Source organism: Trachemys scripta, chromosome 4 (assembly GCF_013100865.1).
Source record: "Trachemys scripta elegans isolate TJP31775 chromosome 4, CAS_Tse_1.0, whole genome shotgun sequence".
NCBI classification, from domain to species: Eukaryota; Metazoa; Chordata; order Testudines; family Emydidae; genus Trachemys; species Trachemys scripta.
In genome coordinates this window covers 63,810,720-63,954,898 of record NC_048301.1, presented here as the reverse complement: position 1 = coordinate 63,954,898, position 144,179 = coordinate 63,810,720, and the positions used below count along the sequence as shown (strand labels likewise).

The 144,179-nt window shown below is 44.0% G+C and overlaps 4 protein-coding genes and 1 pseudogene across 14 annotated transcripts in view; 2 read left to right on the top strand and 3 right to left on the bottom strand.

Annotated features, from left to right (window-relative positions):
* Nucleotides 1–39,578, bottom strand: part of NUMB (NUMB endocytic adaptor protein) — a 120,161-nt gene extending 80,583 nt beyond the window's left edge. For 8 of the 10 annotated variants that reach the window (XM_034769229.1, XM_034769230.1, XM_034769227.1 and 5 more), the window contains exons 1-2: nt 39,505–39,576; nt 29,245–29,346 (exon numbers count right to left, since the gene is read on the bottom strand). The gene's annotated coding sequence lies outside the window, so the exon portion shown is untranslated. Of the gene's footprint in view, nt 1–29,244; nt 29,347–39,504 lie in introns of all 10 variants that reach the window. The other 2 variants (XM_034769228.1, XM_034769231.1) reach the window with 2 other exon arrangements.
* LOC117876141 lies at nt 27,041–28,859 on the bottom strand (annotated as a pseudogene).
* A 12,380-nt stretch (nt 39,579–51,958) lies between the features above and the next one.
* HEATR4 (HEAT repeat containing 4) lies at nt 51,959–108,272 on the bottom strand. Of its 2 annotated transcripts, none has more exons than XM_034769596.1 (17): nt 108,169–108,272; nt 105,877–106,857; nt 98,898–99,085; nt 97,278–97,421; nt 95,032–95,232; nt 94,512–94,655; nt 88,728–88,910; nt 86,124–86,284; nt 84,634–84,738; nt 75,757–75,875; nt 74,461–74,641; nt 73,123–73,192; nt 70,056–70,245; nt 68,418–68,496; nt 64,549–64,720; nt 61,681–61,739; nt 51,959–52,171 (listed from the first exon to the last, which is right to left on the bottom strand). In XM_034769596.1, the coding sequence occupies exons 2-17, from the start codon at nt 106,809–106,811 to the stop codon at nt 52,136–52,138; spliced, it is 2,967 nt and encodes a 988-aa protein (XP_034625487.1). In that variant the 5' UTR covers nt 106,812–106,857; nt 108,169–108,272; the 3' UTR covers nt 51,959–52,135. The 2 variants fall into 2 exon arrangements, with proteins under 2 accessions (XP_034625487.1, XP_034625486.1); XM_034769595.1 differs by lacking the exon at nt 51,959–52,171 and adding an exon at nt 52,178–53,494.
* RIOX1 (ribosomal oxygenase 1) lies at nt 59,772–61,656 on the top strand. The gene has a single exon (XM_034769597.1). The coding sequence runs from the start codon at nt 59,812–59,814 to the stop codon at nt 61,612–61,614; it is 1,803 nt and encodes a 600-aa protein (XP_034625488.1). The 5' UTR covers nt 59,772–59,811; the 3' UTR covers nt 61,615–61,656.
* Nucleotides 108,273–128,100: 19,828 nt separating the features above from the next.
* Nucleotides 128,101–137,059, top strand: LOC117876805 (acyl-coenzyme A thioesterase 1-like). The gene is made up of 3 exons (XM_034769224.1): nt 128,101–128,809; nt 132,954–133,156; nt 135,942–137,059. The coding sequence occupies exons 1-3, from the start codon at nt 128,209–128,211 to the stop codon at nt 136,542–136,544; spliced, it is 1,407 nt and encodes a 468-aa protein (XP_034625115.1). The 5' UTR covers nt 128,101–128,208; the 3' UTR covers nt 136,545–137,059.
* Nucleotides 137,060–144,179: the final 7,120 nt, after the last annotated feature.

Here is a 144,179-nt window from a genome sequence, read left to right as displayed (position 1 = left end):
ACTAACCATAATTGACAATACTGTGTTTGTGTATTTATCGAAATACAGCTATCCACTAGTTCAATTACAAGATACTGGAATCAAAGCAGAAATTACTGTGCAAAACGCTATGCCTGCATTTTGCAGAAGGTCAAATTAGATAGTCATAATGGTCCCTCGTGGGCTTAGAATCTATGAAAGCTAGAATTTACATTTGTATAAAACACTGGTTTCTAGGCATATCTGTTTTTTGCTACAGCAGCTAGTAAAAAAATCAAGTTGGAATTTGGTAGCAAGGCAAGATACAGTATTAACCAGAGTAGTGCAGTAAGGTCTGAAGTCACCAGGACTAGAAACATGATATGCATCAACTAAGGTGACCAGACATCCCGATATTTCGTTCCGCCCACAGTTTTTTTTTTTTTTACTCCGCTGGCAGCAGCACTCAGCCTTTTTTCCTCTGCCGGCGAACCCCCCCTCCGCCTGATATTTTCTTCCTCTCATCTGGTCACCCTAGCACCAACTGAAGATCTAGAATCTACTTTCCAATGGTATTCTGTAGTATTGTTTCTAGCCCTGTTAACGAGATACTTAGACCTTAAAATTGTCATTGGTCCTTTCAAATTTGCAGGGGTTTCCATGGCACTGATTCAGGACTGAATAGAATCAATACTGCTCCACTGGGTACAGTTTTTGCCCAGACTCAGGAGCCCTGGGTTCTAGCCATAACTGTGCCATAGACTTCCTGTATGACCTTATTTCACCTCTTCTGCCCTTTTCTCTCATTCTACTTAGATTCTAAGATCTTTGGGACAGAGACCATGTCTTACTACATGTTTGTATACTGCTTACTACAATGAGCCCCGATCTCACTTGAGGGTGGTGGGTCTCTAGGCACTACCATAACACAGATAGTGTCACCACTAAGTTTTACCTACATGTCAAAGCACAAAGTATTCTGTTCTCCAGAGAAAGGAAAGAACCTCACAGAAACAGGTTTAGTTCCTCTAAGTTAGTGCAGTGCTCCTCTTTCTTCAGGGGTTGAGCACCATACCTAGCCACAATCTGAAAGCGACCTATGAAAAAATGGCTTCCATAATCATCATATCCTACCGTCCTGGTGCCATATTTTACTTTAAACCCCCAGCTCTCAAAAAATGTCTATTATGGCCATTCACTCTCTCAATACACACACCATGATTTAGCGATACTTCCCTGAAAAACAAAAAACATATGGGAGTCCTGCTTCCATCCACCCAAGAGCCTATAGTAGTCACCTCCAATAGTCTGAAACAAGCTCCAAAGCTATTCCTGACCCTGTGATTCCTGAATTACATGAAGACCACTGGCCTGGTGTCATTTTTCTACAGACCCAGCTAGAAACTATACCCCCATCCTGTTCCAAACTGAAAATAAATGAAATAGCAATTAAAGATTACTGACATGCATACTATGTTCTATTTAAGTACTGTATAAGCATCTGCAACACAGCAAGAGCATGTCAAAATAATCTGAGATCAGCTAGTGGTATAGCTGGCACTAAGTTAGGGGCTCTCAAACTGGGGGTCAGGACCCCTCAGGGGGTCATGAGGTTATTACTGATATATTTAACTCTCAAAAACTCTGACAGAAGCTATTAAGAAAACTAGTCATGGAATATAAGGTAGAATACTAACATATTACAAACTGGTTAAGACAAAAAGAAGAAATACATGGCCAATTTTCAACATAGCAAAAGCTTGAGTAGAGTGCCCCACAGGGCTCCAAGCCATGACCTTTCTCCCTCCCAGTCATTCCCAAGACATGCCTGTGGAAGCTACAGCAATTGCTACATGAAGTATTTTAACTGTCTTTAATACATTATGAATGTTCCTCTCCCAAAGCTCCTCTCCCTTCTGTACATGCTGCTAAGCCATATAGTTAGTTTTGTTCCTACTCCCCTGGACATCCTTCACAGCTCCTTTGCCCCTTGGAAAGTCTGCTCCTTCTGCTAGTGCAGATCCATTTGTGGCAACAGCTCCTAATAAAGCTGGTTTTATAGGTGTCCGGGTTCTCATTTGGCATAAGGAGCTTGAACATCTTTAACAGATAGGGAGAAGAGGACCACCAACATTTATCAGCCAGCACCCTACTAACTACAGTTTGAGGACCACTGGTTAAAAAATTTTAATATTTTGATCTAACAATCCTTTGAAGAAAGGAAATTGAAGACTTTCAAATGCTCTATTCAGAGGCAATTGCGTATCATAAGGACTACACAAAGTTTTACCAGGAACATTTAAGTAGCAGCAGCACAGTGAAGCTCACTTACTTTTCAGAACAGTTACTGCTTTTCTGGTCTTTGACCCCACACCACACTGAATTGCTTAACTAGATCCACACTGGCTAGATTTCAAGCAGTCAACCCAACAAAAACAGAATTGTAGATAAAGTGCTTTCCTAACTTTCCCTCTCAGTAAGTTTTCTTCTTCTAATTCTGTCTTGCTTGCTGCATTATAAGCTTTTAAGCTTTTTATGGGGAGTGGCAACATAGAAATAGTTGGTAATGCACAATTTTTACTAGTGAATTTACGCAATTATGCCATTTCCATTTGTGAGTCTGGAGGTGGTCTGAAGCTCCCTGGAATGGATACGAGAATCAATATTCAAAAAAGTATAAGGGATCTCTGAAAATAAATTTAACTCGTTTAAATTGGAGAGAAAGTTACCGTATTAGGCACCTTAAACTTCCATATATTCAAGAACAATAAGTTAAATATAAAAAGATACAGACAATTTCATAGAATCCAGCAATGACCAGCAGCTCCTCACTGTTGGCAGTCTTGCCAGTAAGTGAAGTGAAATTGCATTCTTTATATTAACCTCACCAAGACCTCTTAACCCTGGTCAGGAGTAATTTTGGCCAAGACTGCTGATGAAGTCAAAAGTCAGAGACTAGCAATACCTACCCCCCTATCAGTTATTTCTGATCAAATTACCCTTGTGATCCTCTAAGCCAAACAGAACAGAATCAGATAACTTAGTATAGGGATAGGCAACCTATGGCACATGTGCCGAAGGCGGCACGCAAGCTGATTTTCAGTGGCACTCACACTGCCCGGGGTCCTGGCCACCAGTCTGGGGGGCTCTGCATTTTAAATGAAGCTTCTTAAACATTTTAAAAACCTTATTTACTTTACATACAACAATAGTTTAGTTATATATTATAGACTTATAGAAAGAGACCTAAAAACGTTAAAATATATTACTGGCACGCGAAACCTTAAATTAGGAGTGAATAAATGAAGACTCGTCACACCACTTCTGAAAGGTTGCCGACCCCTGACTTAGTACTTCCTCTGTCTCAATGCATCAGCTGCGCATGGACAAGGCAAGTGGCCTCAGTAACATTAGAAAAATTTTAACTGCATGAGTCAAGTTTCATGAACATCTACAGGAAACATTTTTATCACTTTATCCCTCACAAAAGCTCTGCCCTGCAGTACCAATGTGAGAGCATTTGTTACGGTATTAAGATATCTGGAATCAATTGTACAATCTGTGCAAAAATCTCCTTATCAGTCCTAACCAGCACAGTACTAAAACCCATATGTGCCAAGAAAAACCACTTATTGTGAAAGGATTAAAAGCATCTATACCTTCCAGTGATTGATATTAGCTAAGGGTTTAAGAGACGCACAGCTTGAAAAATAGAAGCACTTGCACTCTGCTAATAAAAAGATTCAAGTAATTTAGTTTAGCATCCATGTTAGTACCAACTGTCTGGGTTAAAAGTTTCAAAACAGTATGTAAAGTTGTTTTTATATTGTGGCTGTGAACAGCCTTGCAGCATTACATCTCTTTTTCAAATAAAGAAGTTTATATGTAGGGACCTCAAGCTACCCAGAATACTTCAGCTACAGCAAATGGCCAGCATCGTAGAGAGAAAAGATTCATCCCCCCAGACATTTGTTATGTTACAGGCCAAAGAAAAAATGAAAAACTGAGTCATTATTTCTGCTACTTATCTTTACTACTACATTGCTGATAAAAATGTCACCCAGCAAATTAAGATTTATGGGGCCCAGCAATAGTTCAGTAATGATGTATTCATGATGACTCAAGCTGTGGCATTAATAAGGCTCACACCCCCCACTTTACTAAGATGAACAGAGACCTGGGACCCTCTATCTGAGCACTGGGTTACCGTGATTTGTGTGTAGATGGAAGGGGATTAGTCTTGAGCCGGAGTTCAAACCTTGGGCTTACACTGCAATGTAGACATACATTTAGAGCAGTGGTTTTCAATGTTTTGAGGCTGCATACCCCTTTCCAAATAATATAGTACACCACATACCCCCATCTGAGATAGGGTCATAATATACTTATGATTAGATTGCCGAGTTTTACTAAATAAAATGTGTTTTCTGCCATTACAGGATTTTTCTCATGTACCCCCAGATAAGAACTCACATACCCTAGTTTTAAAACCACTGCCTTAGAGTAGAGTAGAGCCTCTCATGGTGCAGAGCAAATGAGAGGCAAAGGACAAGATTCATTGTGGAGAGGGAAGCTGCAAGAACTCAAGATCCACCACCTACCCCACTCCTCCTCCTCCACAAATGTGCTCACGTCTGCAGGTAAAGAGACTGGCCACAACAGGAACAAGGAGACAAAGTGAGGTTGCTTTCAAGAAGTTGCCTTTGTAGTTGACTGCATGAACAGTTTGCATATGCAAAACTGCAGATTCACCATCAGCCCGGGCATCTCTGCTGCCACAGCACTTATCTCAACTTCGGACAACACAAATGAATGCCCGCACAATGATGCAAAACAGTCTTCTGGTAAATGGAAGAGTCGGAAAAGTCATATAATAAGAAAGATGGAAAAGAGAAGCAGGGGAAAAAAAGGAGAGAAGACAGCAACTGGGTCAAGAGATGAGTTATCTAAGAGGGGCTCCACCAGATGTTGAGTTATAGTATCACAACTTAACCTTAATGGAGCAAACAGGGAAATGACCAGAGGGTAGGCACAGTAGTGAACAGCTGATAGTTTTGTGGCAAAGTCATTCAAGATTTTCTTCTTTAGAAATATGCACAGCAGCATAAGTGTGTTGTGTCACTTTCCATCATTACCATCAGCTGCATGGGGTAATAAGTCAGAATGCTCTAAAATCATGATGTGTTAACATATTCTACCACATTTTTTGCATAAAACTGCATGTTGATGCAACTTTGTGTTCTGCGATGCTTATATCATGATGCCGCTCCAGCTTGTGACTCTACAGCTCCAGTAAATAGTCCCTCTAAGCTAAGGCCTGGTCTACACTACAAAGTTAGGTGAGCCTAACTACATCTCTCAGGGCTGTGAAAGCCCTAACATAGACATCGTTAGGTCAAAGGAAGACTTCTTCTCTGCAGACTTGGCTATCGCCTCTTGGAGAGGTGGATTTACTATAGCGACAGAAGAACCCGTCACTGCAGGAAGTGTCTACACAAATCAGACTCCTTAAAGGGGTAGAGAAGTGTGGAAATGTTGAAAGACACCGGTCTACATTGTTAGTTGAGACATCAGTCTCAAATTTGGACTTTAACCAACTGTAGTCTTCCACATCAGCAATGAGAATAGTTTTCTTAATCCATAAAAATTTATCCACACATATACCATATCAGTTAACCTACACCCACTAGATCTCATCATACTTGCATCAATACGGTTTTCCTATAGATCCTGATTTAATTTTTGAAGATTTCACTTTTTCTACCTAACAGAAATAGAGCTGAAGTGTGAAGATTTTGCTATTTCTGGAATCTGTCATTAAAGAAGAAATTTAGCCCTACACCAAATTGAGATCTGGGTGACAGGCTCTGAAATCTTTATGAACACAACACTATTCTCTTTTTAGATGATAGGTGCATGGAGACAAAGGGGGAAGCAGTGTACAGTGTCTCTGGAAATCTTATAAGGTTAGTAATTTCCATCCATATGAACACTATTAATGCATGCAGTAATTTAGATGTAGAATAACTCTTCTCCGCGCCACCTGCCCCCCAACACCCCAACCAAACTACTGGGGCAAGTAATACTACAGATAATGCTTTGAAACTAGTTTGCTTCACTATTACTTTTAATTGAAGCATGCCCATTGAGGGTTTTGGTTTGTAACGTTCCCAATAAAATGCTTTCAGATGTAAGGAAGGAAATGTTATGTCAAAATTTTTGGTTTGCTGTTTTTTGCTTAATTTTGAAACAGACTAGAATGCATTTTGTGCTTTAACTTTGATTTTGATATAGCCCTTTCTACTTCTGGAAGAGTGAAATAAATTGAAAATTTGCAAACAGTTTTGCAGAATACTGCTCAGTTCTATTCCCCTTAACCCTACCCCACAAAAAAGTTTACTTAACCAACTTAGGTGGATCAGTTTGAACTGTACGCTACATGAAATTCATAAGATATACTAGACACGTGGTAGAAGCACTCCTTTAGTAGACTTTAATTGGTGAACACAATTCAGCAAGATCTGTACAAGCTACCTGGTAAGCTGACTGAAAAACTAGTTTTCAAACACCACTTTTTCTGATGTATATAGAACTTAACATTTAATGAGAATGAAATATACAATAAGGTGGAGCATTCTACAGGTTCATATATTTGCTTCATATTTTTGAAGAGCTCCTGTAGCAACATTTTAGTACTATTACACTATATTCAATATGTGTCAAATAAAGAAGGTGCCTATTTTTACATTTGTTTCTCAAGTTAATAGTACCAGAATTAAAACCATGTGCTGGCAAGCACTGAAACACTTCCTTTTGATTTCCTCCTATGTCCCTCAGAGTCTCTCCTCCCCACACAGGCCAAAGAATTCTACCCAATGCACCTCTGCCCTAGCCTACAATTTTGCTACTCTTTTAATCGTGAACAGAAAGTCCTAGAGATTTTTGAGGCCAGAAGTGACCATCATGATCACCTAGTCTGACATCCAACGCCGCACAGGCCATAACATTCACCCAGTAATTCATGCATCACTTCTTATTCAGCTAGATCATATCTTTTAGAATATGTCTTTTAGATATCCAATCTCAAACTGAAGAATCCACCATATCTTCATGTAAATTGTTCCAGAACAGCCCATATTAAATGGTTAGACACTGGTTAAGTGACAGATTGCAAAAAGTAATTGTAAATAGAGAACAGTCATCCAATAGTTCTTGGTCCAATGCTATTCAATAGCAATCAATGATCTGGAATACAGAATTGCTATTAAGATTTGCAGATGACAAAAACTGGATGGATAAACAAGGGGACAGATGAGTCATGCTGACTAACCTGGATCACGTGCTAAATGTATTCATTTGAACAACATGCATTTTAATATAGCCAAATGTAAAGTTACATTATTTGTTTCTAGACATATAAGTCATGCTTACAAGATTGGGGAGTATCCTGGAAATCCAGTGACATTGGAAAGTACTTAGGGGAAATGATAGATAGCTAACTGAACATGAGTTCCCAATGTGATGCTGCAGCTAAGAGGGAGAACATGATTCTTTGTTGCATAAGTAGGAGAATGTCAAGCAACAGCAGGGAAGACATTACCTCTGAATATGTTATTAGTGGGACCATTACTGAAATGCTGCCTCCAGTTCAAGTGTTCACGCTTCAAAGAGGATGTTGCAAAAGGTTCAGAAGACAGCTACAAAAATTATTCAAGTTCTGGAAAATATACCATATTATAGTGAGACCTAGATAAACTAAATTGAGTTTAAGAACAACAACTTGATCATGATCTACAAGTTTCCACATAGGGAAAGGATTTCAAATAGTAGGTGGCTCTTTAATCTGCCAGAGAGAGGCATAATACGATCCCATGGTTGGAAGTTGCAGCTTAACACAAATTTTGCACTTTATTTTCGGTTTGAATTTAACAGGGAGGAAATTAACCATTGGAACAACCTACCTGGGGATGTAATAAATTCTCCTTCACTTTAAGTCTTTAAATCACAACTGGAGGTCTTCCTAAAAGCATGCTATAGCTCAAACTACGGCCTTGATGCAGAGATTAATAGGTGATGTACCTTGCTTTGTGTTATACAAGTCAATCTAGATCAATGGTTCTCTACCTGAGGCCCGCCGGCTACTTGCGGCCCAATCAGCACAGAGCTGCGGACCATGTGACATCCTCAGGACAGGTAGCACTGGATGCGACTCAATGGTAAATAGGTTGAGAACCACTGGTCTAGATCATTGTGATGAACTGGAGCTGCTCTGTAATAATTTATGAATAATGTATGTTGATCTGGTTAAGAGATTTACTATATGAATATATTGGTTCAGTTTAATATGGGATATCAGGGAAAAACATGCAGGAAAGAAAGAGATAAGCCATGTCTCCCCAAACACTTGAAGGACAAGAGAATGCCAAGACAGAAAGAGACCTGTGCACACTGGAGATCAACTGTGGCAGATTTAAAAATCCTCTTTAATTGCTTTGGTCCTACAGTTAAAACCAAAATATTTTTCTCTTATGAAGACTGTTTTGTCATTGACCACCTGTGACACTCTGTACCTCGGGGGAACACCCTGCATCCCCATGTTCATCCTTATATGATTGTGTGGTATCCAATGCAAAGTTTGTCATGTCAGGTGTCTTCGGAAGGCTCATGATACACTAAAGCATTGTTGCTATAGTAAAGTTATAGGTTGTAATTTCATGTATATAGTTATGAGGCTGAAAATGTGTCCTCATGGCTTAAAATAAGCCCAGGCAAAACTCTCCAGTAGCAGAGGGGCAGTTCACACCTCATCAGGGCATGTATGGAACAAACCCAGCCCAGCCTCACAGGAACAAAGGACACTGGCCTAGCCAGCAAAAAAGGATCTGTTGGACTCTCGAGTGAGTCACCCCCCTTCCCTTGGTCAGTTTGGGACTACGATGAGATAATGCTCACCTGACTCTGAAGGTGAGGAAAGCCAAGAAGGAAGAAAACATGATAAAAGGGAGAGACGTTTGCCATGCTCTCTCTTCCACCTCCATCTACAGACACCACCACCAAGCGACTGAAGCACCGATCAAAGGGGAGAGCCTGGCTGAAGGGCAACCAGCCAGCCTGTGGTGAGAAGCATCTAAGTTTGTAAGGGCACTGAAAGTGTTGAGGTCAGCTTAGAATGCATTTTGCTTTTATTTCATTTGACCAAATCCGACTTCTTGTGCTTTGACTTACAGTCACTTAAAATCTATCATTTGTAGTTAATACATTTGTTTGTTTATTCTACTTGAAACAGTGCATTTGGTTTGAAGCGTATCAGAGACTCCCCTTAGGATAACAAGCTTAGTATATATCAATTTCTTTGTTAAATTGGTGAACTCATATAAGCTTGCAGCGTCCAGCGGGCATAACTGGACACTGCAAGACGAAGGTTCCTAGGGTTGTGTCTGGGACCGGAGATATTGGCTAATGTCATTCGGTTGCACAATCCAAGCAGCAGCTGGACAAAAGTGCTCACTCGCATAGCTGGGAGCAGCTTACATACTAGAGGCTGTGCGTGAACAGCCTTGGAATGGGGGTTCTCACAGCAGAGCAGAGTAAGGCTGGCTCACAGAGTCGAGGATGGCGTGACCTAGCAGATCACCAGTCCAGATAACACCAGGGGAATGTCACACCACCACTAGTCCCAAATGGAAGAATCCAAGTGCCAGAATTCAGTCAAACCTGCTGGCTAAGCATGGTAAATACACAGATACTCTAGCCCAGAGCTTAGTGGAAGAGTGGAAGACTGTGGAATTCTGTTCCAGGATACGTGAGGGTGCAGATGTAGCGAGCCCTGCAAACATGACAGTCATAATGGTTTTAATCTACAAGCATAGGAAACTTTAGGAAAGTGGTCAGTTATTGTCCTATATTGCAAAAATTGACATATTTCTCTAGGATTTATGAGATGCCGGCCCAAACTCATTTTCATCTGTGACCAAAGCTATGGATTTGAACTTAGAAAACCCTGCATCAAAAATCTGATTAGAAAAGGATAGTTAACTGAAAGTTTCCAGCATATTATAAACAGAATATTTGTTCATTAAACTTTTAAAAGCTAGGAATTAAACAAAAATCTGCCAACATGTTCCATTATTCAGTGAAAAACAAACTCCCCACCATCTCATTCCACTGGATTGGAGAGGAGACCATAACAAGAAGTGATTTTTACAGTCTGACAGAAAGATTACGAGAAGGTAACTCCCTACATTGCATAGTCAATAGGCTTGGATATACACCGCTACCTCGATATAAAGCGACCCGATATAACACAATTTTGGATATAACGTGGTAAAGCAGTGCTCCGGGGAGGGGGAGGGAGCGGGGCGGCGCACTCCGGTGGATCAAAGCAAGTTCAATATAACGCGGTTTCACCTATAACGCAGTAAGATTTTTTGGCTCCCGAGGACAGCACTGTATCGAGGTAGAGGTGTACTTAAACCTCCAACAGCCTAATATATCTGGAATTAACAGCAATTTAGTTGGATCTTCTCAGAAAGTATGGAGCTGACCTGCAATAGCCACAAGCCTACCAGACTTGCAAGTTACACTCAGACTAGACCAAAACGTCCATGCACAGTGTCAAAATGAGGTGGTAATCCAGCATTGTTCTCTGGATTAAGTATTTTGCTGGTGCAGTCTGAACCTGCCTCACTTACAGCCAGCAGAATATTGCAACCCCAACTGTAATTAGGCAAACTTTGAAACCAGGGTGAACTGCTCTGGATAAACAAAGCTGCAATTTGCACTATTCTAGCAGTTGGTCCAATAGAGCTACATATGACACCAGTTGCTGTGATCAAGGCAGATCCCCACACTAGAGAAGAAGTAATAGCGGTTTAAGATATTTGGTAGTCCTTCTCAGTTTGGTGTTTGAAAACTCAGCACTACTCTCAGGAAACAATTAGGTGAAATTTACAAGACATTACACCATTTAGCACAGTAAGCAGGGCAGATCGCATTGTGAGTTTTTTGTTGTTGTTACATTATCAATAAAAGCCTTTCAAAAATTAAACTTGAACAATACTACTGTGTTACTTGGTTTTAGAAAAATCCATGTCAAATAAATTAAAGGAAATGAAGGGAGAAAATTAGACGGAAGACTGCATTAGTGTGCCCATGAAGCCAGATTAAAGAAAATGAGAGTTCATTCCTTTTATTGTGTTACTAATGCTATTACTGAAACTCATCCTACAATGCAACTGTGCTTAAGTAGGGTGTAGTTTCCAATATCCAACTGAATGAGGCAAATAAAGGGAACTTGCTGGAGATGAAGTAGACAGAACTGGGGAAACTTCAACTGCCTTTAAATAGGTAGAATGATGAAAACCCTAAATTTGCAGAATGTGCACCCAGAGTTTTGTAACCCACTGGCAAAGTGGGTTACATTTCCCTCTACATATGGGTGCAGAGGTTGTGTCTACCCTTTGAGCTCAGGGTGCAACTCCCAGCTCAAGGAGACACACTCACATTAGCTCTCAGACCTAGCATGCTACAATCAGAATGTATCCTATGGCAGCACAAGCAGCAGGATGGGCTAGCAGCCCCAAGTATGAATAAATATGTAGGGACTCAGGTGGGTACAGAGTAGCTAGCACGTCCCACCGGTGCAGCTACACTAGTTTTACCATGCTATCTTGATGAGAGCTAGAGGGAACTGCACTCCCAGCTGGAAGTGTATAGATACCCATATAGGATAAACAGCCTGCTTCTACTACCAGAAGGAAATGGGTCCATACTACAGGTCTGCAGGTTCAAATCCTCTGCTTATGCCTGTCTCCTCCACCAAATGGGGAATTTTTATGTAAGTCTTAAACATGGTATATGGAGATATACCTATCTCATAGAGCTGGAAAGGACCCTGAAAGGTCATTGAGTCCAGCCCCCTGCCTTCACTAGCAGGACCAAGTACTGATATTTGCCTAAGTAGCCCCCTCAAGGATTGAACTCACAACCCTGGGTTTAGCAGGCCAATGCTCAAACCACTGAGCTATCCCTACCCACTGCTCCCAGTCTCTCTCTATAAAATGACTATTATTCCAGGGTCTTTACACTTAGGGGTCATTGTTAGTAATTTTATATTGAAAACACTGTAAAAATTAATTAGAATGTTGTGTTCAACATTTGTTTTAGTGTATTTTGAACGGTTTGTATTGTTAGCGAGCTGTCCCTTTAAGAACAGTGTGAGCTACTTAGTTGTACAGTGTGAGGGAAGCTTTGCCCATATGTCCAGAGAAGAGAAGATCCTGTGTGTGTAAGCTCCAAAAAGAAAGACCAGAATTTAGTAAGCTTGTCTTTCCAAAAAGCAAGTCTTATTCTTGAAGAAGAAACATTAGCACCTATCAGAGAGCTGGATCCCTCAGGATGCTGCTAACAAGTTACAGCCTCTCTCCTGGAGATCACCAATCCAGCCCAACTCAGAAGGATTCAAAGTTGTTCCCATCTATAGGGCATTTGGTGGGTCTCAATTCTACCTCCTCAGTCAAACTTTGTCCCATGTCACCACACTTCATAATAACTGGCCGATTCAGACAGGTAAAGTCCTGCAAGGGCCACAGAGACTGAACTGACCCTAAACAAAGTTGCCCTGCCAGCACCACTAAGTCGTAGGAAGTTTGTCCTGCTGCCGAGTGTTTTTTATTTTACCAAGGATGTTAAAACAATCCCTTTCACAAGCAGTAAGGCGACACTTTGAAGATGAAGTGTCTATGGCTATATGCAAATTTACCAATATGAAAGTTAGGTCATTAATTTTCATAAATTTGTCACGCATGGAGCTAATCAAAACCTGGTATCTATACTTCAGAAGAAGGTGACAGTTTCCTCCTAAAACCCAGCTAATTCTTTTACAGACTGGATATTTTCAAGAAATCCCCCACCATTGCACCACTAAGTTGCAGTAATGGTAGAATCACTACAGCAGACTGGTGGCCACTATTTTTAATACTACTATACAGACCTGCTCAGAATTAGAGGGCAGTGGAGTAAAAAATGCAATCAGCTGGTCTGTACTAATGCTTACCTCATTACTGCTACTGGTAGAACTGCACAAGTGGGAAGTTTTCCCAAAAGCTGCTGTGCTAAGGAATCTGAGGTCCTAACATAAAAATACTATTTTTGACTCTTGCTAAATTCTAGGACTCAGTAATCTTTTGAGACAATGAATACCACAAGTTTTAAAATTTATTTCCTTTTATTATTTTTAAACTTTCTCCTTGTCTGAGTTGAGAGGCAACATTTATTTATATAAGCAGGACTTAAAACAAGGTCGATAGCACTTTCATATAAGAAATTTTAGATTGAAAAATGTTGCCAACTTACAATTTTGATTCCCCAGGGTCCCCAGCATTCAAGAACCACACCACTTGTTTGGATGGTCCTAACCTTGATGTCAGTTAAGCCAGGGACTGTCAAACTTTTTCTTTCTGAGGCCCCCCTCAACGTGCTATAAAAACTCCAGAGCGGAGTGGGGAGACTCAGGGCTCCAGGCCAGGAGGGACCCTTGGGCATATGCATAGTTTGACTTTATTGGGGGAAAGGGGAGCAAGCACGAGGGCCGGTGGGACTCAGGCCAATTCTGCACAGCTAGGTCCAAGGAGGGAGTGCCACCTTCACCCCCGACTCACCTCAGCAGGCCACCCAGCCCATCTGGGTTGTGGGGGAATGCAACCGAAAAAATACAACTCAAAGGGGACTCAGCTCAGAAAGTCTGAAAACCACTCACAGTGCAGGCAGGGGTAGCTATGGGCTGGGTGCAGCGAGGAGTGTGGCTCAGGTTGCAGGGAGAGGGGTAGCTAGGGGCTGTGTGCTGGGAGCGCTCCCATGTTGGCAGCTCCCCTAGGGCTCTGCCAACCCCCAGAGCCAGGTCCTCCCCGCCCAGGTAGCTCTTACTGGCTGCCTGAGCAGTCAAAGGGGGCTGGGAGCTAAGGAGCAGCTGCAACCCCGGGCACCAGCAGCAGATAGGGGAACGCCACGGCTGCATGTTCCACAGCACCAGCAGCCAGAGGAGCACCTGTCCCGCACTGCCTGGCTCTGGGGTCCCCCCTACAACCCGGCCAGAGGGCTTGCCTGAAGGGAGCTGGGGTAGAGTAGGAGGTAGGGGGGCGGAGCAGTCCCAAGACTGCCCCACTCTGCGTAAGGCACTGCAGTTTGAGGAGGCAACACCCTTGTGCCCTCCCCACCCCCCAACTCTGCTCCTGGGCTTCAGTCCCTCGCTGCTCCCAGCTTCAGACCGGAGGGAAGAGGGGGATCACCAGGGCTTCCGCCCCACAGGGAAAGGGGGGGCATCATGGCTCGGGGCAGTGTGTTTCAATTGTGGGGCCCTGCAGCCTCCCTGAAAGGGCTCATTGACCCCTAGTGGAGAACTGATGAGTTAAGCCATAACTGCAGCAGAGTTTGAGTTTCCGACATATCTTAACCCGATGATACAGTATTTCAGGAATTTTACATGGTTAATCATGCACACTTAAATGTATTGGCTTAAAAAGCTTCAGCTGACATGATGTGAACTAATCACAAGACTAAACTTGTATGCAGGTTTCACAATTAGTCACGACTGAAGTAATTTCTCCCATTTGCGATCCAAAAACAGATCTTAAAAGCATCAGGGTAGATTTCATGACTTCTGTATCTATTAACCATGATCTGCAAAGCTTTACTGAAATAAGAGATCTTATATGTTAACATTTGTTCAAGCCACCCAAATAACTTGTCTTTTTTTTTTTTTAACTCCTTGAAGTTTGCTTTTTGTGTACACCTTTTTACGCTCACAAAATAGAAATATCAAAGACCCCCACAAACACATTAATCAGAGCAGTAGTCAGAGTTCCTAGAAGTCTGAGATTTTTCCTCCTACTACATTCTGGGTATGACTTCATTTCAGAAGCAACTCAGATGACTGGCACCCAGGTCTGAGCACCCAGATCAGCATAGCCCAGGTCTGAACAGCCATACCTAAATTCTGCATCCTGAACTGACAGGACTTCTGGGCTCCCATCCCATAGTTCTTTGTGTCACAGTAACCCGAGCCACTCTGATTCTTTCCCAGTGAATTGTGGGAGAACTTGCCTGTCCTTCTGGGCACATAGGGGAACTGTGGAAAGGCATCGGAGGACTATCAGCAGTCAAGTGATTTAACCTACATCCTTGCTGAAAATTCAGTGGGCAAGTTACCAACCCAAGTGAAAGGAGCACCCAACCTTTAACTAATGCCCCACAATGAGCCAGATAGCTCAGATTGAAAGCACCACTAAACTCAGGTGAGAGGGTTTTGTGCATGGACAGGAGAGAGGTTAGGAGAAACACTCGAATAAGAGCCTGAGTTAACTCTGTTGACAAACACTTAAATATTGCTACTTCTCAGTACAGGTTAAGTAAGCAGTGACAGTCCCTCAGGTTTCTCGAGGAGTTTGGGGTTCAGAATCACTGTTTAAATTAAGAATAATAAAGACAAGGATTTTCACAGTGGGTTTTCATGGGTGATGAGTCAAGCTGAAAACATTAATAAATTTAAAAAGCTTTGCAGGTTACCTTTAATGAGTATAAGACATTGTCAGGACTACTGAAAAACTGAACAAGATATAGGAACCCCCCCCAAAACTATGAAGGATAAACAACTAAAATATGATTGATTACACACACCAGAAGTCTATAAATAGGCAAAGAAGCAAATGCAATTAACACTTAAACATCTTGAAGTTTTAAAAAACTATGATTCAACCTGATAACTGTTTGCTTCATACAACATCAGAGCAGAAATATTTCAGAGTACAGATTGAAATTAAATGCTTCCTTCACACCTAACACACATGATGCACACTCTGTAGAGTGTGCAATTATGATGTATCATACTTCTGCTTCAAGTGCTAAAATTGATTAGCACCTCAAGAAAGACATTGCCAACTGCTCCACTAATAGAGAAGTTAAGCCTTGGAAGTTTCAAAGCTAATTAAAACCAAGTAAGCTCATTTTTGCCTTATATATCCATGCCAGAGCTGTTTAAAACAATTGCTATGCATTTCAGAAACTCTGCTCTCTGACAGGTCTTATTGCCAAGTAACAACCATGATAGTCTACATCACATTTGCTACTAAGATAAGAGTCATTTGATAATGATGCTCATGCGCTACAAAAAAAGGGCTATTACATCGAGGTGTTTACCTGTTGCTAAAGGCCAAGAGATGATAACTTGGGAGAATCTTACAAGATTTGCTGCAGTCATTTGTTATGCTTACAAAACGGTTATTTTTCCATCTTTTGTCTAATGAATTAGAGGTCTCAGAGTTAAGCATTAGTTTGATTAGCTGTGGCATTTCCAACAACAGCTTCAAGACAGAAAGGAATGGAGAAGGACTCCAACAGCTGACTATGTAGATGGGCCTAATACTAGAAGAAGAATTAGAGTTTATTATCTCTAATAGTCAAATGGATGCAGCAATCTGAACCATTTTATGAACTGACTGCAACACAACAAAGTGTGTTATACCCATATATCCTTGGGCACATTTGAGAGTTTCAATTGCTGGCTGCTAGCCTTTTCTAAGCAGAGCTCTGACTCAGCTGCTGTATCCATAACTGATTTCAAGTCAGTAGTATTACAATAGCACCTTGAGGCTCTGGTTGAGATCAGCACCCATTGTGCTAAATACTGTACAAACACAAAAGAAGAGGCAGTCTCTGCCTTTAATAACTTACTTCTGTCTTTCTTATGTCTGAGTAGAACAAAGAGACAATGGAAGAAAGGATTATCCCCATTTTGCAGATTGAAGTGACTTCCTCCTAGGGCTTGTCTACACTTGAAACATTACAGCGGCACAACTGTAGCTGTGCCATTGTAGCACTTCAGCGTAGGTACTGCCTACACAGACGGGAAGCATTCTTCCATCAGTATAGGAAATCCATCTTCCTCAGAGGCAATGAGTAGGTCAATAGAATAATTCTTGTTTGAGATCTAGTTTTGATGCACTCCAAATAATTGTGCAGAGTAAATATTTAGATACAAGAAACTTCAAACACAAAAACATGACATTTCAGTGATCATGCCAGGCAGGGTGAATAGGTCAGGCAGTTATTTTAAAGCAAGGCTTATCAAATTTATTCATGTTATGGCCAACATCTCATATGCAAACCCATGGACCACTTCTATTCGGTCTCATGTGTGTCAAGTCCAGCAACTGATTACATGGCAAAATGGTATTAAGGAAGAATTTATTAATTTTTAGCTGTCAGTGCAAATGTAGGAGAACGAGGAAAAGCCATCTGTGACACCCTGGCACCCCAATATTCACCCCTGTCATGTAATTAGGATATGTCTTATGCAAAGTATGCCTTGTGAAGTGTCATTCTAAAAGTCTTGACCTGCTAGATAGTAATATCTCGTTAGATTGTATGTACTATCGTCGTATGTGAAGTTATGAAGTTTGGCTATGTATGTGCTACTGAAACATGTTGTGAGGTTGAAAACACCCACAAGCAGCCTTTTAGGTACAACAGTGAAAAGGCCAAACAATGTTAATCGCTTATTGAGGAAATGCACACAAGCACAAGGATTACTCCACGAACTGTGTACAACAGAAACCTCTCAGAAATAGCACTACACAATGGGAACTGCTTGACCCAGGTCACAGCAAGTAGAAAGATATAAAAGAGGGAAAATGACATCACAGGGGGACCTCACTCTCCCTACAAAAACACACCTGGAAACACCTGAGGAATACACTGGGGCAATTGATGGTCCCCAGGCTAAAGAGCTTTCTAGCTTGTGTATGAAAACCTGGGAAACCCAAGCTGAAAAGCCAAGGCAGCTTATGCCTTAAGAATCTGCCAGCCTGTTTAACACTCAGGGTGAGAATTTGCTAATTCATATCCTACCTATCTAGTATGTTAAGATCAGTTTGTGGTTTTGTTTATTTACTAAGGAATCTGCTTTGATCACTTACAATCACTTTAAATCTATCCTTTTGTAGTTAAACTTATTTTATGTTTTAATCCAAACCAGTGTGCATTTGATTAAGGTGTCTGGGGAAAATCTCAGCCTGGTTACTACAAGTGTGCATGGTCTTCTTTGTATTGAGGGAGAGGCAGACCGGGTGTTAAACCCATATACTGGCCAGATTTGACCACGGCAGGATGGTACTGTTCTGAGATCCTGGGCTGGTGGTTAGATAGCCTGCATGTGACTGCAGCTGGGTGTGTCCCTACCTGTGTGAATGCTGGTGAAAGTGAAAGCTTGGAGGGCTTTGCAACTTGTCACATCAGCACAGTGTGAGAGGGAGCCCAGGCTGGTGGTTCAGAGGGCTCAGTGGTACCCCACTTTCAGGTGGCACCCTGGGGGAACCTGTCACACCATCATCAGAAAGTGGAGCACCACTTTAAAGTTCGAGAACATCTGTTTTAAATTAGGGGTATGTATAAAAAGTGATTACAAGTTTATATTAATATTTATAGTGCAACACAAACTGTAACAGCTGGGTGGAGTTTTAGCCGAGTATAGTTTCAGTGAACCATGTCCAATATAGGTCCAGTACACGTGATATTAAATTCATCCTGTACTTGCTCTCAGCCATATGGTTCATCCCAAAGTAATAGAAAGAAAATATCCTTTTGCTGTATACCAGTGATTTTCAAACTTTTTTTCTGGCGACCCAGTTGAAAAAAATGGTTGATGTCCGCCACCCAATGGAGCTGGGGATGAGGGATTCATGGTGTGGGAGGGGGATCTGGGCTGGGGTAGGGGGTGCAGGAGGGGGTCAGAGCTCTGGGCTGGGGGGTGCAGGCTCTGGGGTGGGGCCAGGGATGAGGGCCTTGGGGTGCATGAAGGGGTTCCAGGTTTGGGGGGCTCAAGGCTGAGGCAGGGGGTTGGGGCATGGGGTTACCTCAGGCGGCTCCCAGTCAATGGCACAGAGGGGGGTGTTAAGGCAGGCTTCCTGCCTGTCCTGGCACCACGGACCACGCTGCACCCCAGAAGCGGCAAGCAGCAGGTCTGACTCCTAGGCAGAGGTGCACAAGCAGCTCTAAGCGGCTCTCACCTGCAGGCACCACGCCCCACCCCCAAAAGCTCGGAGCCCTGTGCTTTCGGGACGGGGGCAGCACACAGAGCTCTGTAGCCCTCCCTGCCTAGGAGCCAGACATGCTGCTGGCCACTTCCGGGGTGCAGCGTGGTGTGTCAGAACAGGTAGGGACTACCCTGACTTAGCCAAGCAGCACCACCAACGGGACTTAACGGCCTGGTTGGCGGTGCTGACCAGAACCACCATGACCCAGTGCCTTAACATTCCGCAACCCAGTACTGGGTCGCGACCCGCAGTTTGAAAACCACTGCCGTATAACATCATCAAAAAAGAATTCTGAATCATTTGCAAACTACTCAAAACCCACCAACCACTAGGTCTACCTTCCTGCCTCCAGCTTCCACCCCAGACACACCACACAATCCATAGTCTACAGCCAAGCACTGAGGTACAACCGCATCTGCTCCAACCCCTCAGACGGATACCAACACCTACAAGATCTTCACCAAGCATTCTCAAAACTATGATATCTGCACAATGAAATAAGGAAACAAATCAACAGAGCCAGATGTGTACCCAGAAGCCTCCTGCTACAAGACAAGCCCAAGAAAGAAACCAACAGAACTCCACTGGCCATCACCTACCGTCCTCAGCTTAAACCTCTCCAACGCATCACCAGTGATCTACAACCCATCCTGGACAATGATCCCTCGCTTTTACAGACCTTGGGAGGCAGGCCAGTCCTCACCCACAGACAACCTGCCAACCTTAAGCATATTCTCACCAGCAATCACACACCACACCATAACAACTCTAACTCAGGAACCAATCCATGCAACAAACCTCGATGCCAACTCTGCCCAAATATCTACACTAGTAACACCATCACAGGACCAGCTACCAGATCAGCTACATCATCACCGGTTCATTCATCTGCACCTCCACCAATGTTATATATGCCATCATGTGCCAGCAATGTCCCTCTGCTATGTACATTGGACAAACTGGACAGTCACCACGTAAAAGGATAAATGGACACAAGTCAGATATCAGGAATGTCAATATACAAAAATCTGTAGGAGAACACTTCAACCTCCCTGGCCACACAATAGCAGATGTAACGGTAGCCATCTTACAGCAAAAAAACTTCAGGACCTGACTCCAAAGAGAAACTGCTGAGCTTCAGTTCATTTGCAAATTTGACACCATTAGATCAGGATTAAACAAAGATTGTGAATGGCTAGCCAACTACAAAAGCAGTTTCTCCTCCCTTGGTGTTCACACCTCAACTGCTAGCAGAGGACCTCACCCTCCCTGATTGAACTAACCTCGTTATCTCCAGACTGATTCTTGCCTGCATATTTATACCTGCCTCTGGAAATTCCCATTACATGCATCTGATGAAGTGGGTATTCACCCACAAAAGCTTATGCTCCAATACATCTGTTAGTCTTAAAGGTGCCACAGGACTCTGTTGCTTTTTACAGATCCAGACTAACACCGCTACCCCTCTGACACTTGAGAATCAAAGATTTCTAAAGGTTATCTGCAAAAAATAAACCAGGTTTGTGGGGTTTTGCTTCTGCAGTAATAAAAAGGTTGTCCCCCCCCTTTTAAACAAATCAGGCATAACCAGTATTTTCTTCTTGTTTAAGAACATACTGGTTGACTCAAAAATAAGCAATAAGAAGTGTTGCTAATTGAAGGGTCAGGATTGTTGAATCCTTAATGTTTACCACAAACTTAATTTAAAAAGTTTTGAACAGTCCAGAGAAAAATACATTCGCCTCACAATAAATTCTGGTTTTACTTCTTTGGTAGCTGTGTTGCCATAATCTTTCTAGTTTCTTCCAGAATGTTCTAGGATAGGTAAGATACAAATTTCTAATACTGGAAATGTAGAAAGTTTGAAGTGGAAAAACTTTCCAAACCTCCTCTATGTACAATAAAGCAAAAAAAGGCAAAAGCCCAGTTTTGTTTATTATTTGCAGAATGCCTTTAAACAGTGTGGAGGTAGGAGAAGGCAAACAATGTCTGCTGTAGGTTTTTCACCACCAACCCACTAGTGGCAGAAGCTCAAGTGCACCCTTCTTCACCAGAACCTCCTGACTTCTATGCAATGGCTCTTGGAAAAAATAGATCCCAAGCAAAGAGTCACTAAGCTGAAGTGAAGACTAGAAGCTCAGTCACATTATTCAAGACTTTGGAAGTGGCAAAATTGAGTTTATAATGGAGTGAGTGCTGGCCTACACTGGTAACTTACATTGGCATAGCTACTTCTCTCAGGATTTGAAAAATCCACATCCCTGACAGATGTAACTATGGCAACCTAACACCCAGCATAGGCAGTGTTAGGCCAATGGAAGAATTCTTCCATCAACCTGCAGGAACTTTAGTAAGGGTCCCGAGACTCTACCCCTCCTGTCAGTATAGGTAGGGTCTACACTTAAACCACTACAGCTGTGCTGCAGTAGCAGTTTAAATATAGACATACCCTGAGACTCAACTGTAATCAAGGAGGACTCTCAAGATAAAGGGTGAGCAGTTCTACTGAGTTGAAAAAGAAAAGAGCTTCAAGAGTTTAGAAAATATGGAGAATTAAACCCTTGTAAAAAGGAGTTATGGACATTTGTTTACTAGAGGGTGCGGAAGCAAAACCCATTGCTTTTACAGATGAACAGATAGTTGCATTTTAGACCTAGAAATGGATGATTAGCCAATCCCTTACAAAAGGATGCTTCTAAGCTCATCATTATAAAGGGAACTCAACAACCATGACTCAGTTTTAATTTGATCAGATCTCAGGCTATATCTACACTTAAACCACTATAGCAGTACAGCTGCACTGCTGTAGCACTTCAATGTAGCTACTCACTACAGTGACAAGGGATTCTCCCATCGGCATAGGTAATTTACCTCCCCGAGAGGCAGCACCTAAGTTGACGGAAGAATTCTGTTGATCTAGTGCTGTCTACACCAGCGGTTAGTCAGTTTAACTACCTCACTCAGGTGTGTGGATTTTTCAACCTAAGCAATGTAGCTGAGTCAATATAACTTTTTAATGTAGACCCCACCTCAGATATTCAAGACCGACCCTTCCCTTACCATTGTCTTTTAGACTACAAGATCCTTGGGTTGGGGGGGGTCATGCTTTTTATGCTCGAAAAAGAACTAGAACACGGGAGGCACTGCTGAAAACAAGAATGATTAGTTCACTATAAGCAAGAATATTCCCTCTGCCCCACCCCCAATAGATATTAGCCCTCGTGCCCAAGAACACAGGCAAAGCTTCTGCTATTCACAGAAAATTTAAAGAGGCTAGCATAGGTGATGAAACACTGCTGTATCTGAAACTTCAGATGGAAGATTAAGAAAGGTTCTTTATTTTGAAAGTCTTTGGCAAATAAATGTCACAGGGAGTCAGTCAACTGCCAACAAAATGTTAGTTTTGTTCTACCATAAGGAATAAGTATGAGACACAGAAGTAGGTTAAACAGCTGTTTCCTCTTAAGTAATTTTGTGATATTACACCTCATAGCATGTACTCTACTTTGTTGCACTGTAGTTGAGGAGGAACTTAGGGCCAATACATTTAGCATTTCAGAACACGTACCATACTAGAGAGACTGTTTCCAGGTCTCTAGCCAGCTTTCTTCCCTACAGCTGGAAGAGACCTTCATTTTTCATGAGGGAACAATAAGGGTCACATTAGTCTTTTTTTTTTTTTTTTTTTTTTTTTTTTAAGTAACTTGTTAACTGTAACTAAGGCTGAAAGTCTTTCATGGAGGTCACAGAAATCACGGATTCCGTGACTTTCCGGGACCTCTGTGATTTCTGCAGCGGCCAGTGCAGCTGACCCCAGGGCTGCCGGAGTAGTTGAGGTGGCCCCAGGGACAGCTGCAGCTCCAATGGTCCCATGCAGCTATTCCTGGGTGCTGCCCCAGAGCAGCAGTGGCCCCCCGGCCCACCACCCCTCACCCAGAGCAGCAGCTGCGGTGACGGCAGAACCTGGGCCGCCCCCACCCTCCCGGCAATGGTGGAACCCCAGGCTACCCCCCACCCCTGAGAAGTGGATTAACTACATTGATTGAAGGGTTCTTTTGGTCAAAGTAGGAAATAGCTATTCTATAGCATTAGAATAGCATAGCTGCAGCCCTATAGCTGTGCCTTTGTAACGTAGACATACCCCTCAGCACTTCAGCATAGACATGGTCTACGCCAATGGAAAGGGTTTTCCTGTCAGCATAGGTAATTCATCTCCCTGAGAAGCAGTAGCTAAGGCAATAGAAGAATTTTTCCATGAACCTAGCACTGTATACATCAGGGGTTAGGTCAGGATAGCTACCTCTCTCAGGGGGTTAGATTTTTCACACCCCCAAGACACACAGCTATGCCAATATAAATTCCCAGTGTAAACCAACCCTTAGTTCACTGCAAGATGGGGTGTAACTCTACCCCCACACTAGCCTGCCGCACTCTAAGGGGTGGTCTGAACCGGGAACTTACAAAAATTCACACCCCTGAGAGATGTAGCTATGTTGACCTAATCCCCAATGTAGACAGTGCTAGACAGACAAAATAATTCTTCTGTTGACCAAGCTATCACCATTCAGGGAAGTGGATTACCTACACTGACAGGAGAATGCCTCCCATTGGTATGTGTCCGGTAATATCTACACTGAAGTGCTGCCTAAGGGTATGTCTACATTACAAAGGCACAATTATGGCGCTGCAGCTGTGCTACTGTTGCAGTTTAAATGTAGACATACCCTAAGTGTCCACATGGACCAGGCTGCTGCACACAAAGTTCTGTACTGCACTTTAATCAGGAGTAGATCAAAGTGCTCTAGTGACCTTTTAGTGGGCATCAGTAGGTCCATGTTGACACTTAGTGTGTGGCAGGTTAGTGGGGGATACAGTTACAGCCCAGCTCACTGCAAATTAAATGTTTGTGTAGACAAGCCCTTAAGCTCATGTGCTACCATGACATGATCTTTCTAGACAAAAATGAAAACCCACATGCCTGAGATTGGGCTCCTATATCCAAGGGTGTTTCTTAAAAAAAAGGATTGTCATGCAAAGTTTATGTGTACTGCAGGTGCTCAGGATGGGAACCAACAGCACAGATCCCAACCCACCAGAATATCTATAGGAGCCAAGGAAAGCGTTCAACCCTCCCCTCTAAGGGTATGCATACACTACAACAGTACAGTTATGGCACTGCAGCTGTTGTATAGATGCTTCTTACGTCCACAGAAGAGGTTTTCTGTTGATGTAGGAAATCCCCCTCTCCAAGAGGCAGTAGCTCAGTCAACAGAAGAATTCTTCTGTCGACCTAGCTGCATGTACAGCATGGGTTAGGTTGACCCAAATACGTAGCACAGGGCACATTTTTCACAGCTCTGGATAATGTAGCTAGGTCCAGGGTGGATAAAAATCAATGCTTTTTTTGATAAAATGCTTTTTGAGGGAAAAACCTATCTAAAGATAGTTTTAATTAAGATATATTATAGCTCAAAGATATCTCATCGTGGAATATCGATGATAAATTCTAATTCTATAATTTGAGACAATATATTCATGTAATGTTTAAGAAAAGTTTTATAAATGAATTCCAATAGTTCATGATTAGGGACCCAATCTTATGGGGTTCCAGGGGCTTCTGTATAGAAAGATTTACCTAAATAATCTATCTACGCATTGGGACTCAGTGCTCAGTCTAGAAGATATCAGAGATGCTTAGGTTTGCAGTTCTCAAACTGGACTTGTGTCTCCAGACATAACATCCTTGTTAACAGCAACAATGTTTTTAAATAAATAATATATAGGAGGCAAGAAATAACGGACCTCAACCCTATTGTCCCTCTGTAAATTTGTGTACACAGAGTCAATCCCTGACCTCTCTCTAAAAGGGCAACGTTTCAAAAAGTTCAGTGAATAGAAGATTGTTGGGGACGGAATAGATCTGGACAAGGAGAATTCTGGAGATAAATGTGAGAAGGGAGGGAAGGCAGAAGAAACAAAAGTGAAACTGTGTGAGCAGCATATTCCAGAAGTCTTGAGGTCTTTCTGAATGTAGCCTTCATTGATTTGAGATCTACTATACTATTCTCTCACTAAAAGGGAAAAAGAGACCCAGTTTGGGAATATTTTAATGAAGTTCCTCTACCTTTGGGTAAGACAGGAATGAGTGCAAAATGCTGTTTTATTGCTGATGCTGTTGAAATTTGGAAGGAACTGAGTGAGATCTTAAAAAGAAAAATATGCAATCAGAGTTAAATTACAAGCATTAAAAACACGAATGGGACAAGCACTATCTCCAGCTCATTTTCTTGCAAATATTCTCAATACTTAGTACCAGGGTCAAACCTTAACTGCTGAAGAAGAGGAGTTGGCTATGACATGGACATCCAGCAATCATCCCTCCATAATGCCAACTATAATAAACTTCATATATGTTTGCTGATGATGTTTTAAAGAAAGTCACACCAGTGAACTGGTGGAAGTCACTTAAGCACTTGGATTCAGAGACTGTTGAAGTGACAATCTCACTTTTAACAGCAGTAGCTTCTTCTGCCAGTGTAGAAAGAATATTTTCTTCCTTTGGACTAATTCATTCCACGAGAAATCAGTTGGGACCCGAAAAAGCAGGAAAACTTGTTTCTCTTTTTCAGATTATGAACAAACAGGAAAATTAAGGTGAAGACGACTGAGTTAGCTGCAGAAGCCAATATTTTAAGTTTCTCATGTTGACCTGGCTGACACAGTCGATTTAATTTTTATTTTGTTTTTTTAATATTTCATTTAACTATTTTAGTTAAAACAATTTTAACAAACTGGATTTTAAAAAACTTCAATGTTTAACTAAATTCCAAAATTAATATGCTTGTTTTGTTATATTATATGTTTGCTGTTGAAGAAAAAAATCCAGAATACATAACGTTTTTGTTTTAGTTAAATAAAACAATTTAAATGTCTGTCTGGTGATGTTCTCCTCCTAATACAGCATGGCAAGAAAATCCTCCAAATATTAATGATTAATCTATTGAATTGGAGATATTTATGAAGTCATTGGGAGGTGAACTATCTTCTTCAATTACCGTTGATAAATGAAATAACCAAACATTCATTCATTTTCTGATATAGCTGTAAAGCTAATCTGAAAAGTTTTCAAAATAAATCACTGTTTAAAAATGTATAGTGTGTACCTTCTAAAAATGAAACCTACATCTATCTCTAAGTTGTGAAGAATATGTATTAAGATTATAACAACGAACAAGAATGCACTTTTATGTAGAAATCCATGATTAAATCGAGTCTTCCTGACTAGTGATTTAACCTGGCTAGGTTGATCTAATTTTTAGGTGTACATCAAGCCTTATATCCCCACAGAAGCCAGAGAAAGGAGCAAGATCAGACAGGTGTCCAACCAATTAGGGGGAAAATAAAGCCAGGGTACAGCAGAGCCTTGACTTCTCCTGACCCCTCCACTCAGCTGGCAAAGCAGTGTTAACAACATAGTCTGGTAGTACCCTTCTCCAGATCTGGACAGCAGCCAGACTCAGTAAGAGTACTGAAACAATAGCAAGTCTTCACTCCCAGCTTTGTTTACAAGGAATTAAGAACTGGCAGAAGGTACTTCGGGGAATGGCAAGAGAAAATTACTCTTGGGTACAAGGAGCATCTATGGGATTTCAAGGGGCATGGCGGAAGATTATCTTTATTCCCTGGGTCCCCATAAGGGGGCTTTGGGAAGAGAGAATTATTCATACAAAGCTGTCCTGCTAACAAAGGAAATCTAGCAAGTGTCACACTCATAGGGAGCATGTGGGGGGGGGGGGGGAGGGAATATGCTCCAAAACAACACCTATTTCTAGTGTTCAAACCCATGCATGTCCCATTAGGCATCCTTGATATTACAAATAGAAAAAAAATTCTCACCAAAGGACACTTCAACACCCACATTTTTAGTTTTATCATTTTCAAAAGTGAAGTTGAGATTTGTGTAGTATCTGTGATTTGACTTCCCTGTGCATCCCATGCTAAAACATGGTAGCTCTTTGTCCTCTAATGCAGGAGTTGTAAGTACCAGAAAACAGGTACAAGAAAAGAAAAGCAACTTTAGCTAGGGGCTTGTGGGTGTCCTCAAACAGGTACACATTACTCCATTCAGCCTGGTGTTACAGTAGAGGAGCTCTGAAGTATGTTTTCATTCTTGCATCATTGTGCATTTGGCAGCATGAGGTATCTGAGATTGCTTAAATCCAAAAAGTCAAAGGAAGCTAATCTGTCTTGCAAGGCAGCTTGTTTGCAGCCAAAAAACCTGAACCAGAATTGCTGAATGGGTTGGTCACAAAGGGGTACTGAAGGAAAGAGTTTCTCTCACTGAAACTATTTTCAAGATCCTCTGAGAGGATAGTCAGGTATTCGGTTAGAGCTAAGATGACCTTTCGCTACACATTCTCATCCTGACAGCTGAGAAACTGACCAAGCTTGTAAAAAAAATGAAAAGTCCTGTTCCTCTCATAGATACGGGACAATGTCAGCAATTGTCATTCTGAATGTATTAATTATTTCAATACTGTCAAATATCATTTGCTGAGGTTTCTGAAGCTCCAGACTCAAGGAAGCAAGTTTTGGTAGAAACTGTTTCAAAAGGAGCACACAACCATGTACTTCTGGATCTTGCAGCTTTTGGGACAGTTCCAGTGAAACTGTGTTCAAAAACCTCAACGAGCTCTTCCTGGAGCTCAAACAGCCTCTGTACACGGTCATTAAAATTAAGGCAGCAGATTGGAATAATGCAGCAGCACCTTGCATCTTGCAGCCAGTTTTGTATCTCCCTTTACTGACACTGCTGGCTTTGACACCATTGATGCACTTTTTCACTACGGATTCAACCTCATTAGTACTTTTCATTGAAGCCTTGCTGGCAAAGTACTTCTTGGTGAGCAAAACAGTATAACAAAAAAACATTTGAGCTTTCTTGGAAGCAGTTCGGCCCCCTACTCATGTACCTTGCAAAACCACTGCCCCAGCAGCTCTCAAGCTGCACAGATTGTCAAAGTGAATGGGGGCACTCCTCCATTCTCGCCTGAAAAATGCGTTTGCCAGTTGGCCTGTCACTGAGATTCAATTGACATAAAACACCATCAGAAAAACAATGGCAATCATAGTGAAAAAAGAGAGCGCCTACAATTATCTTGGGATTCCTCGTGACATCAAGGCCCTCATCCAAGCACAGGCTGTAGACAGGGCTCTCAGACTTTTTCAGCTGTTTCCTTTTGTAGAAGATTCACCAGATCTCTTGTGCTCCCTCCGTAATGTGTTATTGCTCAGTGGTATCTCTCTACAAGCATATTTTCTGGTTGTATGGCCAGGACAATTTTCTTCACAAATTCTTCGTTGCTGAATGGTTTCCTTGCTTTCCCCAAAAGTAGTGCAACTTTAAAAGTAGCCATTTGTATATGAGCCACTTTATTCAAAAATCTGAGCCATCATTGTCTTTCAAACTGTTTTTGCATCATTTAACAGCTTGTGCCTCTAAAACTCACCGTAGTAAATTTGTGCAACTTCCCCTGTATGAATGCTATAAGGACATTGCATTGTGTAAATTTTAATTTGATTAATTTCTTACAAACAGTGCACACTGTAACTTACTCGGAAACTGAATCGGATGGCTTCAGAACCACAAAACTGCAGTTTCCACTGGTCCTGAAATGTTTGTTTTTCTTCTTTCCATGTTCTGCTTTCTTAGCAGCAGGCGGCTCCCTCTGGGACAGTCTCTGTATCACATTCAGGGTCATTTTCTGGTACTGATATTTTGGAAAAAGCTTTCTGATAGCCATTCATGTTTTTAACTCTCTCTCACCTAATACCACAAACAAATCTCTACCTACGCAAACATCATGCAGTGATCTTGCCAACAATGATGTTGGCCAGCTGTGCCGGCCGGAGCAGCCCCAGCTGTGCCGGCCGGAGCAGCCCCAGCTGTGCCGGCCGGCCTTTAATCGATTAACTGTTTAACAAAATGTTTTGTAATTGTTTAAACGGTTAACTTTTAAATAACATTTACATCCCTAGCAGTAACCAGGATTCTATATTCCTTTCCACAGAGCTAAGATAATAATAACCAGGTCAAATGGGGTAGGTCTAGAACTCATGAAATACTCAACACATTTAATGAGGCTAAGCAAAGGTGGAAGTAGAGCTACATCTAATAAGTTAGAGACCAAGAGTTTCCTACCTCTTCCGTGGACTTGAGTGGCCCAGACAGGTTTGTAATCTGCAGGAAGCGCAAAGCACAGGCACAAGTTTCTGAGATTGTCTCACCTGATGGTTCTAATTCCTGTGAGTAGGAGACACAAACAGACCCAAATAGCTCTCTGCAATTTAGAAACTCCCTCCCTTTCCCCCACCTCTTGGTTTATCTTCCTTCCCTCATATGTAAAGTAACATTCTCATCTCTTTCACAGACACAGAAATTATACTTTTGTAATTCAAGCCCTAGCAAGGCCAACCAGGAGACAAAAAATGGTCTTATGGTTAAGGCAAACACTAAAGAGATCAAGGTTCAGTCCCTGGTTCTGTTGAAGACTGCGTAACCTTGGCCATGTCTCTTAATCTCTGTGCACACATCTTAACCATCTGTAAAACTGAGAATACTTTTAGTTCACACGGATTTTGGGTGGTTAGATTGATAAGTATTTGTGAGGCATTCAGATATTATAGTGATGGGATCACACAGACACACTGAGAGTCTAGGAAAGTAGGTAGGACTGAGTTCTACAGCACCAACACAGTTCTGATAGATCAGCATTTTCATGCATCATTTACATGGAACAGACTCAGTTTGATTTATCTGAACCAAACACAAAAATATTGCTTTCTTTGAAATCATATTTATTGCATTGTCTCCTACTTTTAAAAAACATGGCATTTTAAACAAACTAAAGGCAGCTATAAACTATGCTACATTTTTCAGCATGGGCGAAGTACACTAGTGTAGATAAGCCATTAGTGTCTTGTCTGTCTGGATCCTGATTACTTGAAAACCTTTTCTCTTGCATGTAAGTGTCATATCCACAGAAGCAAGATTCAGTTATCCACAGAGTAGTGGAATACAAGCAGTATTTTAATATAATTAATGTGTTTTAAATTAATTTTCTGACAGTGTGCTGTCATGTGAGGACACTGTCATGAAGTTCAATCATGTCCATGTCAATAACTTTATCTAAAAATAGTTTTCAAAAAGCAAGTGTCATTTCTGAGAATCAGACTTTGCATTTTTAAGTTAAAAATATTTCTGTAGCATTATGCATTTATACAGTAAATAGACACATTCCCTACTTGAGAGAGTTTACAGTGTAAATATTTAAAAAGAAAAAAGAAAAAACACCATTTCACCTAAAATAAATTTCTACCAAACTAATCTTATCACCTTTTACTTTGCATAGATATTTTTCCTTGGACTGCCTTGGGTAATTTTGAGTCTTGGTACTGAAAGAAATTCTAGTGACCTTTCATTACCTGGACACCATAACCCACAGACAATCTCTGGAGTTTTCTTTACTACAGCTGGATCCATGGTGAAGTGTTAACGCTGCTCAAATGCAAAGAGCAAAACTAAAGAATTCTCATGATGCACTATTTGCCTATGATCTCAACATGTATATCTGCAAGATATGCCTTACATTTTAGGTGGGTTTACACTGGTACCTCAGTTTAACTAGGAATAGTCTGAACTTCCCATTAACCCATTCAATATAGACTATTTACACCAGCAGTTCTCAAACTGGGGGTCGGGACCTCTCAGGGAGTCGCAAGGTTATTACATGGGGGGGGGGGTCGCAAGCTATCAGCTTCCACCCCAAACCCCGCTTTGCCTCCAGCATTTATAATGGTGTTAAATAGAGAAAAAAAGTGTTTTTAATTTATGGGGAAGGGGGTCGCACTCGGAGGCTTGCTCTGTGAAAAGGATCACCAGTACAAAAGCTTGAGAACCACTGATTTACACATTGCCATGGGGCCTAAAGGCCCAAAGTCAGATCAGGGCCTGGCCTCATACATACTCAATTCTAGCAATATATTTAATCTAGAGCTGCTATGCTGTACTCAGTTATTCCAGTTTTCCTTTATAATATTACCTGTATTTACCAATTACATATTGTAGGTTCCAGTTTCAACAAAAACCAAAGTGTATACAGACGGAGAGTACTTGATCTGATCAAGTATGAAAGTGCTGAAGAAAATTAGGCCAGTTAGAGATGACTGTTCAGGATGTTTACCTGAATGCAACAATTTTTAATTATTATGATCATAGTTCCATTAAGATAAACCCATAAGCATACAGAAATAAAAATCAGAATGTTAAGGCCTGGGACAGTCTTGGAATACATATGATTGGCCACCTGTTCAAATAGACTTTTCTAACTTATTTAGATAGCAAAACTAACTTTAACTGGCCCACTCTCTCATGGTACCAGTACCTTCAAGTTAGGCACTACATTTCTCAACTTCTCTAGGAAAGTTCTTTTATGTATTAAAGTTAACTTTAATAAAAGTGATGACTTCTGGATGATTACAACACAAAAAATAACTAATTTATATCCATCTTTGTAGACAACTTTCCTAACAAAAAAATTTCCATATGAATGACAATGTAGGAAGTGGTTTGGATAGACAAATTACTCATAGAGGAATGGGAATAAATGCTGAAGAAACTCTGGTAAAAGATGATTTTATGCATATATAGTGGACATGACCAGAGTACTGATGTAGTTTGTAACAGATATTACAGACTGTGGGATATCACAACAAAGCATCCTTTGGTAATCTTCCTGGGGCTTCCTAGTGGAAGTGGGTACACCCAAGAAAAGATTTATTCAGTACTCAGATATTCACCTAAAAAAAGCATACCTGTCCATTTTTTAAATATTGATAGACACACCTGGTTTAGTAAATATAAGCAGAGTCCGTAGTTTCACTCAACTTAATAAAATTAACAGAAATGTGTCCTGGATAGCATGCTGTAATAACACACCACCATGTTAAGCAGAAATATTTGATTACGGTATATTACTGCACAATGTTTCTCTTTAAAAAAAATTGTCAACCAAAGCCTTTTACTTGGAAGTGATTTGCAACCTGTTAAAAGCTTCTAAATAAATATGTTGTTAAAAATATAAAAACCAGAGTTTAAGTGGATGAAGTAAGAGTGCTCTAATTACAGTTGGAGTTCACAGGACAAATCATTGTTTCTGAAGATGCCAATTTATGAAAAGGTATAATGACAGCATGTAAACAAACTAAAGCAACTACCTGTACAGTAGGAAAAAATAATTCTAACAAATAATTTAAACAAAAAAAAAAATCTAGTACTTAAACATTTGCTAGAACAAAAACAGCAAAAGGCAGTCACTGACTTACTTCAAATAGTGGTATTTATGATCCAAATATGTATATTCTGATCATATACTGAGGCTTAAACTCAAACACAGCTCATAAGTCATTAGACAACTAACTACAGAACCATATGGAATTCAAGTATGTGTTCATTTTTGGTCTCTAAACTCATCCCTGGGTGTGTCAGATGGTTACCTGCATAAAACACAGATGCAAGTTTCTGTACACATATTTTGAAACAAGAAATGTGAACAAAATTCTAACCTAAAATACTAGTCATACCCCCATACTATACAAACGAAGTAAATTATCTCTAAAGTACTTACCTCTACAACATACTTACTGATGTTTAGTAAAGTCATTTGTCACATCTTCTCACAAATTAAAAATAGATAAGAGAACAGAAAGTCTTGTAAAGCAGACTTACAAGTTAACCATAAAACATGTCAACTCAGCAAAAGGAAACCTACTCATCTACCCTCATATAATGATAACACACCAAAGATATTGCTCATCAAAGCGATTCAAAAGGATTTTAAATCAAAGTTAAGAAAAGTGAGCAAACCACAAACCCAACCTTCTCCCCTCCCAAAAAATACCTTACTTGAGAAATACTGAACCCTACAGCCACAAAACCACAGAAGTCAGTACAAGTCAACTACATACCAACCATGTTTGCATGAGGAAAAAGAATCAGTTGATTTAGTGATTTTCCACAGAACTTCGTTCAAGTTCTTTCTGAGGAACAAAAGTGAAGTCGGGAGGAGTGTAGCAAAAAGTCAACAGCAACCTGATCTGAGGAAGTTGTTTCTTACTTGGCAAGCCACATGCTTCACCTACATATTCTAATGATACTAAGCTCAAATATCAGAAAAGTCCAAAACAAAAGTTACAAAACTGTACAGCTAGACAACTACGAGGGACATAACTTCTTTTGAAGATCATGAGGAAAGAGTAATATCAAGAATTAAATCGGTACAGAAGTAAAACAGGAAAGTACCCTCGAGCTCATGTTTCTATTGCAGCTTTTAACAAAAACAGAACCAACTCACCAGTTGTGCAATAAGAGGCGATTTTGTATCATTCCTGTGTAGTGGGAAGAGAGGAATTTCATACGCCACAACACAAAATTTTACTTTTTAAATGGACGGGAAAATGCCTTTGCAGACAGGCTATCTTCCCTCTGATCTCAGGAAAACAACTCCTAAAGAAATTCACTTAGCATCTAGGTTAGCCAGAGCTACAAGTTGTCAGCTGTTCCTGGAAAGACTCAGGCCTGTCTACACTAAAGTTAGGTTGACCCTGCTATATCACTCAGGAGCACAAAAAATCCACACCCAAGTGATGTAATTAAACTGACCTAACCCGCTAGTGTAAATAGTGCTAGGTCAATGGAAGAATTCTTCCATTGACCTAGCTACAGCCTCTCAGGGAGATGGATTACCTGCGCCAGGAGGAGAACCCCCTCCATTGGCATAGGTAATGCGTACTCGGAAGCACTGCAGCTGTGCTTCTGTAGCTAGACGCTATGTCTAAGATTTCCAAAGGGGTCCACACCTGCATTCAAAAATTTTAGGGGTCCACAAACACAAAAAAGGTTAAAAACCACAGCTTTGTTTTCAAGTGTAAACAGGCAGTATCATTGATTAGGCACAGAGAATGAGAAAAGCTGGGTTCCAAACCCATCTCTGCTCTGGATTTGACATGTAGCCTTTAGAAGTCAAAACCTCTCAGGGTCTGTGTGGATATGGGGAAATGGAATTTTTAAAAGAGTTATCTACCTAGCATGGAACCAAGGCTAACTTGATAAACAGTCTTAAAGGTGTTAAATTGTTTAATTTTTTTTTTTTAAAGCATCATTTCTCTCCGCCCACCCCCTTCCTACTCTTAGTTTGTTTTGACTAGGAAAAGTGGTTGAGTTGAGGTCATAATTAGCTGATGTGCTAGAAATTGCTTCTGGCCCAGTCCATCAATATAGAATTTCTGCCTGATGATGTCGTTTGTGGTTTCTAGATCTGCAGCTGGCACAGAAGCCCAAGATAATTGGATATTATACAAAAACAGCTCTGTTTAATAGATTCTCTTGGCATACAGACCAATACAGATTAGTGAACAGAGAAGGGCTGTGTTTAGGACCCAACACACCAAAAATCCCCACTTTAATTCTTCATGGGAAGCATACCTTTTCTTGAACAATTCTGAGCTGTTTTATATCTTTTTGCAGATAAACTTTTAGGCTAAGATTTTAAATCACTTGGGCTACGTCTTCACTACCCGCCTGAATCGGCGGGTAGAAATCGATCTCTCGGGGATCGAATTATCGCAGCTCGTCGGGACGTGACAATCGATCCCCGAATCGATGCTTGTACTCCATCAGCGCAGGTAGGAGTAAGCGCAGTCGACAGGGGAGCTGCAGAGGTCAATTTGCCTCCGTCCTCACAGCGGGGTAAGTTGGCTCGGATACATCGAATTCAGCTACGCTATTTGCGTAGCTGAATTTACGTATCTTAAATCGACCCTCCCACCCCCCTGTAGGACGTAGCCTTAGATTTCACCTGGTAATCTGAAGACTGGTGAATTTGACCTTGAAGTTGGATCCAAAACAGTTTTCCAGAAATGCCCTAGATTTAATACTCTAGAACAGTGACTCTCAACTTTTCCATACTACTGTACCCCTTTCAAGAGGCTGATTTGTCTTGCATACCCCAAGTTTCACCTCACTCAAAAACTACTTGCTTACAAAATCAGACATAAAAATACAAAAGTGCCACAGCACGCTATTACTGAAAAATTGCTTACTTTCTCATTTTTACCATATAATTATAAAATAAAACAATTGGAATATAAATATTGTACTTCCATTTCAGAGTATAGTACTGTATACAGAGCAGCATAAACAGGTCACTGTCTGTATGAAATTGAGTTGATGTACCCCCTGGAAGACCTCTGCGTAACCCCAGGGGTATGCATACCCCTGATTGAGAACCACTGCTCTAGAATAACTAAGGTTTGTTTCCTCTCTAGAGTCCAGGGAAGACTACTGCTTGGCTCCATACCTTCAACAAGAAAGAGGATTTAGACTGCGGCATTTGCAACCCAAATCAGTTGTTGGTGTACAGAGCATTTGTCCTCCACTACAGAAACTGCTTCCTCAGACATTTTTTAATCACAATGCTCCAAAACAATGGGCCTGAGGGAGTGGACATAAGTCACTGCCCAGAATCAGCTGTATGCAGACAAGGTAACTCCAAGACATCAGAACTCTCCAGTGTGTTACATATTAAGGATAAAGGCTGACTAGCACATGAATACAAAAAATAAAGATGTAAAGCTTTTCCCAGATTATTGACAGCTGACTCAAGTTTTCATGGACTTAAAGGTCTGCTAAACAGGGAGTACATCAGAGAGTATGCTGTGAAAGTCCTGTAAAGTTACAAGCTTCTCCAGATTCCATGAAATGCCAGATGACCCCTAGAAACCTCAAAAGTGTTAGTAACTTATCAGAACAAACTCTGAATCAATTCAAGTAAACAGGGCTGTGTCTCATGCTGAAAATCAAAGCAAAAGTCAGAAGTTAAAATTGGAAGAACAGTCTTTTCTAATTAACATCTGCTGTCTCTGCTGCAAAAGTTTCAGCCCTAAAGTGGTCCCCAATGCACTGTGGAATTAGTTTTATCAAACATATTGGTCTTGTCTTTACCAAACATTAAGATCCTAGCAGACAAAGCAGTTATAGTTTCAATGTTAGAATGTCAAGGTAAACCCTAGAATTTACCTACACAAACTAACACAAATACCTTTTTTCCCCCTAGCATGGACATGGCTGTTACCTGCCTGGGCCAAAGGTTGTGCCCAAAGACAATTTACTACATTTAAAGGGATAGTACAAAATACTTTACTTGAGTCCTTTTTCAACTGATTGGATTTTCACAGAAGACTGAAAATGAACTTCAGACGTTCTGCAAACCTATTTTTTCAAAAAGGCAGAAGACTATATTAAGGCTTTGTCTACATTAGGAAAGTACTGGTTTTCCAGTACCTCATCAGTGCGGGAAATGGAATGAGAACAACTGTATGCAAGATTCAAGAGATCTTACCATCACAGTGTTGCCAATTCTTGTAGTTTTATCACAAGGCTCAGAACATTGAGTGTTTTTAAGGCCCTAGCTCCACAATGCAAGTGATTATACAAGAATTTCAGCTTTTGTTAAAAAGAATTCTAGCCCTCATAGCTGTAGAGAAGAGCCTGAAAACATAACTTGAGTGAATCCCAAAGGCTCAGAAACCAGAAGGCATATCAACATTTACCATTTCAGTCTTAAGATTTGGGAGGAGGGAGGGCAGATGTGATTTTTGAATGCCTGGGGTTGGCAACTGCTACCATAGTACCATGAAAATCTTTGAGACACAGTGGCAAAAAGCTATGCTGTTTACCCCATTACTAGAAAACAGGACAACACACTTTCTAATTTAGATGCACCTTCATTTTCCACATTTAACTTGAAAAGAGATGGGAAAGAAAAATAGTATAAAGGTCAAGCTAATATGCTAAAAAGCATAGACATTGCAGCCCAGGCTAGCAACCAGAGTACAAGAGCACCCAACCCCCTGGGTCTGTAATCAGGTGGCTAGCTAGCTTCTGCAGGCAACATCCACAGAGCTATTTTTAGAGCACTAGCTCAAGCAGAGCAAGCTCATGGATTATCTCTGCCACCATGTCCACACTGAGCTACAGTGCTAAAAATAGCAAACAGAGCTAGCGAAAGTCTTTCTACCCAGGCTAGGAGGCATGCTCCCAGCCACAGTATAGACAAATGTTAACAATGAGGGTTAGGTCAACCTAACTGCATCACACAGGGTGTGAAATTATCCACAATCCTGAGCAATGTGGCTAGGTCGACTTAAGTGTTAGGCATAGACCAGGCCTAAGAGTTCAGAAAATAAAACTCAATGTGAAAAATGTACTTTGTGCAGGAACTGCCAATATGAACAGGATTAAGTGCTTGATGCTAATTGCATTTCTTACTTAAATACCTGAAAAAGCATTCTTTGTTATGTGATCTTTGAGTTTTATTACAGCATTGTTCTGCAAATCAGAGGTTTCACTGATGCCTAAAGCCACTATTTTATTCAGTTATAGATTAATGAAGTTCATTGTAGGAGGAGATAAGCAAAACTGTTTAAGGATAATCAGCAAGGATGATTGATCTCACACTCCTAATTCAACTTATGTTTAAATTTTGTTCACATGATTTGATATCATTCAAATGCTTTTTTGAGAGTTTCCATAAAGAATGGCCAATTAATGAAGGAATGGATAACCTATATTGAGTGGGAAAAGTAATAAAGTGCTGTTTTTCTCTGGTAAGTCGGTTAACCCATTTAAGTTTACATTTTATGCTACAAGCAATACCCAGAACAATATTGAAGCTGGACTGTATGAACATGTCTCCCATTATAAGTGTGTCTGTGCTGATGAGAACATGGGTAAAGGCAGGAAGACCACAAAACATTTAAGCAACCATTTGTTATAACCAGATTGTTAACTAATGACCGATTTGCTACACAGGATTCCTGAATTAGAAACACTGAAATTAACCTTGGAAAACACGACAACGCACACATTAAACAGAAGAAATATAACCAGAAGCTCCCTTACAGTTTCATAAAACATTAATGAGCGGGTTACATAAATCTTGAGGATTAGCAGAGTTTTAGATGACAGCTGCTGCAAGACATGTTAACTGTAGCTAGGGAGACATATCCTTTCATTCTTCAAGACTGTTTATTTTCATTAATACCACGATAAAATAAATTAATTCCTTGAAACAGAAGCTGCATTTAACCCTTGACTTAAAGTTTCCAGTAGCTAACTGGTTAATAATCAAAGAAGTTACATCAGGAAATGGTGTTCATTTCAATATAGAGCACTTAAAGAAATCACAAATATTACGCACTTTGTACCTCAATTTCTGCTGCATTTTGCATGAAAAATAAAAATACCCTGTACTTGCTTCTGCACTATCTTGCAGCCTATTTATTACTTGCAAGCAAACAGGTGGCAGAAAAGAGTTAATGGTGAAGTCAACAACAATGCTCTCCCTTACAGGGGGAGTCACACATTTTGAAATCTAGTCAGTTTTACATCATCTCTCACACCAATATTTTTGTATCGCTCTCACCAGAAGTGTTTAAAAGATTTTAAATCTCAGATTTATCAAAGCATATTCCAACCTCACTTCTTACAACCACAGTAAGAGGAAAGGGGAGAGAGAGAGTAAAAAAACAAAACAAAAAAAACCAACGTATTCCTCTAAATTCAAGTACAACCAAGTTACTTGCCTTTTCTCTCCCCCCTACCCTAGACCTCCAGAGTCCCAAGTCCTAAAACTCAGAATCCAAAAACATTTCACACAAACACCACACACACTGAGTGCAGCCAGGGCATAAGTACAAACCCTAAGAGGCGCCCCCTGGGTAAATCTTGCTGGAGAGCCCCGTTCACAAAGCCTAGAGATGGGCAGAACTCAGGCCTAAAAGAAAGCCAAGTACCAGGCAACCTTAGACGAGTGAATCAGGAAGTTAAAACACTCCCAACTGGGTAACTCTTCTAAATAAGCTGATGGGTTTGGTGCCTGGGGATCGGCGACCGCGGCTGCCCGCCCACCCCGCTCCACTTCCTCCCTATCTCCAGGGGTCTCAACGCCCCTCTTCTTCCCCAGGACTCTCGTTCCCTCCCTCTTCGACCCCCCCTTCCCTCAGGCTCATCCCCACCCCACCCCGAGGATCAGGCGCTTCGCCCCCTGCGCTGGAGCGCAACCCTATGCGCCCCCCCGTTTCTCAAGCCAACCCCGCCGCTCTCCCTCGGGAGCTCGAGCCCTCACCTCCCCCCAGCTACTCTGGCCAACCCGCCTCGGAGTCCGGCCCTTAGCGCCCGCCTGGACCTCGGGGCACCCCTACCCCTACCCCTATCCCCTGCCCCTTCCCGGGGCTCAGGGCCTCCCTCAGCCCCCCCCCCCCTTCTCACCTCCCGGCTTTGGAGTCCGCTCCCCACCCCGAGCCCACCGGCCCCTCCCAGTTTCTCAGGCCCTGCCGCTCTCACCTGCCGCCCGGAGCCTCCTCCCTTCCGCGCCGCCTCGATCGCCGGTCGCCACCAAGCAGCGCGGCCGCCCCCTCCCGCCCCTAACAACCAGTCCCGCCCCATTGCCCTGCGCGCCCATCCTCACATCCCATTGGCCCTCCGCGCCGCACATCCTGACTGTGATTGGGTAAAACATATGCCTGTCAAGGTCTCGACCCCACCCCACCCTCAGTATTTTATTCCCCCTACCTTATTTCGCCTTCCTGATTGGCTCAAAATGTTGAGGCTGAGAGTTGGGATAGGATGGTAGGGATGACAGCTGTTGCGATGCGCCCGCCTTCCTCCTTTTCTCCCTCCTCTGCTGTAGAGGTGCATGTACTTACCCCTATGCTGAGTTTGGTTGCACAGCAAGGAAGGACAGGGCGGGAGGAAGAGAGATAAGAAAGTACCTGGACAGAATTAACTATCCGCTTGCTGGAGATAATTCGCTCAAGCAATTCCTCTGTCCCCATAGAGCTATGAATGCTTATGGAGGTTTTAAATATATTAATGTGCTCCTGGATTTAATCCCCAACCCGTTTTAATTGTGTTATTCGGCGGGGGGGGGGGCTGTCGAGCTCTAGATGGGTTTCAAATTCACTAGGCAAGGTGAAACTATTAAAATATTACAGGTTTCAAATATATGAACTCAAATAACAGCCCATTTCACCCAAAACAATTTGCAATGTGTCTCTAAATTTTCACTCTGAAAGGGGACACTTGTCCACCAAAAGGGGGCTTCAGATCTGGAATTTTAATTCTCACTGCTTTTGATACCAAACTAGTTATTTTGTCAAAACCAAATTGTGTAATAAAATAAAATTTTTGAGATGCAAGAGTTCTAAAATGAAACTGATCACCTACATATTACATTTCACAGAAAATGTTGCCAATTTCTTACATTTCTACTTGTAGCCATATTTTTCTCAAAGTAGGAGTCACCATGCCTGACTCACCGTTAGGGTGACCAGATGTCCCGATTTTATAGAGACAGTCCCGATTTTTGTGTCTTTTTCTTATATAGGGTCCTATTACCCCCCACCCCCTGTCCCGATTTTTCAAACTTGCTATCTGGTCACCCTACTCACCGTGCACTAGATAGCAGCCACCTTCATCCTGCTGAGAAAGGGAGGTTTGTATTGTGCTTTAGGCACAGTACTGGGAGGCAGGGTATCTGAGTTCTATTCCTATCTCTACCACAGGCTTCCTGAATGACAGGTTACATAAGTGGTGTCTCCATTTCCCCATCTATAAAATGGAGATAAGAAGACTTCTCTACCTTAAAGGGACATTATGAAATGTTTTGATAGCACAATAACAATTTATATAGCAACAAAGAGTCCTGTGGCACCTTATAGACTAACAGATGTATTGGAGCAACGGGTATTCACCCACGAAAGCTTATGCTCCAATACATCTGTTAGTCTATAAGGTGCCACAGGATTCTTTGTTGCTTTTTACAAATCCAGACTAACACGTCTACCCCTCTGAAGTTATATAGAATACTTTTAAATAAAGAAACCATTAATCCAGAGGACAGAGCTTGACATACAGTGTGATGAGAAATATTCACCCCAGTCACTGGGGTGAAAGTAATTTAAAGAATGTACTGGTAAGCCAGAGTCCTGGGCACGGGGGTGGGGCCTCAATCGGAAGAGGCAGGGCCTTTAAATCCCCGGGGCCCTTTAAATCACCACCAGAGCCTCAGGCTGCCACCGCTACCCCAGGGCTCTGGCAGCAGGGCTCTGGCGGCCATTTAAAGGGCCAAGGGCTCCAGCCGCTGCCAGGAGCCCCAGGCCCTTTAAATTGCCAGCCTGAGGAAGCTATCGCCTCCAGGTACGGTCGGCGGTGTACCAGCTCTTGCCGGTATGCTGTACCTGACCATACCGGCTTACTTTCACCTCTGCCCCGTGGTAGATTAACCTTTTGATTCTGCATTTTCAAGACAGTGTTCTCTCTAGTTCCTCACCTAAATTGAGGGAGCAAAAAACAGTGTCCCTCCCTGCAATCTTCAGTTGCTAAACTCAGCAAGGAGACAAAAAATCAAGCAGAAATTATGTGGTAATGTTTTGCATGCAATGTCCAAGTGTCCCACACACTTGGGAGGGGTATGACCAGAATACATTGTGAGGTATTCTCATCTACTAAAGTCTTCTAGGAGTCTATTCAAGCCAAAATATAAATTACAGCAGCTCAGAGCCTCTAGTTGCCCCAAGAATAGAAGAAGTGCAAAAGTTACTTAAAGCATCTCTCCCACCATTTTTCTGATCAAAGTATAGGAATGGAACAACAGAGAATCAGGCCCACATGGTCTCAAAATGGGCATCCAAGAATAAAAATTAAAATTAGCGATGATTTATGAAAAAAATGTGCAAAATTAGGTGCCCACAGTCACATAGGAAGTCTGTGGAAGAAGTGAAAAGTGAACTCGGACTTCCTGACCCTCAGTGCAGTGCATTAACCACAACATTATTATTTTATTAACATTAATTATTATTATATAATAATATTAATTATTAACATTTTTCAGTATTAACACTGAAAAAGCTCTTATTTTTTCACTATCCCTTTGCGTATCACTCAGCTTGGAGAGGGAAAACAAGCTAGTTAGTTCACTTCTTTTTACAGTCAACTTCTAGTCACTTTCACATTGCAATTCTGATACACTAACACAATAAACCAAAGGTTTGGATTCCAAGGGCATGTGTTAACATATATTTTAGATGTTTCGGCTGAAATTTTAATAAATCATGGAAACAAATCTATTGATCTTAATTTTTTTTAAACCTTCTTACAAAATCTAAAGCCAATTCTGACCTGACATGTCCGTCAAATATGGTATGTTCCAGGTGGCTTTGGTTGAGTTCTACATCCTATTTACTGAAGCTAGACTCTGGACTCACTATCACTAACATAGAATTTGAGATTAAGCATTGAGCTTTAAACCTGGACTCCAAAGGAATATATTATCTTTATGTTATGGGGTGACTTTCACTTCCATAGATGATGTCATACTTAGTTGGTAAGTATAAACCAAGGGTATTGCTATCAGATGTAAAAAAAAAAAGCCCAAATATACATTATGGTTATATTCAATTTATATAGCTATCTATCTTGAAGCCAGTCTTTAGATTTTAAATTAACTCACTGATGCTTCTCTTCTTGGTTCTGCTGGTGCCACCAGGTGCTGAACTGTGCTCCCCTAGGTAGTGTTTTATGACAGAGAAGGGGAAGAGAGGATATGATGGAGGAAGAAAGATGGCTATAAAGGGATTCTTTAATTTAATTGCACTTTCGCTCACTGCAGTGGTCCAAGAGCAAATTCCTGCAGCGTGTAGCCAAGCTTTATACAGAGGATTTCCACAGATGAAGGAGAAAGGAATCTACCCTCAAGGCCTCAGGTTGGGAACAAAGTTCTGAAGCTGCAATTGCTTATGCTTTCTAGAGATAATTAATGACTGGTAGAGTCTGCATAGCAGAAGATCTGAAAGCCCAAACCCTAGTGTCCCCTGTCCTGTCCCCCAAACCTCCCTCAAGGAGTAATCCCTACAGAACAGGGCTCCAAGTGATATGCAGGTGGTGTGATCTAGGCCCTCCTCAAATCTTGCCCTTTTCTACCCAGTGGAAGTGCTTTGATTAAATTCCATTCCAGGTAGGGCCCTCCTTGGTTACAGAGGAAGAGGTAAGATTTGTACCCCGTCTCCAAGGTCTTTAGAACATTTGCACAAATTTATTATAACTGCATGAATATACTGTACAAGATCCATATTCTCACTGCAGTATGCCAGATGCCCAAATGGCTCACCTCAGTATAGTATATAGTAGTATACTTGGTCCAGCCTCAGTGCCGAGGGCTGGACTAAATGACCTCTTGAAGTCCCTTCCAGCCTTACACTTCCAAGACTCTGATTCTAAATTGTTACTACATAAATCTCAGTTCTTTAATCACATTATGAATGGTGTAATGGGGCAAGGACTTAAGCATAATCCAGTAAGGAATAATGTAACCAATGCAAACACCTTTATACCAGTATAACTGTGTCCACGCTAGGAGGTGAGCAGGGGGGAATGTTGTACCACTTTGACTATACTGGAATAGTTCAAGTGGTACAACTTATGTGTGTGGATGAGCAGTGAGAATTTTTCAAAATTTCTGACTGTTCCTCTAGCCCTAGAGCTCCACCGGTGTTAGCAAAGGTGTAAGCATTGTGTAAGCAGGCATTTTTGCCACCATGACATCAAACTGTGCTGTGAGCAAATCTAGATGATATGATGGTTAAAACACTGGCATCCCATTTACACTGCTATCACTGGTGGAGCTGCACTGATGCTAGAGGGATGGTGGGAGGATTTCAGAAAATCCTTAATGTGTGCAAGATCTTATAGTCCAGCACTCATGTCACACAGGGATCACTAAAATCATAGGATGTTTTCTTCTTAAGAAACTTGCTTAGAGAGTGAATGACAACTTGCTATACAGCAATTGGTCACTATTAATACAGAAGGAATTTGAATAATTCCTGTGCCATAAAACGTTGCTTAAAGCATGAACAACACTTTTCTATCCCCTTCTAGCCTGGGCTGCTCTTTGCATGTCCTCCATGGGATAGGATAAAAAATGGTCTGTGACTCAAGGCCAGAAAGGGTTAAGCAGCTTTCAGGCTAATTGACCCAGATTCAACCTTTAGGGACATATTAGTAGATAATGTTTGTGGTTTTGTGTGTTTACATATATATTGTTAGAGGTTAACAATGTAATCGAGCAGTCCCTATCTATGCTGTATTCTGTTAATTCAGAGATCAAAAGGCGTTCCTAACATCTAAATGAACTGTAAAAATAGTGATATCACTGTATTCATCCCTCTTTGAAATGTATAGCAAATCACCTGTGAATGGTGGAAAACAGGCAATTGCCTTATGTTAACCCCTGGAGCTAATTACCGGTGATGCTTGGAAAATACGTCTACTTTGAAGTCTCCATGATTGCCTATTGTTTGCCTAAGGACTCCGAGTGTCAAAAGAAGGCCTGAAACTGTATAAAAACCCTTGGGTCCTGATCCTTTTTATCTCAGATCTGCTTGATGCTTCATGCAGGGGAAGCTTAAGTCGTAAGGCTGAGATCTCCAGTACTATCTGGATCACCCTGAATATGAACATTGGACTATAACCTATGGATTAATTCTGAAATAACTCTTTGCAACTACAAAGCTCACCATCTCTACTATGAATCTGATCTCAGAACTGTATTCATGTCGGTATGTATACTATTCTTTTAACCAGTACTCTTTCTCTTTTCTTTTTAATAAAATTTTAGTTTCGATAATAAGGATTGTCTGTAAGCATGTATTTGGGTAAGATCTGAAATATTCATTAACCTGGGAGGTAATGAGTCTGATCTTTTGGGATTGGTAGAACTTTCTTATATGATGAATAAGATTTTTAGTAATCCTCATCATATTTGACTTGGCTGTCTGGGTGGGGGCCTAAGGCTGCGTTGCTTTAAGGGAACTCTGTTGTTAGCTTCTGGGTAACTAGTAAGGTATTATAGAAGCTATTTTATGCTGGCTTGGTAAATCTAAGTATTGGAATATTCACCAGCTTTGGGGATTGTCTACCCCATTCTTTGCAGTTCACCCTAATTCAGTAACCTCAGCGTGGCTCTCTGGGATCCCCGTCACATGATCTGAAACTGTTACCTTTAGCATAGTTATTGGGAGAAAAAGCCTTGCCCAAATAGCTTGTCAAGAATATGTTTTGTGCACATTAAAAGTCTATTGTGTTGATACTAGATGTGGGATGGGGGTGGGGTCAGCTAGATTGTACCTTGTGTCTCAATTGTGCATACACAAGGTAATCCTATAGTGCAATTACTTCTTCCAGCTTCTCTTCTCTTTCATTTTATTATGTGGATTTCCCCCTCATGCACACTTACTCCTCCTCCCTCCCTTGAAAAGCAAGAAGGCTGGAGTCTGGGAGTCTGCAGCTTTGTGTTTATACACTGGCTACAGAGACACTGCAGATGGTATCTGTTCAATATTACCAAGCCTTGGATGGTCTGTATTGTGAGCATAAAAATAACCTTAATAAATCCCAATAAAATAGACTGCAGGATCCCACTGAGAATGAGATGTGACAACTCAACTGGGGATCCTGCTCACATCTTTTGCACAATTTCACCTTTATCTTGCAAGTTTTTATGTATTTCCTTTTGATAGGGGGAAGGAGAAGTTGTTTAGACTTCTCTCCTCTTCAATCTGATTATTTCACAGTGACCCTGGGCCTTTTAATTATTTGTATTAATTTATTTTAATTGGACTGTTAACATTTAGGGAAAACCTATTTTCTTGCTGTGGCTCTGTGTACAAGATAACCAGGATTACAGACCACAAACAGAGGATAAGAAAAATCACTAAGAGAGAGAAATGCAGCTGGAGATAGGCCAAGATTACTGGTAAAAGATGCTTCACTGAGTGAGTACATTCATAAGATGGGGCGGGGAATTACTGAATAGCTCTTGAGAAACAGGCCTGTGAATTAGCTCTTAGTCTTGTTATCTGGCTGTAGACTTTACAGCAACAACAATAAGGAACAGATTTCACAATCCTGCCCAGTGTCCTTACAGTGCTGACACAGCGGGTGTCATTGGGTTGAATGGAAAGGATTGTCAGGGCTCTGGTTTATGGAAACCTACTGCTGCAGACTTGAAATGCTCTTCTTCCATAGTGGGTGTTGCTTTTGATGACAGAGCATAAATTATACTGTAGGGTGCAGGTTGCTAACAAAGTAAGAATGAGAAAAAGAATGTAACTTAATTTGACTTCCTAAAAGTGACTGGTTGGTATTAAATGCTTTGCCAGAAATAAAAAGAAAGTGCCAGGCCATTTGCTCTATAGTGAGCTGAGTAGGGCTTTTATGGGACGGAAAAATAAAGCCTACTTTGGGCCTGTCAAATGCATTTCAGCCCTAAAGAGGATGCTCTTCCAGTGTATAGAGAAGTAAAAAAAATTAGACTAATCATGAGCCCAATCATGCAAGGTACCAAGCATTTTCACTCCCAGTAGAGAAAGATACTCATACCCTGACACGATCAGGCTTCCAGGGAGCTAAGTGTTACATTTTAAAACTCAAGATTTCAATTCTCAGGACAGCCCATTGAATAAAGTTTTTAAAGACCTAAATCTCTTTGAAGTGTCATTTATTTCCCTGTTCAGAAGCAGGGGTGGCTCCAGGCACCAGCGTACCAAGCGCGTGCCTGGGGCGGCAAGCCATGGGGGGAGGCCTGCCGGTTGCTGTGGGGGCAGCAGTCAGGGAGCCTTCGGTGGCATGCCTGCGGGAGGTCCGCCGGTCCCGCGGATTCAGCGGCAATTCAGCGACAGGTACACCGAAGCCTTGGGACCGGCAGATCACCCGCAGGCATACCGCCGAATCCGTGTTACCAGCAGACCTCCTGCAGGCGCGCCGGCAAAAGCCGCCTGACTGCCATGTTTGTGGCGGCAAAATACATAGAACCTCCCCTGTTCAGAAGCCACTTGTGGCTCTTTAATAATAGTTACTCAACATGCTTTTATGTCCTCTTAACTAAAATGTGTGTGGCTCTTGGCAATGTGGCTGATATGCTCATAAAATTGGAGTAACGTTGTGCTAAGCTCTAATTAGAATGTTTAATTGAAACTCCTGTTACCAGTATGTATGTGCAAGCAGCAGCTGAGGACTACCTATTCATTCACAGGAATTCTGTGCTCCTTTCCCTCTATTTAATAAGCTTTAAGTTACATTATTCTTTCCCTTTAACCACTTTTCTTGAAATATCAGCATAGGAATGAAAACAGCAAACAACTCTGAGTTTATGGTTCTTAGCCACTAACACCTACACTGGTACTAGTATTTACAGTTTTTGTGACTGGTTCTCTAGGCTCCCTTTCCCTGCCTGAAACCAAAATGATCTCTCCTGCACTGAGTCATTCAAAAGCTGTCTAGTTGCAACCATTCTGGTCATAACCACTCTCCAGCTGCAGAGAATCAAGCCGCCTGGTGAAACTCTGTAGGGGTGGATTATTTAGTCCCACTCCTAATTCTTACCTGACTCATTCCTGTTCCCACCCAAACCCTGCTCACAAGAAGAAAGGGGATATCCCCACAGAAATGAGCTCCACATAGAGTGAGTGCAGATCCCTTAGTGACCTCCATAAACTCTGTCCTCCTGGATAGCCACTGGTTCCGCTGCATCTGAAGCTTTCCATGACACAGAGGAGAAGGCAGACTTTGGTCCTTAATGAGGAACCTCTGTGATGGACCTTGTGTTCCTGCTGTCCACCTATTATGAAGCCAGGGATACTCCAAGCCCTCATGTAAGACTAGTTCTGGAGCAGCACAAGCTCATTTGAAGATATGAGTGTGCACAAATGATGCATAGGATGCTACTGAGTGATACAGCTGAGCTTTTTTAGGTGAACTGGTACAGTTGCCTGAAAAGGTTGCCAGAAATACTGGGCCAAATTCATTCCAGATGAGTTTGGACCACTATATCTACACACCATATCCAACATTAAAGCTATACGGCATTTAGCCATCCTGAAGATACAGTAGGTAAAACTGAGCTTCAACTGAGGTTCACATTTTCCTCTGTCCCATAGAGAACTAGTTGACTCCCTCTTTATTTGTCAGTTATTGACATCAGAAAGGCAAAATCTTGAAACCAGGTCATAGAAAACATTACACCACTAAAGACAAGAGCACCCTATCAATTCATGCTTCCACCTCCATTATAGCCCTCATTTTGGGTCTTAGTCATATATAAAAAAGGCCTGTGTCAGTCGGTTTGGGTCTTGAAGAGTTGAGAGCTATGGTGGTAGAAAATGACATACATTAATGTTAGAGCTGAGAAGCTAGGTTCTGATCTCAGTTATAGTGATATCCAGAGTAACTTCAATGTAGTCATTAAAGTTACTCTAGATTTCTTAAAAGCAGCAAAGAGTCCTGTGGCACCTTATAGACTAACAGACGTATTGGAGCATGAGCTTTCGTGGGTGAATACCCACTTCGTTGGATGCATGAGAAGTGGGTATTCACCCAGGAAAGCTCATGCTCCAATACGTCTGTTAGTCTATAAGGTGCCACAGGACTCTTTGCTGCTTTTACAGATCCAGACTAACATGGCTACCCCTCTGATTCTAGATTTGTTCTTATTCTGCAGAAGAATCAGTTGCACTAGACTAATTCCAGTAGTAATTCCACATAATAATCTAAGTGGTGAGATTTTTAAATGTCCTCCTATTGAGCTATACTTAGCTGTCATCTACATTCAGTATTTTACCCTGCTATAAAACAATATAATGTTACACACACACTGCTTTCACCTTCATGACACTCAGATTCCAAGGCAAACTATCAGTCCTGCCAAGAAAGTTTAAATGTATATAATGGTCTAAGAATTGTGTTCAAACATTCTGGGAATAGACTATCAAAAGAAGTGTGTGAAATATTATTCTTGATCTGCCACCTAGAGGCAAGGCCTCAAACATCCAGAAAATTAATAAGCCTACAGACAATAATTTAGGCTAGGTCTACACTACAGGGTGGGGTCGACCTAAGATATGCAACTTCAGCTACGTGAATAGCGTAGCTGAAGTGGCGTATTTTAGGTCGACTTACCTGGCTGTGAGGATGGCGGCGAGTCGACCACTGCCGCGCTGCCATCAACTCCGCTTCCGCCTCTTGCCGCGGTGGATTTCCAGAGTCGACGGAAGAGCCATCGGTGATCGATTTTATCGCGTCTTCACTAGATGCGATAAGTCGATCCCCAATAAATCGATTTGGCGGGTAGTGAAGACGTGCCCTAAGTCTTTGTCTACACATAAAAATTTTACTGTTTTAGCTATACCAATATAGTTAAAGCAGTACAACTACCCTGGAATAGATGCAATTATGTCAGTATAAAGGATCTTTATACTGGTACAACTATTCCTGTTTGGGGAGGAGAATAAGGCACCTCTATACCAGTATAACACCAGGTGTTGTATTGGTATAACCACTTTGTAAAAAATTACACCCCTAACCAAAATAATTATACTTGTACAAAACCTGTGTCTAGATCTGGCAGAATAGACAGATGTGATCTTTTCCAGTGCTCTAAGCAAAGAACACAATTGCTTACCTCTGACCTCACTTCTCTAAACAACTTTATAACCCACTTGGTCTCTTATTTGTCATTTCTATTTCTGGAATGAGATTCTTGTTTCTGCTCAGTTCACTGCAGCTGGTGTCTTAAGAATTCTCAAAAACACTCCAGATTCCTTTGGGCTGGTGTGGTGGGGCGACAACTCACTGGCGCAGTGCCTCCTGCTGGTCATCTTGGGAATTAGTTCTTTCCAGCCCAGAGTGCCTTTACAGGCTGGTGGCTTGCCCGCCGCTGGCCCCCATGTCCCTCCTGGACCCCAGTGTCCCTCCACTTCAGGGTTCTGCCCCCAGCAGCAACCCACTGTCTCTGGATCTCCCCTCCCAGGGGAACCCCCCAACCCTCTAGCCCCATCTTGCCTCAGTGGCTACTGCCAGTTATCATGTAGCCCCCGCTCCCTGGGGAAGACTGCAGTCTGTAAACCACTCATCATCAGCAATGGAGTTAAGACCTGCTGCCTTTGCCTATCTCTGGGCTGCCTCTCTGCAGCCCCACTACCCTTTTGTAGGCTTTTAACTAGGCCTGCAACCTGGGGTTTTGCTAGGCTGGAGCTTCCAGCTCCCTCTGCCCTTCCCCAGCACTCACTCCACCCTCGGTATCCTTCTCAGCTCGCAGGCAGCCAGGTCCTTCTCTCTCAGAAAGCTAGGGAGAGAATGTCTCTCAATTGCTGGCCCTCAGCCCTCTTATAGGGCCAGCTGTTGCCTGATTGGGTCAGGGCCCCACCTGAGGCTGCTTCCCCCAATCAGCCTAGGTTTTCCCCCGCCGGAGCCCTCTCCCAGGGTTGTTTTAAGTCCTTCAGGGCAGGAGCGGGGTGACCACCCCGCTACAGCTGGTCACTGGGGCCTGTTTCCGATCCTCTGTCCATTCACGTATCCGGGCAGAGTTCCTCTGGGCGGAGTCCAGACGCCTTCGAGGAGCAGTGGGCGCTATTCGGGGTTCTCTGCTTGGTGTCCCCGTCAGGTTCCCTTCTTTTGACCCTCTGACCACACTCCTGTCCCTGTTATTTCATTAGTTGTCCCCCAAAATCAGTTGGGTTTCAGGTCCTGTAGATCCTCCCCTGCGGGGGGGATCCTTTAGCAGTGGGTGGGCTTCCGCCTGCCCACTTCCCGGAACTGAATAGGTACAGCTGGTCACAGTAGCAGCCAGCACATGGCCTTCCGGGGCACATCTGAAATCACCGGTGCCTGCTATAAATGATAAACAAGGGCAGTTTCTTGAACTGGTAGGACTGGGTAGTCAGAAACATCCCAGCTGAAGTAGCACAGTTTGGGACTAGCCATTGATAAGTGACCATGGCATTCACAGTGCTATCCTACAAGCACACCTGACATAAATTTGTTGGTTGACATTTGTTTTTCAAATAACAAATATGTATCAGAAATTATACCTTTACTGTTTACTGTGACAGAAGCTCCTTGTGGATACTAACTCGCTTCATTGTCCAGTGACAGAAACAAATCAGGCCCTTTGCAGCATGAGATGAACTTAAGCTGAAAGTTCCCATCATTTGACTTTACACACCAAAATAAAGCACAATTTGATTTTATATGTATATTACTAGTACAACATATTGTAGTCTGTTATGATTAGAGATTGGATCGAAGGTTTTGATTCAGTCCTAACAACCCTGAATTATGAAGAATTTTGGATCCAGATCTGGATTTAAATTTTGCACCTAGATCTTATCTCTGTATTGGACTAAATCATTATTTCTGCTCTGAACATCCCTGAAATTTGGGGAAGTGTAGTTCTGTATACAGACCTGGGGTGCAACCCTGGCCCAACTGAAGTCAATGGCAAAACTCCCACTGACTCCAGTGGGGCCAGGATTTCACCCCTGCATTTTTGTATATTGGGGCTATCTCTCCTGATAAGTATCCTACACAAGAGTCCTGTATACTTTTATGAACTTTAGCTGTTTATTGTGTATGTGAGTAACTTTGGTATTCATGACTGCAAGAGGCTAATAAAATTCTTTTAAGTCAGATATAGTGTAGGTGGGTGCTGAGCAAGTTTCCCCCACCAATGATCTACTAAATTGCCTAAATCCTGAATTACAGCGACCTCGTGCTATTGGAGTTATGGATCTCCCTGCCACAGAATGTTTCAGCATGCTAAATTGAGTAGGACTTCCAACCTAGTGCACTTTTCCTCTGTCTAATTGAGCTGCTTAAGAAACTGTTCTCATAATAAAAATATGCCAGAGGTGTATTCTCATATTGAAATTTGTTATTGACCAGAAGGGCTTTAATGATTCACCATAGTAACACGTTGAAATTTATTAAACTTGTTAGCCTTGTCCATCTGAAGTGAGTCTTGATGGCTGAAATAACAATAGAATTGGAGGGTAGGGAAGGAAAGTTCCCTTAGCATAGAATTAACCTTGTGTAATTGACATTTCAAACAAGCAGTATTCCCTAAACTTGTGTAAGTTTATAGTCATTTATATATCATCATTCTGGGAAGCATGAAGTCCTAGGAGAGAACAGACAAGAATGAGTGGGATGGGGGTACTTTAATACATTTGGCATAAAATGCTATGTAGCCCCACAGTCTTTGGCTCTTGGAATTCCTTAAGAGGATATAGCTTGTCACCTGGTGTCTCCCATCTCTATTATAAGCAGAAGTTTGGGTCTGAATAGAAATATACTGGAACTTGGATCCTACCCAACTCAAATTCCATTCCTGGTATAATATAACCTTGTAAAGTAAATCTGCCCACATCAGGCTGTTTGGATACAAAATAACTGAGCACAGCCCAAAATAACACCTGATGATACTTTGAAAAACCTTTCATAGAGCTCCTTGTACCATATTAATAGGAAGGTGGTTCCCAGCCAGGAAATATATACTCCCTAAATACCTGAGATTGAATCAAGTTTATGACTCACCTGCCTTAGCCTCTGTCTCTTAAATACCTTTCTCTGTTTTACATTATTGGTGGAGGTTATGGTAAAACATTACTCAAGATCAGACATGAAACCATACAAGGCACTATTAGCATAACAATTTAGAATCTCTGTATGAAGCCCATTTGATTAAAGAGACCCATAAGTAGAAATGCAGTCATTCCAGCTACATGCCAAGATGTTAGTCTTCCTGGAAATCTTGTGTCTGGTGTTATATTAGGCTGCTGAGCCTAATTCCACCTATCCATTTTAATTAGGAGATATGCAGAAAAGGTAGCCCTTTTCATTCTCAAGAAGGGTACTTGGTAGGCAGTAATTCCTTTACCCTGGACCACCATATTTTCAGACGAAAAAGGTTTGAGCAAATCTTTTTAGCTCCAAAGTTTGTGTCTTATATATGTAAAAATCATTTGTTGGTCCGAAAAGAAATATCCCATTGTCTACCATCTCTAATGAGATAAACACTGATAGCAGTAGTAAAAGAAAGTGTGTATATACTTCAGCTACAGAGCAGGGTTATTTTACAGATAATCTAGTCACAGAAAAAAATTCCTGTTACCAAGACAGATTTCATGCTTCCAGCCAAAGGTCATACACAGCTCCCAAAGTCTAACAGGATGTCTTTATGACTTTGGGGACCAGCCAGAATTCCCATACCTTCTTCCCCACAAGGAATATGTGAGGTTAAGCTAAGTAATAATCTGGTCTCTTGTCATGGGCCAAAGAGTTCGGATGGATTCTTCTCCCTGCAAAGTGATCCTGATGAGTGCCCCCTTTCCATAGGGTTTGACCATTTATTTATACATGATGACACATCACTGTGGTGAGATCCCAGTGTTGATAAGATGGCTTCTTTTGTCCAGGGCCTTGAAGAGATTTTCACAAATGACTGAAATGAAAGAATTGAAGTAAAATTTGAACTTAAGGCAAAGATGAAACCTTGGATAAGGGACTGAGTGGCTGCTTCTTTACACTATCACTGCAGAAATATTTTGGATCAAATGCCCAGATAGATATTTGGTATGAATTGAAGTCTGAGTTGATCTAATTTGAGTCACTCTTTTTTACTGGAAAGTAATAACAATACAACAATACAAGTAATAATACTTTACCCTTCTGCAGCACTTTTTATCCGAGAATCTCAAAACACTTTCCATACATTAGATGTTAAGGTCAGAAGGGACCATTATGATCATCTACAAGAGCAGTTTGGGATCTCGTATCTTCTTTATGAGCTATACCATATATGTTAGAAAAACATCCAGTCTTAATTTAGAGACTTCAAGAATCCACCATACCCTTAGGTAAGTTGCTGCAATGGTTAGTTGCCCTCACTTTTCAAAATTTATGCCTTATTTCTACTCTGAATTTGTCTAGCTTCAGCTTCCAACCATTGGATCTCATTACACCTTTTTTTACTAGATTAAATCTCTTCCCCGGGGGTTCTTGTAGACTGTGATCAAGTCACCTCTTAACCTTCTCCTGGATAAACTAAGCAGACTAAGCTTCTTAAGCCTCCCATTATACAGTATGTTTTCCAGACTTCAGTCATTCTTGTAAAAAGCAACAGAGGGTCCTGTGGCACCTTTGAGACTAACAGAAGTATAGGGAGCATAAGCTTTCGTGGGTAAGAACCTCACTTCTTCAGATGCAAGTCTGAAGAAGTGAGGTTCTTACCTACGAAAGCTTATGCTCCCAGTACTTCTGTTAGTCTCAAAGGTGCCACAGGACCCTCTGTTGCTTTTTACAGATTCAGACTAACACGGCTACCCCTCTGATACTTGACAGTCATTCTTGTAGCTCTTTTCTGAATGCTTCCAATTTTTTAACATCCTTTTTGAAGTGTGGACACCAGAATTGGACACAGCATTCCAGTATTGGTCCCACTAATTCACACGACAGATTGAACTAAACTCAATGGATTTTCTCGTGTGAGTAAGGCAAGTAGGATTTGACCCAGTCAATAGCAGAACTGGAAATAGAACCCAGAAGTCCTGACTCCCACTCCCCTAACCTACCCATTAGATATTCCTACCTCCATTCATTACAATAACACAGTCTAATTTATTGTTTAGTGTCTTTCATACAAATATATCACCTTATACTTCATAGTCAATTACAGTCTTTACATACTACAGTAAATAAACAATCAGATTTACAACTACACCTTCTTGAATTATTAGTTGAAAACAACTGATTCAGTACATTCCCCACCCCCTTTTATTTTCTTTTTGCAAATTATCCTTGAACAAGGCATGAATTTTACAAATTTGTTCACTACTGCATTTTTTACATAAGAACATAAAAAAGGTCCATCTAGCCCAGTATCCTGTCTACTGACAGTGGCCAATACCAGGTGCCCCAGAGGGAGTGAACCTAACAGGCAATGATCAAGTGATCTCTCTCCTGCCATCCATCTCCACCTTCTGACAGACAGAGGCTAGGGACACCATTCCTTACCCGTCCTGGTTAATAGCCATTAATGGACTTAACCACCATGAATTTATCCAGTTCTCTTTTAAACTCTGTTATAGTCCTAGCCTTCACAACCTCCTCAGGTAAGGAGTTCCACAAGTTGACTGTGTGCTGCGTGAAGAAGAACTTCCTTTTATTTGTTTTAAATCTGCTGCCTATTAATTTCATTTGATGATCCCTAGTTCTTGTATTATGGGAATAAGTAAATAACTTTTCCTTATCCACTTTCTCCACATCACTCATGATTTTATATACCTCTATCATATCCCCCTTTAGTCTCCTCTTTTCCAAGCTGAAGAGTCCTAGCCTCTTTAATCTCTCCTCATATGGGACCCGTTCCAAACCCTTAATCATTTTAACAGGTTTCAGAGTAGCAGCCGTGTTAGTCTGTATCCGCAAAAAAAACAGGAGTACTTGTGGCACCTTAGAGACTAACAAATTTATTAGAGCATAAGCTTTCGTGGACTACAGCCCACTTCTTCAGATGCATATAGAGTGGAATAAATATTGAGGAGATATATATACACACATACAGAGAGCATAAACAGGTCGGAGTTGTCTTACCAACTCTCAGAGGCCAATTAACTTAATTGGTAAGACAACTCCCACCTGTTTATGCTCTCTGTATGTGTGTATATATATATCCTCAATATTTATTCCACTCTATATGCATCCGAAGAAGTGGGCTGTAGTCCACGAAAGCTTATGCTCTAATAAATCTGTTAGTCTCTAAAATGCCACAAGTACTCCTGTTCTTTAATCATTTCAGTTGCCCTTTTCTGAACCTTTTCTAGTGCCAGTATATCTTTTTTGAGATGAGGAGACCACATCTGTACGCAGTATTTGAGATGAGGGCGTACCATCGATTTATATAAGGGCAATAATATATTCTCAGTCTTATTCTCTATCCCCTTTTTAATGATTCCTAACATCCTGTTTGCTTTTTTGACCGCCTCTGCACACTGCGTGGACATTTTCAGAGAACTATCCACGATGACTCCAAGATCTTTTTCCTGACTTGTTGTAGCTAAATTAGCCCCCATCATATTGTATGTATAGTTGGGATTATTTTTTCCAATGTGCATTACTTTACATTTATCCACATTAAATTTCATTTGCCATTTTGTTGCCCAATCACTTAGTTTTGTGAGATCTTTTTGAAGTTCTTCAGTCTGCTTTGGACTTAACTATCTTTAGCAGTTTAGAATCATCTGCAAACTTTGCCAGATGATACTAAACTTTTTGATGATTAGTTGGTGCAAACAAATTTTAATCTATGGTTTGTTCATGAACTGGTCACTCTAAGTATTAATTAATTCACACTACATGTTTGATCACCTAAATCACATGGTGTTGTTTCCATTCCTTGTGCAGTGGTAACTCCAAGCTTGGTGGAAATGCCCTATGTGGTAGCGTGGAAGGTTTCTTGGGTACAGAACAAGGAGGTACAACCAATGGATACATTACTATGCAAATTTACTGGTCACTTCTAGCCCCATATGTAGCACTTGCAGTAGCCATGGATTGGTTCTGCTCACCTTCAGCAGCCCAGGGGAAGGATTCTGTTCCCCTAGCCTATGTGCAGGACCCCTGTTTAAATTAGTTCTGCACAGGAAAAGATTTGGCCCTTAGTGATATTGTTTTGGTCTGTTTCCTCTAATCATAGAAGAATAGTGCCTCAAGTTAAAGGCTGCAAGTTTTCTTCACAGTTAGTACAACTAGAAATTTAATTTTTTTCAATGAAAACTTAGATTTTAGGGAAAGCAGTAAAATTCATGGAGACTCTAAACACGGCATTTGTGGATTATTGTCCCAGCCCATGAGTGTAAGTGGGATTAATCATGCCTCATAGGCTGATCATTTTCAACTAATCACTTTCCTCTGCAGCATTAGGCACAGGTCACTTGGTAGGATTATCTCATATATTAATTCCCTGCCATTGCAGGGGCCTCAGGCATTGATGCATCTTGGTCCCTCCTGTTCTCTGCCTGTGGCAGACAATAATTTAGTTTCCTGAGGACTTTAATACTTTGGTCTGGTTCTGGTTACTGGCTTGCTGGCTGGCCTGTGATATACAGGCAAGACTAGATGATCTTGTGACATTGCACCCCATAATGCTTTATAGAAATATGCTTATGAGTCAGAGCCGGCTCCAGGTACCAGATAAGCAAGCTCGTGCTTGGGGCGGCAGATTCTACGGGGCGGCATTCCGCCCAATCTTAGGGCGGCACGGACGCTTTTTTTTTTGTTCGCCGATCTGGCTGCCCTGTAGGGGGCAGTGGCGCGGAGGAGGGGAGCGCCCTGCTGGGAGTGGGCTGCGCACTCCGTCTGCCCCAACTGATGGCAGGTCTGTAGCAAGCCCGGCAGGGCAGCCCGCGTCCTTCCCTCCCCACCGACTGGAGCAGCACGGAGCCCTCCCGGCAGGCAGCGGTCGGGGCTGCGTGGCGAGCGCCCCGCTGAAGCCCTGGCCACCCCCCTTCTCTCTCTCCCCCTACTCCCTCCCCCTTCCCCTCACTAGCCGGGGCAAGTCTGCAGCGCAGGGAGTCCCCCTGCACCCTGGCTCTGGCCGCGCCGCAGGTTCTTGGTTTTTTTTTGCTTTGCCATTCTGGCCGCCCTGATTTTTTTTTGGCTTGGAGCGGCAAAAAAGCTAGAGCTGGCCCTGTTCTGAGTGTAAATATGACATAACTGGAATATATTTTATGCTAAATATGCTATGTAACATATCATTGCAAAGGTTATGTTCTTCTGCATGTATTCATCCTATCTGTATGCATGTATCATTTTTATATCTGAAGTTATGAGCATTGGCTCTATGCTTGTATTTAAAGAGTTTGCTGTCGAAAGCACCTAAGGCAGATTTGGTCAACATAGTGTGAAGGGGTTATTCAAGTAATTGGGAGTACTTGGCTAACAATGAACCTTGATAGATGCCAATCCACATCTGAGCTTTCCTGGGAACATCCTGTAGAAAACCGAGTCATGCATGGACATGTGACTTGCCCATGTGACTCCAAAACTCCATTTTGTAGCTGGATTCTACACAGGGAGAGAGAGGGGTTTCCAATAAGACAAGAGAGAGACTATATATGCCCTGGGAAAACCCCTCTATTTTGTCTGCAGCTGGCTCAAGAGATAGCCTCTTCACCTCAGATGCCTGAAAGAAACTGGAACAAAGGACAGTAACTACAGGGGTGTGAGTGTTTGCTGGACCCAGACTAGAAGGAGGCTAGTCTGTCAAAGAAGCTTATTGGAACATCTCTGAGGGTGAGATTTACCTGCATTTAGCTTCCTGCTGTATTAGGCTTAGACTTGTGTGTTTTTGTTTTATTTTGCTTGGTAATTTACTTTGTTCTGTTATTACTTGGAACCACTTAAATCCTACTTTTTGTATTTAATAAAATCACTTTTTACTTATTAACCCAGAAGTAAGTATTAATATGGGGGAGGGGGGGAAAACAGCTGTGCATATCTCTCTATCAGTGTTATAGAGGGTGAACAATTTATGTGTTTACCCTGTATAAGCTTTATACAAGGTAAAATGGATTTATTTGGGGTTTGGACCCCATTGGGAGCTGGGTATCTGAGTGCTGGAGACGGGAGCATTTCTTAAGCTGTTTTCAGTTAAGCCTGCAGCTTGTGGGGGATGTGGTTCAGACTTGGATCTGTGTTTGCAGCAGGCAAGCTTGTCTGGCTCAAACAAGGCAAGGTACTGAAGTTCCAAACTGGCAGGGAAAATGGGCTCAGAGGTAATCCCAGCACATCAACTGGCAGTCCCAAAGGGGTTTCTGTGACCCAACCCGTCACAGAGCTAGTGATCCCTTCTTGCCTTAAACTCCATGGCTCTGCATAAAGACATAATTCCAGCCAGGAATATTACGAAAGGACTCACCAAGTGTTTACAATTCACAAGTAATGTTGTGCAAAAATGACAAATTATATTGCAAAATGTCACAAAATAATATTGGCATACTTCTGCACACTATTTCCCTGCTGCAGCATCATGTAAGGGGACTGTTGCCCCCTTACTAACATTCAGTGGGGTGTTTTGGTTGNAGTGCAGAAGCCAGGAAAGTTCCCCACAATAGCGGGACCATTCCCCCGCTTACAATCACACTATTGGGTGCCAGCCAGGTTCCTCCATCTCCCACTCCCTTACAGGGGTTGGGACTGCACCCCTCAGTGCCTACAGTCACAGGCTGACCAAGGACCAGCCACACCACCTGTTTGTGTGACTGCTTGAAGTTCAGATTTCAGAGCCACACACACAGAATCAGCCGGAGACTGCGGAGCTTTTCATATGCGCCATGCAGGTTCCGGGGCGGCTGAGGAGGCGGGGTGTGCAGCACCGCTGTCCCCAGCAGTCCAGGGGCGATCACTGATGAAGCTGAGTAAACACATCCCGCCGCCTCGGCCGCCCCGGAACCTGCATGGCGCACAACAAGCAAAACTTCCGGGGAAGCCCCGCCTCACTTCCAGCCGGGACAAACGGCAAAGCCCCACACAAAGCGAGCTGCGAAAAACGAACTCCCAACGCTGCGCAACTTGAAGCAGCGTTTAAACAAACCCTGGGATTCCGCTTATCTAGGTGGCCTGGCAATCGGACCCCCGGGGGCGGGGCCAGTCTCAGGGGGCGGGGCCAGAGATCTGGCTCCCGGGCGCGGGCTGGAGAGAGGGAGGTGACGTTTCTGGCACGCGCGCGCGCGCGCGCAGGGCGAAGGGAGCGGCAGCAGCATGGAGTCTGGCGCACGTGTCTCCGCGCTCTGGGTCTATCGCTCCGCGGCGGGTCCTGGGCTCTCGGTCTCCCTGCGAAGCAGGCGCATAAAGAAGCGGCCCAAGCAGAGCAAGAGGGGGGTGTTCGGGGACTGTCCTGCTCCAGCGGGGCCCGGGAAGGGGGAGCAGCCCGGAGCCCCCCACCCCGGCCGGGGCGCAGCAGCAGGGCCCGGGAAAGGGGAGCAGTCCGGAGCCCCCCACTCCGGCCGGGGCGCAGCAGGAGGGAAGCTGGGAAGGAGCCGGAAGGGGAAGCAGAGAGACGGGTACTTGGACCCCATGCAAAGCCAAACTTCGGGGCTGCAGGAAATCCCCAGGCCGCAGTTGGCAGGGGTGGGAGCAGGAAGGGGGGCCAACTGCCCGGGGCCCCAGGAGCCCATCACTGGCCCCTCTCTGCATGGCCTTCTCCAGGAGCTGGGTCGGATCCAGCACAGCAGGCAGCGGGCAGCCAAGCTGTTTGAGTGGCTGATTGCGCCCATCTCTCCACAGCAGTTCTTTGAGCAGAGCTGGGAAAATAAACCCCTCCTCATTCGGAGACACAACCTAGCATACTACCAGGGACTCTTCTCCACGGCCACCTTCGATGCAATCCTGCGGGACAATGATGTCCAGTTTGGGGTAAACTTGGATGTAACAAGCTATGTGGATGGGACGAGGGAAACCCACAATCCTGTTGGCAGGGCGCTGCCTGCTGTCGTATGGGATTTCTACAGGAATGGCTGTTCCCTGCGGATGCTGAACCCTCAGGCCTTCTCTGCCACTGTTTGGCACTTCCTCTCCATCCTACAGGAGCAGTTTGGGAGCATGGCTGGAGCAAACACATATCTGACACCCGCGGGCACACAGGGCTTTGCTCCACACTACGATGACATTGAAGCTTTTGTGATCCAGCTTGAAGGGAAAAAGCACTGGCGGGTTTATGGTCCTAGGGATGATACAGAGGTGTTGCCCCAGTTCTCGAGCTGTAACTTTGCTCAGGAGGAGATTGGAGAGCCCATTCTGGAGACAATACTCGAAGCTGGGGACCTGCTTTATTTCCCCCGTGGATTTATCCATCAGGGGGACTGTCTTCCTGATGCACACTCACTCCACATAACTCTTTCTTCATACCAGAGGAACTCCTGGGGAGATCTGCTGGAGAAACTCCTACCAGCGGCCTTGCAGATGGCCATAGAGGAGGATGTAGAGTACAGGCAAGGGCTCCCTATAGATTACTTAGAATATATGGGGGTCCTGAACTCAGATGTGGTTGATTCTCGCCGAGGTGCCTTTATAGAGAGAGTACAGAATTTGATAAAGAAACTGGTGGACTATGCACCAATTGATGCTGCAGTGGATCAGAAAGCTAAGTTGTTTCTTCACGACTGCCTCCCTCCCATGCTAACTGAACATGAAAGGGCACTGAGTATACATGGTCTTCCAGCCAGGTGGGAAGATGGAGATGTTCGTGATGCTGATATACCGATAAACAAAGGGACTCAGGTACGGCTGCTCCGTCACGGCATCATTAGGTTGTGTAATGAAGGAAATGGTGTGCTGCTGTATTACACAACAGAAAACTCAAGAGTGTACCACAAGGAGGAGCCCAAGTACTTGGAGATAGATACTGAGTTTACAGATGGTATTGAATTTCTGCTTTCTTCATATCCAAAGTATGTCTGTGTGGAGACCCTTCCGTGTGATACCTTGGATGATAAGATCTCCTTAGCTACCTTCTTGTTTGAAAAGGGCCTGCTGATTACCAAGAAACCTCTGGTGCCTATGTAATTTGTTAAATTATGATCAAAATAAATATATTGATTAGAAAAATTCTGTTTGCTACCTTACACTTACTGGTAAATTTGAATCAGGGGTCCAGATCTGAGAATCCATCCTGGTGGAACAGCTTTGACCTGGGTAGACAGATTAAACGCTTTCTAAAGGATATGTACACAAGAAGTAGGTACATAGCCTGTCTACAATAGCATAGAATTAAACTTTGTTTTCCCAGCCATATTAGTGCATCTGCAAAACCCTCTAGAAGTTAGTTTTATATGTTCTTTACCTTTTATGTGATAAAATAAGATGTAGCAGCCTATGATTCCTGGCACTTTATAGCAGGGATGGCCAAACCGTGGCTTGCGAGCCACATGCAGCTCTTGCACAAAATACCGCTTGTGGAGCCCCCCGTCCCATTCTCCGCCTACCAGACTGGGATGGGGGGATGGAGGAGAGCTCAGGGCTTCTGTAGTGGGGCTAAGGGCTTCTGTCAGAGACGACTGGTGCTTGCTGAGTGGGGGGCATAATTTAAAGGTTTGTTCCCCCCAACAGCTTGAGTCACACCCCTCCGTGCAGCTCCCAGGTGTTAGCTCCGCATGGAGAAGCAGTGGCAAACAGCTGGGAGCTGCAGGGAAGGGACGCTGCTTAAGCTGCATGGGGAGAGGCAGCTGTAGCAAAAGCAGCAGCTCTCCCTGCAGCTCTCAGCTGTTTGCCCCTGCCTCTCCATTGGATCCTAGCTTGCCAGTTCCAGCAGCTGCCATGCAGGGAGGGGGTCTGGCAGCAGCATGTGACTGAGTGGGTCCAGCAAACCCTGGTAAAAATCTGGGGTCACATTTCCCCTGACACATTGCCTCTGGTTTCTGCCCAGTGTGTGTGGGTCTCTCGGAGCTGCAAGAAGGTCAGGGTATTGGATTATATACACATTTTTATACCTTAATTGCACTGATTTAGTCTCATTTACATCTACGGATTGACTTATGCATTCATTATGACATTACAAAGGACCTCTGAATTTCTCCTATGGTGTGTAGCAGACTATACTAAATGTGCACAAGCTTGTAACCTTAGATGTTAGCCAGTAAGAGGATACTACGAACTTTTTGTTTTAGTCTTACTCTGCGTTATCTGTAAAACCTTAGAAATTTGAAAAGTAACACCCTTGTTCCTGATATCGCTCCTTTTTTCTATTTTGTAAAGAAACACTCCCCTTCTCCCCTCACCATTGCTAAGAGTGGAGAATTTGTTCACACGGTAGCATCATCACTGATGTTTGTGTAATACTGGAAATAATATAGTCAATAGGTGCTGCAACATCCGTGGGAGGAGCTCAAAATTTTTGCTGGTGCTAATAGAATGATGGATTTTGGAAATGACAGAAATTAATTCTTTGTGATGATTAAATATTTTGTGCCCCTTTTTTTTAAATGATTAAACATTTTGAATCCAGATAAACCTCCTCATTAATTCAAATGTGGAGCCCAAAGTACTACATAGTTTATAAAATTCCTATTGTTGGGTGAATTGGTTAAGTAATGTTTGGGTATATTTCACATAAGAGGTAGAATTGAAACAGCTTAACATTAGCATTAAAGTAATGTAAACACCTAGAACATGCTGTTGATTATGATAATTTTAGTACTGAAATGACAAAGACCAGGCCAAATTCTTCTCTCAGGTACTGTAATGCTGGTATTGTACCAGTGTAATTCAGAGCACAGGGACACCCCCATTTACCTAAATCTCATCTTTGTTGTCTCATCTAGCGCCCACATAAAGATGTTGTAAATTGGGAGTGATGGGTTTCTCTGACTGATAAGTTTCTGGATTCTGTTGATCTTGTGGTCAACACTCTAATGGCAAGCCTAATACGATCATTGCAGGGAAAAAGGTCATCGGGTTAGGGAAAGGCATCCACGTTTTATTGCCTTGTTAGCACCATGAAAATTGTGGGACCTTGAGTTTGTCTCCTTCATTCTAGGACATCATTTGGGTCTTGTCAGATGCCCTGATCCCTCTGACCGTTCCCTGTCCACGCTGTCAATCTTGGCCCAGTCTTCAAACCCACCTACTCAGCAATACTCAGATATGAGCGAGGAAACCCTTGACAGATCTGGGTTCTGTTCCAGCTTCCGTAAAGCAGGGGGTAGTGAAGAAGCCTCACTATCAGCAACTTTTTTCTATGAGGAAGAGATTTATATGGATGGCTCTTTGTCTCCCTTCCTAACGACACTGGCAGTTTCCCCTCGAGACACCAGCACCACTTTTACTCAGCACACTCTACTCTCTTGACTAAGAAGTGCTTCTGTATGTGTTCTGCCCAACACTGCACTAGCGAGTTGTAGTAGGAAGTCAGTATTCTTGCACCAGTGGGTAGGGAAACAGCTGTGGGTCTCTAGCCCACGTCTGTAGCTCCAAGTCTCCATATGGAAACTCTGAACACCACTTCTGAATGGCAGCCGTTGCAGATCCTTAATCCTTGGCCACAAGGAAGTTAGACTAGCAGGCGACCTACTCCTACCTGCACCATTGGGACAAGCCCCAGGACAGACTTTATGCCAATGTAGAGTATCATTCCCTGTCCATGGCATCCCCCGTCACAGCATGGGTAGGATTGTGGAGAACAGCTAGCATCGTGTAGCTAAGAGATGAATGAGAGTTTCCCCTATGCAAGGGGAATTCTCTACTGATTTAGTTCCAGCCATTTTAAAGCCCAGCAAGGTAGCCTTAGCAGCCCAGAGAATTTTTTAATGACTGAAATCAAGTTTTATATCCTTTGCATCTACAACTCTCCTATCCTTTGAATGATATGCAGTATCTGCTGGGAGAGCTATTGAATGATATAACCTCCTCCCACTGAATAAGTAACTCAAAAGACTGGTATGATCTCTTCCGAAAGGAAGTGGTCCATGTAACACATCCCTTCTAATCCATGACACACATTACCAGAGAAGGTGGATCCAAGGACAGCTATGAGGTCCTCCAGTATATCCTTGTGGGCAGTGCTATGCTCCTTTGCATGATAGATTCGGTTGGCTTCCTGCCACAGATAGCCTATAATCTCTTCGAGTTTCAGCAGTTTCTGGGTCACCAAGTCCTTCTGGCTTAGCCTGGAAATCTGGATAAAAAGTGTGGAACAGGAGACCAGTTAGTCTGATGATAAAACTTCAAATTCGTAATTGCAAAATTCGCCTTGAGTGGCATGTGCAATTTTTGGGGACAGGCAAATAGCAATTAGTTTTTTCCATTATTAATCATGGTAAAGGGTGGACAAGTTAAATTTTTTTGCTGGACTGTTAAATCTTACAAGGTTATTTTCATGAAATCCTAGAGCCAGCAACTTGTGAGTAAGCACAGTGGATAGTTCTAGTTATGAGTATCTTTTGTGAAAGTGTGAGCGCCACATTTTCTTGCCCATAAGAGACTCAGTTGCTCAATCAGAAAAATAAGTGTATTAAATATGGGCTGGGGGACTGCTATAATTATCATGGCCTGCATGGAAAATCCACAAATGATAGTTTTTCCATTCAAACAAGCAAAAACTAATATATGTAAGGCTTCATATATTGCACAGGAAACTAGATGCAAGTTTTGCTGCAGTGCCCTTGGTTTCTGTGGCATACTGGGCAGCAGACTGGAATTTCTGCAGCAGCTCCAGATTAACAAAAATGTCCATTTAAAACTTAATATGAAAATGAAAACTAAACCAAACTGCTGTCATCTTTCTATTGTTTAGATACTAATTTCATTTTTTTGCTTGGTCCTTAATTTTTCAATATGCAAAAAATGTTTGTATTGTCAAAGCACAGCTGCTTTGTAGAAGTTGTCAGGAGCTGCATAGGGGACAACTAGGGGCTTTGACACAGGATATTTTAGGAGGTGGTTGGGGATTATGGAATAAGCACACTAGCACTTCTGCAGTAACATGCTGCTATACATTAAGGCAGGGGTCCCAACGCAGTAACATGCTGTGATACATTAAGGCAGGGGTCCCAACGCAGTGCCTGTGGGCACCATGACTCCCGCTTGGGCGTCTAAGTGCGCCCGCGTACTGGCTGGCAGACGAGCATCTGCCGAAATGCCGCTGACAAGCCACAACGTCAATAGGCGTTACTGCTGAAATGCCACCAATACTTTGGTGGCGACGCCTATTGACGTTGCTGCTTGGCGGCATTTTGGCGGATGCTCGTCCGCCGCCACGGTCCTCCGTGGCGCCAGATGAAAAGGGTTGGGCACCACTCCACTAAGGCTATGTCTACACTGGCACTTTTGCCAGTAAAATTTTTTTTGGTCAGGGGTGTGAAAAAAAAACACACTCCTGACCGACAAAAGTTTCACCAATAAAAGCGCTGGTGTGGATAGCGCTCTGTCGGCGGGAGGCACTCTCCTGCTGACATTGCTACCGCCACTCATTGGGGTGGTTTAATTGTGCCGGGGAGAGAGCTCTCTCCCACTGGCATAGAGAGGCTACACGGGAGACTTTACAGTAGCGCAGCTGCAGCAATACAGCTGTGCCACTGTAAGGTCTGCAGTGTAGACATAACCTTAGTGAGAGAGAGAATATGACTCTAGCCTGGTGGTCAAGGCAGCCACTTGGGAGACTCAGAATCTAGTTCCCCTGCTCCTATGATTCTATAATGATTTATACAATGAGGGAAGCCCTGTAACAGAACATCTCAGTGGCTAGTGCACCCTCCTGAGAGATGTGGCAGACCCCTGAACAAATCCTCTCTCCTCTGGCCAAGGCGGGAAATGAACCTGGGTCTTCTACATCCATGAGGGGTGTTCTAACTAGTACTGGGATGAAAGTTATAAGATGGACACCACCATTGCTGCCTACTGCATCAGAGCCCAGAGGAGATAGGCATTCCTCTTCCTATCTGGTTAGCTAGGAGATAGGTGTCTGGATGCCTATAGTGAGGTAACAGTGTGCATGACCAAAGGCAGCTGGGGAACTTTTACAGTGAGTTTAGATGCTTACAGGGTTAGGCAGCAGCTGAGCAGGGGTTTGGTGGATCACAGTAGCACCAAAAACTGAGACTTCGGTGCCTAAACCTGGGGTTTCGGTGCCAAGTCCCTTTGTGGATCTGGGCATTACTCCCCACTTAGTCTTGTTGACTTCTATAGACTTACTCATGCTGTAAGTGTTTAGCATGGGTAAATTTATGACAATCTGGCCCAAACTGATCAGCAGTAGAACAGTCAACAAAATTGTTGTTTAAATACCCTAATGAGATGAATGAGGCAGCTCAGACTTTTCTTAGAGCTATTTGTGCAGGCTGGCTACAGACTCAGGAAGACAACGCTGCATTGGGTACTTTCAGTAGATGTTTGAAAGATTTTCATTGCAAGTTCTGATTCTGGAACACATCTGCAGAATACAGCAGCGGTATAGCTAGCAGTGGAAATTTGGGTGAGCCCTGACTTTTGGGTGGATGGGCAATGACAGACTTTGCTAGCTCAGCTTCTCCACCAATGTCATGCCCTCTTCATAGCTGTGGTGCCCCCAGACACAGGGCTTCACCTGCCGAGATGGGCATGTGCATGGGGCGGCTCAGAAAACGGCAAGGCAGAGCTGCCAGAGCGTAGCTTTCTAAAGGGTGGGCGCATAGCTCTGTCCTGGATTTCAGGTGCCCGAGTGACACTCCGGGCCGCTGTGGCAGCACTACACCCCTACTCAGATTTGAGTGGGCCTGGATGCTGAGTGAGTGGGCCACAGCCCACCCATGGCTGTGCCCCTGGAATGCAGGGGGAAAAGATGAAATGAGGCAGTACAGCCACATATTACACAGGGCCCTGAATATATGCTGAACTACATATATCTAGGAGAAAGCATTATTTGACAATTTTTTAAAAAATCCCTATTTTTAAGGAGGAAAATGAGAAATATTTTATATTCAGTTCTTTCTGAATGTGGTTGTGCCTAACATTAGATAAAATGCTGCATAGTGCACATAATATGCGTGATCACATGCACCTGGGACAGTGACTTGAAATTCCTCTCTGTGCTGACTTCTCCCTGAAGCAATATTTAATATTCCAATTCTGAGAAGCTGTCAGTAAATTAATCCAAGGCTACAGTGTGATATGATAACAAAAAAGGCTAGTGCAGTTTTGAGCTACAGATGCAGGGGCATTATGTCACAGTGAGACTTTATCCACATTGGATCTTATTCCCCCATTTAAGTGATGTCATTTACTATCTCTTGACCAAGCTCTAATGCAGGGGTGGCCAATCTGAGCCTGAGAAGGGAGCCATAATTTACCAATGTACATTGCTAAAGAGCCACCGTAATACATCAGCAGCCCCCCATCAGCTCCTCCACCCTGCTCCCAGCACCTCCCACCCATCGATCAGCACCTCCCCTTCCCTCCCCACACCTCCCGATCAATTGTCTTGTGGCATGCAGGAGGCTCTGGGGGAGAGGGGGAGGAATGAGGGCACAGCAGGCTCAGGGGAGGGGGCGGGAAGGGGTGGAGTCCAGGCAGGGCCTGTGACAGAGCCAGGGGTTGAGTAGTGAGCATCCCCCGACACATTGGAAAGTCGGTGCCTATACAAGGAGCCACATATTAACTTCTGAAGGGCCGCATGTGGCTTTGGAGCCATAGGTTGGCCGCCCCTGCTCTAATGGAACATCCATCCTCTAGCTGAGTTGGTGACACCTCCTTCCCCTCAAATTTATTAGCTCTGTGTGTGGGGGAGAGAGATCAGTTGCCTTCTAACCACCTCCAAATATGAATTGTATTCCCCTATCTTCCAACCAAAAGCCCTGATCACATTTCCTCTATGAGCTGGGCTCTCAGTGTCTCTTCACCTCATTCTTGATCTTCTGAATCATTTCCTGTTCCTCTGTACGTTGAAAATTTAGAACCTTCACAGCTTTATTCATTTCCCTAAACAGAAGTGATAGAGGACTTGTTACTCATGCATAGCAGAAGCTTGAAGGAAAAGCAAGAGCTACAAAGAGGAATGAAGTTAATGTACTACCTGGGAACCAGCCAAGTCCTCCAATCCGTGCTGCCTTCTCTCATTTACCTCACATACACATGTGAAGCAGTGCAAGCAGCAGCTATCACTATGAACTGCTGAAGGAAGGGATAGTGTTTCCACATTGGCATAGCCCACCAGTTGGTCTGGGCTTCAGAGGACTGGCAGGGGAGTGAGAACAGTACAGAATTGCAGAGGTAGCAGATGAGAGAAGGGAGCAAGGAGGCAAGATAACCAGCTTTAATGATTTGTTAAGTACTGCTGGAAGCAGTGTTAGTAACTCAATACACTGGTATTTAAAAATATGTGATTTAACAAACATATTTAAGGATCCCCCCCCTTTGTGTTGGTACTGAAGCAATGCCGTAGCATGTTAGGGGACATGATGCTGGGGCACACTTTCAGATGAGAAGTAAAACTGATGATCTTGACCACTTATGACCAGATCTCAGTTACATAGGTATAGCTATGGTGTAACTATTGAAGCCAATAGAGTCACATTAATGTAAAACTGGCATCAATGAGAACAGAATAGGACCCTGGTCTTTAATGATCTGATAGCATCTTTTGTCAGGAGAGAGATGTGATGGTCAAATTCCAGTTAGGGCAAGAATTCTCAAATGTTTTCCATAGCACAGAGCATAACTTAATAGAGAGCTTTTCCCAGGATACTTACCTTCCTGTTTAGGCTCCCAAAACATACCAGTGACTACTGTGACAATCATTTAAACAGGGAAAATTCAATATTGGGAAAATCTTTTTTGCTTCATTTAATGTTGGACAAAGACAATAGCTGACACCATGTGACTTGCCAACTCTCCCCAAACCACTAGCAAGTGGTCCATGGACCACAGTTCAAGAATCGTGCAATTGGGGTATTTATATTCTGTCTCCCTTGAGAAGTTATGTTCAAATAGAAAAGTCTGCCCAATCCTCCCTACTTTAGTAAGACATCCAACATCAAGTGTGGAATGGACTGGACAAGCTGAGTGACAGGAGGGGTTTAATTATGGTACCCATGGAACTATCTCCAGAAGTCTTGGCAGATACTGATTCTAAGAGCTTCATGAAGTGGGTGCAGGGAGTTGGAATAGTGGTGTGACAGAACACTTGTGCCTCCTTCCATCTTCCCCCAACCCCAGCTGGCAAACGTCAGCTACTTTGAAAGGTAGGTTTTGGAGACAGTAAGAGAGGGGTTAATGTGGGGGATGACCAAATTAGTCTTTAGAAACCCCTTAGCAATTGACTCAAGGAGCATCCTGGGAGAAAATTATATGTTCCACCATCCCTGCTATGTTCTGAGCATGCAGCGTTTATTAGGAAAGAAAGCAGCATCCCTCAGAAGGAAGGAGAGCCACACTACACGTGCTCACAGCCCTGGGGAGTATCCACTGACAAAATCATAATGAGAGAAAGGCTTTATTTTGCCCCGAGCATGTTTTCCTTTTGGAGCCTAGCTACTTACTCTCTGACCATCTCATTTGGCTCCAGAATCAACCTCTCCAATAAGATGGCCTGAACACTTTCATCCTGCAGCTGGAGGGTGACGATGCTACGACAGGCCTCTCTTCGTACTCCAGGTTCCTCCTCATGATGAACAGCCCAAAGAAGATGATGTTTCAGCTGGGGGGTCACATGGCCTATTTGGCCCAGTGCTGTCATAAAAGGGGAAAACAAGCGCTTTTGTTTGTTTGAATTTTTTCATGACGGGGTTTGGTTGCATTAACGGATATGCTTCTTTTATTTATTGGAATTGCTAAGGGCTTCCTGCTTGTGAAATTTTAGGAACGCAGCATTTACCAAACAGGACAGAAGAAACCTCCAACAAGTAGCTAATATGTCATGCTACAGACAAAGGTTTAAAAAACAAACAAACAAAAAACCCCAATGTGCTTTGTCAATTGTGCAGTGTTGCTTGGGAAATGGGAAGAGGTGGGGATTCTTTGCTTACCTCTGTAGCAATCAGCTTATATCCTGAAGCATGGAATTTGATTATACCTATTTTAGCCTTACACCCATCTACAAATATCACCATCATAATGTTATCCCATTCTTTTTAGAAATCCAGTCACAGTTTGATTTGTGCACATTCTATGGCATCAAAATCTACAAGACTCTAGGGTGCTGAAAGTAACATTTAAAAACATTTGTTCTAAATGTATTGCTTTCTAATTTTACTGAGTGACAGCGTATTGGGAAGGAAGCTCTAAGAAAGTAATACAGGATGTAAATAATAGGCTGCCAAGATACAGAAAAAGGAGGTGTTCAGGGATATGTAAATACACTATTTTGACATTGAGAATAGTAGTCAAAAGACTCAGCATATCCTCCATGTCTAAAAATTGCATCTATTCCAACCATACCATCATAACTGTGTTATGTATTCCCCAGAGAGGAAGGATTTTCCAGTGGTTAGGCCACTAGCTGGGATTCAGGAGATCTGGGTTCAATTGCTTGCTCTGCCACAGACTTTGTGTCTAACTTTGGGCAAGTCACTTAGCCTCTCTATGTCTGTGTTGTGAGGATAAATACATTCAAGATTGTGAGGCTCTCAGACATTATGGTAATGGGGGATCACTACTTAGGAGAGATAGATGTTTGCGCCCCAAATCACTGCCAGCCCATGGAAAAACCCAAAGTTATCCTGGAATTGTCTTCTCAGGTTTGAAGGACTGTACATTTTTGTTCCCTCGCAACTCTATGGATCTATGGGGGCGACATAAGGAAGGGACCCTGCTTCAGTGTGAAAATAGGAGTTTGCCTACAGGGACTGATGCTGCTCTTCTGGCTCCCTGGCCCTGACAGCTGTCATTGCCCCAGGGTGATGTGCTTTTGATGGCTGGAGTTAGATAATCTGCTGCATTGAAGCTTTAAAAAAAAAAAAAAAAAAAAAAGTTTGTGGGCTCATCTTGTATCTAACTTTAGTGACCTGCAGTAAATCCAACCTGCACTGTACATCACACAAATGTATGGATCATCATGGCCAAAGGATTGGGTGCAATCTTCTAACTAGCCTGAGGTAGAAGAATGCATTTTTTGCAGCTGTAGCTCTTTGAGCCTCCGGTATTAATAAGGAGCCCGAGGCTTCAAACTGATTTGACAATCTGGAGGCAGACAGCCTCAATAGAGGGGGATGGGATACTAACTCTTCAAAATGTTTCCTTCTTCCATGCAATATCACTTCCATCTTGCCTGCGTTCAGCTTCAGCCAGCTGCCTTTTAGCCAGGCACTGGGATAGTTGGAATATGGTCTTATTTGCATCCAGCTGAAGGAGATGTAGAGCAAGGTTCTTTCTTTGTATTGTTGGCATTTGAGACCTGAGACATAGATCCTCAGGCTTCCCCTCTTGGCTTCATGATATGATGAAAAAAGAGAGCAGTGGGGAATAGAACTTTGAGGAACCCAACAGGTGAGCATTCTAGAAGTGGAGGCCCAATCACCCATCACCATTTTCTGGGAGGTGTCTGGAACAAAGGGAAGCCACATAAGTTCTCTTTGTCTGTTTCCCTATCTACAATATGGAGCTAGTACTTGCCGTAGGGTTGCAAGACTTAATGAATGTTTGTTGTGTACATTAAGGATTTGGGCCTTAAAGGTATTTAACTTCCTAACTTCCATTGACTTTGATGGAAGTTAGGAGCCTAAATACCTTTGAGGATCTGGGCCAAAGCTCCTCAGAGGAAAGCTGAGGTAGAATTATGAAGGATATTATCATTCATATGATTTTTTTAGACTAATGCTTTATGGCCCTGGCACATGCACAGTTTAGAATTCTCAGTCAGCAATAATATTGTTGCGAGTCAATGTATTTTTAAAAACCAAAATAAATCTATCCAAGTCTTCTCGTGATGTTCTAAACCACTTAAAAACTTTCGCAGAAGGGAGAGAGGGAGGATGCAAAGCAGATTGAGTTCATTTACTGCACTGGACCCTAATACTTAAATATTGGTTATTAAGGAATTTGGAGAATTGGAAGGATTGGTTCTCTTAGTGGATTGAGAAGTTTGGGGTTACCACGGTGCCCCATTTGCAAATCCATCAGTGAAGGAGCTTTTTCTCCTGGTATGGGATCCATGGAAGTAGTTACATTTAAAATGTTAAAAACTACTATTTGCTGGTCACATAACAGAGGTTCAGAATTTGTGTACTTTGTTAGACTAGTATTCTATTTCAAAGATGCTGCTTTAGTATTTCTATTACCATTAGAATTATCTGTTCACATGTGCCATGTCTGACATTAAACTTGCAGATTTTGAAATCTTAAACATAATTTAAAAAACTAAAATATTAAAATCCTCACAATAAACAAAGTATCAAAGGGGTAGCCATGTTAGTCTGGATCTGTAAAAAGCAACAGAGAGTCCTGTGGCACTTTATAGACTAACAGACGTATTGGAGCATATTCACCCATGAAAGCTTATGCTCCAATACGTCTGTTAGTCTATAAGGTGCCACAGGACTCTGTCGCTTTTTACAACAAACAAAAAATATCCTATTAAAGCAATAGGTCTTCAGCAACTAACTACAATACCTCTGATTGCAAAAGCCTTGATTTTCCAATGAGGGTCAGTCTGCATCATCTTAAAGAGGCACGTTAGCACCTGAGGTGGAAGGATACAGCTATTAGTAGATATTATCATCATGCTTTATTATTTATATAGCATCATATAAATGTGTGATACTATACAGGATGTGACCCACACCCAATAATGAACAAATCACTGTCCTAAAGAGCTAACAGCTTAAAGGCACAAGTGAAAACAATACCGGACACAACCCGCACACAGACATACAGGATAGAGATGGTGATTTGGGGAGAAGAGCCAGAAGACCCCTCCAAATGGGTTTTATTGCAGGGGCATACCAGGTTTGTGTTCATGAGCAGTGTGACCTCATGAGTGTTAATTTCTAGAGGAAGTCACTTATTCTAGCAAAAGCCCCCATGGCCCTCCAGATAGGGCACTGTTTCCTGCAGAATCCAGTACCTGTCTGGATAGTGCTAGAATTACCAGTCTGGTTGCTTTTCCCTGTTTTAATTTGCAACTGAAGGCCACCACCTGCATTTGATTTTACAGTGGGACATACACATACTGTACCAAGAGCCTTACTTCCAGGGTTCTGCTCGGGGTTCTAACAAGGGACTGCAGAATTGAATGCAAACCTGAAAAAATTATGATTCTAAAAGTTAATCAAACTTTTCCAAGCCTTATAGAAGTTCCCGTTTGATTAGTGTTCTGGGTGAAGGTTTGTGTAAGTGGGGTGAGAGGAGGCAGTTCTTTTTGGCACAAAGAGGTTTATTCAGGGCTGGCTCCAGGGTTTTTGCCGCCCCAAGCGGCGCAAAAAAAAAAGAAAAAAAAAAAAAAAAAAGCCGCAATCGCGATCTTCGGCGTCAATTCAGTGGGAGATCCTTTGCTCCGAGCGGGAATGACGGACCATCTGCCGAATTGCCGCCGAATAGCTGGATGTGTCGCCCCTCTCCGGAGTGGCCGCCCCAAGCACCTGCTTGGCAAGCTGGTGCCTGGAGCCGGCCCTGGGTTTATTGTCCACTAGATCCATTTTATGTACCTGTGGACAGATTCCCAGCATGCATGTTTCTGCCCAACATTTTAGAGGTGCATGGTTTTCTTATTGTATATGGGAAGAAATACTCACAACCCACAATAATTTAACTCTTTAGTGCCATCAGTCCCTGTCATTTTGTAAGATAGAAACTATCAAAAGTGAGTGATTCACATAGCACATCCCATCTTGAACAAGGGACACAAAAATTAGAATTAGCATTAATAAAGGGGAAAAAATCTGGTTTTTCCTTTGTGTTCAGGATCTTTATCGGGCTTTTTTATTTATTTATTTTTTAATTACTACTTACCATTTCATCTTTGATCCTGAGTGCTCCAGCTGTAAGGCAAGCTTCTCTTCGGACTGCAACAAAGTCATTGGAGAAGCACTGAAGGAAGCCTGGGAGCAACTTCGCTGTCATAAGCCGTAGCCAGCCAATCAATGAGAGAGCTTCCACCTTCATCCGGCAATCGCCTCTGTTCAGCTTCACCCTGAGAGGAATTTTGAATAAACAACTGCTGGGCCTGGTCTGCATGGTCCAGACAGATGCACACAAAAATGGGAGGATTATCCTGACTGGGATATTATTCATTACATCCCTATTAGAAGGTTCCTCTCCTGTTCACTGCCCATTAAAAAAAAAAAAAAAAAAAAAAGACTCAGCCCTTTAGTCTCACTGTAATGAGTCCCAGCACTCCAGGGGTCACTCCGTGTAACAGACCTATATTTAACACGTCACATAGGATCAGGCCTGTTATAGCACTGGTTATGCCCAATGTGAACATTCAGAGACTCCTTACTGCTGGCAAGTGTTTCCTCTGAGTATAGAAGGGCTGCCTGTGAATACTTACCAATATATTCACATATAAGCTAACCCACATATAAACTGGACAGAGCCCATCATTTTGTAAGTCAGAATCTAACAAAAGTGAGTGATTCATGTAAATGGGCTCCACAAAACTTGCCCCAAACTCCTCTCTCTTTTTAGCTGCTGACCCATGACTTGTCTGGCTTTCAATGTTACCTTGGGTCCCACAGTTTTCTTTTCAGCCACTGGATTAGTTATTCCCTAACTCTGCCATCACCTCGCTCTCTCATGCTTACCGATTGGGGTGGTAAGTGGATCAATATAATTGATCTACACTATTGGGCCCTATTATAGGCTGAGCCCATGTTAGTGGGCTGAAATTTTAATGTAAATATCTTATGCACAAATATATACAGTAACTGCTTTCCCATGAGAGTTTCTAGGTCAAGTCAAGAACAGACGTACACATGCAAAGGGATGCGCTTGCAATTATTATGGCTGTAATTGTAAATAAAGAAGCCCCTAAATACAGTATGTATTTGAAAGCCTGGTTACAGTCATAGATTACGATTACAGAATATGCCATAATTCCAAATTATATAGTACTGTAGCAGCCCTGTGGGTAGTCCATTGACAATCTAGTGTCTAACTAGGTTCCACCATTTAGCAAAGGAAATACTAGTGCAATTGTTGCTAGGTAGTGCTACACTGATGGCAAAAGTGACCAAGAAATTTGGGTGATAATAGTTCAGATCTCCACTTCCCCATAGCAAATCTGCCAAGATGGTTAACTCTCACCTGAGCTGGTCGTGGACTTCTTTCCCAAGCTTCATCTGCCCCAGTGCCAGGGCAGCTGCCTGGCGCACCTCCACGTTCCAGTCGTTCCACATCAGCTGTGCAAGCTTGTTCTTCAGGTCCTATACATAAGATCATTACAAGGGCTGAGGTTGACTCACTTCAGCATTAATCAACCATTGGCTTTGATTCCAAAGACACTACTTTAGGATGGGATTTTCAAAAGGGCTTGGCACAGACCTAATTCTGCTGCCATTGAAGTGAATGGCAGAACTCATATTGGGCAAAATTAGGCCAACACTGAGTGCTTTACAAATCCCACCCTTAATGCACTGCCTTCCAACAGTATGTGGTGAAGTCTGAGTCCATCCAGGCTCACTGTAGCCAAGAACCTAAGGGCCACACTTGGAACTCAGTCTTGCAGTGTGGTGAATATCCAGTTCCTACTGACATCAGTGGGCACTCATCACCTTGCAGGATCAGGTCTCAAGTTTGCATTAAAATGATTGTATCAAAAATAAAACCCCAATATGTTGGGAAACATTAGGAAAGTAATAGATAATAAGATAGAAAATATCATATTGCCTTTATATAAATCCACGGTACACCCACATCTTGAATACTATGTGCAGATCTGGTTGCCCCATCTCAAAAAAGATATTGGAATTGGAAAAGGTACAGAAAAGGGCAACAAAGATGATTCGAGGTATGGCACAGCTTCCATATGAGAAGAGATTAATAAGACTGAGACTTTTCAGCTTGGTAAAGAGACGACTACGGAGGGATATGATTGAGGTCTATAAAACCATGACTGGTGTGGAGAAAGTAAATAAGGAAGTGTTATTTACTCCTTCTCATAACACAAGAACTAGGGGGGTCATCAAATGAAATGAATAGGCAGCAGGTTTAAAACAAACACAAAGGAAATATTTTTTTACACAATGCACAATCACCCTGTGGAACTCTTTGCCAGAGGATGTTGTGAAGGCCAAGACTAACAGGGTTCAAAAAAGAATAAGATAAGTTTATGGAGGATAGAGTCCATCAATGGCAATTAGCCAGAATGGACAGGGATACAAAACCATGCTCTGAAGAGTCCCTAGCCTCTGTTTTCCAGAAGCTGGGAAGGGTGACAGGAGATGGATTACTTGATAATTATCTGTTCTGTTCATCCCTTCTGAATCACCTGGCATTGGCCACTGTCGGAAGACAGGATACTGGGCTACATAGACCATTGTTCTGATGCAGTATGGCCATTCGTATATTTGCTAGCACTTGACTGATGACTAGAAACTTCTGGTTAAGTTCCACCACCCCGCCCCTCAAAAAAAACCAAACAACCCTCTGCAGTTGATTGCCTTGTTCTCAATTATACAGGCAGAATGGGGCTGTGGTCACATTTTATTTGTTTACCAATTTTGAAACCTGTGCCTATCACATAAGTCCCTAGGCATTGAGTAAAAGACATAACAGCATGTTAACTAAGCTCCTGAAAACAGACTGTGCACACCTTTAACATTCGCTATAGCTGGTCAGAAATTTTCCAGCAGAACATTGTTTAAATCTATAAGTAAATAGACTATTATTGAAAAAGCCATTATAACTTGCTTTAGCAACACAAGTCACTGTGTACCAAACACTGAAGAATTAATCACCAGTCTTGTTACAATGAACATGCTTTTATAAAGTTAAATCTGAGTTCTTCTAGTCAATGGATTACATATAAAATAAAAAGGGTTAGATGTACACATAGCTGTACCGGCTCAGAATGGAATAATTATTTATTTGTATTACCCTAGTGCCTAGGAGCTTTAGTCATGGACTAGGACCCCATTGTGCTAGGTGCTGTACAGACACAGATCTCTATTCCTTCGTGCTAATGCAATCATTCAATGCAGAACTCCAAAACCTTTCTTATGCTATTAGTCCCCAAGCTGGAGGAAAAAACATCAACATTTTTTGTGAAGTTGTGTTGAGGAAAGTCATAACAAGAAATGATGCCTATTTCATAACAAACAAGGAAAACAATTGCTGGGTTGTTGTTTTTTTTACTTCAGTGCTTCTGTTGAAGTTTTTTTTTTGTTTGTTTTTGTTTTAAAATGCCAACAACAGTTTCTGAGTGGAAATCAGCATCCATATCTTGGCACCAAAGTAGGTGTTTTCCCTCCATATTTGATAACAGTAGCATATTGGGTATTGTTGGTTTGGCATCAGACATGCTGGCTTGTTGCCTGAATACACTAGCGAGGTGATCCTTTAACAAGAGATCACATCACCACCATTTTGCTTAGATTAAAACACAATTAGTTGATATTTTCTACTCTGCTATGTAAAACCTTCCATTTAGAGGAACATAAATAGAGAGCTGCTTCCTTTAGCAGCAGCTGTCACGAAGAGCAGTGTCCTGACTGAACTGTGTAACCTGCAGCTGAGAAGAAAGTACTAGAAGCATGGGCAGTAAGAAGGCCCAGTCCTGCTCCTACTGAAGTCAGTGAGAGTCTTGCCACTGACTTTAAAAGGGAGCAGGATCAAGGCCATACAAATCTGTGAGTAGTCAGTACAGAAGAGTCACAAATGTGTATCTTTAACTTGCCCAGAAGGTGTCACTACAGGACAACTCCTCATTTGTGGAAGGTCAAAAAAAGGATCAATTTCTTCTATATCTAAAATACACTCTGGTACAGCAAACCAGTTCCATGGGACCCAATCATGCAAGACATTGTGCACCTCTTGAGAGCAGCTGAGCACCCTCCACTTGACTGACTTCAGTAGGAGTGGAGGGTGCTCAGCCCCTTCCAGAATCAGCCCCTTCAAACCACCAGGAAGAATTAAACTTTCCTTTTTCTTCCAAATATCTTTGGACAAAGGAATTATTTTAATCTAATCTTATTTGATGTTCATATTTGTATATCACCTATTCTAAATCGTCTATGGAATCAACTGTACCCAACAATGATGTGTTTTTAGTGAAACACAATGAGGAAGATGGGCCCAGGGAAAATATTGATAAGGAAAAAATATTAAGTTGGTTGGGATCAGCTATTTCCATTAACATGCCTTTCTCGGGCTTTCTAGGACAATATGGAGATCCCGTCTTCCAGGTTAGTGAGGACTAACTGGAGCTTCATAGATACTGTCCTTTGTGTGTGTGGTGTTGGCAGGAGTTGCAAAAGAAGGTATCAATGCGTATTTGGATAATCAGGATAATGCGTATTTGGCTTAATCAGGATAGGTCATCCACTGGACCCTCCTGATTAGAGGCAAATCCAGCCCTTCCTCCATGAGTGTGGAGGGCTCCCAGGCTGCATGAGAGGGTCAGAATCTACTGCACAGAATGTCTGTAGAGTTGTTCTGCAGACTGGGGAAGGGGATCCCTCTCCCCAACCCCACATCTCACAGCAGCCACCTGTGTGTGAGAAGCCCCAGAAACAGGAATGGCCCAAATCTGGAGATAGTCCACGTACACGAGGAGGCAGATTTAAGCACTAATGTTAACTCCTAGAGTTTGGAATTTTTTGTCTTGCAAGTCCTTGATTTCTTGACCCTAATACTAGTTTTTGCATATAATTTAAGTTATAGATCCTCAGAGACAAAAGCTGATCTGATTGGTTGAAATACATAACAAGTTAGCTCTCTAGGCTTAGTTCTAAAGGCAGAGCTGAGCCCTTACTGTGCTGCTCTGAGGGTATGTCTACACTATGAAATTAGGTCGCTATTATAGAAGTTGATTTTTAGAAATTGATTTTATATAGTCGATTGCGTATGTCCACACTAAGCGCATTAAGTCGACGGAGTGCATCCTCAGTACCGTGGCTAGCATCGACTTACGGAGCGGTGCACTGTGGGTAGCTATCCCATAGTTTCCGCAGTCTCCGCCGCCCATTGGAATTCTGGGTTAAGCTCCCAATGCCTGATGGGGCAAAAACATTGTTGCGGGTGGTTTTGGGTATATGTCGTCAGTCACCCCTCCCTCTGTGAAAGCAACGACAGACAATTGTTTCGCACCTTTTTTCTGTGCAGACATCATACTACGGCAAGCGTGCAGCCCGCTCAGCTCAGTTCACCGACACCGCCGCTGTTATGTCCTGGGTGCTGCTGGCAGCAGACGGTGCAGTAGAACTGCTAACCGTCGTCATAAATCGCTTCCCCTGCAACTCTGCTCTGCTGCTATTGTCTCAATAGCAAATTTCTCCATGTTGTCTGTCATGTGCTCCCAGGTACGTGCAGTAGTGTAGCTAGCGGGGTGTAGGGGAAGCAGCCGCTTCCCCTCAGCACATGTTCCATAAGCGGCGCCTTTCCAAAAGCGGCTGGAGGAGCGAGGGGAGGCGCAGACTGGGGGCCCACAGCGCGGCCGGCAGTCATGGGAGGGCGGCGGGCGCGGCCGGAGGAGTGTGTGGGGGGGTGCAACATGGCGGCGGGCAGCCACGGCCGGAGGAGCGAGGGGGGAGGCCACGAGGGTGGCACGGCAGGGCCGGAGGAGCCATAGGGGAAGGAGGAGCAGTGCAACCGGAGGAGGAGCCAAGGGGGGCATGGCTAGAGGAGGAGCCGGGGGGGCACCTTTTTTATGTTTGCTCCCCCTCCTCTTAGACGCTGGCTACGCCACTGGGAACATGTGTTCTTCCTTGGGAAATGTGCACAGTGCTAACTGTAGTTCTCCTCAGCTTCTGCTGCAACTCTGCTCTCCTGCTCTTGCCTCGATAGCAAATTTCTCCATGTTGTCTGTTATGGGCTCCCGGGTACGTGTGTTCTTCCTCGGGAAATGTGCACGGTGCTAACCATCGTCCTCCACCGCTTCCGCTGAAACTCTGCTCTCCTGCAGACGCCATACCATGGCAAGCATGGAGCCCGCTCAGCTCACCGCTGCTGCTGTGAGCATTGTAAACACCTCGCGCATTATCCTGCAGTATGTGCAGAACCTGCAAAAGCAGGCGAGGAGGCGACGACAGCGCGATCACAATAGTGATGAGAACATGGACACAGACTTCTCTCAAAGCATGGGCCCTGGCAATTTGGACATCATGGTGATAATGGGGCAGGTTCATGCCGTGGAACGCTGATTCTGGGCCTGGGAAACAAGCACAGACTGGTGAGACCACATAGTGTTGCAGGTCTGGGATGATTCCCAGTGGCTGCAAAACTTTCGCATGCGTAAGGGCACTTTCATGGAACTTTGTGACTTGCTTTCCCCTGCCCTAAAGAGCAAGAATACTAAGATAAGAGCAGCCCTCACAGTTGAGAAACGAGTGGCGATACACCTCTGGAAGCTTGCAATGCCAGACAGCTACCAGTCAGTCGGGAATCAATTTGGAGTGGGTAAATCTACTGTGGAGGCTGCTGTGATCCAAGTAGCCAACGCAATCACTGAGCTGCTGCTATCAAGGGTAGTGTCTCTGGGAAATGTGCAGGTCATAGTGGATGACTTTGCTACAATGGGGTTCCCTAACTCTGGTGGGGCGATAGACGGAATGCATATCCCTATCTTGGCACTGGATCACCTTGGCAGCCAGTACGTAAACCGCAAGGGGTACTTTTCAATGGTGCTGCAAGCACTGGTGGATCACAAGGGACGTTTCACTAACATCAACGTGGGATGGCCAGGAAAGGTGCATGATGCTCGCATCTTCAGGAACTCTGGTCTGTTTGAACAGCTGCAGGAAAGAACTTACTTCCCAGACCAGAAAATTACCATTGGGGATGTTGAATTGCTTATAGTTATCCTTGGGGACCCAGCCTACCCCTTAATGCCATGGCTCATGACGCCATACACAGGCAACCTGGACAGTAGTAAGGAGCAGTTCAACTATAGGCTGAGCAAGTGCAGAATGGTGGTAGAATGTGCATTTGGACGTTTAAAAGCTCGCTGGCGCAGTTTACTGACTCAGTTAGTCCTTAGCGAAACCAATATTCCCATCGTTATTACTGCTTGCTGTGTGCTCCACAATATCTGAGAGAGCAAGGGGGGAGACGTTTATGGCGGGGTGGGAGGTTGAGGCAAACCATCTGGTGGCCGATTACGCGCAGCCAGACACCAGGGCGATTAGAAGAGCACAGCTGGGCTCCCTGCGCATCAGAGAAGCTTTGAAAACCAGTTTCATGACTGGCCAGGCTACGATGTGATAGTTCTCTTTGTTTCTCCTTGATGAAAACCCGCCCCCTTGGTTGACTCTACTTCCCTGTAAGCCAACTGACCTCCCCCCTTCGATCACCGGTTTCAGAGGCAATAAAGTCATTACTGTTTTCAAATCATGCATTCTTTATTAATTCATCACACAAATAGGGGGAAAACTCGCAAGGTAGCCTGGGAGGGGTAGGTGAGGAGGGAAGCACCGGGTGGGGTGGTGGATGAGGGGAGGAGGGAAGGACAAGGCCACACTACAGTTCAAAACTTATTGAATGCCAGCCTTCTGTTGCTTGGGCAATCCTCTGGGGTGGAGTGGCTGGGTGCCCGTAGCCTCCCCACCGCATTCTTGGGCGTCTGGATGAGGAGGATATGGAACTTGGGGAGGAGGGCAGGCGGTTATACAGGGGCTGCAGCAGTGGTCTGTGCTCCTGCTGCCTTTCCTGCAGCTCCACCAGATGCCTGAGCATGTCAGTTTGCTCCCCCATTAGCCTCAGCACTGCATCCTGCCTCCTCTCAGCATGCTCCTGCCTCCTCTTATCACATTCATTTAACGCTTTCCTGGACTCTGCCATTGTTTGCCTCCACACATTCTGTTGAGCTCTTTCAATGCAGGAGGCCTGCATGAGCTCTGAGAACACGTCGTCGAGAGTGCAGTTTTTTTGCCTTCTAATCTGCGCTAGTCTCTGGGACAGAGATGATACGGGGAGCGTAGAAACATTTGCAGCTGCAGGAGGAAAAAAAGGGAGAGTAGTATTCAAAAAGATACATTTTAGAGAACAAAGGGAAGACTATTTCACACTGAATCAAGCGATTCACATTATATAGCACATGTGCTTTTGGTACAAGGTCACATTTTGCCTCTTATATTGAGTGCCTGCCAGTTTGGTGTGAGACATCACATACGCTCGGCTGGGCAACAGAATTCGGCTTGCAGGCAGCCATGGTAAGGCAAAGGGTTTTGGCTTCTTCAACCTTCATAACACGTGGGAACGGTTTCAAACAGCAGCACCCTCCTTTCCCATACCAAGCAAAGCCCGTTGGGTTGGCCATTTAAAAGGAGGGGCTGCGGTTTTAGGGTGAATGTGCAGCACAATCCAAGCCCCTCCCCCCCGACCCAATTCTCTGGGATGATCGCTTCACCCTCCCTGCCCACCGCGTGGTTAGTATCAGGGAAGATCCCTGTCAGCCAAAAATGAACAGCTCAACATGAACGGGCCTCCCTCCACCGCGTGGCTAACAGCGGGGATGTTGTTTGAATGCCACCAAAGCCCGGGCCCATTCGCTGTAATGTTTTGTTCTGCAGATTCCAGACTATTTGCTACTGGCTTGGCGTGGTAAATTACACCTCTATCCCAATATAACGCTGTCCTTGGGAGCCAAAAAATCTTACTGCGTTATAGGTGAAACTGCGTTATATCGAACTTGCTTTGATCCGCCGGAGTGCGAAGCCCCGCCCCCCTGGAGCGCTGCTTTACCGCGTTATATCCAAATTCGTGTTATATCGGGGTAGATGTGTAATCATTAAACACGCTTGTTTTTAAACCCTGTATTATATTTACAAAGGTACACTCACCAGAGGTGCCTTCTCCGGCTTCATGGTCCGGGACCCCGGGTTGGGAGGGTATTAGCTCCAGGGTGATGAACAGTTCCTGGCTGCTGAGGAGAAGGGATTCTCCGCTTGCCTGCTGTGCGCTATCCTCAACCTCATCTTCCTCCTCCTCATCTTCCTCATCCACAAAATCCTCATCCCTATTGCGTGAGACTCCAGTGGTGAGATAGTGGTAGGGGCCACCCCTAGAATTGCATGCAGCTCAACATAGTACTGGCATGTATGGGGCTCTGACCTGGAGCGACCGTTTGCATCCTTTGTTTCTTGGTAGGTTTGCCTCCGCTCCTTAACTTTCACGCAGCACTGCTGTGTGTCCCTGTTGTAGCCTCTGTCCATCATGCTCTTGGAGATTTTGGCAAATATATTGGCATTTCATCTTTTGGAATGGAGTTCTGCCTCCAGAGATTCTTCTCCCCATACAGTGATCAGATCCAGTACCTCCCGTTCGGTCCATGCTGGAGCTCTTTTGCAATTCTGGGACTCCATGGTCACCTGTGCTGATGAGCTCTGCATGGTCACCTGTGTTGATCAGCTCGCCAGGCTGGCCAAACAGGAAATGAAATTCAAAAGTTGCCGGGGCTTTTCCTGTCTACCTGGCCAGTGCATCTGAGTTGAGAGTGCTGTCCAGAGCGATCATAATGGAGCACTCTGGGATAGCTCCTGGAGGCCAATACCATCGAATTGCATCCACACTACCCCAAATTCGACCCAGCGAGGTCGATTTTAGAGCTAAACCCCTCGCTGGGGACGAGTACAGAAATCAATTTTAAGAGCCCTTTAAGTCGACAAAACAGGCTTGGTCGAGTGGACGGTTGCAGGGTTAAATCAACCTAACGCTGCTAAATTTGACCTAAACTCGTAGTGTAGACCAGGGCTGAGTTCTTGATCTCCACAGCACAAGATGTGCAACACCAGTGTCTGGGGCCTCTTTGGAGAAAGGCATTTGCTTTCTCAGAAATTGACAGTGTTACACAGATATAGGAGGCAGCCTCTCCAGCTTTTGAAGGGACAATTTGGGAAAGGCTTAGCCAGGTTGCTAGCAGGAGGCACATTTTGTTGGTGGGGAGGAGAGGAACTACTTTGAACAGCTGTAATATGCCAACAGACTTTGAAAGTCACTTATGTCTAGGAAGCTTGAGGCAAGACTTACCTGGCTTACATACCCACGGATACGAGAGAGCGCTCTGCAAGCCAAAATCCGATCTTTCCACTGACAGCTGTTCAGTTTGGCTGCCAGGAGGGAGTAAACCAAGCTCTGGAAGAGGGGTAAGTTGTTTACAAACAGTGCAGGGTAAAACAAGCACAGTATGAACTGGCATAGCATCTAGATCACAAAGCAGGAGCTAGTGGAGAAGGCTCAGGCTCACCCAGAAAGATCAAGGGCTGCCCACAGTATTTTATAGAAATGTTGCCTTATGCTACTTTGCCTAAGACTATTGACTGACTCTTGGTTGGCTAAAGAGGGAAGGGTTTTATGATACACTGTATAGAAAAATCACCTTATAACCCCCACCAATAAACCATCATGACAAATGGGAAGAGGATTTTGGCTTCTTTAGAAAGACCAAAGTGAGGGTGATGAAAGACGGTTAGAACTCTGCTAGAATCTCTTTTATCATAAAGGAAGTATCATGGCCATGGCTCACAGACAGTTGGGGTAAGGAAATGATGAACCTTTGTATCTTTTAGGGCCTGGGAAATTAAAGCAGCAGAAACTCTTGTGGGGAGTGACAGATGGATAAATAGCAAAATTGGTTTTTCAATTTCATTTACTTTTATTTTATTTTTTTACTATATTTTCCAATCTAATAATAAATTACATTAAATGCAGAACCAAGAGACAAGTTGCACCTGCTCTCAAATGACTGAGGCTATGTTCTACACTGCATACTTCTTGCAGTGGTGTGTAAGGTATGTGTAACTGCATGGGCAGTGAAAAGCAGACTGCATCCAAACTGCAGTATGTAGCTATACGTGTCAGTGAAAGGCTCCAGCAGCAGCCAGGTAGCAAGGAAAGGCTCAGCACTGAGGAACTGCTAGATTCTCTCCCCATTGCCTCCCCTTGGCCAGAACCTTTCCCTGCTGCCAAAGTCTTTCACTGTGGCAGGGAAAGGCTCTGACAGCTCCCTGGGTGGAGAAAGACTCCAGAAGTGGGGAGGCAGCAGGACACTGCTAAAAATAGCAATGTAGACAGGGTAGGCACTGCTTGGGCAAGTAGAGAGCCCTGTAGGGTACATACCCGGGAACTTACTTACAGGGTTCACGCATGTCTTTACTTGCCTAAACAGTGTCTCACCATTTACACTGCTATTTATACCCACGCTTGGGGAGGGCATGCAGTGTATGTATTCTACACACCGCTGAAAGGAGCATAGACATACCCTGAGAAGACCTGAGATAGAGCTTTGAATAAAGTAAGAAATAAACCATAGCAGAACAGACTCTGCCCAAACATTTCTTGTAGAGTGTGAAAGTCACCCCTGTATAGAGGTTCAGGATAAGGAGTTAAGTTGTGCTGGACCTCTGCATGGGGTGAATTTCACCAAGGGAGACAGAGCCAGAAGGCAAGGCTGATCCCAGCCACACAGATCCTTCCTCTCTTTCTGTGGTGATTCTCTCCTCCCCAGCAATGGTACCTACCGAGCGTTCGCTGAGCTGAGTTAATAGAAGACACGCTTGCTCCTCTGTGGTGCCATCGTTCTTATCAAACATCTGGGAAAGGATCTTTTTTACTACAGGGAAAGTGGCAAAGCCCTCCAATGCTAGGCACTGTGCTGCTGCCCAGCTGTCTTCAGAATTACCTACCAACAAGGGGAAAGAGAGAGGAAGTTACTGTACAGCAGAATATATGATGTCAATGCTCTTCCCATAGCACTTTCTTTAGTACATCTCAAAGCACTGAGAGTTCAAACCCCCTGCTCCCTCCAGCACTAATGTTCCATACTGCGTTGTACAATACCCCAAGTTTGGGCAAAGCCCCCAGGCTCTCACCGCCCAGGTCCTGCAGAGTTGGCAAGCAAGTCATGAGGGCAGAAATATCTTATGCCACTCAACAGTGACCCCATGAGGCTGACTAAGCAACTCCGATGTGCTCCCAAGGGAGATATGCCCCATGAGGTACAATAAAATGAGGCCTCTTATTGGGTGGCAGGAAGTGTTACTGGGGTTACAAGAAGTTGTGGTGTGGGGGAATTGTATGGGATTCTTTGTGACCCTGTTTCTGATGTAAAAACTCACAGTAGGAGGGAGGGAAGAAGGGAATTATGCCACACAGTGTAAGTCTAACCTTCTAGCAGTGATGTCATGATTCCTAAGGTTAACCAGGACCAACCTTGAACAAATCCTTGTTGCTAAATTCTGTTGCAAATGATAAATCCAGTAATAGGTCTACATGTTAGGCCCATACAATAAGTTTTCCATCAATGTCAGGGGATAAGCAGCATTAATGGGAAGATGCCTAAGTGCTCTGCTCAGCACCAGGAAAGAGTGTTTAATGACTGCACTAGGGAATTGGTAGCCAGGATTTCCCATTTCTATTGCTGACTCTGCCAGTAACTTGTTCTGGGCCCTTGTACTCGATGATTAAGTTATGTGCCTCTGTTTACTCTTAAATAAAATGGGACTGATACTTACCAACCTCAGAGGAGTATTGTAGACTGTAGTTCATTAATGTTTGTAAAGCATTGGGAGATCTTATGATTAAAGATACTAGGTAAATGCAAAGAGCTGCTATGGATTGGGCTAAACCTTGTTATGGGTCAGGCATTGCTGCCACCTTCCATTCAGAATAAATGTAAAGAAGCCATTGTAACCTGGTAACTGAAACAATAGCAGTAGCATCCAAAACACAGGCACATGGAAACACTAATGAGAAGCTGAATCATGTAACCTAAGGGTCTTAAAATGCCAGGACTAGGCTTTGATTGGTGAAATTGTGTGTGTGCATGCACACATGCACACCAGAGAGAGCCTCAAGATGAACTGAAGCAAGACAGTATCAGAGGGGTAGCCGTGTTAGTCTGAATCTGTAAAAAGCAACAGAGGGTCCTGTGGCAGCTTTGAGACTAACAGAGACTTCTGTTAGTCTCAAAGGTGCCACAGGACCCTCTGTTGCTTGAAGCAAGACAGACTGGGAGAGACAGAGACCTCATGGACAAGCACAATGTATGACCCTGGGAGGAGCAGGGACGGGGCACGCTTGGGGGAGGGGGCAGAACTGGGTGGGAAAAGGGGCCTGGGGCAGGGTGGGGCCAGGAAGAGGTGGGATGGGGTGGGGGCAGGGTCTGAGGCAAAGTGGGGGGTTGAGCACCCCTGTGGCCCAGAGGAAGCCGGCGCCTGTGGTTCCTTGTGTGTTTGGAGAAGCAGGACTTTGTACATTACTAGTAAATAACAAGATTAAAAAAAACACCACCAGAATCCATCATCAATTTCTACTCCCAACTGGAACACCCTCAAGGCTCCAAACTGTGACTCATGCTTGGGTCAACAGAATTATTAATAAAACATTAGTCCAGAAAATGGCACCAAGCGAGTGCCACTGCTTCAACTAAGCCTCTTAGAAATGATAGAGCATTAACCACAATGTCACCTTTGAAATGTGACATGCACCCAGACACCTGAGATAACTAATTTAAAAGGAGTTTCCTCTTTTCCTAGAGCAAAACTAATAAATACCAGACACCTGTTTCTCTTCATAGGAAAGTCACCCAAAATATCTGCAGTTAGTTGCTGGGGCCACAAACTTCTTTCCAAAGTATCTCTGCAGGGTGTCAGCTGGACACAGTATTCTTCACTTTCTGCCTAAAATGTAATGTAGTATTGCTGTGCACAGTGGAACAGCTACGAAGCCCCAGTCCAGGAGGAACTGAATGTCTTTCAAGGATCAACCAGATCACCTCCCTTCTGTCTTGAATCAGAATGACATGAAATGGGTGCATGGAAGCACTGGTGGTTTAGCACATTACACTATCTTACAGAGGTTATCAATTCCAGTACCAGGCTCCTGGGGGCTGGCAGGACATATAATGTTCGGAGGCAGTGCACTCCAAACTGGGACAGTCCCCCTTCCCTCGCTTTCCGGTAACCCACTCTGCTAATAAACTGAATGGCTCTGGCTGGTTCTAGAGGGAGTGGCATCCAGCCTTCTCAGGCTGAAGTGTGTAGCTGCAAAGCAGGGATTTTTCAGTTGATGAAGGTGTAGGAGAAAAGTAAACAACAGAGGGAAGCAGCAGTAAAGCCACTTACCATGTACCAGAGCTTCCTTCATGATCATTTGTGCCTCATCGTTCCACATCCCTATGGTGTAGTGGCACACGGCAGCTGCCATTCTCACATGGGCATTCTCATCCCTCAGAGTCTCTCTAAGCAAAGGCTGTAGTTCCACAGGCACATCCTGAATAACTGGGGCCTTTCCAATGCCATGTAGCCCTACAACTCAGGAAATAATGAGCTCTGAATAAGACAGCAGCTTCTCTCTCTCTCTCCCTCTATTACCCATACAGAAACAGCAACATGTTTTCTATGCATTTGCCATATGGAACTTTTGACTAGATGTTCGATTTACAAATATACTGCAGTACCAATACTCTGCCTTTCTCAAACACCCCCCCCCACCCCCGAGGATCTCAAAGCATTTCACACCAAAAATGAATTAAGCTTTACAACCCACGGAACGGTAGCAAAGTATGTTCATCCCCATTTTACAGATAGACACACAGACAAAGATAGGGCATGTAACTTGCCCAAGGACACATCCAGAAGTCTATGGCAAAACTGGGGATGCAATCTCAGGCCTTGTCTACACTACGAGAGTAGTTCGATTTTACTTAAATCGAATTTTTGGAATCGATATTGCAAAGTCGAACGTGTGTGTCCACACTAAGGACAGTAATTCGACTTTGTGAGTCCACACTAACGGGGAAAGCATCGACATTGGAAGCGGTGCACTGAGGGCAGCTATCCCACAGTTCCCGGAGTCCCCGCCGCCCATTGGAATTCTGGGTGGAGCCGCAAATGCCTTCTGGGTAAAAAAAAAAGGGGCCAGGGTGCTTTTGGGTAACTGTCGTCATCCGTCCATCACTCCCGCCCTCCCTCCCTCCCTCCCTGAAAGCGCCGGCGGGAAATCATTTCGCGCACTTTTCCAGTCATTGACAGCGCGGACGCCACAGCACTGTGAGCATGGAGCCCGCTGCAACCATCGCTGCAGTTGTGGCCGCTCTCAACGCCTCGCAGCTTATCATACAGGTTGCCCTGAGGCAGATGCAGAAAAGTCAGGCGAGGAGGCTACGTCAACGCGGTGATGGCCTGAAGTCTGAGAGTAGCACAGACCTCTCAGAAAGCAGGGGACCCAGCGCCGAGGACATCACGGTGGCAATGGGTCATGTTGATGCTGTGAAACGGCGATTCTGGGCACGGGAAACAAGCACTGAGTGGTGGGACCGCATAGTGCTGCAGGTCTGGGATGAATCACAGTGGCTGCGAAACTTCCGCATGCGGAAGGGAACTTTCCTTGAACTTTGTGAGTTGCTGTCCCCTGCCCTGAAGCGCAATGACACCCGGATGCGAGCAGCCCTGACTGTCCAGAAGCGAGTGGCCATAGCCCTCTGGAAGCTTGCAACGCCAGACAGCTACCGGTCAGTCGCGAACCAGTTTGGGGTGGGCAAATCTACCGTGGGGGTTGTTGTGATGCAAGTAGCCAAGGCAATCGTTGATGTACTGCTGCCAAAGGTAGTGACCCTGGGAAACTTGGAGGCGATCATAGATGGCTTCGCAGCGATGGGATTCCCAAACTGCGGTGGGGCCATAGATGGAACTCACATCCCTATCCTGGCACCGGAACACCAGGCCAGCCAGTACATTAACAGAAAGGGCTACTTTTCCATGGTGCTGCAAGCACTGGTGGACCACAGGGGACGTTTTACCAACATCTACGTGGGATGGCCGGGCAAGGTTCATGACGCTTGTGTTTTCAGGAACTCTGGTCTGTTTAGACGGCTGCAGCAAGGTATTTACTTCCCGGACCACAAAATAACTGTTGGGGATGTGGAGATGCCTATAGTCATCCTCGGGGACCCAGCCTACCCGCTAATGCCCTGGCTCATGAAGCCCTATACAGGTGCCCTGGACACTGAAAAAGAACTCTTCAACTACCGGCTGAGCAAGTGCAGAATGGTGGTGGAGTGTGCTTTTGGACGTCTCAAGGGGAGATGGAGAAGCTTGCTGACTCGCTGTGATCTCAGCGAAACCAATATCCCCATTGTTATAGCAGCTTGCTGTGTGCTCCACAATCTCTGTGAGAGCAAGGGGGAGACCTTTATGGCGGGGTGGGAGGTTGAGGAAAATAGCCTGGCTGCTGATTACTCACAGCCAGACAGCCGGGCGATTAGAAGAGACCAGCGGGAAGCGCTGTGCATCCGGGAGGCTTTGAAAGCAAAGTTCCTGAGTGAGCAGGGTAACCTGTGACTTTAAAGTTTGTGTACAGAGAAGCCGAACCTGCCCCCGTTTCTTTACCCAGTTCATGTTGACTATCCTATCCAGTTACATACCCCCTTCACCCCACTTCCAACACACGTTTCAAAATAAAAATAGTTCTACTTTGTTAAAGCACACCGTTTTCTTTAATACTGTTTTCGCGGGAATTTTTTAAAACTGGGACGCAGACTGTGGTGCGGAGCGGGTGTAGTGTAGTCGCGCGAATGCAGCTTCTAAACTCAAGGACTGACAGGCTCCGCTGCGGTGGGATGGTTGTTTCAACGGAGCCTGTCACCCCTCCTGATAGGGACTGTGTGTATGGGGGGTCTATGTGACTTAGTGGCAGGGGGAGGACGGTTACAGATCCCCTGCTGTGTGGCTCTGTGATCCTGCCTAAGGACCGCCGCTTAAGATCTCTAACTGCCCTCCCCTGCCACAAAGTCACAGAGCAACCCACCCCCCACCACATAACATGAAAACAACCTCCCAGACTAACCAGGGTAAGTAGTCACTGCATCACTGCACTATGTATGTGCCCTGCTGCTGTGCCTGCCCCCGACTATGTACCCTGCCAAAGGTGACTGTCCTGTCCAATTACCAAACCCCTTTCCCCCCCTCCTCCAAAAGAACATGATGGAAACAGTAGTTAACAGAAACATATTTTTTATTATCAACTACACATGGAACTGGGAAGTGAAACTTGGACGGGGGCTTGTGTCAGGCGGGAAGGAAAGAACTTGTCAAACTTTGGGGAATGAGAGCCTTCTGCTGCTCGAGCTCTCTGCAGGGGTGGAGTGAGAGTTAGCAGGGACTCTGCTGCCTCTCCTTCTGTGCACTTTGGGTGAGGGGAGTATGGGACTTGGTGGCGGGGGAGGGCGGTTAGAGATGGACTGCAGCGGGGCTCTGTCCTCCTGCCTCCGTTCCTGCAGAACATCCACAAGGCGCCGGAGCGTGTCCGTTTGCTCCCTCAGTAGTCCAAGCAGGGTTTGAGTCGCCTGCTGGTCTTCCTGACGCCACCTCTCCTCCCGATCCATGTTGGCTTGGTGCATTCGGGTCAAGTTCTCCCGCCACTGGGTCTGCTGTGCTGCCTGGGCTCTGGAGCAGGCTATAAGCTCTGAGAACATGTCCTCCCGTGTCCTCTTCTTCTTACGCCTAATCCTCCCTAGCCTCTGGGAGTGTGATGACAGGCTAGGTTGTGAGACAGTCGCAGATGGGGCTGTGGGAATGGGAAAAAGGGAGTGAATTCCTCAGAAAGATAAATGTAGTTGTGAACAAAGAACATAGTCTTTCTCTGTGAACAGGACCATGCACAGCACCTATCACATGCGCACTCAGCACAAGGTCGAATTCTCGGCCTTCGCATTCAGTGTCTGGGGTTTTGCAGAGCACATTTGAGAACCGTGTCAGGACAACGGAATTTCTCTTGCACGCAGACATGGTAAGCCGTAGATTCGTGGCAGCTTAAAACTTTAATATTAGCAATGGCCTCATTTCACATTGAAATCAATGTCGGTCCCTGCTGCCAGCAATCCGGCAAGCAGGAAGTCTGCTCCTGTCCCACACCCTCGCGGCTGTCCCCGGGAACGATCCCTTTCGGCTGCCCCTCTCCCGCCTCCACCGCGTGGCTGCAAACCAGCGGTTACAGTTCTGTAAAGGAACGGTAAAGCAGTCCCAACACTAACATTCCCCTACCTCATTCAAAGCAGGTCATCATGAGCGACATCACCCTCATGAGGATCTCTGAGAGCGACAGACAGAGAATGCTCCGGGAAAGCCTCCAAAGACCAGGGCCGTATGCCGCCATGCTGTGCCAAGCAATGATTCCGGAGTACTTGCTAGTCTCGTGGCGCGGCAACGTGTCCTACTACGGAGGACCCAATAAGGCCGCTCTCCCCAAGAACCTAATGCAGCGGATTTCAAATTACCTGCAGGAGAGCTTCCTTGAGATGTCCCAGGAGGATTTCTGCTCCATCCCCGGACATATAGACCGCATGTTACTGTAGCTGCAGTAGCAGGGACTAAACAGTAGAGCGGCTTGGGCAGGACAATCATGCAAAACCGGACATTGCTAGATTTTTTTTCAATAGTTGCACTGCCCATGACTGAACCGTAAAGTTAATCAAACTAATCATGAGAAACCCATTTTTTAAATTGTTAATATTCATGTTCTGTTACAAATAAATGTTTAGATGTTTACAACACTTACTGGATGATCCTTCACCAGATTCTGTGTCCGGGGTAACGGCTGGGGAGGGTTGGTAGGGGATCTCTGTAAGGGTGATGAAGAGATCCTGGCTGTCGGGGAAATCAGCGTTGTGAGCGCTGTCGACTGCCTCGTCCTCCTCATCTCCTTCCTCATCTTCCCCGTCCGCTAACATGTCCGAGGATCCGGCCGTGGACACTATCCCATCCTCAGAGTCCACAGTCAGTGGTGGGGTAGTGGTGGCGGCCGCACCGAGGATGGAATGCAGTGCCTCGTAGAAACGGGATGTCTGGGGATGGGATCCGGAGTGTCCGTTTGCCTCTTTGGTCTTCTGGTAGCCTTGCCTCAGCTCCTTGATTTTCACGCGGCACTGCGTTACATCCCGGCTGTATCCTCTCTCTGCCATGTCTTTAGAGATCTTCTCATAGATCTTTGCATTCCGTCTTTTGGATCGCAGCTCGGAAAGCACGGACTCATCGCCCCACACAGCGATGAGATCCAAGACTTCCCGATCAGTCCATGCTGGGGCCCTCTTTCTATTCTGAGATTGCACTGCCATCAGTGCTGGAGAGCTCTGCATCGTTGCCAGTGCTGCTGAGCTCGCCACGATGTCCAGACAGGAAATGAGATTCAAACTGGCCAGACAGGAAAAGGAATTCAAATTCAAATTTTCCCGGGGCTTTTCCTGTGTGGCAGTTCAGAACATCCGAGCTCTTACTGCTGTCCAGAGCGTCAACAGAGTGGTGCACTGTGGGATAGCTCCTGGAGCTATTAGCGTCGATTTCCATCCACACCTAGCCTAATTCGACATGGCCATGTCGAATTTAGCGCTACTCCCCTCGTCGGGGAGGAGTACAGAAGTCGAATTAAAGAGACCTCTATGTCGAACTAAATACCTTCGCGGTGTGGACGGGTGCAGGGTTAATTCGATGTAACGGCGCTAACTTCGACATAAACGCCTAGTGTAGACCAGGCCTTATCTCCTCACTCCCACCCATGTGCATTAACCATGAGACCATGCGCCTCTCATAGTTCTATATATACAGGATATCACATCTGGAGTCGAGGGGACGTGTTCAGAATTTGCATATATTTGAAAATAAGATTAATCAAACCCTTTGAATTTAGGGTACTTAAAACATGTCATTTATGAAATGACTTTAAAAGACTAGGCCCAAATGGAGCATTCTTATTGGCTGCCAGTGATGTCATATAACACAGCTTCCAATAATATTCAGTAACTTCAGGGGTCAGGCCATTACCTTGTTTTCATTCATAAACTATATTTCATAACAACAATCTGATACATCACATTAACAGTGTAAGTCAACAATGTCAAATTAGGCTTCTCTCACCTGACTCCTGACTGTCACTGTCTAGTCTGGGTCGCTCCAACACTGCAGTGGCACAGGTTATTAGAGCTGTGACCCGAATGACATCATGTATATCTGTAAGGGCCCTCATTAAGCCTTCAATAGTTGCATTCTGCCACCGGGGAGCTGAGCAATAGAAAGGAAGGAGACAGAAGAAAATGTGTTCCGATAACAAAGAACTGGAATCTTTAACAGATCTACCAACTGTGAAAATGTCTCCCAAGGGAATTGGTGGAAGCTTCACCTCTCGATTCATTTTGAACTGGACAAAGCATTGGAGACTATCCAGGAGAGAACAATCCTACACTGATGGGACTGGATTACATGACCTCTTGGAATTAAAGATATTATTTATTGTTAAAGACCTATGAATAGGAAAGAGTTTAAAAAAGGTGATCAGAGACTGCCAGTTCCTCTTGCATGACCCACCAAGCAGACTAATGGCTACCTTCAGCCACTATAGACTAGAAAGACTGTAATTTCAATAAGCACATCTACTCACTCAGCTTCCAGGCGTTCTTCCACTGCTCCAGCATAGTTCTGAGGATATGTACATGCTGAGGCAGGACTTCTTTAGGTTCCTTGTGCTCATTTCTCCCTCTCCTGGCCTTTGCAGGAGATGACTCCTGGCCCCTTTGTGCAAAGTCATCAGCAAGGGTAGGCAGAGCAATCCAACGGAAGGCTCCCCTCACAGGCCTCCGAGCTGCTCAGACAACATTATTAGAAACAGATTAGCACCAGCCCACTTCATCCCTTGCCCAAAACAATCAGCTAAGAAAGACCACAAACCTCAGTGCTTTTGAAATAAATTGTACGATCCACTTCTTGTACCTAGCCTTCTCGCACTAGCCTCACTGACATTAAATATTTTAAAAAGAAAAAAATCCTTACAGAATAGGGGGGAAGGGGAGAAAGAGAGAGATCTTGTGTTTACTTCAGTAAATCGGTAGGGTCAAGAGACAAAAATCTAAGTGGATGGAAGATATAAAGGCAGGACACTGAATACTTTAACGCAGGGAATTTAAGGGTGGATGAAGATTTGGAAGCTGCCCCCTTTGAGTAGAATTAAGAGTTATATCTCAAACAGTGTGTTTTCCAAAAACGTAGATAAGGCATTTATCTAAAAAAAAAAAAAAGGGTGAATTTAGGGTTTGTTCAATAGCTTGGAAGACTGAAGTCTCCATACACTCATAGAACAGGTACAGCACAGGTTGAAGCAGTGCAAGGGATACTCATGTGATTAGAGAGGTGTTTCCTCTGTCCCCATGAAAGCTTGTCCATATTTGGCCAAATTACAAGCCCCTGAAAATTGCCAGTTGTATATGTTTAGTAGAACTTGTTCAAGACTTGTCCTTCATTTTATGAACATTCCAATTGCACTACATGTGCTTTCAGGCTCCAGTGAGCCTCAGGGGCTTGCATCATTCTGGAGGGGTCTCAAAACACTATCTTCCTCCAAATAAGACAGAAAAAAAAACCCCTGACCCTCCTTCTTCTCCTCTTACCACTTGTCCCCCTTGAAATATTCTTTGGCATAGCAGAGGATACACTGAACTGTCCAGAAAACCATAAGTTCTAGATCCACCTCTTCTACTGACTGACGTTAATAATTTTTCAAACTTGAGTTTTTATTGAGTATGGCCTCATACCTCTACTGTAAGAGAGAAGTCTGTATCAGTCCCTTTTCATTTTACAGAGGGAATGTGAAAGATTGCAAAAGGTCACAGAGCAGAGAAGGAACGGAACCCAGGTCCCTAATATACAGATCCAAGTCACATCCACTTAGTCGCACTGCCTCTCTGAAAGAATCTGCCAAATCTATGTACTTGGATATGCTGGCTGTAACAGGGAGCTACTCCTGCATATATAACCCATTCTTTCCTATGCTTAAATATCTTCCTCAAGTAGCTATTTCATGGAGGATAACAGTCTACTACTGCTTCCAGCTAAGGAGTTATTCCTTTAGCTTCAATTGTAGAGATCTGTGCTGTGAATCTAAAGGTCCTAGGGTCCAAAGTCTGCTGATGACTCTTGTGGGGGGTCTTTACAGTTGCACATAATAGAATTTATTGTGGGTTCCTCCTCCATGCTTTTTATTATTACATTAAAAGAACATTATTAAGGTTGCAAACTTAAGCACTCAAAAGTTAGAAAGTGTCTATGTAACCTTAATACTGCCCCTTTGTGGGTATGCATACAATTTTCAATTACACGATAATATATTATTACAGGACTTGATACAGGGACAGGGGTCTTGCTGTAAAAGAGTGGATGAGTAAAAAACTCTTGCTGAAAGGAACCTTCCTCTTCAACAGACTCTGGCTACAGAAAGCCAGATTCTCTGCTCAAAAGACTGTCACCTCAGGAATCTATATTTGATCTGTGGAGGTTCCTCAAAAAATCAAATGGAGTTGAGAAGTCTAACCTACAGCAGGAGTACTCATCCTTTTTCATACCTTGATCCCACATTCAGCTCCTCTCAACTAATACTGCTCAAATGTACCCTAGAATCCTTGGCACTAGCTCGTCTGGCACTTCAAAGACTATACCACAAAATCACCACATTGCTTTACATGGTACTGCTTAGGAGGACTCAGTTGCAAGTAACCATGCAAGTCTACTTCAATGGAAAGCCAGAGACGAGAAACGGGAGTGATTTCCCCTAAACTATCTCCTTTGAGAGTCATGGTCTACTGTTAAGAAGCAGTTCTCTATTCAGTGTCCCCCAGGCTGGCACAGGTCTCTTACCTGCCCCTTTCTGTGGCTTGAAACTCCAGTGCTCTGGAGGTCTCGGGAAGTGCTGCTGGAGGTGTTTGTGGTACTCATCGTGATTCTCCAGGATGAAGTGATCCTTTCCCCTCTCAGCTACCTGATGGACAATCTTGACTGTCCCTAAATGTACACAGGTACAAATAACTAAATTGGAGAGCTTCACTGTCTATATACACTGTCAGGCTTTGTAGATCAGAAACACATATAAAGAGAGGGATAAATCCATTATTTCTCCCAGTACCTCTGGGAATGCTCTGGAATAGCTATTGTTGGTGCTGGGAGGGCCCTCACAATGTAGCCTAGGGAGAATTGTAGGAATCAGTTACAATGTAGCTGTGGCTTTGGAGCTGTTGGGTCCATTTCAGCAATTAATTTCACAACTATGACCAGCATATCAACTTTGCAACAAAGCCAGCCCAGAGGTCAATTGACCGGGGGTCACTCCTGAAGCTAGATCTCTCTCCAGCAACACACAACTAGTAGGCAAGCTACCCACTATTTTGTCTCCTTTAAATATGGATGAAGGTCCTTTCACACTGAATTCTCTCATCCTGTGGATGATGAGGCAGATCACAACTTCACAGGGTCTACACAGATAAGTGCACAGGGCTCATATGTTAGCAATACCAGCATGAACATGGCAAAATTATTTAATGGAAGACTCACCATCAACACCAAAAAACAAGTTAAAAATAGTTTCAGGGACTGCCCCAGTGCCCCGCCCTCGCCAATTTCTTTGGCTTTACAATCACATTTTTCTTGTTTCTTTAAAATGCTTTTCTCCCCACTGTTGTGGTATGAAAGACCCACACAAGCTGCAGGGGAAACTGACTAAACATCCATAGGAAACAGTGGATCGGACTATTCACAAAATGCTGCCAAATACACATCATGAACAAACTGAAGAGAGAAAACATTTTCTTTAATCTCTTTTTGTTATAGTGATCTTCGATTTTGGACAGAAGTCTGGTTAAATTGATGGTGCCCTTTTAACAACTTCTTATCTCAAGCTCTAGACACTTGTTCGATTATTTAAAATACACACAAGGAACAACAAACATCCAAACAAACAACTTGTCCATTCAAATCTGTCTCAATTGCCAAATGATAGAATATCAAGGAATATAAGATTATCCCGATTCTTAATACTTTCTGTCCTCCACCTTCTCCCATCCCCAAAAGCCCAGGAAAATAGACAGACCTTTCAGTGTATCTAAAAAAGTCATCTGTAGGACCAATGAAGCGAGTGAATTCCAGAGTCAAGGATCCCTCATGGTGCAGAGAGCTCTCTGCGTGCAGCAGCAAACAAGCAGGCAGCCGCATTCTACACTAACAAGTTTTACAGATGGGCTCAAGCTGTGGCCCACATAGAGTGCACTTCATTATGAGGCACTAGTCCGTTGGGATTAAAAGTGTTAATATAGTTAAATCGAGAAACTCCTACAGCTTTTACAACAGTTGCCCATATTTTTTAGTTCATAACACTTGATTCAAAGTCACTAATCCTGTGGTTCCAGGTTGCTTCCTGTGTACTCGGGCCAGATCATCTATCCACCACATAAAATCATGCATAGGAATTGGTAGGGCTCACATTACCAAAGTAGAGCTCCTGCTCAAAGGCGTTCTTAGTGGAGTAGGAGTATTTCCCAACACGGGAGTTCAGCCGTTCCCGGTTCTTCAAAGATGATGCTGGTCTAAGACACTTCTTTCCTATTATATGAGCTGTACTGTTAGTACCAACTGGGTCATCTGTCCAAAGCACCCTCGGGCAGTAAGCAGGTACCCTGACAGAAAAGAAACATGCTATTAGCCTAGCATTGGCTTATAGCAGAAGCAATTAGGGGGCAAAGGGGACAGTATGGGCTTTTGCTGTATTTATCAAAAATTGCATTTAATATCCATTGTGTGCTGTTTTAAAAATATTCAAATAGCTCTGAACTTGGCATTCCAGGAATGCTTACATTACCTTGGTCATTATCTATCTCATTTTGATATGCTGCTTCATTACACAAACACTTTTTTTTTTGCTACAGCTCACTTCCCTCTGCTTCATTCAGCACAGTTTGGCTGGTGTGCAACGATCTGAAGAATGAGGGGGGATTTGATAGCAGCCTTCAACTACCTGAAGGGGGGTTCCAAAGAGGATGGAGCTCGGCTGTTCTCAGTGGTGGCAGATGACAGAACAAGGAGCAATGGTCCTTAACCAGCTGAGCGGCGAACAGCAGAGGCTAACAGCGGGAGTTTGCCTGGGAGTTCGCCTAGGGAGAGCGCACTGAGGCTTTCATCTGCAGGTTTCTCCGAGTAGTTCCTGCAACAGTTGAGGAAGCTCCTAAGAGGACGGTGATATGGAAGGTGAGCGATCAGCTGTTGTAACCTGCACAGGTTGTGCCATGTTTGTCTTTCTTCCGCAGGACAGAAGCGACTTTGTCTGTACAAAGTGCAAGCTGGTCTCCATATTGGAGGAGAAGGTTCGAGGGCTGGAGAAACAAGTATCGACTCTGCGTTGCATAAGGGAAAATGAAGATTTCCTGGACAGACGTCAGGAGATGCTTCTACGGCCACAATGTTCTGAAGATTCAGAGCAGGCGCAGCAGGGACAGAAGGATTGTGAGGAGGTTTGGCAGCATGTGACCTCCAGAAGGAGAAAGAGGAGCGTCCATGCACCAGCAATGGAAATACAGGTGAGCAATCGTTTCCATGTTCTCTCTACAGGTGCTAATGCGGAGAGTGGACTAGATGGCCCATCTGAGGGAAGGGAGCAGAAGGAGACTCCACCGATTGGAAGGCAAAAGATGCACTGTCCTAGGGATGGGGGTTCCACGACCACGACTCCCAAGAGGAGGAGGAGGGTGGTGGTGGTCGGGGACTCCCTCCTCAGGGGGACTGAGTCATCTATCTGCCGCCCTGACCGGGAAAACCGAGAGGTCTGCTGCTTGCCAGGAGCTAGGATACACGATGTGACGGAGAGACTGCCGAGACTCATCAAGCCCTCGGATCGCTACCCCTTCCTGCTTCTCCACGTGGGCACCAATGATACTGCCAAGAATGACCTTGAGCGGATCACTGCAGACTACGTGGCTCTGGGAAGAAGGATAAAGGAGTTTGAGGCGCAAGTGGTGTTCTCGTCCATCCTCCCTGTGCAAGGAAAAGGCCGGGGTAGAGACCGTCGAATCGTGGAAGTCAACGAATGGCTACGCAGGTGGTGTCGGAGAGAAGGCTTTGGATTCTTCGACCATGGGATGGTGTTCCAAGAAGAAGGAGTGCTAGGCAGAGACGGGCTCCACCTAACGAAGAAAGGGAAGAGCATCTTCGCCAGCAGGCTGGCTAACCTAGTGAGGAGGGCTTTAAACTAGGTTCACCGGGGGAAGGAGACCAAAGCCCTGAGGTAAGTGGGGAAATGGGATCCTGGGAGGAAGCACAAGCAGGAGAGCGCAAGAGGGGAGGACTCCTGTCTCATGCTGAGAAAGAGGGACGATCATTGAGTTATCTTAAGTGCCTATACACAAATGCAAGAAGCCTGGGAAACAAGCAGGGAGAACTGGAAGTCCTGGCACAGTCAGGGAACTATGATGTGATTGGAATAACAGAAACTTGGTGGGATAACTCACATGACTGGAGTACTGTCATGGATGGATATAAACTGTTCAGGAAGGACAGTCAGGGCAGAAAAGGTGGGGGAGTTGCGTTGTATGTAAGAGAGGAGTATGACTGCTCAGAGCTCCGGTATGATACTGCAGAAAAACCTGAGAGTCTCTGGATAAAGTTGAGAAGTGTGAGCAACAAGGGTGATGTCGTGGTTGGAGTCTGCTATAGACCACCAGACCAGGGGGATGAGGTGGACGAGGCTTTCTTCTGGCAACTAGCAGAAGTTGCTAGATCACAGGCCCTGGTTCTCATGGGAGACTTTAATCACCCTGATATCTGCTGGGAGAGCAATACAGCGGTGCACAGGCAATCCAGGAAATTTTTGGAAAGCGTAGGGGACAATTTCCTGGTGCAAGTGCTGGAGGAACCAACTAGGGGCAAAGCTTTTCTTGACCTGCTGCTCACAAACAGGGAAGAACTAGTAGGGGAAGCAAAAGTGGATGGGAACCTGGGAGGCAGTGACCATGAGATGGTCGAGTTCAGGATCCTGACACAAGGAAGAAAGGAGAGCAGCAGAATATGGACCCTGGACTTCAGAAAAGCAGACTTTGACTCCCTCAGGGAACAGATGGGCAGGATCCCCTGGGAGAATAACATGAAGGGCAAAGGGGTCCAGGAGAGCTGGCTGTATTTTAAAGAATCCTTATTGAGGTTGCAGGAACAAACCATCCCGATGTGTAGAAAGAATAGTAAATATGGCAGGCGACCAGCTTGGCTAAACAGTGAAATCCTTGCTGATCTTAAATGCAAAAAAGAGGCTTATAAGAAGTGGAAGATTGGACAAATGACCAGGGAGGAGTATAAAAATATTGCTCAGGCGTGCAGGAGTGAAATCAGGAAGGCCAAATCACACTTGGAGTTGCAGTTAGCAAGAGATGTTAAGAGTAACAAGAAAGGTTTCTTCAGGTATGTTAGCAACAAGAAGAAAATCAAGGAAAGTGTGGGCCCCTTACTGAATGAGGGAGGCAACCTAGTGACCGACGATGTGGAAAAAGCTAATGTACTCAATGATTTTTTTGCCTCTGTCTTCACGCACAAGGTCAGCTCCCAGATTGCTGCACTGGGCAGTACAGCATGGGGAGAAGGTGACCAGCCCTCTGTGGAGAAAGAAGTGGTTCGGGACTATTTAGAAAAACTGGACGTGCACAAGTCCATGGGGCCGGATGCGCTGCATCCGAGGGTGCTAAAGGAGTTGGCGGGTGAGATTGCAGAGCCATTAGCCATTATTTTTGAAAACTCATGGCGATCGGGGGAGGTCCCAGATGACTGGAAAAAGGCTAATGTAGTGCCCATCTTTAAAAAAGGGAAGAAGGAGGATCCGGGGAACTACAGGCCAGTCAGCCTCACCTCAGTCCCTGGAAAAATTATGGAGCAGGTCCTCAAGGAATCAATTATGAAACATTTAGAGGAGAGGAAAGTGATCAGGAACAGTCAGCATGGATTCACGAAGGGGAAGTCGTGCCTGACTAACCTAATTGCCTTCTATGATGAGATAACTGGCTCTGTGGATGAGGGGAAAGCAGTGGATGTGTTATTTCTTGACTTTAGCAAAGCTTTTGATACGGTCTCCCACAGTATTCTTGCCACCAAGTTAAAGAAGTATGGGCTGGATGAATGGACTGTAAGGTGGATAGAAAGCTGGCTAGATCGTCGGGCTCAACGGGTAGTGATCAATGGCTCCATGTCTAGTTGGCAGCCGGTTTCAAGTGGAGTGCCCCAAGGGTCGGTCCTGGGGCCGGTTTTGTTTAATATCTTTATTAATGATCTGGAGGATGGTGTGGACTGCACTCTCAGCAAGTTTGCAGATGACACTAAACTAGGAGGCGTGGTAGATACACTAGAGGGTAGGGATCGGATACAGAGGGACCTAGACAAATTAGAGGATTGGGCAGAAAAAAACCTGATGAGGTTCAACAAGGACAAGTGCAGAGTCCTGCACTTAGGACGGAAGAATCCCATGCACTGCTACAGACTAGGGACCGAATGGCTAGGTAGCAGTTCTGCTGAAAAGGACCTAAGGGTCACAGTGGACGAGAAGCTGGATATGAGTCAACAGTGTGCTCTTGTTGCCAAGAAGGCTAACGGCATTTTGGGCTGTATAAGTAGGGGCATTGCCAGCAGATCGAGGAACGTGATCGTTCCCCTTTATTCGACATTGGTGAGGCCTCATCTGGAATACTGTGTCCAGTTTTGGGCCCCACACTACAAGAAGGATGTGGAAAAATTGGAAAGAGTCCAGCGGAGGGCAACAAAAATGATTAGGGGTCTGGAGCACATGACTTATGAGGAGAGGCTGAGAGAACTGGGATTGTTTAGTCTCCAGAAGAGAAGAATGAGGGGGGATTTGATAGCAGCCTTCAACTACCTGAAGGGGGGTTCCAAAGAGGATGGAGCTCGGCTGTTCTCAGTGGTGGCAGATGACAGAACAAGGAGCAATGGTCTCAAGTTGCAGTGGGGGAGGTCCAGGTTGGATATCAGGAAAAACTATTTCACTAGGAGGGTGGTGAAACACTGGAATGCGTTACCTAGGGAGGTGGTGGAGTCTCCTTCCTTGGAGGTTTTTAAGGCCCGGCTTGACAAAGCCCTGGCTGGGATGATTTAGCTGGGAATTGGTCCTGCTTTGAGCAGGGGGTTGGACTAGATGACCTCTTGAGGTCCCTTCCAACTCTGATATTCTATGATTCTATGATTCTATGATATTTTTTGCTCACTGTTTAATGCGCATTCCACAACCTCATTCCCTGCACTCACTTCCTTGCCTTCTCACAAAGAAAAAAAAAGTCCCTGATGTCTTGGGAGGAGAGATGGGGATACATTTATCTTCTGTGTGCACTTCACAATTTTGGGAGATGCTCAGATAGGTGATAAGTATCCTATCAAATACACAAATGTAAGGCCATGCTAGCCACTCTGGGGGGAACGAAGAGGTCTCTTTAAGACGGATTTTAAATTAAATCCTTACTAGGACTATGCATGTCGGGTCGGAAAATGACCACCATAAACTGCTGGTCAGGATGGCTTGTGAGTGTACACTGTCACTACACCAGATGAAAGGCCATCCTGTCTCAAAGACTAAGAGTATCGCTTTAAACATTTCTGTTCCCTGGAGCAACTTCAAGATCATCTGTATCACTCCATTGGCCATCTGCCATCACAGCACTTTACCATCATCTGGGTGGGTAGAATCAGTGAACCCATTTCCCTCTGCAGAGTACCTCTGCATGGAACTGCCAGCCAGGCTGAAAGCACCTCTTGGAGGAGGCTAGCTCAGCATCTGTAAGAGACCTGGTCCTCAGTAAGCCACCCAAACCTGCTAGAACTATATGTCTCAGAGCAATAACCAGGTGATATGATTCACCTGGGACCCCATTCCTTGACTGAGGATCTATCCAGTAGCACTTATAATGGCATCAGAAGAAGCCATGTTTTAACCCTCCATCTCCCAACACAAGGATAAATACTATGCTGGCAGCCACTATTAAATGAGAAGTCTTGCATCTCAGTTATTGCAACATGCTCTTCTCTGGCCTGGACAAATGAAAACTTCCCCTGCTCATATCCATTCAGAATGTTGCTGCAAAGATCATTTTCCTAGCCTGTCACTTTGACCACGTCATCCCTCTCTTTGCATCCCTACACTGGCTCCCCCTTCTCTATTGAATCAAACATAAGCTACTTGTCTTCACTTTCAAAGCCCTTCATAGTCAATCCCACCCTTTCTATCATCTCTTATTCGCTATTAAGCTGTTGAGGCTTGCTTCCGATTGGCCTGTGAAGCCAGCCTCCACTGCCCACTGATTAAATTTTCAAACACCTTCATGCTTTTTCCCATGCTGCCCCTCACATCTGGGAGAAGCTCCCATAAACATTTGCAAAACTCTCTCATTGCCATCTGTCAAGACCCTCCTCAAAACTTTCCTTTGCCACGATACATACAAAAAAAAAAACTTACCCACAGTTAGGCTATTGGTGTGCTGAGACCACTGCCTATCATGCTGGCCAATATTGTCTTATTGTTTCCTCAGTCTCCCCGCCCAGACACACATACACACCTCTGTCTATATCTGTTGTCTCTTGTCTCATATTTAGATTATAAGCTCTTTGGGATAGGACTCATCTTTATGTTCTGTGTTTGTGCAGTGCCTAACACAACGGGGTCCTGGTGCATGACTGGGGCTCCTAGGAGCTATGGCAATATAAATAATAAGATAAGGAGATGGGAGAAAGGGAAGGGTAATGTTAGCCTGACAATGAAAGATGTGGGTATTGGCTCACCTTGAAAAGACTAAATAGAGCTAGCTGGGAATTTTCCAATGGAACATTTTTCTGTCAAAAAATGCGAATTTATTGAAATCAAAACATTTTGTGGGAATGTGTCAATTTTTATGAAACTTTCACAGAAACCTGTTTGTTTCCTCCCAAGTAGCCTGCCTCCCTGCCTGGTTCCTGGGCAGGCTAACTGGATGACAGCGGGGCAGCCTGGGCTTCTAGGGTTCCTGGCTCTGCGGCAGCCTGCCTGGTGGCTGCCAGACAGACAGAAATCCCAGGGCTTTCAGGACTTCCTGGCTCCTGGACAGCCCACCAGGCAGGCAACTGAGGAGCTGGGAAGCCCTGGGAGCCTTGGCTACCAAGCTACCAGGTGCCTCAGCAGCTTACTTGGTAAGTTGCCACAAAGCCACAGCTCCCAGGGAGCCTGGAGAACATATTGTGTTTCAGAAACACAAATACATTCCTGTTTCAGTGTTTCTGAAACAAAACAAAATGCACTCCCAGTTCCTTAAAGAATTTCTTGGTTTGGGATTTTCAAAGCATTTTCCAAAACTTGGACATTTTTCTATAGAACTGGGAATGTGTTTGCCACTCAATTCTAAGCCAAAAGAGGGAATTGCATGTACTGCACTATTACACCTATTGAATGAGTCCTTCCCACCTGTAATAAACTGGAAGCAGTGTCTCTGGTTTCTTCTCCACATGGCTCTGGGGACTGACTTCCACAGCATCTTCTGCTTGAATTGAATCCAATAATCTCAACTCGCTTTCAGAAGAGAGTTCATCCCTGATTCTGTTCCAGTCAAACTTTTGTTTCTTGAAGCCATGGACATTCTGAATCCAACCACCCCAGGCAGTCTGCTGATTCACAATCCACTGAGCTGTGGACCTATTCAGCTTCTCCAATAGCATTTGCTCCCATCCCCGGGCCTCGCTCTTTGATTCTTGGATGTTATCCATGGGTACTCTCTTTGCCTGTCTTCTGGTCATGGAGGATGATAACATTTCATAGGATTCTGTCAGGAATGTCTGTGAGGCAGGAGATTCACAAGGAAAAGAAGGAGTAATAGGCGGCAAAGATGACTCTCTGAGTGAGCTGTCCAGTTTGGCGCTCTGCAGTCTCTTTTCCATGGGGACTTTAATCCTGGTGTCCTTAGGTGGGGAAAAATCCAATTTCATATGGCAAGGTGGTTGCTTCAGAGGGCAAAGCTTGAATGGTTGTTGCCCTACTTTCTTAGCCGTGGGTTCTTTCCTTTTTGGCTTTTGGATGATGTCAGAAGTACTGTAGAGATCCTTGAAATCACACTCTTTATAGGGCAGGCTTTGCAGTCCTCTGCCCTTCACAACTTCCTTGGAGAACCTCAGGTCTGTGGCTATCTTCAAGAAGTACTTTTTCTGGTAGAGCCTATAGTGCTGCTTGGAAAGGCAAAAGCCTTGCAAGGGCGTGGAGGCCTTTGTATTCTGAGAGCTCGCAGCAGAGCTGCTGCGCAACACCAAGCGCCCAGCTGGGTCATCACTGTTCTCAGAGACTGTGACCCTCAGTTCAGCATCAAGAGGGAATGGATTATTGCTCTTGTAAAAGGCTGATATTTTCATCCTGCCAGCACCGGTGAAACGCCTCAGTGCTGCTGCTGACAAAACACTTTAAAACATAAAGATCAGTTTGAGGAACTATGTTAATACATCAGCATCTCATAGTTCTAAGACATTGCTGGAGTCCATCAAAATAATGAATGTTACAAAAAAGAAGGCCACCCCAGTTTATCCCATTCCATCATGCAGGAAAGGGGAGCTCCACCGTAGTAACTTCCCCTATTGCCAGTTGAAGCATCTTTTAACACTGAAGATGCATTCAATTTGCATTTCTAGAAGACACACTTCCCTAGCACCAGCTGGTATGAAGATGATTTGGCATGGGAATAGGGCAGCAGGTCAGCAACAGCGCTGACAGATCTGGTACAATTAACTCCTTTGCCAGGTTCAGCAAAGCAATTAAATACATGCTTAAACTCCACGGAAAATGGACTTAAGCATGTGCTTACGTGCTTTGTTGAACTGGAGCCTACATTTCTGTGAATGATAAAGGAAGGACAAAGGAGAAAAGGAATGGAGAATGGAACAAAAAATGAGAGAGAGAAAAAGAAAATAAGCAAAGATCCACTCTTTCCCATTAACTTGTTCTCTTTACTCGTTGATACAGCCATTCCACATCACAGGCAGAGCACAGGCAGATGAAATTCATACTACTCCCACATCATCCTGCCCTGACAGAGAGAAGCGACCATCTAGGAATAAAAAAGACTAGTTCCATTTACATTATTCATTCAGTCCTACCATATTTTATTGCCCTTCCTCCCGCCCCACCCCTCAATCAACACTGCTCTTCCATGCTGTAAGAGTCACACAGACATATCTTTTGTCTTTTTTAGACCTTTTATAGGGAGTTGTTCCTGCTTGCAAAGATGCTGGATTGATAGCATTGGAAAATGAAGGGCTCCCTCTGTCCACAGAACAGGTGGGAGTCATGGAAGCTTTCCCACCCCCATCAGGATGCCTCACCCAAACCTGAAGGGACCGCTAAGTATCCCCACTCTGTCAGCCTTTCTGCCTATGCTTCCATTTAGAAAGGTGGTTTTGTAACAGACAGTTGTCCAATAGGATCTCTGTCCTTCAAATTCATTTCATACAGTCCACTTCATCCACCCAGTGGTAACAACTTTTGTTCACTACTACTCTCAGTGGGATTCGAACCAGAAACATTGAGATGAAACACTCACTGCATAACCAATTCCATGAACCATCATACCCCACTTGATTTATTTTCCCTATCAGTCAGCACTTGCTGTTTGACTCATATGCTGTCCGATTCCACTGATATTATATATGAACTCTACTGAAGCTAGCAAAAAACAAAAATCACCACCTAGAAAGGCAGGAAAGACTTTGTATTTACCTTACAGAATGGCTCCTACAGTCTTGGTCTTGTACAAACAGGCACAATCAGCTATTCCTTGCATGCTAAATCTCAGTTTCTTTGGATCTCAAAGGCCCACCCCCAAGCTGTTTACAGTAGTTGCCTGGCAACTGGTGATGTACTTCAATTCCACCAAGTGCCATTTGTCCCTATAGACAATCAGTTATTCATTTTTAAATAAAGCTCCCTATTTTTAAATAACAGAAACACTTATTATTGAGAGCTACCTCATTTTGTTAGGGATTTTTTTTAATCTTCAATTTTACATTATCTTTTATTAATTGCTGTTAGAACCTTTTATGCAACACTATATAAGCTCCAATCAGCATTCCTACATAAATCTGATTTTTTTATGGGACAGATATTTGTGCTTAGCATAAACACAGTGTATAAGTTCTCATTCAGAGAACATTATCTTTGGCTCTCCATTCCCCACAGCATTGTGTTAAATTTTGATCCTACGACAGATTGTAAGTTCTTCAGAGGAGAGATTTTTTATATTATGTATCTTGTGTAGTGCCGAACATGTTGTCAGCCCTCAACAAGTGAAAAAATAAGATAGGAATAACTGTTTGAATTTTTTAGACTAATTTCAAGATGGGCCTACTTTATTTTAAAAGAAAACTTGCCTCACCTTTGTTATTACTTTTTATTTGTGAAGTTTCAACAGTTTACAAACATTTACAAATAGAGAGACAGTCCCTTCCTTAAGTAGGTTACAGTCCAAAAGATGGGCAGAAAGAAGACAAAAGTACATTGGGAAACCCAGAGGACAGCAATAACATATCTAAGAGAGATAATACTGGAAGAGATTTGTCCAGAATGAATACAACTATATAATCCCCTTTCATTGCAAAGGCGCTGAACTCTCACTTACAAGCTTACTGCAATTGCAATGGCCTGACAGTCTGTGTGTTGTCTGTAAATAGCCTGAGAACAACATGCTCCAGTCACGTCCCCAGCATGCCTCACTCCACACCTCCAACACACACTTGGCTTGTGGAAGTACCAGCACAGAGATATTCTAGCAGGTCTACTCAAGCCAGGCAACCCTCTTATGCCAGTTTCTGCTTCCTTAATGCCACCCGAGAAGTGTAAAGGGGGACAGGGCAGAACAGAGAATCAGGCCTTCAACCTTCAAATCTTTCCTTTAAAAAATACATTTCTTTCAATTATCTGACCTCCACTTCAGTGCTATCCATTTCTCCTCCTTTGCCTTGCCTTGCCTTGTTCTCCAGTGTAAAAATGTGTTCACTCATTCAAAACATTTCATACCTTGTTTGTTGGTACTTCCCCCCTACCCGCCCGCCCATTGCTTCATTTGTTCTTCTTTGTCTGTTATTTCCTCTGTTCATTGTAAGATCTTTGGGACATGAATAGTGACTTTATTTCTGGAAAGCACCATGCAAGCTTTTGTAGTGCTATATAGATATTTCATCCTCCTCATGCAGGCTCACCAGCTCCATTTCTAATAGAGCAATGAACACATAGCACCATGAAATCTCTTCCTCACCTTAACCTGGGTCTCAGTCTGCAACAGATTGATTTTCAGCCATGATCAAGTTGAAGAAGTTTGCTTGAGCAGAATACAGTAAGGATAGAGTCAGGATTGAAAGGAGAACAAGGCAATTAATGCCTTCATACAGGCTCTACCCTCCCGGGGAAACTCTCGTGGCTTGTCTACATGGTCAGCAGGGCCGGCTCCAGGCACCAGTTTGCCAAGCAGGTGCATGGGGCAGCCACTCTGGAGAGGGGCGGCACGTCCAGCTATTTGGCGGCAATTTGGCGGATGGTCCCTCACTCCCACTTGGAGCGAAGGACCTTCCACCGAATTGCCGCCGCAGATCGCAATCGCGGCTTTTTTTTTTTCCGCTTGGGGCAGCAAAAACCCTGGAGCCGGCCCTGATGGTCAGTTACCTCAGTTTGCCATGCACTATAATCTACAGTGTGTTGCAGGCTAGAGCACTAAGTTGCCATGTGAACCCTGCTACCTCACAGTAAAAGTTCTATAGTGTGCTTTGACCAACTGGTGCTTTACACAGCAGTACATCAAAATGCACTGAGGAACTTTTAGTGCGCACCCTGGCTTGCTGCATACTAAGTTCCTGTGTGGACAAGTCCTGAGTTTTTCTAACTCAGCAATTCTTCCTGTGTGTTTTTCCCAGTCTGATGTGGTGAAGGGCTCCTTTCCAGTGTTATACAATCACTAATCTGCTTATCAACAAGAAGATGTTTATTTCCGATTTTAGTTTCTTTATTAAGGCTATTGGCAAGTGCTTTGGAAATACCAGTTTCAAAACCAACAGGACACTGCAGTCTACAATTAACTTAATTGCTTTATAAACTTTGGTCCAATACTTGCCAATATAAAAACCCACCCAGAAATGGGCCAGGCAAGCCATAACCTATCCAGCATATGCAAGAGGGAGCACGGTTTACAGTATCTAAATTTTGATAGTGTTCCACAATTCCAGTCAGCATTTTGTTTTGTTTCTGACCAGGAAAGAAAAACAGCAATCTTTTTAGCAGCCGATGCACTTGTCAAAACCCAGTTTGAGAATCAACCCCCTGGTTAACATCACATAAGAGATACAGAGCCTTGAGGTGGGTACTTGGAGACTAGAGCTTCTCCCGCTCAGTGAGTACATTGAGGGTATGTCTACACTGCAATTAAAAACCCATGGTTGGCCCATGTCAGCTGACTAAGGCTCACGGGTCTTGGACTAAGGGGCTGTTTAATTACAGCGTAGAGTCACTTGGCTAGGAAACAAAGGTATGAGAGTGACTGGGTGGGTGGAGAATGTGATTTCTATCAGTAGCTTATCAGAAGGCATATTGCTCATAGAACCATTATTAGGTAACATACACTTCTCTTAGCATGCCAGAAGCACATCCACACAGCTCATTGGGCCCCCCACCCCAAACACGGCCCACCCGCTGCATCTGTGCCATTCCTAGTATACTAACACACACCATTTTCTCTAGGAGTCTGATTTGTCTTGCGTACCCTAAGTTTCACCTCACCTAAAAACAACTTGCTTACAAAATCAGACATAAAAATACAAAAGTGTCACAGCACACTATGACTGAAAAATTGCTTACTGTCTCCTTTTTACCATATAATTATAAAATAAATTGATTGGAATACAAATATTGTATTTATATTTCAGTGTATAGAGCAGTATAAACAAGTCATTGTCTGTATGCTTTTTATGCAGCCTATTGTAAAACGAGGCAAATATCTAGATGAGTTGATGTACCCCCTGAAAGACCTCTGCGCACCCTCCAGGGGTATGTGTACCTGGTTAAGAACCACTGCTCTAGTCAGCGGCCAAGGTCTGTTTCCTTCTTGACCTTACTGCCTTTTTCCTGAGCCTTTCCTTACCTTCTGGCTCTCCCTGCTTCTCTGGGTTTGTCAACCCCAGAACTCCCTTCTCCCAGGGTGTAACTGTAGGCTACCTGCCTCTATAGCCCCTCTTCTGCTGGGTTGGCAATTTTGGTTGGACATATTCCTTGAGGTTTCATCACAGGACATAATTTTTAATTAAAGATTAATCTCTAATTCCTGGAGACTCCAGGGAAATCCCGGAGGGTTGGCAACCCTATCTGCTGTTCTGCTCCCTGGCTTTATAGAAACCCTGCTGTTCCCATACTGGTAAGCTTCCCCTAATTAGGTCTTTCCTTTCAGCCCTAATTCTCCCATCTTGTAGCCTAATAGTTTTATTAGCCCATCTTGTCTCCATTAACCCATCTGGGGAAAGTGTGGGGTTAACACCTCTTCACATCCTAAGTGCTGGTTCACATCCTAAGTGCTGGTGGGGGAGCACAGAAAAGCCGTGTTTTCTGTGCTCCCCCACCCCTACATGAGGGCTGCTTGCTCTGCATGTCCTATGTCCCTCCCACCACACATGACCCCATCACTATACAAATGCACACCACTCCTGGAGTCCACCAAATTTAAATACAGTAGTTACTAGGAGCACAACTTCCCTGAACAATGGGGACAGTGATGTGTGTTTTGTTTCATTGAGTGTCATGCTAGCTAGTCAAATTGTAATTCGCCTCTCTACCTTCTCTGATAGCTTGAACTATAGTGGGGATTATAACGGTTCCCTCACTTAGGCACCTAGGGTCCATACAATACATGGGGAGAGTTTGGCGCCTAACAATGGGCCCCTCAAAGGTGCCTAAGTCCAGGCTGGAAGGAGGTGCCTATCTCTGGAGGATGGCGTGGACTGCACCCTCAGCAAGTTTGCAGATGACACTAAACTGGGAGGAGTGGTAGATACACTGGTAGATACACTGGAGGGTAAGGATAGGATACAGAGGGACCTAGACAAATTAGAGGATTGGGCCAAAAGAAATCTGATGAGGTCCAACAAGGACAAGTGAAGAGTCCTGCACTTAGGACGGAAGAATCCCATGCACTGTTATAGCCAGCAGATCGAAGGACATGATCATTCCCATCTATTCAGCATTGGTGAGGTCTCATTTGGAGTACTGTGTCCAGTTTTGGGCCCCACACTACAAGAAGGATGTGGAAAAATTGGAAAGAGTCCAGCAGAGGGCAACAAAAATGATTAGGGGTCTGGAGCACATGACTTATGAGGAGAGGCTGAGGGAACTGGGATTGTTTAGTCTCCAGAAGAGAAGAATGAGGGGGAATTTGATAGCTGCTTTCAACTACCTGAAAGGGGGTTGCAAAGAGGATGGATCTAGACTGTTCTCAGTGGTACCAGATGACAGAACAAGGAGTAATGGTCTCAAGTTGTAGTGGGGGAGGTTTAGGTTGGATATTAAGAAAAACGTTTTCACTAGAAGTGTGGTGAAGCATTGGAATGGGTTATCTAGGGAGGTGGTGGAATCTCCTTCCTTAGAGGTTTTTAAGGTCAGGCTTGACAAAGGCTCGGCTGGGATGATTTAGTTGAGGACTGGTCCTGCTTTGAGCAGGGGGTTGGACTAGATGACTTCCTGAGGTCCCTTCCAACCCTGATATTCTATGATTCTACAAGAGCAACCACATATGGTTCTGGACTAAATGGAGATGTGCCACTAACTTTCTCACCACCACCCCCTCCTGCACCCGGAGTGCTCAAAAGACCCCAGGGAAACAATCTTCTCCCAAAGAGCTGTCTGCTGCAAGCACCGTGAATTCTGCTGGTTCCCCTACTTTGAGTTCCAGCTATTCAGGCTGCAGAGCTTCTCCCCTAAAACCGCTTATGGCAGCTTGTTTTCTTTTTCTCATATTCAAGTGTCCTGTGGAAGAAGGCTGCTATTTTTAACCTGTTATTTGATTCACTCAGGCCAAGCACCCCTGAGAAAGTCAATATTAATAAAGAGACATTTTAATAGGGGAGCTCCTGTGTGGCCAGGTGTGGCTCTACAGGAGCCTGGCTCAATTTCCCTTCTTCCTCAGCTCCTCAATAAACTTTACAAAGGCTTCTCACTGCGCAGACACCCCTCCTTAGGGTCTGGGTTTATCAATGTCAAATTTCCAACACCACTCATAGTTCTAAAATAAAGTCCAACTCAATTCCCTGCTTTTAGCAGGCCACTTTCAATCCTACCTGGCTGGAGTCTCGTTCTGCTAGCAAAAGCCGTCTAGCTCTCTAAAGCTGCCTCAAACACAGTTTTCTAGTCCCTCTCTGGCTCTTTATATAGACTAGCTGCCCCTATCAGGCCCCATCCTGAGGCTGGTCCCAGTCCACCCTGTGACAGACATGCATAGGGTACAAACATTATATTTATTTTATTATTTTGATTTGAATTCCAGTTTTGAAGAGGCTATTCATGGCTACAAAAAAAAGGAGGGAGATAAATGATTTTCCCAATGATTAAAAAACTCAGCACTGCATGGGAAAGTTTTATCTCTGATGCCATAATGAAATGAGCTTGGATAATGTTCAGCTACAGGAAAGTTCTCAAATAATGTCCTTTTGTATGAATTTGGTGGCTGTGACAGGAACAGACAGACTAGAGGCTCCTATGTATGTATTTCTGAGAACTGGCCAAAGCCTGAAATAGCTTTGTAAGGCATAGGTTCATAGCCCTTATTCTGAGAATCAATGTCATAGAAAGATATTCCAGGTTTTGGCATGTTCTCAGAATGATATGTAATCTATTATTAATTATAATTTATTGTTAATTAGTATTATTTATTATTAATTCTTATTATTATTTGTATTAGTAACTTACCCAGTCTTATGGTGGATTTGCCATCACTGGCGATTCTAAAATCAAGACTGAATGTTTTTCTAAATTATGTGCTCTAATTCAAACAGGAATTAATTCAGGCCAGTTCTATGGCCTGTGTTATACAGAAGATCTGACTAGATGATAACGATGGTCCCTTCTCTGGCTTTATAATCTATGAATCTAAAGTAATAATATTCTGTGGTTACCCATGAAAGACCTGTAACAGTCTCAGCAATTGCATGACATCAGCTTCTTTGTTTGGGGGCGGGATTAGTCCTCTGACATCTCAGAGGCAACATGGCAGAAGTGAGTTTTCAGGAGGGAATTGGATTGAGGGTAGGAGGGGGCCTTGAAGAACAGGTTGAAGGAGAGGGTTCTGTGCATGAGGGCAGCTGGAGAGAAAAAGGCCCAGAACTGGGAGTGAGAGAAGGTGATCAAGGGCCACGGGCCCCTCCCCAGCTGGCTGCTGGCCAAAGGTGTCCACGAGCAGGGCTTCCTGCAGGACAGGGTGAGGAGGATCCCAGTGAGAGAGGGGAGGATCCGGGCCACACTCTTCCTGCCTCCTGGTGAGTAACCAGCTACTGCCCCAGGCAGAAACCCATCCTCTTCCCCCTGTGCTTCCACCTGCAGCCCAGGCAGAGCAGGGAAGAGGCCCCATCAGCCTCTCACCAGGACTCCTAGGTTCCAACTGGGGTTCCAGGGTGGTTTCCAACATTGAAGCCATAACTGCGGAGTCCTGAGTTGGGTTCTAGGATCGCTCCCATGGTTCCAAACACAACTGCTATGTTCCAGAGGAGAGTCAGGCAATTATGGACCCAGAAGGGGAGGGTGTCCCACAGGTGTCGGACCCTCACATAGAACACCCTGCCAGCAGCCCCTTCTCATTTATATCAAGGGGTCTTCAGCTCGTATCCCCTATTGAGACCACCTCTGGCAATATGGCTCAGGAAGAAAGGGAGCCTCTCAGGGAGATAGTGCCAGAAACTGAGAAGAGGATGGTCAGGCCTAGTGGTTGAAGTAGCAGCAGTCAGGCCTAGTTGTTAGGCCAGGGGCTCAGAGAGGTATCAGGAACCAAGAGCAGGGTTAGAAGAAGCATGGAGCAGGGGCATCAACAGGAACAGGCTGGGGTTGGAACAGGAGGAGGAATGGGCACACACTGGGGCTGGAACAGAAGAAGGAGCTGTGACAGTGTACCCCATAAGGCTTTATGGGGAGGGGGTGCTTATAAATGTATGTATGACGTAACTGGAATATATTTTGTGCTGCCTGTGCCATGCAATATATCTCCGTAAAGGTTATGGTCTACTATATCTGTTCATCCTATTTGTACATATATATCATTTTCTACTTGAGGTTAAGAATATGGGCTGTATGCTTGCTTGGTTTCTAAGTAAGCTTTGGGAGGCATTTGGTCAGCTTCTTTAGGAAGGAATTCGCCAGGTTAAGTACCTGATCAGGAAACACTTGGAGAACAATGCATCTTGGAATGCTCCAATCCACATAAGAAGTCTTCCTGGAGACATGCAAGATACCATGTGGACGATGGCTTCGGCCTGTAAAGGCTGAGTCATGCAGGGACATGTGACTTGCCCAGGTGACTCCAGAACTCCATCTTGGAGCTGGACTTTGCATAGGAGGGGGGTCTCCACCCATAAGAGAGAGTCTATTTAAACCCATGGGAGACCCCTCCATTTTGTCTTGAGCTGGCTAAGGAAGGAGCTTCTCCACCCCCCAGGATACTTGAAGGGAACTGGAACAAAGGACAGTAACTACAGGGGGTGTGAGTGATTGCTGGACCCAGGCTAAAAGGAGATTAGCCTGTAAAAGGGAGCATTCTGGAACTTGTGAGGAACTTATCTGTATTTAGTTTGATTAGACATAGATTTGCGCATTTTATTTTATTTTGCTTGGTGACTTACTTTGTTCTGTCTGTTACTACTTGGAACCACTTAAATCCTACTGTCTGTATTTAATAAAATCACTTTTTATTTAGTAATTTACTCAGAGTATGTATTAATACCTGGGGGAGCAAACAGCTGTGCATATCTCTCTATCAGTGTTATAGAGGGTGAACAATTTATGAGTTTACTCTGTATAAGCTTTATACAGGGTAAAACGGATTTATTTGGGTTTAAACCCCATTGGGAGTTGGGCATCTGAGTGCTAGAGACAAGCACACTTCTGGGAGCTGTTTTCAGGTAAACTTGCAGCTTTGGGGCAAGTTATTCAGACCCTGGGTCTGTGCTGGAGCCAGACGGGAGTGTCTGGCTCAGCAAGACAGGGTGCTGTAGTCCTGAGCTGGCAGGGAAAACAGGAGCAGAGGTAGTCTTTGCACATCAGGTGGCAGCTCCCAAGGGGGTTTCTGTGATCCAACCCGTCACAGGAGCCACCTGTCAGAACCACCAAGGTTGCAATATTGAGCAGACTGCAGGGTCTGCGCTCATTGGGAGCCTATATTCCTGGTCTTGAGGTCACCTCACTTGACTTCATCTGTGGTTTGACTGAGTCGTGGTTGATTGATGTAGAGCCCTCAGGTAACTAGGCTCAGGGATAACTCATCAAGCCCAGCAGCACTTATCAGGTGCATGCTCAAAGAGTACTCATCAGGCTCAGTGCTAACTTATTACATTAACCACCACCATCACCCCTTTCAAAAGATACCTACTGGGAGTCTTTGGACCAGGTTTATCAGGGTGTGATCAATGGAATTCTCTAAGCAGGTCAGGTGCGTGTATGTTTTTGTCTCGCTCCCATCAACGATTAGCTGGACCATAACCCTCCCAATCAACAAAATGCATGAGCTTTCCTTGGATAATTTTGGAGTCCAGGATCTGTTTCACCAGGTATTCCTCAGGCCACCAAAGATGATGGGCGGAGGTGGTGGTCGTACTTGTCCGGGGAAGGAGTTGTAGGTGTGCTCTTTCACCAAGCAGACATGGAATACCAGGTGTATTTTCATCACCTTAGGCAGTTGGAGTTTGAAGGCCACAGGGTTGATCTGCTGGATGACCTGGAATAGGCCAAGATATTGGTACTCCAACTTCCTTGAAGACCAGGTAGAATCAACTGTGATCTCAGAGGTTGCCCACTGAAGAAGATCAGTATAACAAGCCTAGTTGGCATAAAAAAGATTCTGGCAGGTTGATCAATGGTCAGAATTATCGTACACAAATTTGACAAAGGGAAGGAGGGAAACCTAGTTATTCTGATTATAATTAATAGAGCAACAAAGGTATACCTCCAGAATTTGGAATCTCTCCATCAGTCTGGGGGTGATAAGCTCAAACAACTCCTACCAGAAGTGCGAAACAAATTGTGATCCTCAGTCAGATGTCATATTAGATGATAGACCATGGAGTTTGAAGACAGAGTTGAAAAACAGTTGGGCTGATACCTCCATGACAGGAATTTTAGGCATGGTACGAAATGTAAGATTTTCACAAGTAGGTCGACAACAACTATCACTGCCGAGCAGTCCTGAGAATCAGAGAGGTCAATGATAAAGTACATGGAGATGGATGACAAGGGCTGAGACAAAGTTAGTAGTGGAATGAAAGTACCCAGGGGTTTGGTTTGGGGATCTTTATTTGAGCATACACATCATAGGAGTCAATGTAGGACTCAATAGACAATTTTGGCCACAGAAATATTGAGACCAGTTTCATAATTTTCCTATGGCCGAAATGGATTCCAGGGATGAGTCATGGCATAGCCAGAGTATTTCTAGATGTGGTTCACTGCTGGGGACATAGATCTGGTCCTTAAACATGAGAATCCTATTCTTGACAGAGAATTTTGAGTCAGAAGCTGAGTCTGTACCAATTGACATAAGGTTTACTGCAAATGGACTGTGGGATAGGAGGGACTTCACGAGAGAAAGCAAATAATTTTTCACCATCATATTGATGCAATGCAAAGTTTCAGGACTGTGGCAGGTTCAGGAGCTGTATTTTGCTTGTCCAAGTACTCACCCTTGTAGGACAGCCCATCAGGTTTACCATTCTAGGTACCTGGGTGATGATAAGTCAGGGTGAAATCAAACTTGGAGTTAAAAAGGGACCACCAGATCTGACGCTGGTTGAGAGCCCTTGGAATTCGCAGGTACTCAAGGTTCTTGTGGTCCGTAAATACCTGGACAAAGAAATGTTCATCTTCCAGATGGTGATGCCATTCCTCAAAAGTGCTCTTGATGGCTAATAGTTCTTTGTCATGGATTTCATAGTTTTGTTCCAAGGGGATCAGTTTCTGGGAATAAAATGCACAAGGGTGGTGCATATTCTGGGGTTCATGCTGCTCTGATCACATAATTGGAGGTGTCTGCTTCAACACTGAAGGGTTTTGCCAGGCCCAGATGTGCCAAGATGGGCGCCAATGTAAATGCTTCCTTTAATAGATCAAAGGCAGATTGGGCTTCCTGGATCCCAGTAAATGTGGCATTCTTCTGGAGAAGCTGGATATTTGAGGTCACCACCTTCAAATAATCCTTGATGAATCTTCTACAAAAACTGGCAAATACCAGAAAACACTGGACACCATAGATGTTTCTTGGGGCTGCCCAATCTACAGTCACAGACACTTTCTGGGGGTCCATACCTATTCTATCAGAGGAAATGATATAGACTAAGAAGTCGACAGAAGGGTGGTCAACTCACACTTCTGGGGTTTTCCACACAGGGCATTCACTCAGAGGCTTGTGAAGGGCTTGACTTTCTGAGAAGATGAGGATGTCATCTAGTTAGATCTCCACAAACTGGTCTAAAACATCCCTGAAAATGTCATTGACAAAGTGCCAGAATGTGGCTGGGGTATTGGCGGGATTGAAAGGCGTAACAAGATATTCCAAATGGCCATAACTGGTGTGAAATGCTGTTTTCCATTTGTCATCTCCCCACCCCCAAATACAGGTTGTGAGCATCATGAAGATCGAGTTTGTTAAATATCTTGGTGGAACCGATACTTTTGAACAGCTCATTGATCAAAGGCAAAGCATATTTGTTCTTGATAGTGATTTTTTTCAAAGCATGATAGTCCATGTAAAGGCACAAGAACTTCTTTTCCATAAGCAAAACTCTGGGCCTCCAACAGGAGATGTGGATGGACAGCTGAAGTTCTTTGCAAGATTCTCATCAAGGTATTCTGGTCAGGTCCTGAGTTCTGGTTCTGATAAGGAGTAACTATCTAAAAAGCATTTCAGCCTCTGTCTGGAGATGGATTGGACAAATGTAGGATCTATGCAGGTGTAAAATATCAGCATTCCTTTTATCTAATATGTCAGCAAACTCTTGATGTTTTACAGGGATTAATGAGCACAGAAGGAACTGGGCTTCTCAGCACTGATTCTTGTTTTCTTAGCCCCTGACTTGGCTAGACACAATTGTTGGCAATAGCTCAACTCAAATTGTGCCTCAAGCATCTTCCATGAGATGTATGGATCATGCATTGAGGCCAGGGAATACCGAGCATGACTGGAAAATACAGTAGAACCTCAGAGTTATGAACACCAAAGGAATGGAGGTTGTTCGTAACTCTGAAATGTTCGTAATTCTGAACAAAATGGTTGTTCTTTCAAAAGTTTACAACTGAACATTGATTTAATACAGCTTTGAAACTTTACTATGCAAAAGAAAACTGCTGTTTTCCCTTAATTTTTAAGTAGTTTTCATTTAACATAGTACTGTACTGTATTTGCTTTTTTTTCTTTGGCTCTGCTGCTGCCTGATTGTGTATTTCTGGTTCCAAATGAGGTGTGGGATTGACTAGTCAGTTCATAACTCTAGTGTTCATAACTCTGAGGTTTTACTGTATGGTGACTTAATGAAATTAAAGTGCAGAGTCCCTAGGTGATCTCAGATTACAACTTGGAGGGGCACGTTTTCTTGGGTAACTGGACCAGAGGACAAAACATGCTACTGTCAATTGTTTCCACTAGATCTGGGCTGGGCTTTCTTTGTACCAGCAGTTGATTGCATATGGGAAGAAGAGCAGACATGGTTGAAGACTCGACTCTGAGGTTACGTCCAGCTATAAACCATCTAATGGGACTGGAAACAACCATATTTGTGTATGCTGGAGGTCTGGATTTAAGGGGGCACTCAATGGCAAAGTGGCCTTGCCCCCCACAGTACTGGCAAAGACTATTCTGCCACTGATGCTCCTTCTCCTGATCTGTGAGGAGTCTTTGCGTCACATAAATCTGCACAGGGTCTGGCTCTGGGACAGCTTGAGGCAATGGCTGGAATGAAACAGGAGTCATGGGTACGACCTCTTCTTTTCTTGGTGACATTTGAACAAACAACTGTCAGGTCAGATGCACAGTTCTATATACAAGTGCAAACTAGCGGGCGGTTCGAATTCTGCCAGTACATCTTTCACATTGTCATTCAGACCCTAGCAGAAATGGTATATCTGTGCCACCTCTTTCCACTCTGTATTGACAATCGGACACTGAAAATGGGCAGCACAGGCCAAGATGGACCAATAGTCCTAATGGAGAAATGGTAGGGCAGCTTCGGTGGTATAGGAGTGTGTAAGGGTACGGACTCACCCCTGCAGCACCCCCTACTGGCTGCTTCGGGGAATCAGCTCGTCCAGCGTCTGGAGCGCCCTCTGCAGGCCGGTGATCCGCCTGTCCTCTTCTGGCCCCTGTGTCCCTCCCAGGACCCGGTGCCCCTATTATTGGGATGCTGCTCCCTGGCAGTACCCCACAGATCTGGGTCTCCCCTCCCAGGGGAACCCCCACCCACTAACCCCACCTCACCTCAGAATAAGGTTACTGCCAGTCACCATCTAGCCCCACTCCCTGGGGCAGACTGCAGTATCAGCCACTCATCACAGGCAAGGAGGGTTTGGACCTGCTACCTTGGCCTAGCCCTGGGCTGCCCTCTGCAACCCCCAGTACCCCTTGGCCTTCTCCTAGGCCGCAGCCTGGGGCTTTCCAGGCTGGAGCTCCCCAGCTCCTCAGCCTTTCCCCAGCCCTGCTTCATCCAGCTACTCTGTGTCTAGCTCCCTGCAGCCAGGCCCTTCTCTCTCTGAAGGCAGAGATAGACTCTTGAGCTCCTGGCTCCCAGCCTTTATAGGGCCAGCTGAGTCTGTCTGGGGCATGGCCCCAGCTGCAGCCACTTCCCCCAAATCAGCTCAGCCTTCCCTGCCCCAGCCTTCTTCCAGGGCTGTTCCAAACCCCTCAGGGCAGGAGCGGGTAACCACCCCACTACAGAGTGATTCTGATCATCAAATAGTATGGAGAAGGCATGGATAAACTTGTCAAAGTTACTGAGGATTGAGGTGGCCATTCCAGGAGCAGGAAGGCCCAATCCAGTGATTCATTGATCAATAAACTGATAATAAGTCCCACCTTGGCCCAACCATCATGATACATCGCAGGACTCATCAGGAACAAAAGGCAGCAGTGGTTATGAACACAACAGACTTTCTGGTGGTTCCCATCAAATCTTTCTTGCTATGGAACCTTCAGGCCATGTTTTAAAGTTAGCATGGCTAGCAGGCCTGGGGTTACCATGGCTGCTGAGATCTGTGAACAGAGGGAAGCATTCTTCAGATACAACTGGGCAACTTGACCCCAAAAGCTCTGGGACCAACTCTGTCATCTCAGTGATGGACTTTCCAGGGGTCTCCATCCCAGCTGCTGGAGCTGGGCAGACTGCTCAAACTATCAGAAACTCAGAAGTGAATGGTCAGGCGAAGTGGTTGAAGCAGTGGCAGTCAGATCTAGTGGTCAAAGCAGTAGTGATCAGACAGCCAGGGGTGAGAGTACAAGCAAGGCAGGAGCAGGAGTAGGTACAGGCTGGTGGTGGAACAGGAGCAGGAGCAGACACAGGCTGGAACAGGAGCAGGAACAAGAGCAGTCTGTCAGAACCACCAAGTGGTGGGGGATACTCCCAGCAACGTAGCAACATTGACCAGACAGGAGTAGCTGCTCTCATTGGTTGCTTATATTCCCGGTGATGGGGTCATCTGGTTAGACCTTTGGCTATGGATTGGCTGAGCCCTCGGTGATTGACATAGAACCCTCAGGTAATCAGGATCAGGAACATGTATGAGGCTCCGGCTCATCAGGCTCAGAAATGACTCATTACAAGTAGTTCCTTAAGCCATTTAGTGCTTTCAAGCTCAAAGACATACTTCTACTGTTCGCCACGCTGGCCAAACAGGAAATGAAATTCAAAAGTTCCCGGGGCTTTTCCTGTGTACCTGGCTAGTGCATCTGAGTTCAAAGTGCTGTCCAGAGCGGTCACAATGGAGCACTCTGGGATAGCTCCTGGAGGCCAATAGCGCCTCATTGCGTCCACACTACCCCAAATTCGACCCGGCGATGTCGATTTCAGCGCTAATCCCCTCGTCGGGGAGGAGTACAGAAATCAATTTTAAGAGCCCTTTAAGTTGACAAAAATGGCTTCATCATGTGGACAGGTGCCAGGTTAAAACCATCTAACGCAGGGCTTAGAGAACTTAACTGCACTTTGTTGGCAATGATGACACACTTTTCTCAGATACTATCTGACAATTTGGATATTGATCTCCCACACTAAATTAGTCTGGAGTCCAGGGTTTAGGATGTTGTAACTGTGAGATGCTAAGTGAAAAGTTGCTAAACTATGTGGTAACACTCTGGGTATCACCAGAGGGAAGTGAATCTACTTCAAAGCTTCCTGATAGCATCCAGTCATTTGCAAAAACTTCCAGTTTTGCAACACTGGAAGGACTAATACTAGCTGGAGAGTAGCAGAGTGTTTGTTAATTGCATATTAACATATCTTCCAGGACACTTAAGCCACCAAATGACCACATGGGCCAATAAAAAGGGAAATTTCCAATTCTGTAGTGAAGGTTCAGGTAGAGAGAAACTTGTGAGACTCACCATGGGTCTGACCATGGAACTGTGGTTGTCAAAATAAAGAGAATTTCTAGTTTTAGAATTAGGATCCCTTTTGCTTTTGTTAGTCTCTAAGGTGCCTGTTCTTTTTGCTTTTGGAGAAATCTGAATACTTTTGACCAATGTAGAATCCAAGAACCTTCTGAGACATTGTTTACACCTCAATTATGTTTAGTTGCCAGACAAAGTCACAGATTGACAGCAATGATAAAGACGTAGCGAAGAAGAATCATACACCCCAAATGAAAAAAGAATTTCAACTTCTTCAATGTCATTCAGCTTCCTTCTTTACACATAGAAAAAACATTCTCAGAATTCCTATCTTCTTAAGAATACATCCAGGGATATTCAGTGTCACGCTATCAAATCAATAATTTATCTTGGCATAATGTTCATTTCTACAGTGCTAACACATCCCCACAGAAAAAGATTTGAAAATGTTTACATATTTTGAAAGAGTCTCACGCTACATCTAACGTCAGTAGAGTTTGTGGGGTAGAAAGAGGTGGTTTAAATTGTTGAGCCAAGTAATTTTATTCCTAAAAAAATTATAATCTAAAGAAACAGAAAATGGTTGTCCAAATCTTAATAATTACCTCTCAATGTCCATTTAGGGAGGTGATGTACTCTGTTTTAGTCACATACTATGTCCTAGGAGACACCACAATTATGAACAAGCAAAAGGATCTCAATAATTAACTATTTTCTTGTTAAAGAACAAAAAGAAAATAAAAACAACAAACAATGGTTACAACCACTTTCGTAAATCTCTCTGTGGAGAGCTTTTAACAGAGATTACACCTTTTGACAGTGAGCCCACCTTTGTTAGAGGTGCCCCTCCCTAGACAAATTAAGACCAAAGTATATTATTTCCAAAATGAATAATGAGTCCTGCTTTATCACAAATAACCAAAATAGTTCATAGATGCAGAAAGGCATTTCATTTAATGGTAGGTGAGTCTTGTTTGTTATATCACAGATAACCTAAATAGTTCATTAAGGAGCAAAGGTGAGTGATCTTAACTGAGTCTTTTGAAACAAAGATGATATTTAAATTCAGTTACTTAAAGGAAGCCATTCAAGGATCCATCTTGGGACAGACAAGTTAAAGAATATCAAGAATCTTCATATTACAATTAGATCCACTATTTCTTTGGCTATGTCTACACTAGAGACCTTACAGCTGTACCGCTGCAGCTGCACCGCTGTAAGGTCTTCCGTATAGCTGCTGTATGCCGATGGGAGAGAGCTCTCCCGTCAGCATAATTAAACCACCCCCAATGAGCAGCGGCAGCATGTCGGTGACAGAGCGTCTCCCGCCTACATAGCGCTGTCGGTGAAACTCATTTCACACCCTGACTGACAAAAGTTTTACTGACAAAATGCTAGTGTAGACCTAGCCTTTGTTTACAAAGATTAGCAAATGTCTCTTTTTCAGCAATACAGTAACTCCTCACTTAAAGTCATCCCGGTTAACATTGTTTCGTTGTTACATTGCTGATCAATTAGGGAACATGCTCGTTTAAAGTTGTGCAATGCTCCTTTCTAACGTCATTTGGCAGCCACCTGCTTTGTCCACTGCTTGCAGGAAGAGCAGCCCGTTGCAGCTAGCTGGTGGGTGCTTGGAACCAGGGTGGACCGGCAGCCTCCCTATCAGCTCCCCGCTCCCCTAAGTTCCCTGTGCTGCAGCCGCCCAGCAGGCTATCGATTGGCAGTTCAGCTCTCCCTCCCCCCACTGCCATGTGCTGTTCCTGCCCTCTGCCTTGGAGCTGCTCCCAGAGACTCCTGCTTGCTGTGCAGGAGGGGAAGGAGAGGGGCTGTCAGGGTGTCCCCTTCCCCCTTGCTCCTGCACCCCACTTACCCCTTCTCTATATAGAGCAGGGAGGGGACACTGATGGAGAGAGACAGAGAGAGCTTGGGGCAGCAGCTGCTGTCTCAACTTCCTGATCCACTTAAAAAGACAATGCACTTAAGAGTGGTTCAGCTTACTTAAAGAGGTAGTGTGCATATCTCTCTCTCTCCCACACACAAGGTGTGTGTCTGTCTCTGTCTGCTGTGCTGTCTCCCCTCTCTCCTGTTCGTGCTGCCTTGATGAGAGGCTACATTAACAACAACGTGTTAACCCTTGAGGGCTCAGCCGAGTGCTAGTTCATCATTTAGCAGCAAAGCATTCCCTGGGAAATATCCCTCCCTCTTCCACCCTCTAATTTCACCACCTCAACCAAGCTTCACAATCATCATAGCTGTGAACAGTATTCAATTGTTTGTTTAAAACATATACTGTGTATATATCTATATAATATATAGTTTTTTGTCTGGAGAAAAAAAATCCCTGGAACCTAACCCCCCTCTATTTACATTAATTCTTATGGGGAAATTGGATTCGCTTAACATCATTCTGCTTAAAGTTGCATTTTTCAGGAACATAACTACAACGTTAAGCAAGGAGTTACTGTACATAGACTAAACCATTCTGGTGTTTTAAATCACAATAGCATTTCAATATCCTACTTAAATCATTACAAGAAAATTTATAAACTGCATTCCAATCTATAATTGAACCTGGAAAAGATGATTTATGGGTAAGGATGAGGTATTCTCCTGGAAGCTTCTGTACTTGTCACTTATTGGGAGAAAGAGGAAATTTTCTGTTTCTCTAATTAGCCTGAATATTTCATTTAATAAAACAAGTAACTAAGACAAATATGTAAGCTATTATTCTTCAAGCACCATGTATATACAAATACTTAAGTATTTATATTTTAATAAAGGCACAGGCAAGTTTATAAAAACCTAACATAAGAATTAATTACAACAATTTTATTAATAACCATTTTTGCATCAATATTAGGAATCAACCCCTACAAATTACTACAATTTTCATCAGTATAAATGAGATCAGACTCTAGCCCAATGGTCCAATGTTGCAGATTTTCCTCTGAGGGTATATTGACACAGCAATTAAACACTCACAACTGGCCTCGGTCAGCTGACTCAGGCTCACAGTTAGGCTGCAGAGCTGTAAAACTACTGTCCAGACATTCGGGCTCAGGCTGGAGCCCAAGCTGTGGGAGAGTCCCAAAGTCCAGGCTCTAGCCTGAGCTCAAAAGTGGGACTGCTTAGCTGAGATAGTTATACGTAGGTATAGATAGTGCTAAGACTGAAGATTTCTGGGTATATGTTTAATAATTTGTTATGTTATGTGAAATCCAATACTCCAGACCGTTTACCTTGACTGCCCCTTACATTTGGTTTATGCTCTATTCCAGCGGTTCTCAAACTGTGGGTTGTGATCCAAAAGTGGGTTGTGATCCCGTTTTAATGGGGTCACCAGGGCTGGGGCCCGGGACCAAAGCCCAAACCTGAGGGCTTCAGTCCTGGGCAGCAGGGCTCAGGTTACAGGCCACATGATTGGGGCTGAAGCCCTTGGGCTTTGGTTTTGGCCCCCTGGCCTAGGGTGATGGGGCTTTGGCTTTGCCCCCACCTCCACCCGGGGTGGCAGAGCTTGGGCGGGATCAGGCTTCGGTCCTTACTCCTGGGGTCCTGAAGTAATTTTTGTTGGGAGAAGGGGGTTGTGGTGCAATGAAGTTTGAGAACCCCTGCTATATTCTATTTAGTCCACATGAGAAGGATGTACTAAGGCTAATGACTCTGTGGTCTTGGCCAATTTCTGGCCAAACCATACTGTAAATCATTTTGATGGAATGGTAGGTTGGTACTTCAATCATAGTCTACCACCATAATGTAATGCCTTATTGCTATTTTTCCATTTGAGGCAAAAAAATAAAATGAAATGAATCTGTGCCCATACTGTGGATCATGGGTTTTAATTATTGTATTTAGATTTGTTGGTAGTGTTTTTGTTAAAAGGTCAGTCTCATTGTCTCAGAAATACTGTGTTACTCCAACTACTGTATTACCATGAGCTTCATATAGGCCTGGTTAAACTCAAGAGTTTGCAGATTAGGAGAGATTATCAAAACCGGCCTTGTTGATGCCAAACCTGGCCCCTCTCTCACATGCAACAAGTTCTGGCACTTTTTAAAACACTTTTAGTGACCCTTCTCTTAAGATTGGTTCCTAGACATCCGGGAGCCCCTGATAAAATCCTCATCAGGACTGACTGCTTGCTGGAGAGTATCATCCTGGAATGACATATGTAGGCAGGTGTTAACTGTTGAGATGTATGCTGGAGAGCACACCTGCACACCGGACAATAAAACATCTAAATTTTCAGATACAGAAGGAGCAACTACTGGGCAAACTACAGAGACTGTTTCCAATACTGCAAATAACTAAGAAATATGTATATAATTTTAAAAAATTCAAAACAATTTTCAGAACGTCCTGACACTTTTTCAGTATCTCCATAACCACAAATGCAGACGGACTCTCTCAGGAGAAATTACCTCTATTGATCTTTCCCTAGGAAGCGCTCACAATTTGGAATGCCTCACAGGGGTAAGAAACAATGAGGTGTAGTTACTTACTACATTATATAAAGCCCATTTCAAAGGACACATTTAATTCAGTGTTTAAACTACTTATGTTACTTCATTTTTAATAATATAACACACATTAAAGCAAAACTTTTTACACATTTGGTAAAAGGAAAGAAAGAAAATAATGCAATGTAATTCAGAACAGATCAGAATGACATGGTGCCACAACAACCGGAAGAGAAATAAACAACAGTCCACCAAGGAGCCAAAGGTAGCAGGGGGCCCAGTTGTAAAAGAAAGATCCTGTTGTGACCAACAAAAATCCTCCTTCATAGTGGCTCGTTCGAAGCGGAGAGCGGAAGGAAGCTGCCGTCAGTGTTACACTAGAGCCAGTCCCGCCCCCCCAGCACTCACCCAAGCGCAGCCCTGGGCGGAAGGTGGTCGGTGCATCAGCCCTCCCGCAGTGCGGGCGGGGCGGCCTGAACCCGCTCGATGGCATTAGCCGCCCGCGGCGCGCTCCGCGGAGCTGGTACGTTCTGCGCGCAGACGCTGCTGCTCCGATCCTGCCACCGCTTGCTCCGGCGCGGCCAAGCCCGGGCACTGGGAGCCGCCGCCGCCGCCTCCTCCATGGCGCCCAGTGTTCAGTTCTCGCCCGCCCAACGCAGCCTGTTCGATGAGCCGCTGGCCATCGCGGTGCAGGGGCTGTGCCCGCAACAGGAGGTCACTCTCCGGCTGTCTCTGCAGGACGAGGGGGGCGAGCTCTTCCAGTCCTGCGCCCGCTACCAGGCAGGGAGCAGCGGGGAGCTGGACCTCACCCGCTCCCCGGCGCTGCCGGGACTGGGAGGCAGCTTCTCCGGCCTGGAGCCCATGGGGCTGTTCTGGTCCCTTCAGCCCCAGAAACCCTTCAGGCGGCTGGTGAAGCGGGATGTGGAGAGCCCCTTCTGCCTGGAGCTGGAGGTGTTCGAGGGCCACGGGCCCCTCCCCAGCCGGCTGCTGGCCAGGGGTGCCCACGAGCGGGGCTTCCTGCGGGACGGGGTGAGGAGGATCCCGGTGCGAGAGGGGAGGATCCGGGCCACACTTTTCCTGCCTCCTGGTGAGTAACCGGCCACTGCCCCTACGCCTCTCTCCTTGGGGCTTCCACGGGCAGCCGGGCAGGGCGCGGCCCCTCAGCCTGCTGAGTCGCGCGTTCCACAGGGCGTCGGGATTTCCCGCCTCATTTCCAGACGGAGTCCCAGGGAGCCCCTCTCCCTGCTGCTCAGTGTTACACAACCCTGCCCCGCGCCAAAAGCGAGTGGCCCAGAACCATTCAAAAACGGGCTTCGCATTAAAGTGCAGCCCCCTCCCGCAAAGCCGCACATAATGTCACTCCACTAGACCTCAGTCTTCCATTCGACATCCGTATAAACACCACACACATAGGAGTTTTCAGCTTCCAAAATAAACCTTCGTACACGGGGAGCTCTCAGAAGAGTAGCACAGTAACTGCCCTATGGCCCACGGAGCCCCAAACCTAGGGCACATACCCATCGCTATAGTATCTAAGCACCAATGAGGCTAAGCCAAGGATGCAGTTCTCCAAACACCTTCATAACTTCACTCACTCCATACTGGGAGCATGGCTAACGCCACACCAAACAACGGGGAAGGGAGGTGGCAGCAGCAGTGGTCACCTTTATCCTGTGGGTTCTCACCTAAGATGTGGGAGACCCTGGTTCAGTTCACCCTTCAGCCTGATAAGGGATTTGAATGGGGATCTATCATCTCTCTGATGAGTGTCCTAACTACTGACTATGGCAAAGGTCCTCAAAGTGTGTGGCATTTACCTTTACTTGTGACTGTAACGTCTGAAGGGCGGGCACCAGGGAGGGCTGCCCCAGCCAGACAGGATGTCCCAGCTGGGGACAGGTGGGTGGAGGTGGTGAGAGAAAGAGGGACCTGCGTGCCCTCACACCCCAAAACCTGCCCGAAGTCCCTAAGGGTGTGTGGAGAACAGTCTGGTGGGGTCTGGGCTAGCCACCAGAGGGGGGGGAAGGAGCGCTACCCAGCCCTTCCCCTTGACACCCCCAGCTCTGCTCCAGTCCCGCCCCCCAGCCGTGTCCCTGGCTCCCATCCCCAGCTGCAGCCTCAGCCCCCTTAACCCTGTCCGGGTCCATCCTCCCCCATCTGCCACGGCCCCGCTCCTGGCCCCGGCTTCTGCGGGAGTACGGATGGGGGTAAGGTGGGGCATGACCCTCAAAAGTTTGGGGACTGCTGAACTATGGGATATTCTGATGCAGGTTGGTCTTAGTCTCTCTTGTCAAAGCCTTTAAATATTAATTGATCCAGAGAGAGAATCATTCTGTAGTCCAATAGTTAGGGCACTCTCCTGAGATGAGATAAAACCCCTCCAGTCCCTTCACCTCGACAAGCAGAGAGAGGAATTGAACCAGGTTGTCCCATATCCTGAGTGAGTATAATAACCACTGGGCTAACAGTTATGAGGGAGTCCACCTCCTCCTCCTCCCCTCTGCCATTTTGAGCGGAGGTAGGTAAGCATCCAAACTGCTTGCAAGAAACAGGTTAGGCACCAACATGGCCTAACTTCAAGAAAGGGGTTCTTTGGAGGGCTAGTGGACATAGGCACCTAACGCCCTGAGAGGGGTTGTGCTTAGGACACACACCTCTTGTCACATCTCCCATTGGCTAACACGTGGCTCCCCTCCTTGTGTGCTGGCTTTTGAAGATTGCTTTCTAAGGTGCCTGTCTCTCCCTTTTCATTGAGACTAGGCACCTAACTCAGGCTTTGTGGATTCCAGTGACTTTTCAAAGTACTAAAAGATAAGGATTGCAACACCTAAGGCCCTCTGTGGATCCAGGCCTAACTGACTTTTCTGACCTGGATATAGTATGAAACAGCCATTGTGGGGTTGGCTGGGCTCCCAAAGGTGTCCATGCTGAATTTCTTAACTCTGTCAATTAACCTGAATGCTATTGATCACAAACTGTCAATACATTTGCAGACTTTTGCAATGATTCCCAGGCTGCATTCCTTACTTTCTGCACGCCAAGTTCCGAAAGGGAGAATTGCTCATATGCCTGAGGGCTATCACATGCAGGGAGGGCGACTCTAGTTCATTAACCTTCTTGCTCAACAATGGAGCTGTTCAGGAGGTTAGTGAGGAAGTATGGGGGATTAAGAGGGTTGAGCTATGTCTTCAATAACTAGTTTTCTATATATTTCCATCTTTTTTGACTTGTTAGTTTGGTGAAGTATCTTAGGCCATGATTAACATAGACTCTGGCAAAGATGAGGGATGGACTGAAACTCAATCAAGCCGAGACAGTGCCAGGAATTATATTAGCAGCCTTGACTGGTGGGGCATGCTCACTCTTTATTTCTCAGATTCTTAACCTTGGAGTCTTTCTGAAGTCTACAGTTGCTCTTCATGTGCCCTGGGATCAATGGTAGTCAAGACCACTTTTTAATCATTTATACTTGACGAGAAGACTGCATCCTTTTCTTTTGCATGCAGACCTCACCAATGATAACCAGAAATTTATCTAACATCAAAATTATCTGAATACAGGTCTTTCTGTGTAGGGCTGTACTTAATGGTTTGGATACAGAGTATATAAGACACCAACTCTTCCCATGTTGTACCATGGCCGCTGCAGGAATGTGTTGTGTGTTTGAATTTAATAATTTGAGATTGTCAAATAGGCTCAAATGGAATCATTTAATCAAAGATTAACAATCAGAGATTAGTACAGCACTACACAGAATACAGGAAGACATACTTTACCACCCCAAAGATGATGAAGAGAAGGTAATTTGGTCCCTTCCTGTGTACCCAGTGGAATGCTGACAGTGTTCGTTCCCAATCCAAGTACGCAAACCTCTGTCCTTTCATAGAGTGTGAGACAAAGAAGCTCCTTTTTGGAGGGAAAATACTTTCCCATAATTAATTGCACTATGTGTTCTGTTTTGAAATTTTCATTGTACCTAATTACTTATGGGATTTCTTTTATGGTATCTTTAGGTTACAGGATTGATAAGCCAAAGGGAATTCTAATTTGGTCATTATTACTGAGACATGGGACAATCAGCAGTTCTTATTGAGTTTATAAATATCTTTCAATGGATCCTTATTTAATCCATTACAGAAAACATGTGCAATAACAAATCCCTTATCAATCATCTAGTTTTGTTTATAACATACTTCTGTAGACACTTTTAGTAGTTTGAGGGCTATTTTCCCTGGACATTCATTCATTCATTGATTGCCCTACATAAATATATGTAGGACAATAAATAGATACACAGAATAAAAATGCATATTATAGAATTAAGAGTGTTTAACATACAAAAATGATAAAAAGTTAATGTTTAATAACACAGGAGGGACTCCAGCTAACACTCACCACCTGATTATAAAAAGGAGGTAACAACGTGATCTCAGTGAAGTCCAAGACTCTGAAACTTGTCTTCTGCCCAGGGCTGGCTCCAGCGTTTTTGCCGCCCCAAGCGGCAAAAAAAAAAAAAAAAAAGCCACGATCGGCGGCAGCTCTACCACCGCTGCTTCGTTCTTGGGTGGCAATTCAGTGGCAGGTCCTTTCCTCCGAGAGGGACTAAGGGACCCGCCTCTGAATTGCCACCGAAAAGCCGGATATGCCGCTCCTTTCCATTGGCCGCCCCAAGCACCTGCTTGCGGTGCTGATGCCTGGAGCCGGCCCTGCTTCTGCCTTGGTGCACTAGATCTTGGATTTGATTACCTGCAGGACCCATTGCAAGAACCACCTGTTTCTGAGGCCTTCTCTAAGTATGGGACAAGGTGGAGACAAACTGAGAGACTGATGAAGGTTTAAAGGAAATGGAGACTTGTGTCTGCAATGCAGCTGAATTTTTTTTCTTTTTGGTAAATTTTATTGAATAATACAGATTTCTGGCACCTAAATCATAAGATAGACATGTCGAGGAAATCACAATCAATAATGGCTTGTCAAATAATCCTTGGTTTCTTCAGTAATTGCAAGAATATGTATTATTATCCAGACCTGCACATGACATAGCAGGTTTTCTATTCTAATCTCCGAAGTATTTAGTAGTTTATGGAGAGCCTAGTGAACCTTCATCTTGTAGCTTTTCTTAAAAAAAAAAAAAATTTTTTTTAGAGCAAGGTAAGTCCAAATGGTTTGAAATTTGGAATGTAAAGGAAGAATTTTGAGCTAATTGCATCCCTTTATTTGGTTTCCTACAGAAGATGGCCCCTTTCCTGGAATCATTGACATATATGGTACTGGAGGGGGGCTTCCTGAATATAGGGCAAGCCTGCTGGCCAATCATGGCTTTGCCACACTGGCTCTGGCTTATTATGGCTATGAAGATCTCCCCAAAGATATGAAGGAATTCCATCTAGAGTATTTTGAGGAAGCTGTGAACTATATGTTGCAACACTCACAGGTCAGTTTATTCATGGGTGTTCCCATGATACAGGGAGCTCTCATCATAAGGCTGTTGTAAAGCAATATTTGATACACAGCTGCTGTGCTTAAAATCTCAGCTCTATCAAAGTTCATTGTAAACAACTTGTATTTGGTAATCCTCTATGACTGGTCCATTTGAGCTTTGCATTTTAGCTGATACCATTTCTTGGGGAGTGTCTTACTGACACCATCTCTCATCCCCCAACCCACCCACCTACACATCATTATAAAATTCTACTGAAGTTGTGTTTGTCTCTAAGGTGCCACAAGTACTCCGTTTCTTTTGAGGGCTGTTGCCGGAGATTCTCAAGCTTCCAAAAGGGGTTTTGTTTTATTTTTTCTGTACATTGGCCATGACAGAGTATTTTTATGCATGGCAAGCTTCTGTGATCCACAGTTTAAGGAAGTCCACAAACACTAAGTTATTGCCTTTGAGTTTAAGAAGCTGTTATGGTCACTACTAAATGTTAAAATTTTGTATTCTGGAACTGCATTTGTTTCCAGTACCTGGTGATGGATATTTTGAGGCCTTGTCTTTGTACAATTTATAATAGCCACAACCACTAGAGCCACTCTAATCTACCCAAAAGTCTATTGGTAAAATCCCCTTTCTCTCCCACCATACTAAGCACAGGATGCCCCACCCTCTTTGAATGCTGTCAGTGCCTCTGTCCCCCATTATATTTTCTATCATGTTAAAGTTCCATGCCCTTCATCTTTTGAAGGCCCTGCATAATTTTACCCCTACCTCCGGTTCTTTGAAGCCAGTGGAGTTGCAGCCACTTATGCTAGTGGTGAAACAGGTGGTGAAGGAGAGTAATCTTAGTAAACTATGGCACAGTCTTTAGTTAAGTGTTCATATTTGAGTGTCTTACACTTGATGAGCACTCTGGAATCATTATGGAGTTAGCGAACCTGGTTAGATTAAATCCTTTACAAATATTTTATCTCCAAAATCATGCTGTTTTTTATTGTAATGAATTTGCATTTATAAATGGGAAACTATATAGGAAAGTACTCTGGAAGCACCAGTGACAGTTCCATAATTACGGTTGAGTATTTTGAACTAAAAGCAGGGATTCAATTACTGGTATTTTTAAAGAAGATTACAGTGTATCCTTTCCAAAATTACAGCACTTATTCTTTGAGTAAATTATTATAAATGTCTTTCTTTACAAGTACACTGTGAGTAGTTTGAGATAAAAAATAATTAAAATGGGCCTTTTTAAGAATTCTTTTTCTATGCCAAATTATCTTAATAATAGAATAATACAGACTCTTCAAACTTCCTGAACAGTTTTCTGCATCAGCTACAGTTGAAGAAACATTCTCGGGATTAATATTCATTTTTAGCATTATTATTAACTGAACATTTCTCCTTCAGCAGCAGTAGAATAATAATGATGTTCTACAGAGAATTCAGTGAAGAACTGGCCCCTTTCAAAATGGCTGCCATCTCTCATTTTCCCAATGAGAGGGATGCCGAGCTGCCTTCACATTGCTGGCCAGGGCGGAAAACATTTTTGGTGCCTTCTCCCAAGCAGCTGAGAAGGGAGGGCGGTGGGGGAAAGGCCAACCAATTGGAGTGGAGGGAAAAACGCCAATCTGTGCCAGCACCTCTTGGAAGAAGGTACCTAGATCAACTACCCCTCTTACCCGCCCCTAGAACCAGTCATGGGTGGCTTCCACTAGTGACCACTATGAGGGAGGACAAATTGAATGTACAGTATCTTTAAAAATTGGTTTTACTCTCATCTGGGGCTGCAAACCCTATTGTGCACTAATTATAATTACATGGTTATTGTATTGCATCAATATAGACTGGAGTTAAAGTTGTTTGGGTGCCTTAACTGTGTTTTACTATATCTTAATATGTTTGGATTTCTTTAAGTAGAACCCTAACTCTGAATTTCCTGGGCTTGTAATACTTGGTGTGAGGATAATTAGTATGACAACTGCCATCTTATTTGACACCAGGATTCAACTGGGGACCTCCAGAGTTCTAAGCACAAATCTATCTACTGATTGAGCAAAAGAGCCAGGTTCCATAGCTGGGAGTTGTAAACAACTTGCATCCTCTTCCCTTAGGCACAGTGGAGGAAGTATAACACACATGTCCAGTGGGTACAACAGCATCTCTGAAATGTTTTTTCTTTAAAATGCCAATACGTACTCAGTCTTAACACCAGTTTATCATAGTTTTTATCTGGGAATTAATATTCAGTATAGATGTCCTCCTCTTTCCCTAACACACTAGATCTGAAAACAACCTAGGATATAGTTGTTTTAAAATGTGTATATCTGTTTGCAAGGTGTTTTTTTGAGAGTAAGCTCAAACCCAGCTAAAATGCAAGGGGACCCCCTCAGTGAGTTATACTTAGAAGTGAGGTTGAAGCCATTCCTCAAATTGTGATCTCATAAATTATGCAGAATTGGGCTGAGCTAATACATGGATGGAAGAATTATAAGGAAAACCTAGGCTACTACAGGAAAGTTTATTGCTGATTCAGTAAGTGGCTTTTCTCCTAGGAGTTAATATTAATTAGTTATCTGTAATACCATCACTTTGCAATGTAAAAACAGTCACTCTACCCCACTCCAGATGTGGCAACATTCACTAGAGGGTGAATAGATTTCTATGAAGTTCATACACTTATCAGAGTTTGAGCCCTTAGCACCTTTTATCCATTTGAAGCTTTATAGAAATGTAAGATTATTAATTTCCATTCAGTGCTAATGAGCTCTCTTTCTCTCCCACTCAGGTTAAAGGTCCTGGAATTGGGTTACTTGGAATCTCTAAAGGTGGTGACCTATGTATCTCCATGGCTTCCTTCTTAAAAGGCATTACTGCCACTGTCACCATCAATGGCTCTGTGGCCAATGTGGGTGCAGTGCTTCGTTACAAGGATATCACCATTCCATCTCTTGGCATCAATCGGAAGCGCATCAAGATTGATAAGTCTGGGATTGCAGATATTGTGGATGTCTTGAATAACCCACTAGAGGGACCTGACCGTCAAAGCTTTATCCCACTGGAGAAGGCTGAGGGGCACTTCCTGTTCATTGTTGGCAAAGATGATCATAACTGGAAGAGTGAATTCTTTGCCACTGAAGCCTCCAATCGTTTGCAGGCTCATGGGAAGGAAAAGCCTGTGATAGTCTGTTACCCTGGAGCAGGGCATTATATTGAACCACCCTTTTCCCCAATGTGCTCAGCCTCAATGCACCTGTTGGTTGGCAACCCTGTGATCTGGGGAGGTGAGCCCAAAGCTCATTCTGTGGCACAAGTGGATGCTTGGCAGAAAATCCAAGCCTTCTTCCACAAACACCTCAGTGGTAAACAATGTATAACAGGCAAGCTGTGACACACCTGGCTATAAGGTGCATTTTACAGATAAAATTACTAGTTGTTAAAGTTTATTTGGGTAAAAGAATCTTTCAGTGAGTATGAAAGGGAATTTGAGTGAATAAATCTTTAAGCTGAATTTTTTTGTTCCTCCCCTCCACTGCCCAGGTTGCTGCTGGACCTTAGAGGACCAGAGGGTTTTCTGTTTTCTCAGCCCATGGGACATGACCCACTTGCAAGTCACACCCCACAAGTTGAGGATTAGTGCACAGTAGAGTTAACTTTCAGCCTACTGTGTGGGGATTTAGCCATTACATATGATTCTCATTCTAGTCTCATGGCTTGGATTATAAGCAACTGAATTGAAATATTGTCTGTTGCTTCTGAATTAAATTTACTTAAACTGTTCGTTGGTTTGATAAGTTTCAAAATCCAGTGCCTTGCAAATCCAAGCTAAAATTGATTGACTGTAAAACCAACTCAGTGTTTTATGGAGTTTTTTTTTCATTATCATTAAAATTAAATAAATACATATTTGAGGATTTTCGTGCAGTTGTATTATAGGAAGTGCTGGCAGCGACACAGGTTAAGGTTGCCTAACTCATTCCATTATAAGGCCGTATATTCAACTGATTGTAACCTTGCCAAACTTAAACTGTTTGGACTGAGATTTTCTGTGCCAGTCATCTGCCTTGGTCTGATTTTGTTTCAGCTAAAATGGGTACGCCATTTCCAAGAAAGAGTAGGGAACTCTTTTGGTTTTCCTGTGTTAAAATATTACAGCTACTTTATTCAGAAGTTGTAGTGCCTCAATGGTTTGGAGCAGGGTCTCAAAATTTGGCAGGTGGATCACCTTAGTATCAGGGATATGCTTCTTGTTGATTTGTAAAAATCTGCCCAATTTAGCTAAATTATAAGCCTCTAGAAATTGAAGTTTGCACATGCTCATTAGAGGTTTGTTAGAGGCTGACAGTATTAATCTTTAAAGATTCTCTCGGCAATGAGCACATCCCTTCCCCATACAGCTCCTTGTGCTGACCAGACTGAGCATGATCCATTCCAAGGTTGCATGGGCTGAGCTGGATTTTTCCTGAAATTGCTCCTCCTGCCTGCTGTAGCACTAAACACAAGTACAGAGAGCAGGGAGTGTCTCTCCTTTGATCTCAGTGACCCCACTGCTGGAGCATTGGCTGTGTAGAGGGAAAGGAAGGTGCAGCCTGAGTTGCTCAAATTCAGAGGGATGAGAAGAGAACACAGTCTGTGGGAGGAGATGGAAGCAGGGGAGATAAAAACAGAAGGGGCCAGGTGGGGGAAGATGGAGCAGAAGGGTCTATAACCACTAAAGATGCACTCATTTCTGAACATGGAATACAGTCCGGAATTCCTGAGTCCCAACAAAACTCTGCTGTCAGCAAATAGCTGTCAAACCCATTAACAAAGAGTGTGTTCCATGCCTCTTTAGTGACTGGTCCACCTACAGGATAATAGCCTACTACTATAACCAATTACTCCATTGGTGCAAGTGATAGAGATCTATGCTGTGGTGGATCTAAAAGTTATAATCCTGTTGATGACCTATGTTGGGGTTAATATGGCTTCACATGATGGAATTTTTTATTTAGTACTTTGCTTTTAAAAAAAAACAACAACCGAGGAAATTATATAGAAAACCACCCCATTAAAAGAACATTAAGGCTGCAAGATCAAGCACTCAGAAGTTATGAAATGTCAGAAGTAGTGTTGCCCATGCATATATTATGATCATACTATTTTTTCTTTGAGACTTCTGCCTCATTTCCTAACTCCTGAGTGCTTGACTTTGCAGGCTTATTACTGTATTGTCATCTTCTTATATGTAAGTTTGTATTCAGTGTAGTAAGCTGTTACATTAAATGACATGAGGGGCCTATCAGTCCTTTAACAAACAAGCAACACAAGCAAGATCCACTCCCTCAAAAAGCCTGTACATAGAAATAGATCAAAAGGATTTCATAGATTCTAGGACTGGAAGGGACCTCGAGAGGTCATCGAGTCCAGTCCCCTGCCCTCATGTCAGGACCAAATACTGTCTAGACCATCCTGGATAGACATTTATCTAACCTACTCTTAAATATCTCCAGAGATGGAGATTCCACAACATCCCTAGGCAGTTTATCCCAGTGTTTAACCACTCTGACAGTTTAGGAAAAAGTTCTTATGTCCAACCTAAACCTCCCTTGCTGCAGTTTAAGCCCATTGCTTCTTGTTCTATCCTAAGAGGCTAAGGTGAACAAGTTTTCTCCCTCCTCCTTATGACACCCTTTTAGATACCTGAAAACTGCTATCATGTCCCCTCTCAGTCTTCTCTTTTCCAAACTAAACAAACCCAATTCTTTCAGCCTTCCTTCATAGGTCATGTTCTCAAGACCTTTAATCATTCTTGTTGCTCTTCTCTGGACCCTCTCCAATTTCTCCACATCTTTCTTGAAATGCGGTGCCCAGAACTGAACACAATACTCCAGTTGAGGCCTAACCAGCACAGAGTAGAGCGGAAGAATGACTTCTCATGTCTTGCTCACAACACACCTGTTAATGCATCCCAGAATCATGTTTGCTTTTTTTGCAACAGCATCACACTGTTGACTCATATTTAGCTTGTGGTCCACTATAACCCCTAGATCCCTTTCTGCCGTACTCCTTCCTAGACAGTCTCTTCCCGTTCTGTATGTGTGAAACTGATTGTTCCTTCCTAAGTGGAGCACTTTGCATTTGTCTTTGTTAAACTTCATCCTGTTTACCTCAGACCATTTCTCCAATTTGTCGAGATCATTTTGAAATATGACCCTATCCTCCAAAGCAGTTGCAGTCCAAGTTTGGTATCATCTGTAAACTTAATAAGTTTACTTTCTATGCCAATATCTAAGTCGTTGATGAAGATATTGAACAGAGCCGGTCCCAAAACAGACCCCTGCGGAACCCCACTTGTTATACCTTTCCAGCAGGATTGGGAATCATTAATAACTACTCTCTGAGTACGGTTATCCAGCCAGTTATGCACCCACATTATAGTAGCCCCATCTAAGTTGAACTGGAGAAGAGATTTGCTCACTTGTGTCAGTCCAAGTCAGCATGAATCCTGAGCACATTTATTTCTTAGGGTACATCTACGTAGCAAAAAATACCCAACAACATGGCAGAGAGTTCTGAGCTCTGGTCAACTGACTTGGGTTCATGCTATGGGGCTAAAAATAATAGTGTAGGCATTTGGGCTTGGGTTGGAGCCTGGGCTCTGAAACCCGGCATGAGGGGAAGGTCTTAGAGCCTGGGCTCAAACCCAAGCAGGAATGCCTACATTGGTTTTTAGTTCCATAGCATGAAACCAAGTCAGCTGAGCCAGGATCTGAGCCTCACTTCCACTGGGGTTTTTTGCTGTATGTGCCCCCAGTGTTGCCAATTTAGTGATTGTTTGGAAATTTGAATTGAAATTAAAACATTAATACACACTTTAAGAGCATATAAAGTCTATCATAAAATACGTGTATCTGAAAAAGTATAATAGATTTGAAAAAATATGAACATAGACTAGCTTCCTTATACAGCTATTGTTTTTTATGACCATGTCAGTGCATTCATTTCGGTGATGTTGGCCAACCTAATAATTTCAAATTATGATTTATAAGCAAAGTCTAAATGAGCTCTTCCTGACAGCTAGTGATGGACTGGGGGGAAGGCTTCAGGACCAGATTGTATTTATATTCACATCTAATCTACCTAGGTATCCAGCAAATAGAGCTGCGTTGCCCAAGTGATAGATTTTGGCTGGGGTTGGGTTACAAATCACTTGAATGCGGGGGGATAAAGAAATGTTGTTATTCGTGTATGAGTAAAGGACAGTAGAACTGTACTTAGCCTTTGCTGATTTAGGACATCAAGAGAGAGGGTGGGGACAGGTGTTTTGCTTGATGGTCTGCCTGAATCACAAGTACTATTTGACCTGTCTCTCTCCATTGTTTAAAGACAGAGCTGTTTAGGCTTCATAGATAGTCTTTAGTTTTGTTAAGTGACCACTACAGCTGAAATCACTGATAATCAGGTCTAAGTGCTTAGACCTGCTGTGGGAGAGTGTTTCTGTGGAAGAGAAGTCCCAGTCTGCACTAGCATCGAGGTTCCCCCAATGAGAGCTCAGCTGAAATCACTGAGAGCTGGTGGAACCTCAAGAGATCAACTCGCAGAGGTCACAGTGGCAGGTGGCAGCAGAAAGTGATGGTGCAGGGCCATTGGCAACAGAGCGATGGAGTGAATGGTGGCACAATGAACAACAGTGGCCAGACTGAACAATGAGCAGATGGAGGAATGAACAAGGTACCTTCTTGCTCCCCATCTGGGAGATGAACTCATGTGAAAGCACATCTGAACTCTGAGTCTCCACGGACCAAGGACAACACTGGTGAGTGTTAATGAGGCTGTTAAGAATGCTGGAGACACAACACAGTTCATGCGAACAAACGTGGCCATGGCATCATACTTTCTATTTAAGCAAGAGATACCACACACTACAAACTGGAGGCCAATGTTAAGTGCATTGTCACTTGTTCATCCTGAAGTTGAACACTGGTTCCGACCAAGACCAGTAAATGCTCACTGTCTTTCTGCAAGAAACTCAACTGACTGGCTAGATGCGTATGGTGCAATAGTGAAAGACTCAACAGTTGAAAAAGTGAAGAACTCTCTCGCCACATTCAAAAAATTTGCATACATGGCTGATGAATGCACCAATGCAAATGGGCATCAAGTATTAAGTCATTGTGTACGTTATCTTGATGTCAGTGGTAGGCCAGTAGATGCATTTCTAGATGTTCAAGTTATAGAAGAAAGATTGGCTGCATCTGTGACAACCCACATCTTAGAAGAGTTAAATGCATGTCAATTGGACCCCAAACAGATGGCTGCTTGTGCATTTGATGGAGCTGCAAACTTCTCTGGAAGACATGGTGGAGCACAAGCTTTGCTCAGAGGAAAGTGTAACCCTAATCTCGCTTATACACACTGCAGAGGTCACGTACTCCAACTAGCGCTGGTACAAGCTGCAGACTCTTCAAAAGACATTTAAAAAGCTATAAATTGAATGTCTTCATTATATTCTTTTTTCAGCAAGAGTCCAAAAAGACTGAATATCTTGGAAAATATAGAAGATCAAATTAGTCTAACCTGGGAAAATCCTCTGGCTTTCTCATGAGCGATCTTTGGCTGTTATCTTAAAATTACTCCAGCCGTTATTACTGGCTTTGGAAAGTATCTACCAAGATGGGATGGATCTAAGTAGTGAGGCTGGTGGATTACTTTTGCTACTACGTTCAGAGAAGACTATTGCCATTCTCTCTCTTGTAAGTCTACTGTTGAAACCACTTGGGTCATTAAACAATGCCATCCAGGCATCTGCTACAACAGTAGTAGATCTTTGTCCAACAATAGAAGCTAAATTTGGATCAATCAGAGAGCTATCAATTGAAAAAGTACTGGAAGAAGCAAAGACTTCAGTCCAGAAGTTGACTAATGAAGGCATTTATATTGAATCCTTAAGTGAAGAGGACAAGAAGCGTTTAAGACAACTGAAGAAGTACACAGACTTGATTCTTAAAAATCTACAACAGCGACGTCTAGATTCTACTCAACCTCTACGTAGCTTTTACAGATCCCTGTCTTATAAAACACCGACGGTTGAGTGGAGTGAGGCACTATCAGCAACGGGGCTGCCATGTGCTCAGGACAGAATAGAGAATTTGAACACAGAGTGGAGTATCATACGACGAATGAATGAAGATTTGACGTCAACTTTTTTTAATCATCATTAGTGGCTCAACCCCATCTTTATGCTATGTTTCCTGGGCTGAAAGAAGTAGGAATTCATCTCTTGCTACTCCCAGTCACAACAGCTACAGTTGAGCGTTCTTTTTCATCATTGAATAGAATTTTGTGTTTTGAAAGAAGTCGCCTTCTGCCTGATCATGTGAATGAACTAATGAGCATATCAGTTGAAGGAATGGAAGTACCAGACACACGGGAAGCCACCAAAGATGAATGCATTGCATTCAAGAAATTCATTAACAGAGTTGTGCAAAATTATAACAAGAAACCAAGAAGGTAGTGCTTCATAGAAGGCTTGAGTAGCCAACTTTAATTTGTTTGATGATTTTAAAATCTAATAAAATGGTCATGAAACATTTTTCAGTTTTTACTATGGTGCCATACAGCCCACCTTCACCCTCACGGTCTCACCCCTCACCGACCCCGACCCCCCGTAAATTTGAACACCCCACCTAATTTCAATTCCTGGGGAAAACACTGCCTGTGAGTGATCTTCCAGTGGTTGCAGAAGTCTTGGAGTGAGCAGCAGAAAACTTGGAGAAGGGCTTAACTTGTAGTGGTGTTTAGAGGGCTGCTCTTCCAAATCTGGCAGGCCCAAGTAAAGGTGCTGGATGAGTATAAGAAGGAAGGGCCAAGCAGCCACCTTACAGAATAAAGAGGAAGGTCTGAATTAAAGCAATCAGTGGCCCTAGCCACACTTCACATGTTGTCCCCGTGCGATGGTCCTGCCCGTGGATTCCATCCTTCCTTGGAGTGGCAGCAAGTTTCAGAGTTAAGATGAACGAGGCATTACATTCACACTCTCTGGAGCTATTATTTCAGGCTGTCTGCGTGCTCAGAGAGGCCAGTTATACTTCGTTCACATTTTCAAGTTTCTCTTGCACATGTGAAAACTAGAAACAGTTTTTTTTAAATGAGAGCTGAGATTGTGCTCTCATAAGAACTGCCATACTGCATCAGACCGATGGTCCATCTAGCCCAGTATCTTGTCTTCCGACAGTGGCCAATGCCAGGTGCCCCAGAGAGAATGAACAGAACAGGTAATCATCAAGTGATCCATCCCCTGTCGTCCATTCCCAGCTTCCAGCAAGCAGAGGCTAGGGACACTAGAGCATGGTTTTGTATCCCTGCTCAACTTGGCTAATAGCTATTGATAGACTTATTCAGTTCTTTTTTGAACCTGGTTATAGTCTTGGCCTTCACACCATCCTCTGGCAGAGTTCCACAGGTTGACTGTGACTCCAGAAGCTGATGTCCTAGGCATGGACCTAGAGTAGCTATGCTTTGATATGACTCTGTGACAAGGCAAATGCCTCAGGCTTCAAATCCCATGTATTGATGTAATACAGGTAGAGAGAGATTAGGTGAAATTTGAATGTGGCCTATCAGCAATGTTCAAAAGCTGGTGAAATGCAGCCTTTTACGCAGCCTGTAATGCTGGCCTGCAGCTTTGCCCATGTTACCACATTCCAGGAAAGTGCATAGCTGCTGAGATTTCCTAAATAGATGTGGGTGGCAGAAGTAAATGACCACTTGTCTAGAATCTAAAGTCTTCTCTCATGTGGGAAAGAGGGTACTAGAGATTTGGTTGGTAAAACAATGGGTTCATAAATAGTTCAATGCTCCAGTGGTGAAAGAATGCATATGTCCAAATGACTCTAGAGTCAAAGTTCATGGAGAAGTTAAACATTTAAAAACAATTACACATTTAAATAAAAGAACCAGCATTTTTTCCTGCTTTTTCTAAATCTTAGAAATATCAGGAATATTGAGTCTGGGATTCTTCTTAGAGTGCTGTCCCTGGACCCTG

Coding starts and splice junctions, on each gene's coding strand:
- HEATR4 (XM_034769595.1), bottom strand. CDS start 106,811: ATGAAAATATCAGCCTTTTACAAGAGCAATAATCCATTCCCTCTTGAT. Junction 75,876..84,633: donor TCCGTGGGTATGTAAGCCAG/GTAAGTCTTGCC, acceptor TCTTATGTATAG/GACCTGAAGAACAAGCTTGC. Junction 73,193..74,460: donor TCAGGATCAAAGATGAAATG/GTAAGTAGTAAT, acceptor CTTCCACCTCAG/GTGCTAACGTGCCTCTTTAA.
- LOC117876805 (XM_034769224.1), top strand. CDS start 128,209: ATGGCATTAGCCGCCCGCGGCGCGCTCCGCGGAGCTGGTACGTTCTGC. Junction 128,810..132,953: donor CACACTTTTCCTGCCTCCTG/GTGAGTAACCGG, acceptor GGTTTCCTACAG/AAGATGGCCCCTTTCCTGGA. Junction 133,157..135,941: donor ATATGTTGCAACACTCACAG/GTCAGTTTATTC, acceptor TCTCCCACTCAG/GTTAAAGGTCCTGGAATTGG.
- RIOX1 (XM_034769597.1), top strand. CDS start 59,812: ATGGAGTCTGGCGCACGTGTCTCCGCGCTCTGGGTCTATCGCTCCGCG.